The sequence below is a fragment of the Heterodontus francisci genome, chromosome 9 (assembly GCF_036365525.1).
Source record: "Heterodontus francisci isolate sHetFra1 chromosome 9, sHetFra1.hap1, whole genome shotgun sequence".
In the NCBI taxonomy this organism is placed as follows: Eukaryota; Metazoa; Chordata; class Chondrichthyes; order Heterodontiformes; family Heterodontidae; genus Heterodontus; species Heterodontus francisci.
In genome coordinates, this window is record NC_090379.1 from 110094034 (window position 1) to 110238212 (window position 144179).

At 44.2% G+C, this 144179-nt stretch overlaps 4 protein-coding genes across 4 annotated transcripts in view; all 4 read right to left on the reverse strand.

Moving 5' to 3' along the window:
• Positions 1 to 3111: 3111 nt before the first annotated feature.
• Positions 3112 to 4210, reverse strand: LOC137373384 (probable G-protein coupled receptor 139). The gene is made up of 2 exons (XM_068038200.1): positions 4207 to 4210; positions 3112 to 4013 (listed from the first exon to the last, which is right to left on the reverse strand). Exons 1-2 carry the CDS (start codon positions 4208 to 4210, stop codon positions 3112 to 3114), a joined length of 906 nt encoding a protein of 301 aa, XP_067894301.1.
• A 33432-nt stretch (positions 4211 to 37642) lies between these two features.
• On the reverse strand, positions 37643 to 54691 carry LOC137373515 (probable G-protein coupled receptor 139). The gene is made up of 2 exons (XM_068038386.1): positions 54619 to 54691; positions 37643 to 38544 (listed from the first exon to the last, which is right to left on the reverse strand). The coding sequence occupies exons 1-2, from the start codon at positions 54689 to 54691 to the stop codon at positions 37643 to 37645; spliced, it is 975 nt and encodes a 324-aa protein (XP_067894487.1).
• A 49772-nt stretch (positions 54692 to 104463) lies between these two features.
• LOC137373385 (probable G-protein coupled receptor 139) lies at positions 104464 to 115447 on the reverse strand. Its single transcript, XM_068038201.1, has 2 exons — positions 115375 to 115447; positions 104464 to 105365 (listed from the first exon to the last, which is right to left on the reverse strand). Exons 1-2 carry the CDS (start codon positions 115445 to 115447, stop codon positions 104464 to 104466), a joined length of 975 nt encoding a protein of 324 aa, XP_067894302.1.
• Positions 115448 to 139286: 23839 nt separating this feature from the next.
• Positions 139287 to 144179, reverse strand: part of LOC137373386 (probable G-protein coupled receptor 139) — a 5647-nt gene continuing 754 nt past the window's right edge. Inside the window, exon 2 of the mRNA XM_068038202.1 lies at positions 139287 to 140206. Within this exon, the coding sequence (XP_067894303.1) occupies positions 139287 to 140206 (920 nt within the window). The remainder of the gene's footprint in view (positions 140207 to 144179) is intronic.

Sequence of the window (144179 nt, forward strand, 5' to 3'; positions counted from 1 at the left end):
TGGGTTGGCAATATTTACCCAATGACGTGGCAAGCCATGATGACTGGAGAGTATCAATCACACTGTGGCCTTCATCTGTCTTCACAGCTGCTAATAAGCATATGCGCCTCATTCATCCGCCTGCTCCACCATTGAGGACTTGAAACATGGGTAATTACTGAGGTTCGCGAATCTAGAGCTGCCCAGATCAGTAGCAGGGTCACCTCATTCAGGTTTTAGCTGGGATGGTCTTGGCGGAAAGGCAATCTGTGAGCAGAGCTACTATCAGTCCACCTTCTTGGGTGGTGAGAACAAATATCACTGGAAATGTACTACTAGGCACAACTCTTGAGCCCAAGAAACCAAAAGTTACCATGCAGGTACAGCAAGCAAACAGGAAGACAACTGTCATGTTGACCTTTATTGCAAGGAAACTAGAATACAACAATAAAGAAATCTTCATGCCATTGTGCAGGGCTTTAGTGAGACTGTACCTGGAATACTGTGTGCAGTTTTGGTCTTCATATTTAAGAATAGCCTGGGAGGTGGTACAGCAAAGGTTCACTAAATTGGTTGCTGTGGTAACAGGGTTTTTCTCTGATGAGAGGCTGAGTAAATTGGGTCTATTTTCGCTTGAGAATAAAAGATGATCTCATTGAAACATTCCAAACTCTGAAGGGTCTTGACAGGGCAGACACTGAGAGGTTGTTTCCCGTGGCTGCACAATCTAAAACAAGGAGGCACACTCTCAGGATAAGGGGCTGATCATTCAGGACAGAGATGAGTAGAAATATCTTCATTCAAATGTTTCAGAATTTTTGGAATTCTCTGTCCCAGAGGGTTGTGGATGCTCACATGTTGAAGATATATAAGGCTGAGATAGAAGGATTTTTGGTTTCTCAGGGAATGAAGGATATTGGGAGCAGGTGGGAAAACGGAGTTGAGGCAGAAACTCAACCATGATCATATTGAATGGTGGAGGAGGCTCAAGTTGCACTGTCTACTCCGACTCCTCTTTCTTGTATTCTTCTTGCGAAAGGTCGACAACCTGAAGCATTGGGCTGGATTTTAAGGAGTCCTCGAGGTAGGATCCCTGATGGGGGGCCTGAAGATGGCCCCGGATGAGGCCCTCTATGGATCTCGACGTCAGCAGGGCACAGCCCAATCCTCCCAACGGTGACGAGGCATCTTGGCGGCCGTGGCGCCTCGGGACAATGGGACCCTAATTTGAATAGTCAATTCAATTAAACTAAGTAATTTGAATACACACATGCCTCCTCTTGATAGCCTGCTGCAATCCTAGGCCTTCCGGCCGGCTCTCACATAACTTTGGACCTGTGTCTGGGGAAACAAGGTGCAACACTGGTGTTAAAGGGCGAGGGGGTAGGTTTATCGATGTGGAATGGGGGGAAGCGGTCACATTAACATCATGGGTGGAGGAGATGTGGGAAGGGTTGTAGTTTAAAGTTTATTCAGTTTGGGGGGGAGCAGGTCAGAGGGTAAAGTTAAGTGTTTTGAGGGGGGAACAGGGCAAATGATTAATTTCATTGTTATTTTGAGGTGGGAGATGGGCAAAGAAACAAATTTATTTAATTTTATTAATATGCCAGTGAGGCTAACAGCTCTTTAAAAATGGCATCAGATATTGTGCACAGGCAGCTGACACCATTGCTGGTGATGGACAGCCTGCCCCCTCCACCTGATTGGAGGGACAGACCGCCCCTGCACAGGTAGCATGCCATTTTTGAATTGCGAACTTATAAAACCCAGTCCATTAAGTTTGTTTCTCTTTCTACAGATACTGCCTGACTTATTTCCAGCATTATGTGATTGAGTTTTGGAAGTTTATAGTTGGGGCATCAGCAATGTTTTCATCTATTTTCTTCAAATCCCTGGCATGAAAACCATCTGGTCCTGGGGATTCCTCACTCTTTAGTACCATTATTTTCTTTATTTACTGTTAATATGTTTACATTAATTTTGGAGAGTCTCCATAGCTGATTCAATATTAGTTTATTTGAGATATCCAGCATGCCATTCTCTTCCTCTACTGTAAATAATAATGCAAAGTAAATATTTAACATGCCCGCCATTTCCTTATTTCCATTATAATTTCATCTCCATCAGTTTTTAAGGGTCCTACATTGTTCTTAATGGCTTTATGCTCCAACTATATTTACAAAACGTTTTTTGTGTTGATTTTGATATCCTTTGCAAGTTTCTTTTCCTACTCCCTTTTTGTAACTCTTACTATTTGTTTTGTCCCTTCCGAATGCTGAATGGGGAGTAGAGGGGAAGATGTATTCGGTGGTGGCAGCACACTTGAGGTGGTAGAAATGGCAGAGAATGATCCATTAAATGTGGAGACTGGTGGGGTGGATGGTGAGGATAAGGAGAAACCTATCATGGTTCTGGAGGGGTGAGGACAGAAGTGTGTAAAATAGGGTGAACATGGTAAAGAGCCCTACAAATTTTGGTGAAGTAGAATCCTCAATTGAAGAAATAGGAAGGCATATCGGAAGCACTAGTGTGGAAGATGGATGGTGGATGCATCAGAACCACGCTGATGGACACAGAGTACCTTCTTTACAGGAAGTGTCACAGAAGTGTGGTAATCAAGGTAGCTGAGGGAGTCGCTGAGTTTAAAGTTGATTGGCAGAAATGAAGGGAGAGAAGTTGAGAAATGGAAGAGGAGAGTTAACGATGGACATTGGTAAAGTGTGGGGAAGGGTGGAAGTTTGATGCAAAGCTGATAAAATTGAAAGATGTTAATTTGATGGAAAGGGTCAGATGAGTCGTGGATGTAATTTGGAGGAAATTGGACAATAAAATGTTGGCAAGATAGGAAGAGATAAATTCCATGTGACAAGGACAGTATCAACCGATTGGCTGACCAGTGCAGTCCTCTTTGTGGCCCTTGGGAAGGAAAGCAGGATGTGCAGCATTGGGGCCATGAGCTTGGAGGCCATGGGGGAAGAACTTCAGAGGAGATGAGTTCAGTGATGTTCTGGGAAACAAAGGCATAATGCAGTGATCTGTTGCAGAGGTGTGTGGAGAGTCAATAGGTGAAGAAGAACTGTAACCAGAATCAGTGATAGAAAGGTAGCTCTGCTTTTAGGTGATCTGCTTTAATCATTGAACTAATTTAACAATTGCAGTGAATGGATATTTGACTGCATTCTTCAGCTGCTCTCTGAATTTAGTCTGGGTCACTGCATAAATACAGGTGTTGGTGCAGGTGCTCAAAAGCTGCAGCATGTAGCCAGATTGTTCAGTGATATATACAGGATCATGGGGACCTGTGTAATAACCAATGCTTGAAATTCGCCAATAAAGGAAAAATGTAACATTTGTCATCCATAACAGTATAAAACTGCCAGATATAGTGAAGAGTAAAATGATGGATTTCCTTCGGTTCTCCATCTCTGGGTCAGTGTGATTCTCACTCTTGTTTTGATCCAGTAGTTTCCTGCGAACTCTGCTGGCCACGAAGATGTGTCTGACAGTCAGAGCATTGAACAGTAAAATCAGAATGAATGGAAGGAAAGGTGTTAAAATAATACTGAGGCTGTGAAATGCTACCCAGGCAGCTTCATTGTAATAGCTCAGTGATACAATATCCCCCCAGGGTACATTGTCAGTTATATATTCAGGTTCAAATACAAAGTACCAAGGAATATTTTTCAAGCAGAACAGCACACTCACTGTCCTTATAACCACACTCACAGTTTTCTCTGTGCAATATTTTGTTTTCAGATTCGGGCAACAAATTGCAACACATCGATCAACAGTGAACGTGACAGTGAACCAGACAGAAATGTCTGTGGCTGCATAAAGCAGGACATGTATAAGAGAACGTGCAGGAGTGGTGTCCAGGTAGGTACCTGGGAAATGAAAATGTATAACACCAAACAGTATCACATCAGTGAAAACGACCAGTAGATCTGCCACTGCCATGGCCACCAGGTAGTGGGTGATACATTTGGAGAGTCCGCACTTTCCTCGTGACAGTATCAGGATGGTCACTGAGTTAACTGGAATAAATCAAGAAAACAAGGGAATTATCGATAGACAACTCAGAGAACATGGCGATTCCATTGGAACATCGGGACTCCAGAAGAGAAGTTGACCATTCAACCCATCGAACCTGTTCTGCTTTTCAAATAGATCACACCTGATCTGTATCTTAACGTCATGTATCTGCCTTTGTTCTGTAACCTTGGATACCCATGTCTAACTGTCTGTCAATCTAGTTTTTGGCACATTCGGATGGACCTAACCTCAACAGCTTCTTGGGGAGAGATGTTTTGATTTCCACTACCCTTTGTGTTCGGAAGTGCTTCCTGACATCACACATGAACAGTTTATCTCTAATTATAATGCTGTATCCCCTTCCTCTGGACTCCACTACCAGAGGAAATCGTCTCTGTTTATCTACCGTGTCAAATGCTTTTTGTCGTCTTAAAAGTTTTAGTTCATTGACCCTTTAATCTTCCATATTCAAGGGAATACAAGCCAAGTCTATGCAAACTGTGCAATTTACACCTTTCAGCACTTGTATCAATGTGCTGCGCCCCATTCAAGGCCAATATATCTTTCCTGAGGTGAGGAGCCCAGAACTGAATGCAGTTACTCCAAATGGGGTCTAACCAGAACTCTGGACAGCTGTAACTTAACTTCCATCCCTTTGTATCCCAGACAACCTTGTGATAAAGTTTAACATTCCATTAGACATTATCATGATTCCTTTTTCATGTGTGTCATCAACCTTTTAGTGTTTTCTGTATTTGGACCGCAAACCTCTCTTCTCATCCACAGTTCCTAACTGTTCCCCATATAGAAATATTTTGATCAATCTTTCTTAGATCCATCATTTTCCCACATTAAACTTGTTACGATCCTGTAGTTTTTTTGTCTTTATCTGGGAAGTATGCAATGTGCCTTTAATACTGTAACAGGATCAGTACTGCTTTAAGGCAACAAGCTCCAGGGGTTGAGTCAAAGAATGCTTTCTCATTGCCTTAGGATACAGCCACTCAGGACCAAGGACACGGGATGTTTGCCGATTGACATTTGAAACTAGCTGAAAAACAGGCTTTTGAGACACAGACAGACAACTGGACCAGCATGTACTGAAAGAAAGAGAGCTCTCTCTCTGTTTATTTAAATCCTATTTATTATACTCTCAGCATTCTGATGTCAAGCCAGATTAATTTCTAAAAAGAAAATAACCAAATTCCTTTAAATATTGAAATGTAATTGCTGAAATTCATTGCTGGAAAAGAAGAGCATCGATTCAACTGCTGAATTAGACTACTGACTATCCGAATGTTGAAGAACCATTGTTGTTCCCCCATTGGATGCTGTGAGGACTTCAAGCAACCTTGGACAGTTACACATTGGAAGATTCCACTTTGGCAGGGGTGTAAATCTGCAAGGACACTACCTTTTCTATTTTAAATGTTATTTATATTTTACTTGTGTTTAGGAATTTAGTTTTTTGCTAATTAAACAGTTAATTTTTTGATCTAAAGTCACCTGATTTGGTTTGCCTCATTGGGGCATTAATAAATGGTCAATTTGGCTGTTTTTCTTTAATTTGGAATGTTGACAATTTGGTGTTAGGCGATCTGTGGAGGGACGGGACTGAATCAACAGCACGTTCCTCCAACCACAATCAGAATCAGATATTTTGATTGGGGGCTTTGTCTTGAGCAGTCAGTCAAAACATATTAATTGGGGCTCGCTCGAGATTTAATCATATTAATTGGGGCCTCGTTCCTGGTTGAATCATATTTTTATTCAGCAGCTCATGTCTAGGATCAGTATCATGCAAATTTGAAGGGCTCGCATTTGGGATAATATTAATTACTCGTATCTGGGATAACATATTTAAATTGGGTTTTTGCGTTTGGCATCATATTTAATTGCTCCCGGGTCTGGGATCATAGCAGTTGGAAACTCAAATGTTGGGATCTAAATTTAACACCAATTCCAAAGAAATAAAAGAACCAGGTCTCGTGTATAATAATGTACAGTCTATACCATTGTAATGGCATTAGGGCTTGAGGCAGAGTTTTTGGGAAAGCAGAATGTTTCCCTCAGTGACTTGATAACTTTAATTACGAACAAATTAAAATAATTAACAGTGAACTTGGGGATGGAATTAAAATTAGGTGCCTAAAGAAAATCTGAGATTATTGACAGAATAGCTGAGCATCTGGAATTAGTAGCAAAAGGAGATGATTATGATGATCTTGATGATGATGAAGGGCAATACTGGGCACAAGAAAGTAGTAGATCCGAGTGTGATGCAGTGGTATTGGCTAGGATTCAATTAGAAACGAAAAAACCTGATGCTGAAAAAGAATTAAGAAAACTTGGACTGGAAGACAGAGAAGAGAAAGCATTTTGGAGAGAAAGTGAAAGAGAAGAGAGGGAATTTAAGCTAAAAGAGAAGGAAATAAGACAAAAGAGTAGTCTTAAATCCAAAGAAATTTCAGGTCAGGAAGAATCTGAATTTAGCACAGGAGCAAGCGAAAAGTTGTTTAAATTTATACAGACTCTTCCTAAATTCAGGGACAGGGATGCAGAGGCAATTTTTATATCTTTTGAAGAAATGGCCAGACCAAAGAAATGGCCGAAAGAAAGCTGGACACTGTTTATGCAGGGCAGATTGGCAGGCAGAGCTCATGAAGCTTATGCCATGCTTCCTGAAGAGGCTACTGCAGATTATGAGATGGCAAAAAAGGCTAATCTCCCTGCATGTGAGTTAGTCCCTGAAGCTTACCGTCGGAACTTATGGAGATTGTCTGGGCAGACATATTCAGAATTTGAGCGTGTGAAGCAAATTACTTTTGACCTTTGGATGCGGACATTAAAGATAGAAACCACATATGACAACCTTTGAGAACTGATTTTCTTAGAATAGTTTACAAACTCCATTAGATAATCTGAAAGTTTTGAAAGCTCGGCAAGCAGCAGAAATTGCTGATGATTTTGAGCTTGTGAATAAGCCAACCTATTTTGTCTGTAACCCCCAAAAACCCACGAAGGATAGAAAATGGGAGAGTGAAAGGAAGGCAAGTAGCCAGGGACAAGAAGGAACAGCTGGGAAGTACCTAGGATCACCTCCTCATGTCAGAAAGTAAGGTGCTGAGGGTAGATGTGAGGTTCGCAAGACAAAGTGTTATTATTGCAACAAAACGGGTCATCTTCGTTCAGAGTGCTGGAAATTGTGAGGTAAACCCACAGGACTTGTTGGAGTACACAAAGTTTGAGCAGAGGAAAAGACATTGACTGAGATTATAGCAGACCAGGCTACAGCTTTAACGACAGCTATGAATGTGAAAGCAGATACTAAAACTAAAAGGAGTGTAGAGGTTAAGAATAAAATACCCGAGAGTTATGAAGAATTTTTTCAAAGAGGAAAGTAACTCCATATCCTGTCAGTGAGGCAGAAAAAGCTATCAACTCAGGGATACAGGAGCAACCAAAACACTCTTGCTGGGGAAAGATTTGAGGTTTCGACAAGAGAGTGACTTGAACGCTAACATTTCAGTTAATAGAATTGGTGGGATGAATATACCCTACCTTTATATAAAGTATAGCTAGAGAGTGATATAATATCTGGGATAGTTACTGTAGGTGTTGTCCACAATTTACCAGTAAAGGGAATTGATCCACTCCCAGGAAATGTTTTGCCTAGATCAAAAGTATCAGTTTCTCCTAAGTGAAATTAAGGAAAGGGAGCAATTGCAGGAACAGGATCCAGGAATATTTCCTGCGTGTGTAGTCACCCGAGCAATGCTAAACAGGATCCATTGTCGGAGGTAAAAGGGGTACCACAAATACATAGCCAAGCATCTGAAACCTTATTTGGGGATTAAGATAACCAAATGAATTGTTTAACAGATCGTCTATCATTGCAGCACAGCAAGCTGATCCAGAGATATACCGAGTAGCATTGACGGCTCTGTCAGAAACTAAGGTGAAAGGAGTTCCAGAAGGCTATTATATGACAAATGGGGTTCTGAGGAGGAAATGGAGACCCCCCCATAAACCTGCCGATGAAGACTGGACGGTTGTTGAACAGATAATGGTACCACCTAAATATTGACAAGGATTATTAAGGTGTGCACACGACATTCCTTTTGCAGGACACAGGGGAATTTTAAAAAAACAAATCACACATAAGCAACCATTATTACAAACTTCTTACAAAGGATGTGAGACAATTTTGCAGACATGCCACATCTGTCAAATGTTGGGGAAACCTCAACCTGTCACAAAACCAGGGGATGAAGTATTAGTGTTGTTACTGTTACAGGGAAAACCATTGAAAGCACATTTCAGTGGCCCATATAAAATGATGAAAAGGGTGGTAAAGTAGATTACTTGATTGACACCCCTGATCGCAGGAAGAAGAACCGGTTGTGTCATATTTATACGCTCAGAAAATATTAGCACAGGGAGGGCGATAAGCCAGTACAGGTATGTCAGGTATTCGGGACTGTTGAGAATGAAAAGGACAGCGAGGATGAGGCAGAAGCAGGCCGAGGAGATTCTCGGATTGAACCTATTAGCGAATACAGAATGGCTAGGAAAATTAAACAATAGGTTTTACACTTAGAGGCAAAGCAGCATGAAGTCCTAACCAGGGCTTTCACAATGTTTGAAAAAGTTTGTCAGAATAAGCTGGGATGTATAACCTTAGCCACACATGATGTGGGTACAGGGGGAACCATTCCTTTAAAACAACATCCTTGTTGCTTAAGTCCAGACAAACTGGCCCAAGAGGTACAATGCATGCTGAAGGGCAGCTTAGTTGAACCTAGTCAGAATAGCTGGAATTTGCAGATGGTCTTTATGTTTAAACCTGGTGGGTTGGCTGAAGCTTGCATAGACTCCAGAAAAGTCACTGTGGCAAAGAACGCAGACTCCTACCCATATTTATATTTAATGGACTGTATGGACAGAGTGAGCAACACCATATGTCTTCAAGAAAGAGATGGGTTGGAGGGATACTGTCAAATTCCTTTGACACCCCAGGGTAAGAAAAAATCAGCTTCTGTTACACCAGAAAGTGTTTTCCAGTGTCAAGTGATGCCACATTGGTTCAGGGGTACTGGAGAAACTTCTCAAAGAATAGTAAACACAGTCAGTGCTCCTAGCTGTGCAGTTCACCTGGCTGAGGTGATGGACAATAGGGACACTTGGAAGGAAAACACAAAATAACTGGAAGACGATGCTTGGAAATTTGAAATGGGTTAATTTGGACAAGCTTTTGAAAATGTTGAAGCTGAAAATGTTCTAATGGAATTTGTTGCTGTAATCCTGCCATTTTAGAAGATTGTAAGGCTGTAAATGCGGAGGAAAAATGTGTTCGTCCTTTTTTTCAAATTGTATTTTTTACACATTGTAATGAAACGCATTTCAGGAATGGCATTTCAGTCCACCAGGGGCGGAGTTGTCGTGGTCCTGTAGTTTTTTTTTCTGTTACAGGAAGTATTCGGTGTGCCTTTAAGGCTGTAATATGATCAGTACTGCTTTAAGGCAACAAGCTCCAGGGATTCAGTCAAAGAATGCATTCTTGCTGCCCTAGGATACAGCCACTCAGGACAAAGGACACGAGATATAATGTTGCTGATTGACATTTGAAATAGCTGAAAAATTGGCTTTTGAGACACAGACAGCTAGACCATAATGTATTGAAAGAAAGAAAGCTCTCTCTCTCTTTATTTCAACCTTAGTTATTATACTCTCAGCATTGGGACGTCAAGCCAGATTAATTTCTTAAAAGAAAATAACCAAATTCCATTACCTACTGAACTGTAACTGCTGAAATTCATCGTCAGAAAGGAAAAGCATCAATTCGACTGCTGAATTAGACTACTGACTATCCTACTGTTGAAGAATCATTTTTTTCCCATCGGACGCTGTGAGGACTTCAAGCAACCATGGACTGTTACACATTGGATGAGTCCATTCTGGCAGGAATGTAAATCTGCAAGGACACTAACTTTTCTATTTTAAATGTAATTTATATCTTAGTAGTGTTTAAGAATTTAGTTTTATTTCTAATTAAACAGTTAATTTTTTGTTCCAAAGACAACTGGTTTGGTTTGCCTCATTCCGGGGTTAATAAATGGTCAATTTGGTTGTGGTTTTAATTATTCTTGAAAATTTAAAATGATATGTTAGGCGATCTGTAGAGGGACAGGACTGAATCAACAGTGCATTTCTCCCACCACAATCAGAATCATGTATTTTAATTGGGGGCTTTGTCTTGAGCAGTCGGTCATAACAAACTCCATCTGCCGCAGTTTTGCTCTCTCACTTAATTAATATTCCTTTGCAACTTCCTGCTCCCATCTAACTCAGTGACATTAGCAAATTTAGATATGTGGCTCTCTATTCCATTAAAGAAGTTACGAATAGATACAGCAAAAAGCTGAGACTCCCTTAAGTGCCCGTTTGGTCACCTTCCCAAAAATTGCAACTAGGTGACACATAACTATCCATTTACAAGTCTAATTACAGATAGGCATCCCAGAGAGCAAGGCAGTGGTACATAATAATCTGAGAGGGAATAAAATACAGCTCGTGACACCAGGGAGCAAGTGATTGATGAGAGCATGGGACTTATGGATCGGGATCCGAAAAAACAGTGTTAGTTTGAGAAGAATTGTGTGGAATTTAAATCAGAAACTTGCATTCATATAGCACTATTCACAACCTTAGGGCATCCCAATGTGTTTTAAAGCCAATAAAGTGCATTTTCTTTTGAGGTATAGTTAATGTTACAATGTAGGTAAAGCAGCCGCCAAATTTGCTCACAGCAAGCTCTGACAAACAGCAATCTGATAATGGCGACAAATGCTCCACAGTATCAAAGCAACTGAATCATTTATAACTGTGGTAACAATTTTTCTGGAAATCTATATCAAACATCAATTATTCTTTTGGAAATTAGTTAATAAATGACAGAGTGAATCCAAACAAATAGCAGACAGCAAGTGTCAGGGTTAGAGCAAACATGAACTCAGTGTTCACTGAAGAAGGTGAACTTCAGACTTAATTCAGATTTTACTGTAGTAACAGAGCTGAGTATGTGTGAGGCAAGCAGGAAGATAGAAGGAATGCTGATGGCTGACGAAAACTGTTTATAAAAAAAAATTGGCAGGACCCAACAACTGAAGACCACAGCCCTGGTCATTCAGTTATTTATAGGATACAGCCAGTGAACCTGTTCAAAATATGCCCCTTGTAAGGGGCGAGGGGAATACATGTAGTTAAAAGTCTTAGGTTCGATGCCTCTTACAGCAGACAAACCCATCATTTCTCGACACACTTCATGCCAACATTTAGCATTTAATCTGCCAATGTAAACATTGAAAATGACATTTCCCGATGTAAGCACTTACCTTTTATGGTTTGTTGATGAATCAATCAAATTGCACAAAACACTTTTTGAAAAAAGTCTTGTATTTTTCCTAGTAACTGAAATTTATAATCATCAAAATAAGGTTTTAAACAGAAATAAAAAAAATGAAAACAAACACAAATTTAACATGGTTAAATTTATGTTTCAAAAGTTATTTACTTACATTAAATGATAAATTGGCTTACCAAGAACTCCAACAACTGCAAGAATAGGATAGTAAATGTCTTCTATCTGATGGAATATTGTTGGCTCACGCATTTTCTGTGAGATGTAATGGTTTCTGTTGGTGCCGGAGACAATAACTCTGTCTGATTACATGAAACATGCAGAGGAACCTTGTTTTCATACAGGAAGGAAATCTCCAGTGAGATGACAATTGCATCATTATCGATGCTATTTACAGTTCATTTAACAAACAAGTGGAGGCAATCATGTGAAAACTGATTTGCTATTCATGAAATGGAACAGAATTATCAAGAGCATACGCTGCCTTAAAGGCATTCCATAGAAAATAGAATTGAATATGCCTCTGTTAGAGGTGTATTATTGATCTACGGTATTGACATTTTCTATGGACAGATGCCTTTCAATTCAATATTAAATGCCTGTAATTGTTAGACATTTTTTAGTGTATTTGCTATATGGATTTGACACATAAGGTGTTACAAACTTACTATCTGTGCTTTGCAAATCAAGGAGCTTAGGTCTTAAAAATTATAACCTTCTTGCAACCCTCATTTTTTGTTACAATAAGTAATCTTAAAGGACCGAGATATTGTATATGGTGATAGCTGTGCACACCTTATGTGGGAACAACAACTTGCATTTCTACACCACTGATAACATAGAACAATGACCCAAGCTGCCTCACACAGACATAAAGAAGATGGTGTTGAACAAAGGAATGAGGGATGAGAAGTGGTGACCATATCTATCACTATCCCTGGGTATGTCCTGTCCCACCGGCAGGACAGACCCAGCAGAGGTGGTGGCACAGTGGTATACAGTAGGGACGAAGTTGCCCTGGGAGTCCTCAACATCGACTCCGGATCCCATGAAGTCTCATGGCATCAGGTCAAACATGGGCAAGGTAACCTCCTACTGATTACCGCCTACTGCCCTCCCTCAGCTGATGAGTCAGTACTCCACCATGTTGAACACCACTTGGAGGAAGCACTGAGGGTGGCAAGTGCACAAAATGTACTCTGGGTGGGGAACTTCAATGTCCATCACCAAGAGTGGCTTGGTAGCACCACTAGTGACCGAGCTGGCCGAGTCCTAAAGGACATAGCTGCTAGACTGGGTCTGCGGCAGGTGGTGGGAGAACCAACACGAGGGAAAAACATACTTGATCTCGTCCTCGCCAATCTGCCTGCTGCAGATGCTTCTGTCCATGACTATATTGGTCGGAGTGACCACCGCACAGTCCTTGTGGAGAAGAAGTCCCGCCTTCACATTGAGGATACCGTCCATCGTGTTGTTGGATAGATTTCGAACAGATCTAGCAATGCAAAACAGGGCATCCATGAGGCGCTGTGGGCATCAGCAGCAGCAGTATTGTACTCAACCACAATCTGTAACTTCATGGCCCTTCATATCCCCCACTCTACCATTGCCATCAAGCCAGGAGAACAACCCTGGTTCAATGAACAGTGCAGGAAGGAATGCCAGGAGCAGCACCAGGCATACCTCAAAAGAATTAGGTGTCAACCTGGTGAAGCTACAACATAGGACTATCTGCGTGCCAAACTGTCTAAGCAACATGCGATAGACAGAGCTAAGTGATCTAATAACCAACGGATCAGATCTAAGCTCTGCAGTCCTGCAACATCCAGCCATGAATGGTGGTGGACAATTAAACAACTAATTGGAGGAGGTGGCTCGACAAATATCCCCATCATCAATGATGGGGGAGCCCAGCACATCAGTGCGAAAGATAAGGCTGAAGCGTTTGCAACAATCTTCAGCCAGCAGTGCATAGTTGATGATCCATCTCGGCCTCCTCTTGAAGTCCCCAGCATCACAGATGCCAGACTTCAGCCAATTCGATTCACTCCGCGTGATATCAAGAAACGACTGAAGGCACTGGATACTGGAAAGGCTATGGGCCCTGACAATATCCCGGCAATAGTACTGAAGACCTGTGCTCCAGAACTTGCTGCGCCCCTAGCCAAGTTGTTCCAGTACAGCTACAACACTAGCATCTACCCTACAATGTGGAAAATTGCCCAGGTATGTCCTGTCAACAAAAAGCAGCACAAATCCAACCCGGCCAATTACCGCCACATCAGCCTACTCTCTATCATCAGTAAAGTGATGGAAGGTGTCATCAACAGTGCCATCAAGCAGCACTTGCTCAGCAATAACCTGCTCAGTGATGCTCAGTTTGGGTTCCGCCAGGGCCACTCAGCTCCGGACCTCATTACAGCCTTGGTTCAAACATGGACAAAAGGGCTGAACTCAAGAGGTGAGGTGAAAGTTACTGCCCTTGACATCAAGGCAGCATTTAACAGAGTCTGGCATCAAGGAACCCTCGCAAAACTGAGGTCAATGGGAATCAGGGGGAAAACCCTCCACTGGCTGGAGTCATACCTAGCGCAAAGGAAGATGGTTGTGGTTGTTAGAGGTCAATCATCTGAGCTCCAGGACATCACTGCAGGAGTTCCTCAGGGTAGTGTCCTGGGCCCAACCATCTTCAGCTGCTTCATCAATGACCTTCCTTCAATCATAAGGTCAGAAGTGGGGATGTTCGCAGATGATTGCACAATGTTCAGCACCATTCGTGACTCATCAGATACAGAAGCAGTCTGTGTAGAAATGCAGCAAGACCTGGACAATATCCAGGCTTGGGCTGATAAATGGCAAGTAACATGCACGCCACACAAGTGCCAGGCAATGACTATCTCCAACAAGAGAGAATCTAACCATCTCCCCTTAACATTCAACGGCATTACCATTGCTGAATCCCCCACTATCAACATCCTAGGGGTTACCATTGACCAGAAACTGAACTGGAGTAGCCATATAAATACCGTGGCTACAAGAGCAGGTCAGAGGCTAGGAATCCTGAGACGAGTAACTCACCACCTGACTCCCCAAAGCCTGTCCACCATCTACAAGTCAGGAGTGTGATGGAATACTCTCCACTTACCTGGATGGGTGCAGCTCCAACAACACTCAAGAAGCTCGACACCATCCAGGACAAAGCAGCCCGCTTGATTGGCACACCATCTACAAACATTCACTCCCTCCACCACCGACGCACAGTGGCAGCAGTGTGTACCATCTACAAGATGCACTGCAGCAATGCACCAAGGCTCCTTAGACAGCACCTTCTAAACCCGCGACCTCTACCAACTAGAAGGACAAGGGCAGCAAATACATGGGAACACCACCACCTGAAAGTTCCCCTCCAAGTCACACACCATCCTGGCTTGGAACTATATCGCCGTTCCTTCACTGTGGCTGGGTCAAATTTCTGGAACTCCCTTCCGAACAGCACTGTGAGTGTACCTACCCCAAATGGACTGCAGCGGTTCAAGAAGGAGCTCACCACCACCTTCTCAAGGGCAATTAAGGATGGACAATAAATGCTGGCCTGGCCAGCGTTGCCACATCCCATGTATGAATAAAAAAAAAGCTTCATCAAAGAGATGTGTTTTAAAGAGGGTCCATGTCATTATCACTTGCAGATTAAATTATCCAGATATTTCCCCAGCCAGGTTCCCATCCTCCACGTTGTACAAACTTCAGCTTATTGGAAAACTACAGCCCAGATCCTAACAAACACCGAGTATCTCACACCTATCAGCCCTGTCCCTGTTGACGTACATTGGCCTCTGATCCTCCCATGGCTTTTGACTATCCATTGTCTTAAATTTAAAATAATCATACCCATGTTTAAATGTCTTTGCAGCTTCCCTTGTTCCTATCTTTGTAACCTCACATCTTCCACTTCATCCCAGAATTGTCTGTTTCTCTGGACCCTTCCCCCCTTGGTGAGCACAGTGGCACACTCACCTCCATCCTGCTGCGTGTACTATTCCATTCCCTCAGTCTATCTTCTCAGGTACACTCCATCATATCGCTCCTCACTGTCACTTACCTTGCAGATGCACTATTACTTGTCTTTCTGTGCATTTCCTCACATCCCCATCTATCCATTTACCACTGCCACTCACTCTTACTCTTATATAAAGTCACGCCTCTCCCTGATAGTCACCCTCACCAAATGTGCTTCATCCATCAGATAAGCACATGTTATAACACTCACTCATAAATCTCTTCTTTTCCTCCTTGTAGGAAAAGAGAGCGCAGAACACTGAGGAGAGAGAGAGAGCGAGCGGGGGCCCTTTGCAGATCATGCAGTGCACAACCGCAGAGGAGGAGGTGTGGAAATAAGTGGATTTGCAATGCCCCTGGCTGTTGGAGATGGACAGACAGGCAGCTCTCAGCTACCTGGTCACACTCACATTTCATGCAGCACTCAATCATTTTCATTTGGTTTCAACAGCGGGTGAAATATGATCATCTTCATCATGATAACTGTCATCATTCGTACCTTGCCAGGACTAACTCATTTCTTCTGTCTCCCACAGGGCCTTCACACATGTAACAGAAGAGTTGAGTCCTGCTCACGGATTACCATCATGGAACACATTCACACGACATACCGATTCAGGTACTCATACTTCAGTGGGAACAATCAGAGAGATAGTTGAGTTATAACCTGGAGTCTCACATTTGACAAGTGAACAAGAGCAGATGATGGAGGCAGGGCTGGCAGTGGAGCATCTGCATTGGAAGGTACAGCCTTCTCCAAGCTCTGCTCAGCTGGACAGAGATGCTGTACCCCTTGGGCCGTCGATGAACAGGAGAATTATTGGGCATCCGCAAACAATGTATGATGCAGTAACAGATTTTCAAAGTGATTGCAAAGAGATGAGAGCAGTCCACTTCAAGAATGAAGGTTGTGATGTTGTATTCTTCCATGGACAGAGTGTCCTCTCTAATAATTTCCCTACCACTGACGTACGGCTCACCGGCCTATAATTTCCTGGATTATCCAGGCTTGGAGGGCCGAAGGGCCTATTCCTGTGCTGTAATTTTCTTTGTTCTTTGTTCTTTTATCCTTGCTACCATTCTTAAACAAAGGAGCAACATTAGCTATTCTCCAGTCCTCTGGGACCTCACCTGTAGCCAATGAAAATGCAAAGATTTCTGTCAAGGCCCCAGCAATTTCTTCCCTTGCCTCCCTCAGTATTCTCGGGTAGATCCCTTCAGGCCCTGGGGACTTATCTACCTTAATGCTTTGCAAGACACCCAACACCTCCACCTTTTTGACAATGAGATGACTGATACTATCTGCAATCCCTTCCCTAGGCTCATCATCCACCAAGTCCTTCTCCTTGGTGAATACGGATGCAAAGTACTCATTCAGCACCTCACCCATTTCCTCTGGCTCCACGCATAGATTCCCATCTCTGTCCTTGAGTGGGCCAACCTTTTCCCTGGTTACCCTCTTGCTCTTTATATACCTATAAAAAGCCTTGGGATTTTCCTTAATCCTGTTTGCCAATGACTTCTTATAACCCCTTTTAGCCCTCCTGACTCCTTGCTTAAGTTCCTTCCTACTGTCTTTATATTCCTCAAGGGATTCGTCTGTTCCTCGCCTTCCAGCCCTTACAAATGCTTCCTTTTCCTTTTTGTCGAGGCTCACAATATCCCGCGTTATCCAAGGTTCCCGAAACTTGCCAAACTTATCTTTCTTCCTCACAGGAACATGCTGGTCCTGGATTCTAATCAACTGACGTTTGAAAGACTCCCACATGTCAGATGTTGATTTACCCTCAAACAGCCGCCTTCAATCAAAATTCTTCAGTTCCTGCCTAATATTGTTGTAATTAGCCTTCCCCCAATTTAGCACCTTCACCCGAGGACTACTCTTATCCTTATCCACAAGAACCTTAAAACTTATGGAATTATGGTCACTGTTCCCAAAATGCTCCCCTACTGAAACTTCGACCACCTGGCCGGGTTCATTCCCCAAAATCAGATCCAGTACGGCCCCATCCCTCGTTGGACTATTTACATATTGTTTCAAGAAGCCCTCCTGGATGCTCCTCACAAATTCTGCCCCATCCAAACCCCTAGCACTAAGTGAGTCCCAGTCAATATAGGGGAAGTTAAAATCACCCGCCACAACAAACCTGTTACCTTTACATCTTTCCAAAATCTATCTACATATCTGCTCCTCTACCTCCCACTGGCTGTTGGGAGGCCTGTAGTAAACCCCCAACATCGTGACTGCATCCTTCCTATTCCTGAACTCCACCCATATTGCCTCGCTGCATGACCCCTCCGAGGTGTCTTCCCGCAGTACAGCTGTGATATTCTCCTTAACCAGTAATGCAACTCCCCCACCCCTTTTACATCCACCTCTTTCCCGCCTGAAGTTTCTAAATCCTGGAACATTTAGCTGCCAATCCTGTCCTTCCCTCAACCAAGTCTCTGTAATAGCAACAGCATAATAGTTCCAAGTACTAATCCAAGCTCTAAATTCATCTGCCTTACCTGTTATACTTCTTGCATTGAAACAAATGCACTTCAGACCACCAGTCCCGCTGTTCTCCGCAACATCTCCCTGCCTGCTCTTCCTCTTAGTCTTACTGGCCTTATTTACCAGTTCCCCTTCATTTATTTCACTTGCTGACCTGCTGCTCTGGTTCCCACCCCCTGCCACACTAGTTTAAACCCTCCTGAGTGACGCTAGCAAACCTCGCAGCCAGGATATTTGTGCCCCTCCAGTTTAGATGCAAACCGTCCTTCTTGCACAAGTGCCATCTGTCCCTGAAGAGATCCCAATGGTCCAGATATCTGAAACCCTCCCTTCTACACCAGCTGTTCAGCCACGTGTTTAGCTGCACTCTCTTCCTATTTCTAGCCTCACTGGCACGTGGCACAGGGAGTAATCCCGAGATTACAACCCTTGAGGTCCTGTTTTTTAACTTTCTACCTAACTCCCTAAACTCCCCCTGCAGGACCTCATCACTCTTCCTGCCTATGTCGTTGGTACCGATGTGTACCACAACCTCTGGCTGTTCACCCTCCCCCTTCTGAATTGCGCCTGTCCGTCCAGAGACATCCTTGACACTGGCACCAGGGAGGCAACATACCATCCTGGAGTCTCTTTCACGTCCGCAGAAGTGCCTATCTGTGCCCCTGACTATAGAGTCCCCTGTAACTATTGCTCTTCTGTGCTTTGTCCCTCCCTGCTGAACAACAGTTCCAGCCATGGTGCCACTGCTCTGGCTGCTGCTGTTTTCCCCTGATAGGCCATCCCCCCCAACAGTATCCAAAACGGTATACTTGTTAGAGAGGGGGATAGCCACAGGGGATTCCTGCACTGACTGCCTGCCCCTTCTAGCGGTCACCCATCTATCTGCCTGCACCTTGGGTGTACCCACTTCTTGAAAACTCCTGTCTATGACACTTTCTGCCACTTGCATGCTCCTAAGTGCATCCAGTTGCCGCTCCAACCGATCCATGCGGTCTGTGAGGAGCTGCAACTGGGTACACTTCCTGCAGATGTAGTCGTACGGAACGCTGGAAGCGTCACGCACCTCCCACATCTCACAGGTGAAGCACTTCACCCTCTAACTGACATTTCTAGCACTAATTAGTTAATTAATATAAAATAAATAAATACTTATTAAATCCTTACTAAATTGTGAAAATTAACTATATGGTCCCTAGTGCTAGATTTCCACTATGAATATTAAATGCTAACTATATACAGTAATCTCCTCCCTCTGGTTTAGTTACTCTACTTATTAATTAGTTAATTAGGGTTTTAATCAATTTTTACCAATGTTTTATTTTCAAATTCAGTACAAATTCCCTACCAGCCAATCAGGTCACAGCTTTCCTGTGATGTCATGTCCTCAATCCTCATGTCCACAATCTTTGTGTGGTAGCTGCAGGACCATGAGGCAGAGAAATATTATGGAACTGAATAGACTAGGACCACTTTTACAGTGTGAAATGTTCTGGCTGTACTTCCCATTGATGTTCCAGTGAGTTTATGGAACATTTTCACCTTGGTTTTTATTTTTCTGCCAGTGTTATTGAGATGAGACTTGTGATATATTCAGGTGGCACAAACAGATAAGATGGACACCAAGCATGGCTGTTTCAGGGAAGTGTTTATTTGTATCTGGGCGTTTTCACACCATTAACTAATCACAGCATTAGCGTATTACATTTCCCCTTTCAAAAGAAAAGTGTTTGTTTCTGCAGTGAATTACATTTCCAAATCAATATCCAAATTAATAACCGACTTACAAAGTTTTGCTGATCTCCTTACAGGTTTGGGTGCTGAGTCAGGTTTTCCCTGTTTGGTTCAGGTTCAGAACTTAGAGAAGATCTTGTCCCTTTCTCAAAAGTTGGTATATCAGGCACTGAAGTCTGAATTGGTTCAAAATCTGTTATGAGCTCGTGATCAAGTGGATTGTACTCATGCTTTGGGTCATCCCTTACCGGGATGATGTGATCTAGATGGAGGCCAATTATCTGTACTTTTTTGGCAGCGGATCTCAATTCTACCCCGATATTGCAGCCAATTTGTTTAGTTTATTCGGAGTTAAAGCTATCATGTCACGAAGGGACACATTCTCGTTTTCCAGAAACTCTGCTGCAACTGCTAATGCCATTCTGATGCTACAGACTGTATCTTATTACACAAGAAACCTGGTTCCTTTTATGGTTTTGCAATTGGCTTTAGATTTGGATTCCAACAATCGATCACCCCAATTAATATGATTCCAAACACAAGCCCCCCAATTATTCTGATTCAGATCCCAAACAAGACACCCAATTAAGTCTGTTATGACCGAGGTGGGATCAATGCACTGTTAATTCTATCCCATGTCTCCACAGGTTGCTGCATATTATTAAAGTATTCACACCCAACCGGAAAACAGCCAAATTAAACACACTCGTAAGATCCAGAATAAAACAGACCAAACCAGGTATCTTGAGACAACAAATTAAGTATTTATTCAACACTAAATATGAAACACTATCAAGATAAACCGTATAACTTATTATTTTAATCCAACTCCCCCATTCACAGATGTACATTCAAAACTAACACTTAACCCATTTTAAAAGTGGTATTTTATTCAAATAAATAGCTGTTTCTTAAGAATAAATAAATGAGTCTTTGTGAATTATGTTCCTGATGGATGAGGTATCCTAATGTGAAAATAATTAAAGGCCACTCGAAATTTCCATGCGGATTTGATGAAATAGTCTGTTCTTGATCGGCACTCAAAACGTTTCGGCTATAGCAGGCATCAAACAGCTCTTTCAACGATGAGCACAGCAATAGGTCAACTTGAATTTCAAAACCAACAGTATCTCAGTCAAAAATTTATTCCAAAACACAAATGGTTTCTTCAAGAAGAAGGCATTTTTTTCTTCTTGGAGAATTTCTGCTGAGAGACAGAATGAATAGCTATTTTCTTCAGTAGCACACCTCGCTGGAGAGTCTCTCAAAACTAACTGGTTCAGAACTTTTTTTTGCCAGTTTTGCACACACTCAGATTGAAACATTGTACCATGTGACTTCTGTCTCCTGCTGTGGCCTCGGGACAGGTGCAGCTGGCATCCTGTGCTCAGTCCTACAAGCACACTGTTTTCAAACAGACTCTTAAAGGCACACACTGTTTTTAATTTGAGGGGACAATAAATGCAAGTCCTTGACTTGTGACATCCAAGTATTTTGGGTGGGGGTCATGATAAGTCAACTTTTGCAGAAGCAAACGTTGTCTGCGATTTAATCCTAGGCGGATGGGAGCTGCCCACTGACTGAAAAGTCAGTGACGAGCCTACTTTCACCTGGCCTGGGGATCGATCTGTATTTTGTGGGTCCCTGGGCTTTAATTGGTCTGGGTCAGGACTTCCACCTGCTTCAGATAGGGAGTCCAGCCTAATAGACCTGCCAGCCAATCAGTGGGCCAGCATCTCTTAGTCCCAGCAGTGACACCGGGAGTGGTGGCCAATGCTGGGACTGCACCTAGCATCGCGAAGATATTGGGGATCGCAAACTGCAGGTACATTTTTGTTGCCTTGCCAGGATGATGGGTTGGGCCACAATGAGGCAAGGTGTTCGACTGGAGAACAGAGGGTGTGTTGGGTGTTGGGGCTGGTTCGGGCTTCGGGGGCGGCCCTCCATCAGCACAGGGTGCCTGATCATGAGCCCGCCCCCCCACCCCAGGACGTCAGAGAGCTGCCTCACTTTAGTAGGCAGCTTTTCTCTGGTGTAGCCGCCTGACCAGTCGTGGATGAAATCCCCGTGGAGGCAGGCGGAGGCTCTTAAGTGGCCATTAAGTGGCCACTTAATGGTCTTGATTGGCCTGGGGCGGACAGGCCATTTTTCGCATCCGCCATCCTGCGTAAAATGGCAGTGGAGGCGGGAGCAAGTTGGGAAGGGCCCCCTGAGCCCACCGCTCCATTTTATGGCCCCCCCCCCCACCCCCACCCGCCATCTTTCCGCTCTTTGGGGAGGGGTGGGGGGGCCTAAAATTCTGGCCGTTCAATTTGAGTTATTTCCTGGTTCTGCTATTGTTCAGATGGAAGTGCATCATAACTGTATTGTTTGGACTGAGGTGGAGGTGCCACGTCTGGAAATAATATTCAAGTGGGCCCAGGTCACTTCAGATCTTCCTACTTGCTTGCGGTAGTGTTGCCGTCGGCATCAGCAGTGCCACATCACCAAATGGACGAACTTACAGAACAATAGGACAACATTGAGTGAACTGCAGCAGTAATGTATTGGTTATAAAGCACTTTGGGATGTCCTGAGGGTATGAAAGGTGCTGTCGGAACCTAGGGTGATAAAAAGAAAGTCAAATGGTTTTCTCCCAAGGATTATATCTTGTGAATTTTTTTTTATTTTAGAGATACAGCACTGAAACAGGCCCTTCGGCCCACCGAGTCTGTGCCGACTAACAACCACCCATTTATACTAACCCGACAGTAATCCCATATTCCCTATTTACAATGGCCAATTTACTTATCACCTGGAAGTCTTTGGCTGTGGGAAGAAACCGCAGCACTCTGTGAAAACCCACGTGGTCATAGGGAGAACTTGCAAACTCCACACAGGAAGTATCCAGAATCGAGCCTGGGTCCCTGGAGCTGTGAGGCTGCAGTGCTAACCACTGCGCCACTGTGCTGCCCAAATGAGCCCCTGTGGAAGGATTTTGAGGTAAACGGTTTAAATAGAAAAAAGATAATGAGATAACTTTCTGGAGAGAGAACAGTTTGAGGGATATAGTGAAAGGGTGATAGGAGGGACTGATCTATCAGAAACAAATCGGCTATCAGGGATTGTCTGATTAACACTTGGATTTGGCCTATTTTCAGTCATGGGAATTGCAATGTAGGATCATCCCATCCCCGGGTGAGTTGAGGAAGGCAGCAAACAATCATCAACATGATTTCAGTGTGCAGCCCAGCATGAAGCACCCTCTGACTGGCTGCATGTTCAGCAGGGGCACAATAGCGTGTGTGGCTAACACAATGTACAGCTAGCCTGCACTTCTTAAAGGCACCCTTCCCCCCCTTCAAGAGGAGGTGTATTCAGGCTACAGCAGTCACTGGAACAGTCTCACAAAGTCTCTGATAGACGGAAGGAAATGGCACATGCAGCAACAGGCCAGAGAGAGAGGGCCCCCAGGGTTCTCAGATGCGGCCCTGGAGGCTTGAGAGAGGCAATGTTTTCACTGGGGGATGGACCATTGTGACATACTGCCAATGGAAAATGATTTTCAGGGGCTTTTTAAATTTTGCTGAAAGTGCACGGTATCCATGGGCCATCAGAGCCCCAGCAGGTATATGAAGGCAGCAAGCCAGACGGAGGTGACTGATTGATTCACTAATCGGCCATCGAGTGAGCCGGTGAGCCTTGGAATGGAAGTTAGAGCTGCGCGGGCATCGAATAACACTGTCAGGTGCAGGGGTTGAGTTGCCAGCATAGTAGGGTGGGGGGAGCTGCCAGAGTGCCATCTTAGAACTGACACTTTTGTGCTTCAAATGGGGAAAAGGGGGGAGTGTGGCATGTGCTGGGTTCAGGAGGTACCTGGACAATAGACCCTGTCAACTGAGAATGCCCACCAGCCATGTGCATTGTGCACTCAGGAGGTGGAATCTCTGGTGAGGAGGAGTAGCAGACAGGATGAAAGCTGCAGCCACAGGCAGTGGATAGTAGCACCTTCAGGGAGGGAGGAAGGAGAAAGGCACAAAGGGGACATCGAGTAGTCTTTGCACACAGAGAAGGTACCCTGCAGGGAGGGTCTATCGTTGGAGGATGAGCTACCATCAGATGTCCGAGCAGCAGTGTCACCGAAGACTGCACCCGTCTCCAGGCAGGCTGTCACAGACCTGTGTGCCATGATGGTGGACGAGCTGAGCCCACTGCTGGTGGTAGCTACCGGATGCTAGTGGTTCTAAAGGTCACTATGGCGCTAAACCTCTACGCCTTGGATTCATTCCAGGGACCCACTGGAGGCATCTGTGGGGTCTGTGGATCTGTGGAGCATCAGTGCATCAAGGTGGTGACCTGTTCAAGAGGCTGGGCCAATACATCCATTGTCGCACTGATCTGAATAGTCAGACTGAGAGAACCACTGGGATCGGGGCTATCACTAGATTTCCTAAGGTGCAGGATGTGATCAACTGCACTTATGTGGCCATCAAGGTCTCCCACAGACCAGCCAGTGGCTTTCGTCAACAGGAAGGGATTCCACTAGCTAAACTTGTAACTGATCTGCAACCACCACAACCAGATCCTGCAGGTGCGTGCACGGTTCCCGGGAAGCAGCCATGATGCCTACAAACTAAGACAGTCCCAGGTGCCAGTCATTTTCTCACTCCCGTGTGCTTCCAAGGATAGATTCTGGGCGACAAGGGCTACCCATAAAATAGATGGCTACTTACTCCTGTGACGATCCAAAGCACAGGTGCAGAGGAGAAATACAATGTAAGCCACCGGGAACCCGAGTGACCATTGAACAGGCCATTGGTCCACTGAAGATGTGACTCAGGTTCCTGGATCGATTTGGTGGTGCTTTCAATATATCCCAGCGAGGCTGACACATATTGTGGGGATTTGCTGTGTGCAACACAACCCGACACTACAGAGCTGAGATCAATTGAATAATGAGGATATCATGGAGCACGATGCCTCCTCAGATGATGAGGATGTGCAGGAAGCTGATGACCAGGCGATGCATCATGAAGGACCCTGGACACCGCAGGAAAGGCGCCAGGAGATAGACGCAAGGGAGGCTCGGAAAACACGAATACAGGAACGTTGTAGATGACCCTTGCTACCCAATGCTTCCATTCAAATAAAGCTTCATCTTTCTGCTGCACTTCATTTGACAACCCATTATCCTGCTCCCATTGACACCTCAATCTCTGACAGGGGGAAGTCGAAGACCACACAAAGTGTGGTCCCTCCCAACCAACACTTGGGATGATCCAGGGTACTCCTAAAGTCCAGGATTGCCACAAGTAATGGAAGGGAGATACTAACTGAATGCAGTACTGTTATTGCACATAAAACCAGACTGAAACAGTAAATCTTTAACAATGCTCTCACCTGTGAATCCCAAGTGCAGCTGGTGGCTTTTTTTAACTCTCTTGCACGTGCTGCTACGAGGTGCGCCTCCTGTGCGTGGAGCTGAGGTGAAGTCAGGCTGATGAGCTTGTTGCCCCTTGGTTTGGGATGTCCTTAGTGGCCGTCCTCTGGTCTGCGCACATTCCTCCAGCATCCACTGAGTAATCTGCTGGATCTGTCTCCCCATGAGACTCTCCACTCACTCTCATGCAGCCAAGAGGGAAATGGCAGCACTCCTGGCCTGGATTGTCTCCTCCACTGTCTGAGCCAGGATGCGCATACCCTCTGGAATCTCCGCCAGATCTGCACACATCTCACACTGTCATCCAGCATCTGTCACATTAGTGACAACTCCAGAGGCACATCATCAGCCTGGTGCTCAGCATCATCCTGGCTTCCCACACTCCTCCAAGTATCAGTGACCTTGGCTGTCACAGCCTCAATCAGTTCTCATGTGTCTGTGGTGATCTCACCAGATTGTGACTCTGAATATAAATGCAAATGGATACCCACCGACATGAGACTATCTGCTCTGGTGGAGGGTGTTGGAAAATGATGTGATGGAGCATCCTCTGAGGATCTCTCCTCCTCCTCAGCGTTGGGTGGCTGTCTCCTGGTCACAGTGATTCTCTGCTCTTGATAATGACCTGCATAAGAGTGAAAATAGATTAAATGGTTCTGCACTTCCCACCGGGTCCTGACAACTGCAACTAGAGTGCAAATCCACATGTCCAGTGCAGGACATTGGAGAATCATTGTGGCAGCCAAAGGCAAAGAAATGTAGAGTGACAGTATGAGAAGAGACTGGCAGCTAACATAACCGAGCATCAAAAGTCTTCTATAGGCATTAAATAGTATAAGGGTGATAAATGGAGGGGTGGGGCCGATTGGGGACCTAAAATTGGATTTACACATGGAGGCAGGGGCATGGTTGAGGTATTAAATGAGTACTTTGCATCTGTCTTCATCAAGGAAGGTGGTGCTTGAGACACTGGGCTGGATTTTACAGCCAACTGACGTTCGGGTTATGGCAGGGGACTTCAGCAGATGCCTACCATAGGCCTCGACACTGGGATGGCGTGGCCCAATATTGTTGGTGCTGGTGAGGCCTTGTGACAACACCCCCCCATCGCTCGGCAATGGGAGACAAATTATAATATGTTAATTTATTTAAATCAATGCATTTGGGACTTACCCGCTCCCGCCGTCCATTCCAGTGCCATATTGGTGTCCTATGCCTTCGGATGCCTGTCCGGGGATGCGATGCAGGACACTGTTGGGGAGGTGGGGCAGATAAGCATCTTAGTGCGGGAGGTGGGGGAATGGGGTCAAATGCCTCTGATTGGTGTCGGGAAAGGTGGGAAGGGGTAAAGTGTATAATCTACGAACTGTGGGCGGGGGGGGGGGGTGGGGTGGGTGGAGAAAGGTCAAGTGCACAACGTAAGCATTTTGGTGGGGAGGGGGCAAGGGTTGAATTACATGGTTATTGCGGCAGGGTGTGAGAGGGGTTAGACACATCCATTTCATTTTGTTGAATCCATTTTAATTAACTATACGTTTAAAAATGTAAATGAAATGTAAGGGCTTGAAGCCTGCGCAGTGAAGCCTGATGCCATTGTCATGGATGGGTCGCCTGCCCCCTCCACATCATCAGGGTCAGTGGGGGGGGTGTTGGGATGCAGTCCAGTCATTGAATGAGCCGCTGCCTCTAATATCATGGTGGCTCCATGAAGTGCGGCCCGCACATTTAAGGCTGCCGCAATGTAAAATCCAGCCTGCTGTATGGAGTCAAAATTGATCAAGAGTAGGTGTTAGATAGGCTGGCTGGACTTAAAGTTGATCAGTCACAAGGACCAGATGAGATGCATCCAGGGAGACTGAGGGAATTACATCTGGAAATTGCAGAGGCACTGCCCATAATCTTTCAATCCTCCTTAGATACAAGGGTGGTGCCAGAGGACTGGAGAATTGCAAAAGTTGCACCCTTGTTCAAAAAAGTGTATAAGGACAAGCTCAGCAACTACAGTGCAGTCAGTTTAACCTCGGTGGTGTGAAAGCTTTTGCAAATGATAATTTGGGGCAAAATTAATAATTACTTGGACAGATGCACATTATTTAAGGCAAAACAACAGGATTTGTTAAGGGAAAATCATGTTTAACTAACTTACTTGAGTTCTTTAATGTGTTAACAGAGAGGGTTGATGAGGGTAATGCAGTTGATGTGGTGTACATGAACTTACAAAAGGCATTTGATAAAGTGCCACATAACAGGCTTGTTAGCAAATGTGGAGCCCATGGAATAAAAGGGACAGTCGCAGCATGGATATGAAGTTGGCTCAGTAATCGGAAACAGAGTAGTTGTGACCAGTTGTTTGTCGGACTGGAGGAAGATATATCGAGGGGTTCCCCAGGAGTTGGTTTAGGGGCTCCTGCTTCTCTTGATACATATTAATAACCTAGGCTTGGGTGCACAGGGCACAATTTTAAAATTTGCAATGACACAGAACTTGGAACTATTGTGAACTGAAAGGAGGGTAGTGATAAACTTCAAGAGGACATAGTCAGGCTGGTGGAATGGGCAGACAATAGATAAATAGGCTGGAAGGTATAGCTGTAAATGAACAGTGGGAAACATTTAAAGAAACAATTCAAAGGGTTCAACAAAAGTAAATTCTGTTCATAAACAAAAACTCCTCAAGAAAGACCCATCCGTGCCTCTCTCAGCCTAAAAGAAAAGGCTTACCATGTTGCAAAAATAGTAGCAAGTCTGAGAATTGGCAGTGTTTTAGAAACCAGCAGATGACCATCACAAAGTTGATAAATCGGGGAAAATAGAATATGAGAGTAAACTAGCCAGCAATATAAAAACAGATTGTAAGAGCTCTTAAAAGTACTTAAAAAAGAAGAGTAGTTCAAGTAAACATTGGTCCCTTCGAAGCAGATACAGGAGAAATTATCATGGGGAATGATGAAATGGCAGAGGCTTTGAACAAATATTTTGTGTCTGTCCTCACAGTAGAAGACACAAGTTCCCTCCCAGAAATAGGCAGTAACATATGGGCTACAAAGAATGAAAACATTAAGGAAATTGATATCAGTCGAGAAAAGTATTGGAGAAACTTGAGGGGCGAAAATCAGACAAGTCCCCGGGACTAGATTACCTACACCCAAGGGCTCAAAAAGAGGTAGCTGCAGAGATAATGGATCCACTGGTTTTGATTTTCCAGAATTCCTTAGATACAGGAATGGTTCCAGTAGATTGGAAGTTGGCAAATGTTACACCACTTTTGGAAAAAGAAGGTACAGAGAAAACAAGGAGCTAGAGGTCAGTTAGTCCAGCATCAGTCATTGGGAAGATGCTGCAAACTATTATTAAAGAAGTCTTTATATTGCATTTCAAAAAGTATAGTGTGATTAGAACAAGTCAGCATGGTTTTACTAAAAGGAGATCCTGTATGACAAATCTATTAGAGTTTTTTTGAGGATGTGAATATTTGGGTAGATAAAGGTGTACCAGTAGATGTAGTATACCTGGATGTAGAAAAGGCATTCAATAAGGTGTCACATAAAAGATTAACAGCCAAGATAAGGGCTCATGGTGTTGGGGGTATTATATTCGCGTGGATAGAGGACTGATTAACAGACAAGAACAAGAGAGTTTTGGTCTCCACATTTTAGAAAGAATAGATTTGCACTGCAGGTGGTGCAGCAAAGATTTACTAGATTGATTAGATTAGATTAGAGATACAGCACTGAAACAGGCCCTTCGGCCCACCGAGTCTGTGCCGAACATCAACCACCCATTTATACTAATCCTACACTAATCCCATATTCCTACCAAACATCCCCACCTGTCTCTATATTTCCCTAACACCTACCTATTCTAGTGACAATTCATAATGGCCAATTTACCTACCAACCTGCAAGTCTTTTGGCTTGTGGGAGGAAACCGGAGCACCCGGAGAAAACCCACGCAGACACAGGGAGAACTTGCAAACTCCACACAGGCAGTACCCGGAATCGAACCCGGGTCTCTGCAGCTGTGAGGCTGCAGTGCTAACCAGTGCGCCACTGTGCCGCCCAATGCCGCGCATTGGTTCCTGGGATTAGGGTCTTTTTTTATTCTTCATTAATAGGATGTTGGCGTCGCTGGCTAGCCCAACATTTATTGCCCATCCCTAATTGCCCTTGAAAAGGTGGTGGTGAGCTGCCTTCTTGAACCGCTGCAGTCCATGCGAGGTAGGGACACCCACAGTGCTGTTAGGAAGGGAGTTCCAGGAATTTGACCTAGCGACAGTGAAAGAATGGTGATATAGTTCCAAGTCAGGATGATGTGTGGCTTGGAGGGGAACTTGCAGGTGGTGGTGTTCCCAACAATTTGTTACCCTTGTCCTTCTAGTTGGTAGAGGTCGCGGGTTTGGAAGGTGCTGTCGAAGGAACCTTGGTGTGTTCCTGCAGTGCATCTTGTTGATGGTACACACTGCTGTCACTGTGTGTCGGTGGTGGAGAGAGTGAATTGTAGTGGATGGGGTGCCAATCAAGTGGGCTGATTTGTCCTGGATGGTGTCGAGCTTCTTGACTGTTGTGGGAACTGCAACCATCCAGGCAAGTGGAGAGTGTTCCATCACACTCCTGACATGTGCCTTGTAGATGGTGGACAGGCTTTGGGGAGTCAGGAGGTGAGTTACTCGCCGCAGGATTCCTAGCCTCTAACCTGCTCTTGTAGCCACGGTATTTATATGGCTACTCCAGTTCAGTTTCTGGTCAATGGTAACCCCTGGGATGTCAATAGTGAGGGATTTATCGATCCTAAGACCATTGAATGTCAAGGGGAGGTGGTTAGATTCTCCCTTGTTGGTGATGGTCATTGCCTGGCACTTATGTGGTGCGAATGTTACTTGCCACTTATCAGCCCAAGTCTGAATATTGTCAAGATCTTGTTGTCCTATGATGAGAGGCTGAGTAAATTTGGCTTATATTCTCTGGAGTTTAGAAGAATGAGAGGCGATCTAATTGCGACATACAAGATTTTGAAAGATCTTCATAGGCTAGAAGCTGAGACACTATTTCTGCTGGTCAGGGACTCTAGAACATGGGGACACAGTCTCAGGGTAAGGGGCCGAATGTTTAGGACTGAGGAGAAATTACTACACTCAGACTTTTTAATCTTTGGAATTCTCTACCCCAGAGGGTTGTGGATGCGCCATCGTTGAATACAGTTAAGGCTGGGATAGACAGATTGTTGGTCTTGCAGGGAATCAAGGGATGTGGGGAGCAGGCAGGAAAATGGAATTGAAACCCAAGATCATCTATGATCATATTAAATGGCGTACCAGGCTCGATGGGCCATATGGTCCACTTTTGCTCCTATTTCTTGTGTTCTTGTCTCTCCTCTGGTGCTCCATTTTCCTTCTTCATTGTTATAGCAATAGCATTCAGCACCTGCCTAATGTGATTCTGTTCAGCTTCTTTTTAAGAGGGAGAAACTTCCTTTAAGAATGACAGAATGCCTTTAAGAAGAGCTGCAGGTTGCACCACGTGCTATCGGCACATTCTTCTTGGCATGTTAGAGATGTGACAATTTTTAAGCATGCACAGATGCAGGGAAAGTTGGGGAAGGGAAGGAAAGAATAAAAGAGAAATTCTGATAGGGTGGAAGACAGGGAGCATGGTGCAAGACAAAGCAAAATGTAATAGTAATGGGACAAGGAAAGAACAAAAAGATGAGTCTACGGGATGTGTAAATGGCAGCAACAGAAGCATTACCAACACCCGCTGATCAATAAAATGGGAGTAGTGATTATGATCTGAAAGTTTTCAGTCCAGTCGGTTGTAAAGTGCTGAATCCAAGGATGACGTGAAGTTTCCATTGAGTTTCATTGGAACGGTGTAGGAGGCTGAAGACAGAGAGGTCAGAGTGAGAATGGGGTGGTGATTTAAAATGACAAGTGACCAGAAGCTCCGGGTCATTCTTGTAGACTGCGTTGAGGTGTTCTGCAAAGCAATCACCCAGTCTGTATTTTGTCTTCCAGTGTAGAGGAGACCTCATTGCGACCAGCGAATGCAGTGTACAAAATTGAGAGACGTGAGAGATGTTTCACCTGGAAGGAGAGTTTGGGGCCCAGGATGGTGGGAAGGGAGATAGTGGAAGACTCAATATTGCATCTCCAGCGTTTGCATGGGAAGGTGCCAATGAGAAGGAACCAAAGATCCATAGATAAAGTACAGCACAGAAGGAGACCATTCATCCCATCGTGTCCATGCCGGCTGAAAAAAAAATCTAGCCTCGCAATCTAATCCCACCTTCCAGCACCTGATGCATACCCTTGCAGCTTGCAGCACTTCAGGTGCATGACCAGATACCTTTTAAAAGAATAGAGTGTTTCTGCCTCCTCCACCGTTGCTGGCAGTGTTTTATAGACACCCACCACCCTCTGGGTGAAAAAGGATTCCCTCATGCCCCCTCTAATCCGTCTACTAATTACCATAAATCTGCGCCACCAGTAATTGACCTCTCTGCTAGGGGAAACAGGGACCTTCCTGTCTGCTCTATCTAGGCCCCTCACAATTTTGTACACCTGTATTAAGTCACCCTTCCATCTCCTCTGTTCTAAGGTAAGCAACCCTAGACAATCTAATCTTTCCTCATAGCTGCAATTTTCAAGCCCTGGCAACATTTTTGTAAATCTCCTCTTACTCTCTCCAGAGCAATTATGTCCTTTCTGACCAGAACTGTACACAATACTCCATCAGTAGCCTAACCAGCGTTTTATACAGTTCTAGCATTACATCCCTGCTTTTGTATTCTATAACACGGCCAATAAAGGAAAGCAATGCATATGCCTTCTTCACCACTCTATCTACCTGTCCGGACACATTTAGGGACCTGTGGACATGCACTCCAAGGACTCTCACTTCTTCTAATCCTCTCAATATCCTCCTGTTTATTGTGCATTCCCTTGCTTTATTTGCTGTCCCCAAATGCATTACCTCAAACTTTTCTGGATTGAATTCCATTTGCAACTTTTCCACAGGAGAGCGTATGTGCGTATGTTTGGAATGATGGGAAATTGGACCAGGAGGTCACCGAGGGAATGGTTCTAGGAACATAGCAATGTAGAACACAGGAACATAGGAACAGGAGTAAGCATTTAACCCGGAGAGTCTGTATCGCCATTCAATGAGGTTATGACTGACCAGTGGCCTATCTTCATATACCTGTCTCTGTCCTGAATCACTTAATTCCTTTGGTTAACAAAAATCTAGCAATCTCAGATTGAAAATTAACAACTGACCTTGCACCAACTGCCATTGCAGAAGACAGTTCCAAACCTCTAACAAACTTTCAGTGTAGAAGAGTTTCCTTACTTCACTCCTGAAAATTCCGGCACTAAATTTTAGGCTGTGTCCCCTAGTCCTAATGAGTGGAAACAGTTTCTCCTGATCTACCCTTCAGTTCCCCTTAATATCTTGAATGGACTGAAAACTTTCAGATCATAATCACTACTCCCATTTTATTGATCAGCGGGTGCTGGTAATGGTTAATCGTCTAAATTCCAGGGGATACAACCCAGGTTTGTGTAATCTCTCCTTATATTTTAACCCTTGGATTCCAGGTATCATTCTCATAAAATTGTGCTGTACTCTCACGGGGACCAATATATACTTCTGAAGCTGTGGTTCCCAAAACTGAAAACAATACTCCAGGTGTGGCCTAACCAGGGATTTGTAAAGCGGTTGCATGATTTATAGATCATTTCATTCTAATCCTCTAGATATCAAGGACAGTATCCATTAACCTTTCTGATTAATTTCTGGGCCAGTCCATGACAAAGGAACGGAGGAACAGGAGTAGGCCATTTAGCCCCTGGAGCCTGTTACACAAATGAGATCATAGCTGATCTGCGACCTAATTCCATTTACTCACCTTTGTCCTGATCCCTTGAAACCTTTGACGAACAAAAATCTATCCATCTCAGTTTTAAAATTAACAGTTGATCTCGCATCAATTGCTGTTCACAGAAGAGAATTTAAATTTCCATCACTCTTTGTGTGTTGAGTGTTACCTAATTTCACTCCTGAAAGGTTTGATTTTTTTGACAATGGCCCCTCGTCCTAGACTTCCCAACAAGCGGAAATTGTTTCTTTCAATCTGCTCCTTAATATCTTGAAAATTGTGTTCAAATCACCCCGTAATCTTCTAAATTCCAGGGACTGCAACTCTTATTTGTGTATTCCCACCTCGTAATTTAACCCTTGGAGTCCAGGTATCATTCTGGTAAATCTACACTGCACTCACTGCAAGGCCAGTATATCTTTCCTACGTTCTGGTGCCAAAATTGCTCACAGTGGTCCAGGTATGGCCCAATCAGGGTTTTGTTTAGCTGAAGCATTACTTCTACTTGCTTCTATTCCATTCCCCTATGTATACAGGCCAGAATTACATTGAACTATTTAAATTCATTTCTGTACCTGTTCATGGCATTTTAATAATTTCTATGTACCTGGACCCCCAAGTCTCTTCGGACTGCCACTGTGTTTAGCTTTTCATCATTTGGAAAGTGCCATGTTCTATCCTATTCATGTCCAACATGAATGACCTCACATTTGTCCACATTAAAATCCATTTGCCACAGTTTTACCCATTCCAACAATAACTCTTTGTACATTTATGCCTCCCTCTACACTGCTTACAATGTTGCCTATCATTGTGTCATTGGCAAATTTGGATATGTGGCTTTCTATCCCATCATCAAAGTCGTTAATCAATACTGTGAATAGTTGAGGCCCCAACACAGATTCCTATCTGACACCATTAGTCACATCCTGACAATTAGAGTAACTGTCTATTATCCCTAATCTCTGTCTTCTTCTGCTCAGCCAATTTTCTAACCAGGCCATCAAGCCCACAAGAAGTGTGATGATACAAAAATATGCACAAAATCTGAAAAGTTATTAAAACTGACTTTGTCTTTTAAAAAATGGAGCTTTCTTTTAAAAAGTGAACATTGCTCCAAAATGGCCACCAAAGGACACGGAATTGGGCTTTGTTTATTCAAACCCTGACAGGGACAAAGGAAACTCTTCAAAGCTAATAAGTGTCAATTGCACCATCCTATACCAGTTCTAAAATATTCCAGAATTCAATGGGTTCTTCTGAAACAAAGAAGGTGAGAAGTAGCTACGTCCTGGGTCATTATGCAATCACCATGGGGGATAGACCAAAGCGTCTCCAACCCAGCGGTGAGACATAACACAGCTTTAACATAACATAGCTGCCTTGAGTGACAGTCTAGAGATAGACACCCAGAAAGCAGCATCCAGAAGCTTGTTTACAGCAAACCAGAAGGCTCTTGGCCTGTTGTAGAATTCTGCATCTACAACATACAGCAGTGAACTAGAAGTGATCCACTGACTTCAACCGAAATTTCAACCAGGAGCAAAATTTACAATCACCTCAGGCCTGTATTCAAGGAGAATTTGTTTTCCAAGAAAATTCAACAGGTTCACTGTGACCTCCCATGAAACCTACCCCCACTTATAATCATTTATCCCTTTTTACCTCTCTATCTGTCATGTGTGTGTATGCATGACCGACTGCATGAGTGGATGCAGTTGAGACAATTCTGGGATAAGATGTATTGATCAATAAGCAAGTGACTTCCTGTTTTTAAACCTGCAAGAAAACCTAATGTTGTCTGTTTATTTGACAAATTAATCACCAAAGGGTTAAATCTCATAATAGAACACAGCTGCTGCAGTAAGGTGGGAGTTGAACAGGAGAAACCACCTAAATCTCACCACATGTCTGTAACAAGGCCAATAAATTGCCTTCAATTCCATGAGCTTCAATGGATCTGACAGACTCTTGTGAGGAGATTTATCAAATGCCTTCAGGCAGTCCATATACATAATATCCATGGAGATTGCCCTCTCTACTACTTTAGTTCCCTCTTCAAAAAATGCAATCAAATTCGTCAAACATGACCTACTCTTTATAAATCCATGCTGGCTGTCTCTGATCAACTGAAAATTTTCAAGGTGTTCAGTCACCCTTTTCTTAATTATCGACTATAACAATTTCCCAACAACAGATGTGAGGTTAACTGATCTAACATTTCCTGGTTTCCCTTGTTCACCTCGATTAAATAGGGCAGTGACATGCACAATTTTTGCAATCTAAAGGAATAGTTCCTGAATCGAGAGAATTTTCGAACATTATAGTTTGAGCATATGCAATGTTCCCAGATACGTCTTTTAAATCCCTGGATGGAAACCATCTGGTCTGGGGACTTGTCACGATTTAGTGCCATTAATTTCTCCATCATTATTATCGTGCTTATGTCACACCAACTTGCTTTGTTGAATGATATTTTTCTTTAATCCACTGACTGGAGATCTGAATTAATATTTTTTTTGAAGAAATTTAAGAAAGAACAGACAAAAAAGATGACTTTGCTAGGAGCTTAAGACGACCACCTAATTTGCAATACTTTATCCTACATTTCAAGGCCTGTGAGGAGGGAGATGAAATGTCTGCTCATTTCCCAGCAAGAGCCAAGACTCAGGATTAAAGGGAACTACTTGTTGTTTTTAACAAGAAAAGAAACGCTACTACCATGTTTGAATCACTGGGTGATTGTCATGTGAAGATCCCTTCCCCATCTTTGGTGTTTAAGCATGTGTTTCTCTGCAGCTGAAAGGAAAAGCTTCTGGACTCTGTGCAGACCCAAGTAGAGGAGTGGGGTGGAGGAGTCTCTCTCTCTCTCTCTCTTTTTCTCTATTTCAGCTCACAAGATTCAAACTCTGCCTATTGACTAACCACCTTTACACACACGAGCTACAAACAGAAACCCCTTTGGAGGAAATCATCTACATCACTGTCTCCAACAGAGCCACTGAATCAGTCATCGAGCTCTTCAGACTAAAAGCCTCAGGACCACCAAATTCAGCTAGAAGCCAGCCGAATCACCAAAGACCACAGACTGTATACCCCTTTTTTCTGTGGACTCTAACTTAATCAATCTATCTTTCCCCACTCTGTAACAATTTGTTTGTGTCGAACCTCCACAGCGAGTGTGTGAGTGAAAGTTGGTGCGTCGTTTATTATTTTATTAGTTCGGTTTAGGTGACAATAAAGTTAACCTTTTTCTTTGTTAACACAAGAAAAACTTTCCGATTGGTTCCTGCTATCATCATAGCAAGTAAATAATTGCACACCTTCTGAATTGGCCAGTACATCCATTTGATAAAAATAATTAAACCTGTTGTGGTCAAACAGTGAGAGATAAAAGAGAGAAGACCTTTGACCGTTCCACACTTGGCCATACCACAAGTTAATTTCGTACAGTTGCTGTCCCGAATTCAGTAATAGATTCCCTGGGATGTCTGGCCTGCTGACCACTTACTCTATTGTAAATACTGGCACAAAGTAATTATTCAGCATGTCCTCCAGTTCCTTTCTTTCATTGACAACATCACTATTATCAATTTTCACGGGGGCCACATTACTTCCAACCACCCTTTTTTCCCTAATGTAATTTTCAGGATGTTCAGTAACTCAATTCTTAATTATAAAATTCAGTAATTTCTTGAAAACAGATTTTAGGCTGAGGGATCTATAAATCCCTGAATTCCCTTACCCATACTTCTTAAATAGCAGAATGTAGTGCAATTTTCCAATAAAAAGGAAGATTTCCTGAACTGTGAGGGCTTTTGAAGATCATGGTTATGGTACCCGCAACGTTCTCACAGAATTCTTTTAAATTCCTGGGACGAACCCCATCTGATCCTGCAAATTTGTCGCTCTTTAGTTTATTTATTCTTTTCATTCATTTTAATTTACTTACATTAATTTTGGTGAGTCACCATCTCGATTTCAATATTTGGTTGGGACGTCCTGCATTGCTATCGCCATCCTCTACTGTAAATAGCGATGCAAAGTAATTATTTAACATGTCCGCCATTAACTTATTTCCATTTATAATTTCATCATTATCAGTTTTTAAGGGGCCACATTGCTCTTAATCATTCTCTCTAATTTAAATTTAAAAGATGTTTTTGTGCTGATTTTGATATACCTTGCAAGTTTCTTTTCGTCCTCCTGTTGAATAGTCACTGTTAAAGTGAGGGGAAGGGTGGAATTTTGAAACAAAGCTGGTGAAACCAGAAAATGATAAATTGATAGAGAGAGTCAGATGAGTCACGGATGTAGATTAGAGGCGTTTGATCAGTGAAAGGAAAAATAGCCTCAAAATAGGCACAAATAAGTTCCATGTGACAAGAACAAGCTTAACTGATGGGTCTAGCAGGGAAGTCCTGTTTGTGGACCTTGGGAAGGAAAGCAGGATGTGCAGGCTTGGGGACCATGAACCTGGAGGCCATGGGGGAAGATCTCTCAAGGAGAGGAGGTCAGCAATGGTCTGGGAAACAAAATAGATGCAGTGATCTGTTGCAGACTTTTGTGGAGCAGAACTGTAACCAGAGTCAGTGATAGAAAGGTAGCTCTGCTTTTAAGTGATCTGCTTTAATCATTTAACTAATTTAACAATAACAGTGAATGGATATTTGACTGCATTCTTCAGCTGCTCTCTGAATTTAGTCTGGGTCACTGCATAAATACAGGTGTTGGTGCAGGTGCTCAAAAGCTGCAGCATGTAGCCAGATTGTTCAGCGATATATGCAGGATCGTGGGGATGTCTGTAATTTTTTATGTTTGCAAATCGCACATAAAGGAAACATGCAACATTTGTCATCCATAACAGTATAAAACTGCCAGATATAGTGAAGAGTAAAATGATGGATTTCCTTCGGTTCTCCATCTCTGGGTCAGTGTGATTCTCATTCTTGCTGTGATCCAGTAGTTTCCTGCGGACTCTGTTGGCCACTAAAATGTGTCTGACAGTCAGAGCATTGAGCAGTAAAATCAGAACGAATGGAAAGAAAGGGGTTAAAATAATACTGAGACTGTGAAATGCTACCCAGGCAGATTCAGTGTAATAGCTCAGTGATACAAGAACCCCCCAGGGTACATTGTTAATTATACATTCAGGTTCATATACAAAGTACCAAGGAACACTTTTCAAACAGAACAGAACACTTACTGTTGTTATAACCACATTCACAGTTTTCTCTGTACAATATTTTGTTTTCAGCTTCTGGCAACAAATTGCAACAAATCGATCAAAGGTGAAAACGACAGTGAACCAGACAGAAATGTCTGTGGCTGCGTAAAGCAGGACATGTAAGAGAGAAAGTGCAGGAGTGGTGTTCAGGTAAGTATCTGGGAAATGAAAAGGAAAAACTGTAAACAGTATCACATCAGTGAAAACGACCAGTAGATCTGCCACTGCCATGGCCACCAGGTAGTGGGTGATACATTTGGAGAGTCCACACTTTCCCCGTGACAGGATCAGAATGGCCACTGAGTTAACTGGAATAAATAGAAAAACAAAGGGATTTTCGTTAGACATCTCAGAGAACTTGGAATTACCCAGGAACACAGGGGCTTTAGAAGGTGAGTTGGCCATTCATTCCATCGATCTTGTTCTGACTTGGGGACGGTAACATAGCTGTAATTATACTGGACCAGTAATCCAGAGGCCTGGAAGAATGCGTTTGGAGACAAGAGTTCACCATATCACCATGGCAGCTGGATGAATTTACATTCAATTATTTAACAAATCTGCAATAAAATGTTTGTCTCATTAACAATGTTCATGAAGTTATTGGATTGTTGTGAAAACTCATTTGAAACAAATTTACGTTCCTTTGAGGCACAAAAACCCAACAGGGAACATGATCCAACCGTGGCTAACATGAGAAATTAAAGATTGTATTGGATCAAAGGAAGAGGCTTCTAAAGCTGCCAAAAAGTTGTAGTAAGCCTGAGGATTGGAATCATTTTAGTATTCAGTAGAAGAGGATCAAGAAAGTGATAAAGAAAGAAAACATGGAATATTAAAATAAACTAGTGAGAAACATGAAAACGGACTGTAAAAGCTTCCATAGTATATAAAAAGGAAAAGATTAGCAAAGAGAAATGTGGGCCCACTATAGGCAGAGACAGGAGAATTTATAATGGAGAATAAGTAAATGATATAAAAACTAAACAAGTACTTTGTGTGTGTTATCAAGGGGGAAGATTTTTTGAAAAAATCCAGGAATACTAGAGAACCAAGAGACTAGCGGGAATGAGGAACTGAACGAAATTAGTATTCATAAAAAAGTAGTACTGGAGAAATTCATGGGACTGAAAGTTAATAAATCCCCTAGACCTGATCATCTACATTGCAAAGTGTTGAAAGAGGTGTTTGTAGAATAGTGGATGTGTTGGTAATCATCTTACAAAATTTTACAGATTCTCAAACGGTTCCTGAAGATTGGAAGGTAGCCCCACCATTCAAGAAAGGAGGGAGGGAAAAAAACAGAGAACTACACATCTGTTAGCCTGACATCAGTAGTAGAGAAAATGCTAGAATCTGTATAAAGGATGTGATAACTTGACACTTAGAAAATAATGGTAGGATTGGGCAGAGTCAACATGTATTTCTGAAAAGGAAATCATGTTTGACAAACCAGTCGGTGCTTTTTGAAGATGTGACTAGCAGAATAGGTAAGGGGGAACCAGTGAATGTGGTGTATTTGGATTTTCAGAAGGCTTTCGGTAAGGTCCAGCACAGGAGTTTAGTAAGCAAAATTAGAGCACATGGCATCGTGGTAATATACTGGCATAGATTGAGAATTACTTAACGGACAGAAAACAGAGAGTAGGAATAAATAGGTCATTCTCAGGTTGGCAGGCTGTAACCAGTGGGGTACTGCAAGGATCACTGCTTGGGCCCCAGATATTCACAATCTATGTCCATAATTTGGATGTGGGGACCAAATGTAATATTTCCAAGTTTTCTGTTGACACAGAACTAGGGCGGCACAGTGGCGCAGTGGTTAGCACCGCAGCCTCACAGCTCCAGGGACCCGGGTTCAATTCTGGGTACTGCCTGTGTGGAGTTTGCAAGTTCTCCATGTGTCTGCGTGGGTTTCCTCCGGGTGCTCCGGTTTCCTCCCACATGCCAAAGACTTGCAGGTTGATAGGTTAATTGGCCATTATAAATTGCCCCTAGTATAGGTAGGTGGTAGGGAAATATATAGGGACAGGTGGGGATGTGGTAGGAATATGGGATTAGTGTAGGATTAGTATAAATGGGTGGTTGATGGTTGGCACAGACTCGGTGGGCCGAAGGGCCTGTTTCAGTGCTGTATCTCTAAACGAAACTAAACTAGGTGGGAATGTGAATTGTGAGGAGGATGCAAAAAGTCTTCAAGGTGATTTAGACAGGCTAAGTGAATGGGCAAGAACATGGCAGATGAAATAGAATGTGGAAAAATTGAAGTTATCCAGTTTAGTAGGAAAAACATAAATGCAGAGTATTTCTGAAATGGTGAGAGATTGGGAAGTGTTGATGTCCAAAGGGAACTGGGTGTCCATAAGTCACAGAAAATTAACATGCAGGCGCATCAAGCAATTGGGAAGGCAAATGGTTTGTTGGCCTTTATTACAAGAGGATTTGAGTACAAGAGTAAAGATGTCTTGTTGCAATTATACGGAGCGTTGTTGAGACCACACCTGGCATACTGTGACAGTTTTTGTTCCTTACCTAGCAAAGGATATACTTGCTAGAGAGGGAGTGCAATGAAGGCTCACCAGACTGATCCCTGGGATTGCGGGATTGTCCTATGACAAGCGATTGAGGAGACTGGGCCTATATTCTCTAGAGTTCCCTAGAATCAGTGGACACAGTCTCAAGATAAGAGATAGGCCATTTAGGCCTGAGATGAGGAGGAATTTCTTCTCTCAAAGGATGGTGAATCTTTGGAATTCTCTTCTCCAGAGGGCTCTGGAGGCTCAATCATTGAGTATGTTCAAGCCAGAGATCTATTGACTTTTCGATCTTAAAGAGATCATGGTATATGTGGAGACTGCGGGAAATGGCGTTCAGGTGGAAGATTAGCCATAATCGATTTGAATGGTGAACAGGCACGAGGGACTGAATTACCTAATCTTGCTTCTATTTCCTATGTTCCTATGTTGCTAATGTCCTTCATGGGACGAAGTCTGCTGCCCTTACTCGGTCTGGATTATGTGTGAATCCAGACCAACAACAATGTGGTTGACTGTTAACTGCCCTCTGAATTGGCCAAGCAAGCCACGCAGTTGTAGGCAGCTCATGCCCACCTGTTGAAGGGCAAATAGGGATGGGTAATAAATGCTGGCTGTGTCAGCGATGCACACATCCCAAGATGGAATTAGAAAAAAGATGATTGATCTGTATCTGAACTACATTGGTGTGCCTTGCTTTTCTAACCATTAATACACTTGCCTAGCAACAGTTTATTAATCTATTTTTTTTTGAATGCACCTAGCATTAATGGACTTTTAGGAGAGAGAGTTCCTGATTTCCATTATCCTTCGTGTGAGGACATGCTTCCTGGCATCACTCCTGAACAGCCTAGCCTTAATTTTAAAGATGTTTTCCCTTATTCCGAACTCCCCCACCAGAGGAATTCGTTTTCTTCTATCTACACTATGAAATCTTATAATAATCTGAAATATTTCAATGCGTTGACCCCTTAATCTTTCATATACAAGGGATTAGAAGCAACATCTATGTAACTTGTGCTCATTATTTAACCCTTTCAGCATTGGTATCAGTCTCGTTAATCTTCGTTGAACCACCTCCAAGGCCAATATATCCTTCCTGAGGTGAGAAGCCCAGAAGTGAATGCAGTTACTCCAGATGGGGCTTTACCAGAGCTCTGTGTAGCTGTAAACTAACTTCCACTCATTTGTATTCCCGAAAATCTTGAGATAAAGGATAACTTTCCATTTGACATTTTGTGTCCTCGAGCATTAAGCAATTTCTGAATATGGATCCAAATCTCTCTTCTTCTCCAAAGTTCCTAGCATTTCACTATTTACAAATACCTTTCTTAGGTCCAAATTGGATGTCTTCAAAATGTCCTACTTTAAAATTCATCTGCCAAAGTTTTGGTCTCTCAATTGATCAATTAGTGGCCCTTGGCAATTTTCTGCTCCCAGCAGAAAATTACTGTCATCAGCAAACTTAGATATGTGGCTCTCTATTCCACCATCCAAGTCATTAATAAAGGCAGTGAAAAGTTGAGACTCTCTTATACATCCATTAGTCACCTCCTCAAAGAGGTCAACTAGGTTAGACATGTTTCATGCCCAGGGCAGACATATCACCTTCCTCCTTTTGAGATACAAACTTTATTCAATGTGGAATCATTGAAATTGACTGTTCCTTTAAAAATTGGACAATGTGATGCAAAATGGCTGCCAAAGGTCAGATAGCCTGGCCTGTGTATTTAAACTGTCTCAACTGCCTTGAAAGGACCAAAGGATACATTCCAGACTAAGAGGGGTCGACTACACCCACACTGGAACCATCAAGAGACATTCCCAAAGGGAATAAACATACCTTCTGGGAGAGCAACAGAGAGGAGCAGACAGGCAGGGAAAACACCGAGCGAGAAAAGAGGATAAATTGAGCCCACGGATCACGGCCCAGTCACTTACCTTCCGGGCAAGCAACGGAGAGGAATGGAACTGCGGGAAAAACACCGAGCGAGAGAAGAGGATAAATTGAGCCCGTGGATCGTGGTCCAGTCACATACCTTCTGGGAGAGCAGAGGACAGGAGTCCAGACGCGCCAGAGTTTGAGAACAAAGTGAGTAGTGACGTCACAGGAATGCTACAAGGTGATCGGTTGGTGCGTAACTGCTGTTAGGGAATAACTCTAAATGGTTAGGCAAGTGTCTAAGAGTAAAGAGAAAGGTATACAGTTTTTTTTTTATATAGTAGGCAGTGCTTTTTTTCGGGAATCAAGGTCCCTAGTGTAAATAATCCAATTTTTGGCTAATTTAAGGGGATAAATTAAGGGTAAAACATGGCAGGGCAGCTGGGCAACATGGAGTGCTCCTCCTGTGTAATGTGGGAAGTCAGGGACACTTCCATTGTCCAGGACAAACACGTGTTCAGGAAGTGTCTCCAGCTGCAGCCACTCGAAATCCACGTTTCGGATCTGGAGCGATGGCTGGAGGTACTGTCGAGGATCAGCGAGGCTGAGATAGAAGCATAGAAACATAGAAAATAGGAGCAGGAGTAGGCTATTCGGCCCTTCGAGCCCGCTCCGCCATTCATTCTGATCATGGCTGATCAGCCAACTCAGTAACTTGTTCCTGCTTTCCCCCCATATACTTTGATTCCTTTCACCCCAAGAGCTATATCTAACTCCTTCTTGAAAATATACAATGTTTTGGCCTCAACTGCTTTCTGTGGTAGCGAATTCCACAGGCTCACCACTCTCTGGGTGAAGAAATTTCTCCTCATCTCAGTCCTGCAAGGTTTACCCCGTATCCTTAGGCTATGACTCCTGGTTCTGGACTCCCCCACCATCGGGAACATCCTTCCTGCATCTACCCTGTCAAGTCCTGTAAGAACTTTATAAGTTTCTATGAAATCTCCTCTCACTCTTCTGAACTCCAGCAAATATAATCCTAATCGACTCAATCTCTCCTCCGCCATCCCAAGAATCAGTCTGGTAAACCTTTGCTGCACTCCCTGTATAGCAAGAACATCCTTCCTCAGATAAGGAGACCAAAACTGCACACAATATTCCAGGTGTGGCCTCACCAGGGCCCTGTATAATTGCAGCAAGACATCCTTGCTCCTGCACTCGAATCCTCTCGCTGTGAAGGCCAACATACCATTTTCCATTTTTACCACCTGTTGCACCTGCATGCTTACCTTCAGCAACTGGTGTACAAGAACACCCAGGTCTCGCTGCATATGCCCCTCTCTCAGTTTATAGGCGTTCAGATAATAATCTGCCTTCCTGTTTTTGCTACCAAAGTGGATAACCTCCCATTTATCCACATTATACTGCATCTGCTATGCATTTGCCCACTCACTTAACTTGTCCAAATCACCCTGAAACCTCCCCGCATCCTCTTAAACTGCATCCTCCCACCTAGCTTTGTGTTATCTGCAAATTTGGAGATATTACATTTAGTTCCCTCATCTAAATCATTAATATATCTGTGGCCGCAAATGTTACTCCAGGATGGTATATTGCCTCCCTGATCATCGTGGATAGCACGTATAGGGAGGTGGTCACACCGCAGGTAAAGACTGCTCAGGCAGAAAGGGAATGGGTGACCAGCAGGCAGAGTAGAAGAAGTAGGCAGGTACTGCAGGAGTCCCCTGGGTCCATCTTCCTATCTAACAGATTTTCCACTTGGTTCTGTTGGGGGAGATAGCTTCTCAGGGGAATGCAGCAAGAGCCAAGACTGTGACACCACGGGTGGCTCAGCTGCACAGGAGGGAAGGAAAAGGAGTGGGAGAGCTATAGTGAGAGGGGAGTCTATCGTAAGGGGTGCAGATAGGCGTTTCTGTGGCCGCAAACGTGACTCCAGGATGGTATGTTGCCTCCCTGGTGCTAGGGTCAAGGATGTCACAGAGTAGCTACAGGACAGTCAGAGGTCATGGTACAAAAAGTACCAACGACATAGCTAGAAAGAGGGGTGACATCCTGCAACAAGAATTTAGGGAGCAAGGTAGCAGATTGAAAAGCAGGACCTCAAATTTTGTAATCTCTGGATTACTCCCGGTGCCATGTGCTAGTGAATATAGGAACAGGAAGATAGAGCAGATGAATGCGTGGCTGAGGAGATGGTGCAGGAGGGATGGCTTTAGATTCCTGGCATACTGGGTCTGTTTCTGCAAAGGTGGGACCTGTACAAGCTGGACAGATTTCACCTGAACCGGAATGGGACCAACATCCTTGCTTGGAAGTTTGCTAGTGCTGTTGGGGGGGGGGGGGCGCGGAAGCACGGGGTGGGGCTTAAACTAATTTGGCAGGGGGATGCGATACAGAGTGGAGGTACAGTAGAGGGTTTTTCACAGTCAATATAGAAGAGAAACTAAGTCAGTCTGGAAGGCAGAGCAAATATAGACCTGTTAAGGCACAAGTGAAAAATGCAAGGCTGGATTGCCTCTATTTTAACGCAAGGAGTCTTACTAGTAAGCCAGATGAATTGAGGGCATTGATCAGCACAAAGGAATATGACATTATTGCTATCACAGAGACATGGTTGAGGGAGGGCCAGGACTGGCAGGTCAATATTCCAGGGTATGTAATCGTCAGGCGTGACATGGGAGGGGTTAAAAGAGGAGGTGGCATTGCAATGTTGATCAAGGAGTCAATTACTACATTAAGGAGGGATGATATTGTGGAAGGTTCCTCAAATGAGGCCATATGGGTAGAACTTAAAAACAAAAAGGGGCAATCACTTGGCTAGGAGTGTACTACAGGCCTCCAAACAGTCAGGGAGAGAGAGAGGAGCAGATATGCAGGTAAATCTCAGAAAGGTGTAAAAATAATAGGATAATTATAGTAGGGAATTTCAACTTTCCCAATATTAACTGGGTTAGTCTTCGTGTAAAAGGCTTAAAGGGGGTGGAATTCTTAAAATGCATCCAGGAGAGCTTATTGAGTGTAGAAAGTACGTAGAAAGTCCTACAAGAGAAGGGGCGGTACTGGACCTAATCCTAGGGAATGAAGCCTGACAAGTAGTAGAAATGTCAATGGGGGAGCATTTCGGGGATAGTGACCATAAATTTGTAAGATTTAAGATAGCTATGGAAAAGGACAAAGATGGACCAGAAATAAAGGTACTGAATTGGGGAAAGGCCGATTTCAATATGATAAAACAGGATCTGGTGAAAGTGGACTGGGAGCAGCTACTTGTTGGAAAGTCTACATCAGACCAGTGGGAGTCATTCAAAGAGGAAATTGTGGGAGTTCAGAGCCAACATCTAATCGTTAAGGTGAAGGGTAGGACCAACAAGTCCAGAGAACCCTGGATGTCAAGGGATATAGAGGATTGGATAAGTGAAAAAAGGAGGCTTATGCCAGATTCAGAGCACTGAAAACAGAGGAGGCACTACAAGTGTATCGAAAGTGTAGGGGGGGTACGTAAAAAAGTAATTAGGAGAGCGAAGAGGGGACATGAAAAAACACTGATGGGCAAGATAAATGATAATCCTAAGTCGTTTTGTAAGTATATTCAGGGCAACAGAAAAACCAGGGAAAGACTAGGGCCCATCAGGGACCAAAGTGGCAATCTGTGTGTGGAGCTGGAGGACATAGGTGAGGTTTTAAAAGATTAGTTTTCATCTGTGCTCATTATGGAGAAGAATGGTGTAGGCGTAGAGATCAGGGAGGGGGATTGTGATATACTTGAACATATTAGCATTGAAAGGGAGGAAGTGTTAGTTGTTTTAGCAGGCTTAAAATAGATAAATCCCCAGGCCCAGATGAGATGTATCCCAGACTGTAATGTGAGGCAAGGGAGGTGATAGCAGGAGTTCTGACACAAATATTCAAATCCTCTTTGGCCACAGGAGGATTGGAGGACAGCGAATGTGGAACCATTATTAAAAAAGGGTAGCAGGAATAAACCAGGTAATTTACAGGCTGGTGAGTGTAACATCAGTGATAGGGAAACTATTGGCAAAAATTCTGAGGGACAGGATTAGGCTCCACTTGGAGAGGCAGGGATTAATCAGGGATAGTCAGCATGGCTTTGTCAGGAGGAGATCTAGTCTAACTAACTTGATTTAATTTTTCGAGGTGGGGTCTAGATGTGGATGAGGCTAAAGCTGTTGATGTAGTCTACATGGACTTCAGTAAGGCTTTTGATAAGGTCCCGCATGGGAGACAGTTTAAGAAGGTAAGAGCCCATGGGATCCAGGGCAATTTAGCAAATTGGATCCAAAATTGTCTTAGTGGCAGGAGGCAAAGGGTAATGGTCGAGGTAAAAACAAGAAATGCTGGAATCACTCAGCAGGTCTGGCAGCATCTGTGGAAAGAGAAGCAGAGTTAACGTTTCGGGTCAGTGACCCTTCTTTGGAACTGACAAATATTAGAAAAGTCACAGATTATAAGCAAGTGAGGTGGGGGTGGGGCAAGAGATAACAAAGGAGAAGGTGTAGATTGGACCAGGCCACATAGCTGACCAAAAGGTCACGGAGCAAAGGCAAACAATATGTTAATGGTGTGTTGAAAGACAAAGCATTAGTACAGATTAGGTGTAAATACACTGAATATTGAACAGCAGCAAGTGCAAACCTGAAAAAAAACAGTGGGTAAGCAAACTGAACAAACTAAGATGAAATGAAATAAATGCAAAAAAAAATTGTAAAAAATGTAAAAAAGAATGTAAAAACAAGGAAGAAAAAATAACTAAAAATGAAAGTAAAATGGGGGGCTGTCATGCTCTGAAATTATTGAACTCAATGTTCAGTCTGGCAGGTTGTAGTGTGCCTAATCGGTAGATGAGATACTGTTCCTCGAGCTTGCGTTGATGTTCACTGGAACACTGCAGCAATCCCAGGACAGAGATGTGAGCATGAGAGCAGGGGGGAGTGTTGAAATGGCAAGCAACCGGAAGCTCAAGGTCCTGCTTGCGGACTGAGCGGAGATGTTCCGCAAAGCGGTCACCCAGTCTGCGCTTGGTCTCCCCAATGTAGAGGAGACCACACTGTGAGCAGCGAATACAGTATACTACATTGAAAGAAGTACAAGTAAATCGCTGCTTCACCTGAAAGGAGTGTTTGGGGCCTGGGATAGTGAGGAGAGAGGAGGTAAATGGGCAGGTATTACACCTCCTGCGATTGCAGGGTAAGGTGCCCTGGGACGGGGACGAGGTGGTGGGGGTAATGGAGGAGTGGACCAGGGTGTCGCGGAGGGAACGATCCCTTCGGAATGCTGACAGGGGAAGGGAGGGGAAGATGCGACTGGTAGTGGCATCACGCTGGAGGTGGCGAAAATGGCGGAGGATGATCCTTTGGATATGGAGGCTGGTGGGATGAAAAGTGAGGACAAGGGGAACCCTGTCACGGTTCTGGGAGGGAGGGGAAGGGGTGAGGGTAGAGGTGCGGGGAATGGGTCAGACACGGTTGAGGGCCCTGTCAACCACAGTGGGGGGAAATCCACGGTTGAGGAAAAAGGAGGTCATATCAGAAGCACCGTCATGGAAGGTAGCATCATCAGAGCAGATGCGTCGGAGACGGAGAAACTGGGAGAATGGAATGGAGTCCTTACAGGAGGTAGGGTGTGAAGAAGTGTAGTCGAGGTAGCTGTGGGAGTTGGTGGGCTTATAATGGATGTTGGTAGACAACCTATCCCCAGTGATGGAGACAGAGAAGTCGAGGAAGGGAAGGGAAGTGTCAGAGATGGACCATGTAAAGGTGAGAGAAGGGTGGAAATTGGAAGCAAAGTTGATAAAGTTTTCGAGTTCGGGGCGGGAGCAGGAAACGGCACCGATACAGTCATCAATGTACCGGAAAAAGAGTTGGGGGAGGGGGCCTGAGTAGGACTGGAACAAAGAATGTTCGACATATCCCACAAAAAGACAGGCATAACTAGGACCCATGTGGGTACCCATAGCGACACCTTTTACTTGAAGGAAGTGCGTGGAGTTGAAGGAGAAGTTGTTCAATGTGAGAACAAGTTCAGCCAGGCGGAGGAGGGTGGTGGTGGATGGGGACTGGTTGGGCCTCTGTTCCAGGAAGAAGCAGAGAGCCCTCAAACCATCCTGGTGGGGGATGGAGGTGTAGAGCGATTTGACGTCCATAGTGAAGAGGAGGCGGTTGGGACCAGGAAACTGGAAATTGTGAAAATGACGTAGGGCGTCAGAAGAGTGCAATGGTCGAGGGTTGTTTTTGTGAGTGGAAGTCTGTGACAGTTTTGTGAATTGGTGCTGGGACCCTTGCTGTTTATAGTGTACATTAATGATTTAGACGTGCATATGGGAGGTATGATCAGTAAGTTCACAGATGACACGAAATTTGGTGGTTTCGTAAATAGTGAGGAAGAAAGCCTCAGGACGATTTAGGACGATATAGATGGGCTGGTAAGATGGGTGGAGCAGTAGCAAATAGAATTTAATCCTTAGAATGGCCAGGTGTTGCAGTTTGGGAGGACTAACAAGGCAAGGGAATATACAATGGATGGTAGGACCCTAGGAAGTACAGAGGGTCAGAGGGACCTTGGTGTACTAGTCCATAGATCACTGAAGGCAGTGCAGAGGTAGATAAGGTGGTTAGAAAGGCATATGGGATACTTGCCTTTATTAGCTGAGGCATAGAATATAAGAGCAGGGAGGTTATTATAGAGCTGTATAAAACACTAGTTAGGCCACAGCTGGAATACTGTGTACAGTTCTGGGCACCACACTATAGGAAGAATGTGATTGTACTGGAGAAGGTGCAGAGGAGATTCAGCAGGATGTCGCCTGGGCCGGAGCATTTCAGCTATGAAGAGGGACTGAAAAGGCAAGGGTTGTTTTCCTTAGGGCAGAGAAGGCTGAGGGGGCACTTGATTGAGGCATACAAAATTATGAGGGGCATCGATAAGTTAGATAGGCAGAAATGTTTTCCCTTAGCAGAGGGGTCAATAACCAGGGGGCATGGATTTAAGGTAAGGGGCAGGAGGTTTAGAGGGGATTTAAGGAAAATAATTTTCACCCAGATGGTGATTGGAATCTGGAATGTACTACTTAAAGAGGTGGTAGTGGCAGGAACCCTCACAACATCTAAGAAGTATTTAGAAGAGCACTTGAAACACCATAGCATGCAAGGCTCTGGGCCAAATGCTGGAAAATGGGATTAGAACAGTTAGGTGCATGATGGTCAGCATAGACACGATGGGCCAAAGGGCCTGTTTCTGTGCTGTATAACTCTATGACTCTATTTCTTGTGAGACAAAGAAGGTGCGAAGTAGACAAATAATGGCAGAATGATACTCAACCAGACATGAATGGATGGCCATGGATTCCACATCCTGGTCCATTGTGTGGTCACACTAGGGGAAAATGCCATGTGTCAGGTACCAGACGCTCTAATTTAATGGATTTTGGAGCATAAAAGGTAACTCTGTAGAGAGAGAGAGAGAGAGCCAACAGACACATCTCAGAAGTCAGTCAAGCCAAGGTCTGTGGAAAGATCCAGCCTAAACAAGCAGAAGAAGACCTGCTGCTAACTTTACACTTCAACTTGGTGCAGCAGAAAACTGAAAGTGACCGGCACCTCCAATCTGAAATCTTAATAACCAGAAATCTGTACTACCTCGTCAAGTTCAAGTACACAAACAGCCAGGACTGCATCTTTAAAAGAGACTGTCCTACTTCAAAGATTCAATATGTTTACTGTAAACCACAAAGAAAAAAAACCTACTGCACCTTGAACTCTTACCTTTTACTTTTTTTATTATTCTTTCTTGAGATGTGGGCGTCATTGGCCACGGGAGCATTTATTGCCCACCTCTAATTGCCCTTAAGATGGTAGTGATGAGCTGCCTTCTTGAACCGCTGCAGTCCATGTTGGATAGGAACACTCACAGTGCTGATAGGAAGGGAGTTTGAGGATTTTGACCCAGCAACAGTGAAGGGATGTCAATATGGTTCCAAGTCAGGATAGTGTGTGAATTGCAGGGGAAGTTCCAGGTCTTTGTGTTCCCATGCATCTGCTGTACTTGTCCTTCCAGGTGGTAGCGTTTGCGGGTTTGGAAGGTGCTGTCAAAGGAGTCTTGGTGAGTTGCTGCAGTGCATCTTGAATATGGTATACAGTGCTGCCACTTTGTGTTGGTAGTGGAGGGAATGAATGTTGAAGGTGGTGGGTGGGGTGCCAATAATGTGGGTTGCTTTGTCTTGGATTGTGTTGAGCTTCTTGAGTGTTGTTGCAGCTGCACCTATCCAGGCAAGTGGAGAGTATTGCAGCACACTCCTGACTTGTGCCTTATAGATAATGGACAGGCTTTGGAGAGTCAGGAGTTGAGTACACGCTGCAGAATGCCAAGCCTCAGCCCTGTTCTTGTAGTCACAGTGTTTAGATGGCTGGTCCAATTAAGTTTCTGGACAATGGTAACCCCCCAGGATGTTGATAGTGGAGATTCAGTAATAGCAATTCCATTGAATGGCAAGGGGAGATGGTTGCATTCCCTCTTGTTTGAGATGGTCATCGCCTGGCACTTGTGTCGTGCAAATGTAACTTGCCACTTATCAGCTCAAGCCTGGATGTTGTCCAGGTCTTGCTGCATATGGACCGGACTGCTTCAGTAGCTGAGGAGATGTGAACGGCGCTAAATATTGTTCAATCATCAACTAATATCCCCACTTCTGACCTTATGATGGTGGGAAGGTCATTAATGAAACAGCTGAAGATGGTTAGGCCTAGGATACTACCCTGAGGAACTCCTGCAGTGATGTCCCATGCATGAGATGATTGACCTCCAACAATAACAAGGTTCTTCCTGTGTGCTAGGTATGACATAAACCAGTGGAGAGTTTTCCCTTTGACCCCCATTGACTCCAGTTGTGCTAGGGCTCCTTGATGCCACAGTCAATCAAATGCTGCCTTGATATCCAGTGCAATAGCTCTCACCTCGCCATTTGAATTCAGCTCTTTTGTTTATGTTTGAACCAAGGCTGTCATGAAGTCAGGAGCTGAGTGGCCCTGGTGGAAGCCAAACTGAACATCAGTGAGCAGGTTATTGTTGAGTAAGTACCTCCTGATAGCACTGTTGACGACCCCTTCCGCCACTTTGCTGATGATCGAGAGTACACTGAGGTGGTAGTAATTGGTAGGGTTGAATTTGTTCTCCCTTTTGTGTACAGGGCATACCTTGGCCATTTTCCACATTGCCAGGCAGATGCCAGTGTTGTAGCTGTACTGGAACAGCTTGGCTACGGATGCAGCCCATTAGAGTCATAGAGTGATACAGCACTGAAAAAGGCCCTTCGGCCCACTGAGTATGTGCCGACCATCAACCACCCTTTTATACTAATTCCACATTAACCCCGTATTCCCTACCATTCTCCTACCACCTACCTACACTAGGAACAATTTACAATGGCCAATTTACCTATCAACCTGCATGTCTTTGGCTGTGGGAGGAAACCCACGAGGTCACAGGGAGAATTTACAAACTCTGCACAGGCAGTACCCAGAACTGAACCCTGGTCACTGGAGCTGTGAGGCTGCATTGTTAACCACTGTGCCACTGTGCCACCCTAGCCCTGAAGCGCAACTCTTCAATACTATTGCCATAATGTTGTCAGAGCCCATAGCCTTTGCAGTATCCAGTGCCTTTAGCCTTTTCTTGATATCATGTAGAGTTGAATTGAATTTACTGCAGTCTGGCATCTGTGATGCTGGGGACCTAAGGAGGCCAAGATGTAGCCCCCTCCTCCTGTTGCTTATTTATTTGTCCACCACCATTTACAATGGATGTGACAGGACTGCAGAGCTTAGATCTGATCCATTGGCTGTAGGATTGCTTATCCCTATCGCATGCAACTTCTGCTGTTTGTCATGCATTTAATCCAGTGTTGTAGCTTAACCAAGTTGATACTTCAATTTGAGGCATGCCTGGTGCTGCTCCTGGCATGCACTCCTGCACTGTTCATTAAAGCAGGGTTGATCCCCCAGCTTGGTGGTAATGGTAGAGAGGAAGATATGCCGGGCCATGAGGTTACAGATTGTGGTTGAAGACAATTATGCTGCTGCTGATGGTCCACAGCACCTCATGGATGCCCAGTTTTGAGTTGCTAGATCTGTTCGAATTCTATCCCATTTAGCACAGTAGTCGTGCCACACAACAAGATGGAGGGTATCCTCAATGTGAAGACAGGACCTCGTCTCTACAAGGACTGTGCGGTGGTCACTCCTACCAATACTGTCATGGACAGATACATCTGCAACAGGTAGATTGGTGAGGACGAGGTCAAGTAGGTTTTCCCTTTTGTTGGTTTCCTCACCACCCGCCATAGTCCCAACCTAGTAGCCTTTAGGACTCGGCCAGCTCAGTCATTAGTGATGCTACCAAGCAAAGCTTGGTGATGGGCATTGAAGTCCCCCACCCAGAGTACATTCTGTTCCATTTCCACCCTCAGTGCTTTTTCCAGGTGCTGTTCAACATGGAGGAGTACTGATGCATCAGCTGAGGGAGAGCGGTAGGTGGTAATCAGCAGGAGATTTCCATGCCCACGTTTGACCTGATGCCAGGAGAATTCAAGGGGTCTGCAGTCAATGTTAAGGACTCCAGGGCAACTCCCTCGCGAAAGTATACCACTGTGTCGCCACCTTTAGTGGTTCTGTCCTGTCAGTGGGACAGAACATACCAGGGTTGGTGTTGGTGGTGTCTGAGACATTTTCTATAAGGCATGTTTCCCTAATTATGATTATTTCAGGCTGTTGCTTGACTCGTCTGTGAGACAGTTCTCTTAACTTTGGCACATGCTCCCCAGATGTTAGTAAGGAGGATTTTGCAGAGTCCACGGGGCTCAATATGCTGCTGTCATTGCTGGTGCATAGGTCGATGTAGGATGGTCTGACCAGTTTCATAACTTTTTTACTTTTCTTTAGCTATCTTCTCTTGAGAGTGCATGTAAAATGCATGCGTGCATGAGTAGTGTTATGAACATTTTGGATAATAAATATTGTTCAATAATTAGTTATTCTTCTGTTTTAAACCTACAAGAAAACCTATCTCTGTCTGTTTATTTGTCAAGTAAAACATTCAGGGCGAACTCTTCATTTCAAACAATGGTTGTCTCGCAGGCCAGAGTCTAGCTCTGCAAAGGTTTCCATCTGGCCCGCAGCTGTGAACAGCCGGAATGTCAGGCACCTGGGTGGGCAATTATAGATTTGTTAGGACCCCACTCCCACATAACATGGTTGCGCCCAGCAGAGAGCATTGTTCACAGCCTGCCTCTATTATCTGCATTTACAGTGAGTGCACAGACAGGGAACAGGTAGTGAGCAGTGGAGAGTGGGCAGTGGAGAGTGGGCAGTGGGCAGTGGGGAGCGGGCAATGGAGAGTGGGGAGCAGACAGTGGGTAGTGGGGAGTGAAAGCCTCACACAGAAAGAGAGTGCAGAGAGAGGGAGGGAGTGGTAGAGAGACAGCTAGAGGGGAGAGAAAGACAAAGAGTGTTATTTATAGGATAGATCCAGTCTACTTGCTCAAAGTATGTCCCCAGTAAGAGTTGAGGGGAATATACCTAGTAAAAGTCTTGGGTAAGGTGCCACTTGCTGCACACAAGCCCGTTTTTCTTCTATCACCTTTTTTCATCACGCCTTCCGGCCAACATTTAGTATTTAAACTTCTCATGTAAATTTTTATAATGACATTTCCCTATGTGAACATTTACCTTTTATGGTTTAATGATGAAACTATCAAATCACTCAAAATGCTTTATGAAAAAAATTCTGGAATTTATCGAAATAACATGAAATCTGTAATCATCAAAAGAAGGTTTTAAACAGAATTTCAAAAATCATAAAATATACTTTTCAAAATAACATTGTTAAGTTTACATATCAAAAGCTATTTGCTTCCATTAAATAGTTAAGTGGCTTACCAAGAACTCCAACTACAGCAAGAAAAGGGTAGTAAATGTCTTCTGTCTGATGCAATATTGTTGGTTCACGCATGTTCTGTGAGACGTGATGGTTTCTGTTGATGCCTGAGACAGTAACTCTGTTTGGTTGCATGAAACATCCAGACGACCTTTGATTTATACAGCAGAGAAATTTCCAGTGAGATGTCAGCTACATCATTATGAATATTAATTACAGTTAATTGAACAAACAAGTGGAGACAATTATATGAAAACTGACATGATCATCATGAATAAAATATAATTAACTGGAGCTGATAATGTCTTCAAGCAAAATATTTCATAGAAAATATAGTTGAATGGGATACTGTTAGAGAAGTATTACTGATACATTAAATATAGGTAATTTCATCTGCAGTATTTAAAATTTCTACGGATGATGTTTTTTCAATTCAATATTAAATGTCTGTAATTTTAGACAATTTTTAGTGTGTTTGCCATGTGTCTTAGACACAGAAATGGTAGAAAAGGTCTTATTTTCTGTGCTTTGCAAAACGAGGAGCTTAGCTTTTAAATGAAAGAAACATCTTGCAAATCGTATTATCTATCACAATAAGTATTCATAAAGGGCCTATACATTGTAGATGGTGATACCTGTGGACACCTGTGTGTTGGAACAACAACTTGCAATTCTACACCACCTATAGCATAGAACAATATCCCAAGCTGTCTCACAGAGACAATAAGATGATGACACTGAGCAAAGGAATGAGAGACCACAGCATCACAGATTGTTACAGCGCAGAAGGAGGTCATTCGGCCCATCATGTCGGCATGGGCTCTCCAGAAGAGCAATTCATTGAGTTCCATTCCCCTGCCTTCTCCCTGTAACCCTGCACATTCTCCCTTCTCATCTAACAGTCTAATTTTCTCTTTGAATGCTTCGATTGAACCTGCCTCCACCACACTCTCAGGCAGTGCATTCCAGACCTTACCCACTCTCTGCGTAAAAAAGGTTTTCCTCATGCCACTTGTACTTCTCTTACCAATTACTTTAATCTGTGACCTCTCAATCTCAATCCTTTCATGAGTGGGAACAGTGTTTCTCTCTCTACTCTGCCCAGATGCCTCATGATTTTGAATACCTCTATCAAATCTCCTCTCAGCCTTCTCTTCTCCAGGGAAAAGTGTCCCAACGTCTCCAATCTATCTTCATAACAGAAGTTTCTCATCCCTGGAACCATTCTAGTGAATCTTTTCTGTACTCTCTCCAATGCCCTCATATCTTTCCTAAAGTGTGGCGTCCAGAACTGGATGCAATACTGCAGCTGAGGCCGAAATAATGTATTGTACAAGTTCAATATAACTCCAATGGTCTTGTACTCTATGCCCCTATGAATATGCTTTATTAACTTCTCTCTCAACCTGTCCTGCCACCTTCAATAACTTATCCACATATACACCAGGGTCTCTCTGCTGCTGCTTCCCCTTTAGAATTTTACCCTTTACATTGTCTTTCCATGTTCTTCCTACCAAAATGAATCACTTCACATTTCTCTGCATTGAACTTCATCTGCCACCTGACTGCCCATTCCACCAACTTGTCTATGTCCTTTTGAAGTTCTGTGCTCTCCTCCTTACAGTTCACAATGCTTTCAGGTTTCTTTTTCTCCACAAGCTTTGAAATTGTGCCCTGTACACCAAGGTCGATGTCATTAATCTAGATATCAGGAAAAGCAAGGGTCCCAATACTGACCTCAGGGGAAATCCACTACAAACCCACCTCCATCTGGAAAAAAAGATCCATTAAGCACTACTCTCTGTTTCCTGTCACGCAGCCAATTCTGTATCCATGTTGCTACCATCTATTGTTTGGCACTATATCAAATGCCTGTGAAATTCCATGTACACGACACCAATAGCATTGCCCTCATCAACCCTCTCTATTACCTTTTCAGAAAACTCCAGCAAGCTGGTTAAACATGATTTGCCCTTCAGAAATCCACGCTGGCTTTCTTTAATTAACCTGCAATTGTCCATGTGACGATTACTTTTGTCCTGAATTATTCTTTCTAGTAGTTTACCCACCACTGAAGTTAAACTGACTGGCCTGTAGTTGCTGGGCTTATCTTTACACACTTTTTTGAAAAAGGCCAGTGTCTCTGCGATTTCCAACCTCAGTTCACTCAGTATCCTTGGATGTATCTCATCCATTCTGGTGCTTTATCCACTTTAAGCAGAGACAGCTTATCTAATAAATCCTCTTTATCAGTTTTAAATGCTTCAAGTATCTGAATTACCTCCTCTTTCACCATTGCCTGGGGTGTATCATCTTCCTTGGTAAATACACATGTAAAGTATTCATTTCATACTTCAGCTAGGCCCACTGTCTCTATTTGTAAATCCCCTTTATGGTCCCTGATGGGCCCAACTCCTCCTTCAGCCTTTTACCATTTATATGTCTATACAAAACGTTGGGATTCCCTTTAATGTAAGCTGCCAGTCTCTTTTTATGCTCTCTCTCTTTGCTTCTCTTATGAGTTGTGATGACTAGAGTTTCAGCAAAGAGATGGGTTTTAAAGAGGTGACGTTATCACTTCCAGATTCAATAATTCCAATGCTCCCCAATCCAGGTTCCCATCCTCCACCAAAACATGGGCTTATATGAACATTTACAGCCCATATCCTAACACACACCAAGTCCCTCTATCTATCACCCCTGTCCCTCTTACCCTACATCTGCAGGAAGTGTACCCAGTTGCAGCTCCTCACAGACCGCATGGATCGGTTGCAGCGGCAACTGGATGCACTTAGGAGCATGCAGGTGGCGGAAATCGTCATAGACAGGAGTTTTAGAGAAGTGGTTACACCCAAAGTGCAGGCAGATAGATGGGTGACCGCGAGACGGGGCAGGCAGTCAGTGCAGGAATCCCCTGTGGCTATCCCACTCTCTACCAAGTATACCGTTTTGGATACTGTTGGGGGGGATGGCCTATCAGGGGAAAACAGCAGCAGCCAGAGCAGTGGCACCACGGTTGGCACTGTTGTTCAGCAGGGAGGGACAAAGCGTAGAAGAGCAATAGTTATAGGCGACTCTATAGTCAGGGGCACAGATAGGCGCTTCTGTGGAGGTGAGACTCCAGGATGGTATGTTGCCTCCCTGGTGCCAGGGTCAAGGATGTCTCTGAACGGACAGAGGGCATTCTGAAGGGGGAGGGTGAACAGCCAGAGGTTATGGTACAAATTGGTACCAATGACATAGGCAGGAAGAGTGATGAGGGTTGACAGGGCCCTCAACCGTGTCCGACCCATTCCCCGCACCTCTACCCTCACCCCTTCCCCTCCCTCCCAGAACCGTGACAGGGTTCCCCTTGTCCTCTTTTCATCCCACCAGCCTCCATATCCAAAGGATCATCCTCCGCCATTTTCGCCACCTCCAGCGTGATGCCACTACCAGTCGCATCTTCCCCTCCCTTCCCCTGTCAGCATTCCGAAGGGATCGTTCCCTCCGCGACACCCTGGTCCACTCCTCCATTACCCCCACCACCTCGTCCCCGTCCCAGGGCACCTTCCCTTGCAATCGCAGGAGGTGTAATACCTGCCCATTTACCTCCTCTCTCCTCACTATCCCAGGCCCCAAACACTCCTTTCAGGTGAAGCAGCGATTTACTTGTACTTCTTTCAATGTAGTATACTGTATTCGCTGCTCACAGTGTGGTCTCCTCTACATTGGGGAGACCAAGCGCAGACTGGGTGACCGCTTTGCAGAACATCTCCGCTCAGTCCGCAAGCAGGACCCTGAGCTTCCAGTTGCTTGCCATTTCAACACTCCCCCCTGCTCTCATGCTCACATCTCTGTCCTGGGATTGCTGCAGTTTACCAGTGAACATCAACGCAAGCTCGAGGAACAGCATCTCATCCACCGATTAGGCACACTACAGCCTGCCGGACTGAACATTGAGTTCAATAATTTCAGAGCATGACAGCCCCCCACTTTACTTTCATTTTTAGTCATTTTTAGTTTTGTTTTTTTTTTCTTCTTTTTTTACATTCCTTTTTACATTTTTTACAATCTTTTTTTGCATTTATTTCATTTCATCTTAGTTTGTTCAGTTTGCTTACCCACTGTTTTTTTTCAGGTTTGCACTTGCTGCTGTTCAATATTCAATATTCAGTATATTCACACCTAATCTGTACTAATGCTTTGTCGTTCAACACACCATTAACATATTGTTTGCCTTTGCTCCGTGACCTTTTGGTCAGCTATGTGGCCTGGTCCAATCTGCACCTTCTCCTTTGTTATCTCTTGCCCAACCCCCACCTCACTTGTTTATAATCTGTGACTTTTCTAATATTTGTCAGTTCCGAAGAAGGGTCACTGACCCGAAACGTTAACTCTGCTTCTCTTTCCACAGATGCTGCCAGACCTGCTGAGTGATTCCAGCATTTCTTGTTTTTGTTTCAGATTTCCAGCATCCGCAGTATTTTGCTTTTATATAAGAGTGATGAGGTCCTGCAGGGGGAGTTTAGGGAGTTAGGTAGTAAGTTAAAAGACAGGACATCTCGGGTTGTAATCTCTGGATTACTCCCTGTGCCACGTGCCAGTGAGGCTAGTAATAGGAAGATAGTGCAGCTAAACACATGGCTGAGCAGCTGGTGTAGAAGGGAGGGTTTCAGATATCTGGATCATTGGGCTCTCTTCAGGGACAGATGGGACCTGTACAGGAAGGACAGGTTGCATCTAAACTGGAAGGGCACTAATATCCTGGCTGCAAGGTTTGCTAGTGTCACTCGGGAGGGTTTAAACTAGTGTGGCAGGGGGGTGGGAACCAGAGAAGTCGGACAGCAAGTGAAGTAAATGAGGAGGGCATAGTAAATAAGGCCAGTAGGACTAAGAGGAAGAGCAGGCAGGGAATGTTGCTGAGCACAGCGGGACTGGTGGTCTGAAGTGCATTTGTTTCAATGCGAGAAGTATAACAGGTAAGGCGGATGAAGTTAGAGCTTGGATTAATACTTGGAAATATGATGTTGTTGCTGTTACAGAAACTTGGTTGAGGGAAGGGCAGGATTGGCAGCAAAATCTTCCAGGCTTTAGAAGCTTCAGGCGGGATAGAGGGGGATGTAAAAGGGGAGGGGGAGTTGCATTACTGGTTAAGGAGAATATCACAGCTGTACTGCGGGAGGACACCTCAGAGGGGTCATGCAGCGAGGCAATATGGGTGGAGCTCAGGAATAGGAAGGGTGCAGTCACGATGTTGGGGGTTTACTACAGGCCTCCCAACAGCCAGCGGGAGGTAGAGGAGCAGATATGTAGACAGATTTTGGAAAGATGTAAAGGTAACAGGGTTGTAGTGGTGGGTGATTTTAACTTCCCCTATATTGACTGGGACTCACTTAGTGCTAGGGGCTTGGATGGGGCAGAATTTGTGAGGAGCATCCAGGAGGGCTTCTTGAAACAGTATGTAGATAGTCCAACTAGGGATGGAGCCATTCTGGGCCCGGTATTGGGGAATGAGCCAGGCCAGGTGGCCGAGGTTTCAGTGGGGGAGCATTTCGGGAGCAGTGACCATAATTCCATAAGTTTTAAGGTTCTTGTGGATAAGGATAAGAGTAGTCCTCGGGTGAAGGTGCTAAATTGGGGGAAGGCTAATTATAACAATATTAGGCAGGAACTGAAGAATTTAGATTGGGGGCGGCTGTTTGAGGGTAAATCAACATCTGACATGTGGGAGTCTTTCAAACGTCAGCTGATTAGAATCCAGGACCAGCATGTTCCTGTGAGGAAGAAAGACAAGTTTGGCAAGTTTCGGGAAGCTTGGATAACGCGGGATATTGTGAGCCTGGTCAAAAAGATAAAGGAAGCATTTGTAAGGGCTGGAAGGCGAGGAACAGATGAATCCCTTGAGGAATATAAAGACAGTAGGACGGAACTTAAGCAAGGAGTTAGGAGGGCTAAAAGGGGTCATGAAAAGTCATTGGCAAACAGGATTAAGGAAAATCCCAAGGCTTTTTATACGTATATAAAGAGCAAGAGGGTAACCAGGGAAAGGGTTGGCCCACTCAAGGACAGAGATGGGAATCTATGCGTGGAGCCAGAGGAAATGGGCGAGGTGCTAAATGAGTACTTTGCATCAGTATTCACCAAGGAGAAGGACTTGGTGGATGATGAGCCGAGGGAAGGGAGTGCAGATAGTCTCAGTCATCTCATTATCAAAAAGGAGGAGGTGTTGGGTGTCTTGCAAAGCATTAAGGTAGATAGGTCCCCAGGGCCTGATGGGATCTACCCTAGAATACTGAGGGAGGCAAGGGAAGAAATTGCTGGGGCCTTGACAGAAATCTTTGCATCCTCATTGGCTACAGGTGAGGTCCCAGAGGACTGGAGAATAGCCAATATTGTTCCTTTGTTTAAGAAGGGTGGCAAGGATAATCCAGGAAATTATAGGCCGGTAAGCCTTACGTCAGTGGTAGTGAAATTATTAGAGAGGATTCTTCGGGACAGGATTTACTCCCATTTGGAAACAAACGAACTTATTAGCGAGAGACAGCATGGTTTTGTGAAGGGGAGGTCGTGTCTTACTAATTTGATTGAGTTTTTTGAGGAAGTGACGAAGATGATTGATGAGGGAAGGGCAGTGGATGTTATCTATCTGGACTTCAGTAAAGCCTTTGACAAGGTCCCTCATGGCAGACTGATACAAAAGGTGAAGTCACACGGGATCAGAGGTGAGCTGGCAAGATGGATACAGAACTGGCTCGGTCACAGAAGACAGAGGGTATCAGTGGATGGATATTTTTCTGAATGGAGGGATGTGACTAGTGGTGTTCCGCAGGGATCAGTGCTGGGACCTTTGCTGTTTGTAGTATATATAAATGATTTGGAAGAAAATGTAGCTGGTCTGATTCGTAAGTTTGTGGACGACACAAAGGTTGGTGGAGTTGCGGATAATGATAAGGATTGTCAGAGGATACAGCAGGATATAGATCGGTTGGAGACTTGGGCGGAGAAATGGCAGATGGACTTTAATCCGACAAATGTGAGGTAATGCATTTTGGAAGGTATAATGCAGGTGGGAGGTATGCAGTAAATGGCAGAACCCTTAGGAGTATTGACAGGCAGAGAGATCTGGGTGTACAGGTCCACAGGTCACTGAAAGTGGCAACGCAGGTAGATAAGGTAGTCAGGAAGGCATTTGGCATGCTTGCCTTCATCGGTCGGGGCATAGAGTATAAAAATTGGCAAGTCATGTTACAGCTGTACAGAACCTTAGTTAGGCCACACTTAGAATATTGCGTGCAATTCTGGTCGCCACACTACCAGAAGGACGTGGAGGCTTTGGAGAGGGTACAGAGGAGGTTTACCAGGATGTTGCCTGGTCTGGAGGGCATTAGCTATGAGGAGAGGTTGGAAAAACTCGGATTGTTTTCACTGGAACGACGGAGGTGGAGGCGCGACATGATAGAGGTTTACAAAGTTATAAGCGGCATGGACAGAGTGGAAAGTTAGAAGCTTTTTCCCAGGGTGGAAGAGTCAGTTACTAGGGGACATAGGTTTAAGGTGCGAGGGGCAAAGTTTAGAGGTGATGTGCGAGGCAAGTTTTTTACACAGAGGGTGGTGAGCGCCTGGAACTTGCTGCCAGGGGAGGTGGTGGAAGCAGATACGATAGCGACGTTTAAGAGACATCTTGACAAATATATGAATAGGAAGGGAATAGAGGGATATGGGCCCCGGAAGTGCAGAAGGTGTTAGTTTCGGCAGGCATCAAGATCGACGCAGGCTTGGAGGGCCGAATTGCTTGTTCCTCTGCTGTACTGTTCTTTGCTCTTTGTTCTTTGTACATTGGCCTGTGGTCCTTCTATGACTCAAATTCAAAATGAACATCCCCAATTCCTTTGCAGCTTCACCTGTCCTTACCTCTGTAACTACATATCCCCTGGCCCACCCCAGAATTGCCCTTTTCTCTGACTCTGGTCTATTATGTATCACTCCCTTCCTTTAACTTACTCTTGCAGGTCAAGACTTCACAATCTGGAATTCCTTCCCTAAACCCTGCTGCCTCTGTATCCCTCTGCTTCTCTCGACTCTCCATAAAACTAACATCTTCACTAAGTTTTTGGCCATCCCTCTGAATAACCCCTTATTTAACTCAATGTAACGTTTTGTCTGATTGCACCACTGTCAAGCAAATTTGGAGTTTTTTTCTTCTATGTTAAAAAAGTTGAGATGTGAAACCAAGACCTCTTCTGCCCTCTCAGGTGAATATAAAATATTCCAGTGTGAAAGCAAACCCACCGATGTGAGAGTGTCTGTGCTGATGGAGGGGACGGGGAAAATATTTGATGATGCACCCTCTGAGGATCCCTTCTGCTCCTTAGAGTTGCACAGCTGGTTTCTCTCCCCCACTCTCTCCAGCAGCGCGTCCTTCAGGATTGCCAAAATATCCATGATAGAATGTAAAAATTTAGAGCTAAAGGCTTCACATCTCCTCATCCCAACCATGCCTGATGTGGATCTCCATGTGTCCAATGGTGGACACCTGAGCACTGTACCTCATGTGTGGATCAGATGCACCCTCATGCCTCTGCAGTCGTTCACCCACTCTCCTGTGATGGCACTCCTGTTTTGCCATCAGTAATTGCTCGGTTGCTTTGAGACCCAGCCAGTTACTAGGCCTCCTTTTGTGCCAGGGTCAGAAGACACAGGTCTGGGAGGCTCCACCGGTCTTGGCCATTTCTTTATTGTTGTTTCTGTCTATTTATCCTGCAAGCAGAAGGAGGAAGACTGGTAATTTTCCCAGGAAGACTAGCACAACACTTTTGCTGGTGGCAGCCCTTTTGGTCCATGATGGGGTCTCATTAATACCATTCGTCTGCTCTCGAGAGACCTTGTGAACGTCAGCAGAGACAGAAAACTACCTCTCGCTGACAGTCAGCCATGCATCTGACAGGACCTGCTGCTGCCTCATCCTCTTGCTACTGGGGGTGTGATCACTCCCTCTCCACCTAGTGCACCCACTCGCATTGCCAAATGCAATGGGGGAGAGATGGTGCGTTGGTGGTAACATCACTGGACTAGTAATTCAGAGGCCCAGGCTAATTCCCTCCAGATACTGGTTTAATCTCACCACGGCAGCTGGTGGAATTGAAATTCAATTAATTAATAAAAACCTGGAATTGAAAGCTTGTCTCAGTAATGGTGCTATGAACCTATCATCAATTGTCATGAACACCCATCTCGTTCACTTATGCCCTTTCGGGAAGGAAATCTGCTGGCCTTACCTGGTCTGGCCTACATGTGATTACAAAACCACAGCAATGCGGATGACTTGTAACTGCCCACTGAAATGGGTTAGCAAGCCACTCAATTGTTAAGGGCAAATAGAGATGGGCAACAAGTGATGATCTTGCCAGAGATGCACACATCCCATGAAATAATAAAACTAAATCCCTGAAGTGGAATGCGGTATGGACAACTTACCTTGGCAGAGTGCACCCATTCAGCTCCTTCCATGTCTTCCACACTGTTGGTCAGGATGGGGGCTCTTCTGCACTGTTGGTCAGAGGGAGGAGTCTTCTGCACTCCTGGTTGGGGGAGGGGTCTTCTACACTATTGGTCAGGGGGAGAGGTCATCCGCATTGTTGGTCGGTGGTACAGGGCTTCTACACTGTTGGTCAGGTGAGGGGTCTTCTACACTGTTGGCCAGGAGGAGGGACCTTCTTCAGGAAATGGTAGAAGGGGGTCAAGGATGGCCCCATGGTTGACGGATGCCTCCCTGAAGGAGCTCCTCCAGGCTGCTCCGGCTAGGAGGGAGGTCCTCCTTCTCCAAGACGGGAGCAGACCAGCCCAGCAAACAAAGAAAGCCTGGATGGAGATAACAGAGGAGGTAAGTAGCTGTGGAGTCATCCATCACATGTGGAAGCAGTGTCCTAAAAGGACCAATGACATGATGCGTGACGGCAAGTTGAGTTCAGAGCACAATGTTAAACTTACATCCTTATTTATGGCTGAGGTTGGATGTGAGATTGGTAGAAATTACATGCTCACCCATTCACTGGCAATGCCCAGGCAACATTCTTGGCTGTCAGAGGCAAGCCAGCCTCTCTGTGGAGGGCCCCTGTCAGTCAGAGTTGACTCCAGCACTGCTACTACTGAGTGGCAGCATGCAGGAGGAATCCCTGTGATGCCATGGCGGACAGTCAGGCTGCCGCCAGCACAGGCATTGTGTGTGTCTTTGATGGTAACTAACAATTGGAAATTAGGTGCAAGCAGGAGGTGCAAGAATAGAACGCGAGGGGGAGAAGCAGGACAGGTGCCAGTGTCCCATATTTCACCATCCTGATACCCATGGAAAAAGAGGTGCTGGAGCTGGGAGGCCTGGAGGCAGGTTGGGCAAAAGCTGATGGTGAGAGGGGAGTGGAGGCCCAAGAGAGTGAGTGGCCTAATAGATGGGCACAAGAGACACTCGGGCAATGAAGCATCGTGCTCATGTGTCCACCACTAGTCACATGAAACACAGACTAGGTGTAATCAGAAGGACATGATGAAAGGTGCATTACCCTTTAATCACTCTTCTCTCTCTCTCTCTCAGGTCATCAACAGGAGCAGCAGTTGCTGTGACCGGGGGACAGCCGTCCACCTCAGAGGGGGGGGAGGGGATCTCAGAGGATGCATAGACAGATTAGTTCCCCCATGCTCCACCAGAGCAGATACTTTCACATCAGTGGCTATTGTGTGTGATTAGCTTCGGCATCACAATCTGGTTCAAACAGCAGAGACGCGGCTGCGCAGGTGATGGAGGCAGTGACAGTCGGGGCCACTCACACTCAGAGGACTGTGGAGGGCACAGCATTGCGGAGCATCATGCTGAAGAACTGCCTCCTGAATCACCAGGGCGGCAGATGCTGGACCTGCATCGTGAGGTGTGTGAACATCTGGCCGAGCTTCCAGAGCCTATACACACCCATGAGTGAATGATGGAGGAGTCCATCCAGGCTAAGCATGCATCCATGTCCGTGGGTTTGTGTGGTGAGGAAATGTGGTACAGCACTGGGAGTCATTCATTTGGAGTGGACAGTGTCCACTTGGCGGTATTTAGCCACATGCCAGCAATCTTTATGTGGTAGCTGCAGGACCATGAGGCAGAGCAATATTCTGGAGTAGAGTAGATTAGGACCACTGCTACAGTGTGACGTATTCTGGCTGTGCTCCCCCCATGACCTTTGCATGAGTTTATGAACCAAATTCACCCTGGATTTATTTTTTGGCCAGTGTCGATAAGATGAGGCTGATCGGTGAGAGTTCTGTCGGGGGTGACATCCAACTATTTTGGCATATCCTGAGGTTATGAAAGGTGCTGTAGGAATCTAAGATGATTAAAAAAAGTCAAATGGTTTTTCACCAAGGGTTCTATGTTGTGAAATGAGCAACCATGGAAGGATGTTGAGGTAAACATTTTAAATGAAAAAGTGATAACGAGATACATTTCTGGAGAGAGAACAGGTTGAGGCAAAAAGTGAATGGCTGTTAGGTGGGACTGATCTATCAGAACAAATGGGTTATCAGGACTTGTGGGATTTAAAATTGGATTTGGCCTGTTTCGGGCATGCTGATTGCAATGCATAATTACCCCATCCCCAGTCGGGTTGAGGTAGGCAGCAAACAATCATCAACATGATTGCTGTGTGCAGCCCAGCATGAAACACCCGCTGAATGGCTGTATGTTCAGCAGGGAGCACAGGTGCATGTGTGGTTAACATGAGGTACAGCTAGTCTGCACTTCTTAATGGCAGCCTGCCCACCACCCCTCCCCTTAAAGGGGAGGAATACTCAGACTACAGCAGCAGCTGGAACAGTCTCGCAAAGTCTCTGATGGAAGCAAGGAGATAGCACATGGGGCAACAGGCCAGAGAGAGAGGCCTCCCAGTTTCTCAGATATGGTGATGGAGGATTTAACGATGGGGTTGGAAAATATATGATGAAAATGTTTCTATATTTTTGTTAAGTATTTGTTGAGCACTCATTTTTAAATTGTGAGATGGATTCATTGGAAGATTTGAGATTTTATAAATGTTGGAATTTGATTTGCTGTTTATAGTTCACTGAAAGAACATTGAGATGTTGTTTATAAACAACCTTTGCTGTAAATCATGTTCTTTAAGCTCAATAAACAACAGAAACCTTGGTGATCTGGGGAAGATATTTACTGAGAAGGCACATATCAAGGTCTATGGAGGTCAAGAGGTTGACTTGATGTTTGGAGATTCTGGATTTTTTTTCAAGTCAGTTGGGGTATGACTGTTTTGAAGACAATTGAAGATCAACCTGCCAAGCAAAAAACACACAGCTTATCTCTTTCTCAGCCTCTTTGAAAGAAAGACTGCATATACAGTTAGACATCCAAATCGCCTGATGCCACCTTTCCCCTGGAAAGACTACCAGATTAATTCTTGTCATCTCTAGAATATATTGCTTCTGAAAATATCCCAATGACCTGGGCACTAGACCAAAAATGACAACTGACTTCTTTCCGCATCTTCTATTTTCTCTTCAAGAATTAGCAAGTATTTGGCCAAAATATTCTTTTTTGCCTTTCTTTTGTAACAGGTCGCTGCAGAGAATTTCTGTATTTTTTTTGGTTTGTGTGTGAGTGTATGTGTGGGGAGTTTAAAAAGGGAGCTTGCATATTTCAATCTGTGTCTTAATGCTTTGCTTTGTTGCTGGATACATATTGTTTGATAATAAACTGATAGTTTTGTTGTTTATTAAAGAAAGCTGGTTGGTCTATTTTATTTGGGGATAAAGAATCAAGTATATGATTGACTGAATTTGTAACCAGGTAAACATTTTAAAAATGTATGTTGTGACCTGTGGAGAAGTGGGGCTAGAAAAGACTGTGCACATCTCCCACCTTGGTCGTAACATATAATTGGGGGATCTGTGTGGGATAACCCGACGCTGACGATGTGCAAATGTAGGTTGGTTGGTAATAATTGAAAAGCTGAAAAGTAAAAAAACAAGTTTCTTGTGCATTCAAGTAAATTTTACCTTACCAGAATGAATTTGTCCATTCCTATGACATTTCTGGAGAAGGTGGACTTATCTCTGAGTGATTTGAAAATCTTAACTAAGATTAGGCTAATATCAGTGGCAGAAAAAATGGGGTTAGAGTTCAAACCAGGGACTAAGAAAGCAGACATAATTGAGGTAACAGCACACCATTAGAAATTGGAAGAAGAAAAGGGTGAACCAGATGGTAGTGCATCATTATTTAAAATTTGTTTCCAGATAAGGTAGCATGAACTTGACAAAGAAAGAGAAAAAGAAACAGAATTGGAAAAAAAGAAGCTTGTGGTAGAACAGGTAAAAGAATTGACAATGAAAAACTTGAACCAGAATTTCAAAGAGGAAGAGAAAGATATAGAAGGGAATTCAAATTATAAAGTATGGAACTAAGATAAAGGGGTGGTCTTGACTCCAGTGAAAATGTTGGTGGTGAAAGATCTGACTCCGGCCCAGGTCCCAATGGAGAGCAGTTTAAATTTGTGCAAGCCCTCTCCAAATTTGAGGAAAAGGACGCATAGGAATTTTTAATTTATTTTGAAAAGACAGCCAGACAGTTGAAGTGGCCAAATGAAAGTTGGACACTGCTTATGCAAAGCAGCTTGATGGGCAGAGCTCATAAGGTTTATGCCATGCTTTCTGAGGAGGCTTCTGCAGATTATGAGGTGGCAAAAAAGGCAATTCTCACAGCTTATGAGTTATGAAGCATAAAGGCAGAAATTTCAGAACCTCCGGAAACAGCCTGGGCAGACTTATATAGAATTTGAGAGGGTAAAGCATATTAATTTTGATCATTGGATGGGAGCAGTAAAGGTAAAGACCACGTAGGAGAACCTTAGGGAACTAATTTTCCTGGAATAATATAAAAATTCACTCCCTCCTTTAGTAAGATCCCATGTAGAGAACCAGTAGGTTTCCACAGCCAGACAGGGTCTGGAAATCACTGATCGATACGAGCTTGTTTACAAGCCCAAACCTTTTGTCTATCACCCTTACAAACCCAAGAAGGGTAGAAGATGGGAGTGTGAATGACGGCAAATAGCTAGGAACAAGCAGAGACAGCTGGGGACACCCTGAGATCTTCTCCTCAGGCCATAAATGAAGATGCTGAGGGTGGAAATGGGTTCTGCCAGCCTAAGTGTTACCATTGCTACAAGGTGGGACACCTTCATGCAGAATGCTAGAAGTTGCGGGATAAACACATGGGACTTATCAGGGAGCAGAAGGTCAGTGCAGAGAAAGGGGTCCTGACCGAGAATACAACAGGCTGTAGCTCTGACTGCAGCTGTCAGGCCAATTGCAAAATCCACTGAGTGTGGGGGTCATGAATAAAATACTGAGAGTTATATAGAATTGTAGTCAAAAGTAAAAATAACCCCTTTTCCCTCAAGTGAGACAGGTAAATCTATACTTACATATAAGGATACAGGAGACACCCAAACTCTTTTGCTGGGAAAAGGCACGAATTTTCCACCAGAGAACGCTCCGAATGCCAAAGTTTTAGTGAATGGTATCGGCGGGGAGTATGTCCCCATGCCTTTGTATTAGGTGCACAGAGAGTGTGACCTAATGCTTGAAGTGGTAATTGTACGAGTTGTCTATAATTTGCCTGAAGGCAGATTTGACCTACTCCTGGGGAATGATTTGGCCAGAACAAAGGTAGTAGCTTATCCATTAATCATGGAAAGACCAAGTAAAGTGAAAGAGGCAAAACAGTTCCAGGAAAAGTTTCCAGAGATTTTTCCTTCATGTGTAAAGAGTAGGTATTAGATAGGCTGACTGTACTTAAAGTTGATAAGTCACCAGGACCAGATGAGATGCATCCAAGGAGACTGAGGGAAGTAAGTATGGAAATTGCAGAGGCACTGGCCATAATCTTTCAATCCTCCTGAGATACAGGGGTGGTGGCAGAGGACTGAAGAATTGCAAAACTTACACCCTTGTTCAAAAAAGGGTATAAGGATAAGCCCAGCAACTACAGGGCAGTCAGTTTGACCTCGATGGTGAGAAAGCTTTTACAAATGATACTTTGGGGCAAAATAATAATTACTTGGACAGATGTAATTAATTAAGGAAAGACAGCAGAGACGTGTTAAGGGAAAATCGTGTTTAACTAACTTGCTTGAGTTTTTTGATGAGTGAACAGACAGGGCTGATGAGGGTAATGCAGTTGATGTAGTGTACATGAACTTTCAAAAGGTATTTAGTAAAGTACCACATAACAGGCTTGTTAGCAAATTTAGAGCCCATGGAATAAAAGGGACAGTAGCAGCATGGATATGAAGTTAGCTTGGTTGTTTATCGGACTGGAAGAAAATACATAAAGGGGTTCCCTAGGAGTTGGTTTTGGGATCACTGCTTCTCTTGATACATATTAATGACCTCGACTTGGGGGTACAGGACACAATTTCAAAATTTTTGGATGACACTAAACTTGGAAGTATTGGGAACTATGAAGAGGGTAGTGATAAAGTTCAAGAGGGCATAGACGGGCTGATGGAATGGCAGATGAAATTTAATGCAGAAAAGTTTGAAGGGATTCATTTTGGTATGAAGAACGACAAGGTGCAACATAAATTAAAGGGTGCAATTCTAAAGAGGGTGCAGGAGCAGAGGGACCTGGGGATAGATGTACACAAATCATTGAAGGTTGTGGGGCAGGTTGAGAAAGCAGTGCATAAAGCATACGGGATGCTGGGCTTTATAAGAAGGGGCACAGAGTAAAAAAAAAGGAAGTTATGTTCCATCTGTGTAAAACATCAGTTCAGCCTCAACTGGAGCATTGTGTTCAGTTCTGGGCACCGCACTACAGGAAGGATGTTCAGGTATTAGAGCAGGTGCAGTAAAGATTCACAAGAATGGTTCCAAGGAAGAGGAACTTTAGTTACATAGATAGGTTAGAGAAGCTGTGTCTGTTGTCCTTGGAGAAGAGAAGATTAGGAGGAGATTTGATAGTGTTGGAGAAAATCCAGATTATGCCCAATTGTTGAACAAATTCTCCGGACTCAGACGTTGAGAACAAACACTTTATTACATGATATCATGGGGTACACACCTTTCCTAAAGGCAGTCCAGTGCTACTCCCAAAGCGCTACAGATCGCCGTGGACTTATATAGTATAAAAGAGGCAGAGCTAACAGTTTCACAATTAGATAAGCACCCATAAGATGGTCACAAGACTGCCTACGTGACGGGGCACCATGCAGAGTCCGTTATGAGTAAAGTGTTAGTTTCAACAATAACAAACTATAATTCCTTATTTCAATGCCCACTCCAGACATCAATCTGGCCGTAACGTCTGATTGTGGTTAGCTGCTCTGTCTACATTTTATGACAGTTGATTGTGGTTAGATTAGCTACAAGCTGTGTCCTGTTTTTCTGCTTCTACAAAGTTAAGTAATAATTAACAAAGAACAGCAAAATTCTCCAACAGATAGAGATGTTCAAAATCATGAGGGGTCTGGACAGAGTAGATAGAGAAACTGTTCTCATTGCTGGAAGATCCAGAACCACAGGACACTGATTTAGGGTGATTGACAAAAGAAGCAATGCCAACATGAGGAAAGACTTTTTTATGCAGTGAATTGTTAGGATCTGGAATGCACTGTCTGAGGGTGTGGTGGAGGCAGATTCAATCGAGACTTCAAAAGAGAATTAGATTATTATCTGAAGAGAACATTTTTAGGGCTATGGGGAAAAAACGAGTGAGTGGATCTCGGTTAGTTGCGTGGACACGAAGGGACAAATGGCCTGCAACCATTCTATGATTCTATGATTTTCACTTGTGCTCCTCTGCAAGGCTACTGACTCTCCTGTGAATGTATTTCAATCTCACCATCTGCGATGGATGGTCCGGCATGCCGGCCTGACATTTCCAGTGCCTCCTCCTCCATTGGTGTTGGGATGGCCAGGATAGGAATGCTGCCCGGTCTGGGCAGTTTCCTTAGAATTCTAAGCTCTCTTTTCCTGCAAGCATAAAGATGAACAATGTTAATCTACTGGCAAAGGCTAGAAGAATGGCTAAGCTGGGGGCAGCCTAGCTGTCCATGATGGGGTCACATCTATGTTTTCTTAATGGAGCGACTTTGACAATGTCACCACTGGCAGATGATAGCCCGTTATGGGGCTTCAGCCATGCCTCTGACTGGATATGCTGCTGCCTGACCCCATTGCCACCAAATGGGTGGGCATTCCGTTTCCACCAACTTCACCCTCAGATGTTGCCACCTGTAAGCCCCGAAGGTAAGTTTGGCGAGAAGTACTCACCTTGGCTGAGCGAACAATGTCAGTTACCCACTTGTGGCACAGCTGCCTGCTTCTACAGAAGACCCCATTGTTGCTGTCCTCGTCTGTGATCTCTTCCAGGCTTGCTTGGCCAGCTAAATGAAAGGTCACAGACCTAAAATATTAACTCTGCTTCTCTCCCCAGAGATGCTGCCTGACCTGCTGAGTATTTCTAGCACTTTCTGTTGTTATTTTAGATATACCTCATGGTTGTAATAAAAAGTTCATTTAAAAAATCTACTTGAGACCATCTAGCCAGACAATACGGATATATCTGACACAATAACTGTATTCAGATATTGTTCAATTCAATCTTCAATCGACAGATCGATAAAAATAGATGCAATACAAAGGCAAAATACTGCAGATGCTGGAAATCTGAAATATCAGCAGCAAACGCTGGAAATACTCAGAAGTTGAGGCAGCTTCTGTGTGGAAAGAAACAGGGTGTGAAATTCAGATCCTTGGCATAAATGGAAATGGCGCTACAGATAGCAGAGGTACTCCCAGGTGGACGTTCTGTGCCTCCAGCTGCCTCTGGAACAGCCCATGTGGCGCTGTATGCTGGGACGAGCACTCGTTCGGGCGTCAATTGCATGTGAACTGGTGCTGTCATGACCTCACTCAGCCCTACCAGCTGATTTGATACTCTGTTTGTGAATTTGGACAATGCAGCTCCATTCAACATGTCACTCACCAAAGGTCATGTGTACAGTTGCAAGAGGGGCCCAGGCACCCAACGTACAGATAATGTAATTTTGACTAACTTGTGATATTCGAATTTTTTGGATGTACCGAGGAGTGTTTTTGGAGTTTTTCTGGTGAGTTTCCGGATTTGGTAGGCAGTGTTGCTGCATCCTCACAAAGAGGGCAGAGAATTTGATAACCTGTCCACACAAAGGCAGCAACCGGTATGGGGGCTGCAGTGACAGTGCCTCTGGGTCACCCACACAACAGGGAGATGGAGTAGAGTCTGCGAAGAGGGAAAGCTCTGTGCGATGTCCTCCGCCAACTTAGAACCAGACTTCTCCATGTTCCTTGACAGTGATAGGAATCTGTCCGGCAGGACGGCTCCAATAAACCCAGCATCTCGATGTGTATCCTCACTATTGTTCTCCTGTATACCACCCCATCGAGGTCCTCATCTGAGTCCCCTGTAACAGAACCCATCTGTGAACACACCCTCTGCGAAGTTAGCACACGACCTACCCTTTCACTCTGGTCTGGCTGTATTCCACACATGGCCAGTGAATCACCAGGTGCAGATCCAAACTCTATACTTGCCACTCAAGTGTGTGACACATTTCAATCACAAACACAAATCTTAAGGTATGAAGGGAGAAATGGCTAAGGTTAATTGGGTAAATAGGCTGGAAGGTATGACTGCAAATGAACAGTGGAAAACATTTAAAGAAACAATTCAAAGGATTCAACAAAAGTAAATTCCTTTTAAAAACAAAAACTCGTGAAGAAAGGCCCATCCGTGGCCCACTCAGGAAGATAAGGAGAGTATTAGACTAAAGGAAAAGGCTTACAATGTTGCAAACAATAGTAGCAAGTCTGAGGATTGGGAATGTTTTAGAAACCAGCAAATGAACATCAAAAAGTTGATAAAAATGGGAAAAATAGAATATGAGAGCAAACTAGCCAGCAATATAAAAACAGATTGTAAGAGCTTTTTAAGTGCATAAAAAGGAAGAGAGTAGCTAAAGTAAACGTTGGTCCCTTAGAGACAGAATCAGCAGAAATCATCATGGGAATATAAAAATGGCAGAGGCATTGAACAAATATAGTGTGTCTATCTTCAAAGTAGAAGACACAAGTTCCATCCCAGAAATAGGCTAAAATAATGAGGATATTGAGTAAATTGATATCAGCCAAGAAAAAGTATTGGAGAAACTTGAGGGACTAAAATCTGACAGGTCCCCAGGACCAGATCACCTACACCCTAGGGTTCTAAAGTAAATAGCTGCAGAGATAGTGGATCCGCTGGCTATGGTTTTCCAGAATTCCTTAGATTCAGGAATGGTCCCATCAGATTGAATGTTGGCAGATTTTACACCACTTTTGAAGAAAGGAGGTAGAAAGAAAACAGGGAACTACAGACCAGTTAGCCTAACATCAGTCATTGAGAAGATGTTGCAAACTACTATTAAGAAGGCATTCGATAAGGTGCCACATAAAAGATTTTCTTCTTCTTCTTTTTCTTCTTTGGCCTCCTTGTCTCGAGAGACAATGGGTAAGCGCCTGGAGATGGTCAGTGGTTGTTGGAGCAGCGCCTGGAGTGGCTATAAAGGCCAATACTAGAGTGACAGACTCTTCCACAGGTGCTGCAGATAAAATTTGTTGTCGGGGCTGTTACACAGTCGGCTCTCCCCTAGCGCTTCTGTCTTTTTTCCTGCCAACTGCTAAGTCTCTTCGACTCGCCACACTTTAGCCCTGCCTTTATAGCTGCCCGCCAGCTCTGACGATCGCTGGCAACTGACTCCCACGACTTGTGATCAATCTCACAGGACTTCATGTCTCGTTTGCAGACGTCTTTAAAGTGGAGACATGGAGGGCCGGTGGGTCTGATTCCAGTGGCGAGCTCGCTGTACAATGTGTCTTTGGGGATCCTGCCATCTTCTATGCGGCTCACATGGCCAAGCCATCTCAAGCGCCGCTGACTCAGTAGGGTGTATAAACTGGGGATGTTGGCCACCTCGAGGACATAAAAGATTAATAGGCAAGATAAGGGCTGGTGGTGTCGGGGTAATGTATTAGCGTGGATAGAGGATTGGTTAACAGACAGGAAGCAGGTACTGGGCAAAAAATGGGGCAGTTTCAAGTTGGCAGGCAGTAAATAGTGGGGTGCTGCAAGTGCTGGGTCCTCAGTTATTTACAATCTATATTAATGACTTGGATGAAGCAATAGAGAGTAATATAATGCAATGTTTGCTGATGATGCAAAGCTCGGTGTAAAGGTAAGTTGCAGGGAGGACATAGAGAGGCTGCAAAGAGATATATACAGGCTACGTGCGTGGGCAAAAAGATGGTAAATGCAGTATAATGTAGGGAAATGTGAAGTTTTTCACTTTGTTCATAAAAAGAGAAAAGCAGAATATTTTTAAAAGGTGTCAAATTGATAAGTGCTGATGTCCAGAGAGACTTGGGGGTACTCGTACAAGGAACACACAAAGTTAATATACAAGCGCAGTAGGCTGTTCGGAAGGCAAATGGAATTTTGGCCTTTATTGCAAGGGCTTTGGAATACAGGAATAAATAAGTCTTACAAAAATTGTACAGGGTTTCCGTGAGATCGTACCTGCAATACTTGTTTTGGTCACCACATTTAAGAAAGAATTGACTTGCACTGGAGGTGGTGCAGCGAAGATTTACCAGATTGGTTCGTGGGATTAGGTTTTTTTTTGTTTTTTTTAATTCTTTTATGGGATGTGGGTGTCGCTGACTAGGCCAGCATTTATTACCCATCTCAAATTGCCCTTGAGAAGGTGGCGGTGAGCTGCCTTCTTGAACCGCTGCAGTCCATGTGAGGTCGGGACACCCACAGTGCTGTTAGGAAGGGAGTTCCAGGATTTTAACCCAGCTGCAGTGAAGGACCGGCGATATAGTTCCAAGTCAGGATGGTGTGTGGCTTAGAGGGGAACTTGGAGGTGGTGGTGTTCCCAACAATTTGCTGCCCTTATCCTTCTCGGTGATAGAGGTCGCGGGTTTGGAAGGTGCTGTTTAAGGAGCCTTGGTGGAGGGAGGGAGTGAATGTTTGTGGATGGGGTGCCAATCAAGCAGGCTGCTTTGTCCTGGATGGTCAGACTGCAACTCCTGTCTCTGAGGGTGTGTGTTAATATTTACAGTCATTTTGATTTTTTTTGTTATCACTAGCTATGCCAGCATTTATTGGCCATTCCTACTTGTCCTTGAGAAGGTGGTGGTGAGCTGCCTTCTTGACTCGCTGCCGTCCATGTGAGGTAGGTACACACACAGTACTGTTAGGAAGGGAGTTCCAGGATTTTGACCCAGCGACAGTGAAAGAACGGCGACAATAGTTCCAAGTCAGGATGGTGTGTGACTTGGAGGGGAACTTGCAGGTGGTGGTGTTCCCATGTAACTGCTGCACTTGTCCTTCTAGTTGGTAGAGATCATGGGTTTGGAAGGTGCTGTCTAAGGAGCCTTGGTGCGTTACTGCAGTGCATCTTGTAGATGGTACACACTACTGCCACTGTGTCGGTGGTGGATGTTCCATTGTTGAATGCATTTAAGGCTGGGATAGATAGCTTTTTGGACTCGCAGGAAATCTAGGGATGTGGGGAGTGGGCAGGAAAGTGGAATTGAAGCCCCAGATCATCCATGATCGTATTGAATGGCGGAGCAGGCTTGATGGACCATATGGTCTACTTCTGCCCCTATTTCTTGTGTTCCTGTGTCTAACCTGGTGTTCGTTCTATTTTCCTTCTTCATTGTTATAGCAATAGCATTCAGCACCTGCCTACTGTGATTCCGTTCAGCTTCCTTTTAAGAGCTACAGGCTGCCTTTAAGAATGACAGGCTGTCTTTAAGAAGAGCTGCAGGTTGCAACACGTGCTATCAGCACATGCTGTTTGGCGTGTTAAAGGTGTATCAGATTTTAAGCATGCACAGAGGCAAGGAACGTCAGGGAAGGAAAGGAAAGGTCTGTGATAGGGTGGAAGACAGGGACCATGGTGTAAGAGAAAGCAAAATGCAATGGTAATGGGACAAGGAAAGAACAAAAAGATGGGTCTACGGGAAGTGTAAATGGCAGCAAAAGAATCATTACCAGCACCTCCTGTTCAATAAAATGGGGGCAATGATTATGATCTGAAAGTTTTTAGTCCAGTCGGTTGTAAAGTGCTGAATCCAAGGATGACGTGAAGTTTCCATTGAGTTTCATTGGAACGGTGTAGGAGGCTGAAGACAGAGAGTTCAGAGTGAGAATGGGGTGGTGATTTAAAATGACAAGTGACCAGAAGCTCCGGGTCATTCTTGTAGACTGCGTTGAGGTGTTCTGCAAAGCAATCACCCAATCCATGTTTTGTCGCCAAGTCTAGAGGAGACCTCATTGCGACCAGCGAATGCAGTATACAAAATTGAGAGAAGTGAGAAATGATACACCTGGAAGGAGAGTTTGGGGCCCAGGATGGTGGGAAGGGAGATAGTGAAAGATTCAATATCGCATCTCCTATGCTTGCATGGGAAGATACCATGGGAAGGAGCACGGATGTTCGGATTGATGGGAAATTGGACCACGATGTCACTGAGGGAATGGTCCTAGGAACATAGGAATGTGGAACATTGGAACAGGAGTAGGCATTTAGCCCTTAGAGCCTGTTCCGCCATTCAATGAGATCATGACTGATCTATCTCCATATCCCTGTCTCTGTCCTGAATTGCTTAATTCCTTTGGTTAACAAGAATCTAGCAATCTCAGATTTAAAATTAACAATTGACCTTGCATCAACTGCCATCGCAGAAGAGAGTTCCAAACCTCTAACAGTCTTTGAGTGTAGAAATGTTTCCTTACATTATTCCTGAAGATTCCGGCTCTAAGTTTTAGACTGTGTCACCTAGTCCTAGATTCCCTAATGAGTGGAAATATTTTCTGCCGATCTGCCCTTCAGTTCCCCTTAATAACCTGAAAGGTTTGATCGAATGACCCATTAATCTTCTAAATTCCAGGGACTACAACTCAAGTAGGTGTAATCTCTCCTTGTATTTTAACCCTTGGACTCCAGGTATCATTCTCATAAATTTGTGTTGTACTCTCACAGGAGGCAACATATTCCTCTGAAGTTGTGGTGCCCAGAACTGAAAACAATACTCCAGCTGTGGTCTAGCCAGGGATTTGTAAAGCCTATGTATGATTTATAACCCATTCTATTCTAATCATCTAGATATCAAGGACAGCATCCATTAACCTTTCTGATTAATTTATGGGCCAGTCCATGACAAAGGAACATAGGAACAGGAGTTTAGCCCCTGGAGCATGTTACACAAATGAGATCATAGCTGATCTGTGACCTAACTCCATTTACTCATCTTTGCCCTGTGTCCCTCGAAACCTTTGACGAACAAAAATCTATCAATCTCAGTTTTAAAGTTAACATTTGATCTCGTATCAATTGTTGTTTACAGAAGAGCATTCAAATTTCCATCACTCTTTGTGTGTGGAAGTATCACCCCTGAAAAGATTGGCTTTATTTTTTTTGACTACAGCCCCTCGTCCTAGACTTCCAACAAGCAGAAATAGTTTCTCTCGATCTACCCCTTAATAACTTATAAAATTTTGATCAAATCATCTCGTAACCTTCTAAATTTGAGGGAATACAACTCTCATTTGTGTATTCCCACCTCGTAGTTTAACCCTTGGAGTCCAGGTATCATTCTGGTAAATCTACACTGCACTCCCTCCAAGGGCAATATATCTTGCCTAAGTTGTGGTGCCCAGAATTTCTCACAGTATTCCAGTTATGGCCCAATCAGGGCTTTGTATAGCTGAAGCATTACTTCCACTTGCTTATATTCCATTCCCCTATGTATACAGCCCAGAATTGAATTCACCTTTTTTAATTCCTTTCTGTACCTGTTCATGATATTTTAATGATTTCTATGTACCTGGACCCCCAAGTCTCTTCAGACTGCCACTGTGTTTAGTTTTTCACCATTTGGAAAATAGCATGTTCTGTCCTATTTATGTCCAACATGAATGACCTCACATTTGTCCACATTGAAATCCATTTGCCACAGTTTTGATATCTCTCTGTATTTTTATGCCTCCCTCTACACTGCTTGCAATGCTGTCTATCATTATGTCATTGGCAAATTTGGATATATGGGCTTTCTATCCCATCATTAAAGTCGTTAATCAATACTGTGAATAGTTGAGGCCCCAACACAGATCCCTGCCGGACACCTCTAGTCACATCCTGACAATTAGAGTAGCTGCCTATTATGCGTAATATCTGTCTCCTTTCGCTCGGCCAATTTCCCAACCGGGTTGTCATGCAAACAAAAGTGTGATGATATAAATAAATGGTCAAAATTTGAAGAGTTATTAAAACTTACTTTGTCTTTTAAAAAAAGGAGCTTTCTTTTAAAAAGTGAACATTCTTCCAAAAAGGTCACCAAAGGACAAGGAATTGGCCTTCGTATATTCAAACTGCCTGACAGGGATGAAGGAAACTCTTCAAAGCTAAGAGGCATCAACTGCACCCATCCTACACCCATCCTAAAATATTCCAGAATTGAATGGATTCTTCTGAAATAAAGAAGGTGTGAAGTAGTTACGTCCTGGACCATTGTGCAGTCACCATGGGGCAAAGACCAAAGTGACTCCTACCTGGAGACGAGACATAACACAGCTTTATCTTAAAAAATCTGCCTCAAGAGACAGTCTGGAGATAGACACCCAGAAAACAGCATCCAGAAGCTTGTTTTCAGCAAACCAGAAGGCACGTGGTCTATTGTAGAATTCTGCATCTACAATATACAGCAGTGAACTAGAAGTGATCCACTGACTTCAACTAAACTTTCAATCAAAAGCAAAATTTACCATCACCTCAGGCCTGCAATCAAGGAGAACTTGTTTTCCAAGAAAATTCAACAGGTTTACTGTGACCTCCCGTGAAACCTATCCCCCACTTTTAATCACATACCCCTTATTTCCTCTCTATCTGTCATGTATGTGTGTGCATGACTGAATGCATGAGTGGATGCAGTTGTGACAATTTTCGGATAAGGTGTATTGATCAATAAGCAAGTGACTTTCTGCTTTTAAACCTACAAAAAAACCTATTGTTGTCTGTTTATTTGACAGATAAATCACCAAATGGTTAAATCCCAATAATAAAACTCACTTGCTGCAGTAAGGTGGAGTTGAACGGAGAAACCACCTAAATCTCACCACATGTCTGTAACAGGGTCAATAACTTGCCTTCAATTCCATGAGCTTCAGCTGAAACTAACAGACTCTTATGAGGGGATTTATCAAATGCCTTCAGGAAGTCCATATAAATAATATCCATGGAGATTCCCCGCTCCACTACTTTAGTCAGCTCTTCAAACCATTCAATATAATTCGTCAAGCATGACCTACTCCTTATAAATCCATGTCTCTGATCAGCTGAAAATTTGCAAGGTGTTCAGTCACCCTTTTCTTAATTATCAATTCTAGCAATTTCCCAACAACAGCTGTGAGGCTAACTGATCTAACATTCCTTGGTTTCCCTCATTCACCTTTATTAAACAGCGCAATGACATGCACAATTTTAATCTAAAGGAACAGTTCCTGAACCGAGAGAATTTTAAAAGATTATAGTTTGAGCATCTGCAATGTTCCCACCTACTCCTTTTAAATATATGGATGGAAACCATCTGGACCTGGGGATTTGTCACTATTTAGTGCCATTAATTTCTACATTATTATTATCGTGCTTATGTCACACCAACTTGCTTTATTGAATAATAATTTCCTTTAATCCACTGACTGAAGATTTGAATTTATCTTTTTTGAAGGAATTTACGAAAGAACAGACAAAAAAGATGACTTTGTTTGCAGCTTAAGGCGACCACCTAATTTATAATACTGTATCCTACATTTCAAGGCCTGCGAAGAGGGAGACGAAACATCTGCTCATTTCCCAGCAAGAGCCAAGACTCAGCAAATTAAGGGAACAACCTGTTTCGAGCAAGAAAAGAAACACTGCTACCATGTTTGAATCACTGGGTGACTGACATGTGACAATCCCCTTCCCCATCAGTGGTGTTTAAGCTTGTGTTTCTCTTCAGACAAAAGGAGAAGCTTCTGGACTCTGACATGTGCAGACTCAAGTGGAGGAGTGGGGTGGAGGAGTCCTTCTCTCTCTCTCTCTCTATTTCAGCTTACAAGCTTCGAACGCTGCCTGTTGACTGCCCACCTTTGCATACGCGAACTACAATCAGAAACCCCATTGAAAGAAATCATCCGCATCGCTGTCTCCAGCAGACTACATTGTAGATGGTGATACCTGTGTGTTGGAAAAACAACTTAAATTTCTTCACCACCTCTAACATAGAACAATGCCCCCAAGGTGCCTCACAGAGACAGAAAGAAGATGGTGCTGAGCAAAGGAATGAGAGAAGAGAGGTGACCAAAGCTTCATCAAAGAGATGGGTTTAAAAGATGGCCCATGCCCTTGTCACTTCCAGGTTTAATTATTCTAATACTGTCCCTGCTCGGCTTCCATTCTACACATTCTAGAAACTTCAGCTTATTGGGAAACTACAGCCCATATCCTAACATGCACCAAGTCTCTCACACCTATCAGCCCTGTTCCTGTTGGCCTCTGGTCCTCCCATGGCTGTTGGCTATCCGATGCCTCAAATTTAAAATGTTCGCCTTCATGTTTAAATCCCTTTGCAACTTCCCTTGTTCCTATCTCTGTAATCTACTACCTTCCAACTCATCGCTGAATTGTTAATTTCCCTGACCCATTCCCGACCCCCCAATCGCTCTCCTTGGTGAGTACAGTGCCATATTCACCTCCATCCTGCTGTGTATATCAATCCATTCCCTCAGTCTATCTTCTCAAGTCTACTACATCACATCGCTCCTCACAGTGACTGACCTTGCAGGTGAACCCATCCTTCTATTTCTGTGCATTTCCTCACATCCCCATCTATCCATTTACCACTGTCACTCACTCTTACTCTTATACATGCTTCTCCCTCATAGTCACCCTCACCAAATGCACTCCATCCATCAGATCAGCACATGTCATTACACTCACTCATACGTCTCATCTTTTCCTCCTTGCAGGAGAAGAGAGCACAGAACATTAAGGAGAGGGAGAGAACCAGCAGGGGCCCTTCGCAGATCATACAGCACACAACAGCAGAGGAGGTGGTGTGGAAATAAGTTGATTTATAATGCCCTTGGTGGTAGGAGGTGGGCAGACAGGGAGTTCTCAGCTACCTGGTCACACTCACATATCAGACAGCACTCAATCATGTTCATTTGGTTTCAATATTGGGTGAAATATGATCATTTTTTAAAGATAACTTGTGACATTCTTACTTTGCCAGGACTTACTCATTTCTTCTACTCCCGTAGAGTCTTTACACATGCAGCAGAGAAGCTGAGTCCTTCTGAGGGAGCACCATCATGGGATACATTCAAGCCATGCACTGATTCAGGTACTCACACTTCAGTGGGACCAGTAAGAGCGATAGTCAAATTTTTTCCCTGGAGTCTCACACTTCAGAAGTGAGCAAGAGCAGATGATGGAGGCAGGGCCAGCAGTGTAGCGTCCGCGTTGAAGGGTCCGCGTTGAAGGTGTGATTTCATAGAGATAGGAGGAGTCCACCTCAAGAATGAAAGTAGTAATGATGCAGGCCACTAAGAAGATATCTTCTTCCATGGATAGAATGGCCAGTGCCACAGACTGTTATACATGTTAACTGTATGCTGATTGAGTGTTTAATTGTCCCCCAGTGGTGAGCATGAACCTGAGATTCACTTGTGCTCCTATAAATAGGAGCAGACTGAAACTGTGATGGGTGTGTTTGGAGGTGCATGTTTGTAATATATATCAATGTAAATACAAACGTACAGATAGTGATCAGATTAGGCTCTAGTTTTATCCTTCACTGCCTGGCTTTCTGGAGTAGAACATGGTAGCAGACGATGGTTGCCTAAAGCTGAAAGTTGGAAACTACGAAAATATTTTTTAAGACTTAAAACTAAAATCCTAGTAACCGTTGTGGAAAATGGCAGACAACAAGTGTAAATTGTTAGAGCGTGATTACCTTCCGATGTTCACAGCGATATGACCAGTGGAAGAATGAAGCGGATATGTGGTTGTGGGCTAGGACACAACCAAAGAGAAAACAAGGTATGGCCTTGGCATTGTCACTTCCTACAAGAATTAAAATCAGAAGTAAAGTATTTTGTGAGTTGGATGTACATCAGTTGGATAGCGATGAAGCTTTGCACCTTCTAATAGAATTCCTGCATGAAATCTACAGGAAAGTTGATCTGTGCGATGCCTATGAATCTTAGTCGAAATGTAATAGATTTCGGAAAACTGATGGTCATTCTATGGAAGAATATATCATGGACTATAACCGATTGGATAAAAAGGTGACAAAGTTCAATTTGGAGTTTGCTGGATCAGGACTAGCATTTAAATTGCTGAATTTTTCTCAGGTGTCTCATATGGATAGGCAACCAATTCTAACTGGTGCTCCTTCTTAGAGAAGGAGTCTCTGTTGGATCACATGTCTGTTGTCTTAAACAAATTCCTGGGGCGTCTATCATTTCCTTCAGCCTTCATGGAACAAATGAGACATGTCATAATAATTTGACCGCAATTGTTGACAACGCGATCGGTAGGTGGCGCTGTTTTGGCACATGCGCAGATGCAGCATGTGCCACGAAAACGTCATAGCCAGCGACTGTTGCAGCTGCCAGGACCAAAGATGGCGCTATTCAAAAAATCACAGAGATGAAACCTAACAAACACGTGGCAGAATACAATGGCCGGAGTGAGAGAGTGGAGCGGGCCGGGGAGATCAGCGCGGGGGCCGGGGAGATCAGCGCGGGGGCCGGGAAAGGCAGCACGGGGGCCGGGGAGATCAGCGCGGGGGCCGGGAAAGGCAGCGCGGGGGCCGGGGAGATCAGCGCGGGGGCCGGGAAAGGCAGCACGGGGGCCGGGGAGATCAGCGCGAGGGCCGGGAAAGGCAGCACGGGGGCCGTGGAGAGCAGCGCGGGGGCCGGGGAGAGCAGCGCGGGGAGACCAGCGGTAGCGGTGCCGGGGAGGAGGGGGGGAGAAAGAGGGAGGGGGGGAGGGAGAGGGAGGGGGGGAGAAAGAGGGAGGGGGGGAGGGAGAGGGAGGGGGGGTGAAAGAGGGAGAGGGAGGGGTAAGGAAGGGGGAGGGGGAGAGCTGGGGGGAGAGGGAGGAAGGGGAGAGAGTGGGGGGGGAGCAGCGGAACGGAAGAGGAGTGCAGCAAAAGACTTACTGGCCAGTCCCTGGACCCGGTGACACAAAGGTCTTCGCACGCTCGCTCCCCGCGGCTCTCTACGGCCTCTCGCTTCCGGCCCTCTCCATTCAGCCGTTCCCTCCAGCTGCGGATGCGCAATCCAGTTGCTTTCTCCCCTACCCAGTTGCTTTCTCTAAATCTCCTCAGTACTTCAGGCATTGCAACTGTTTGGTCCCTGCATTTTGCATGCTCCCTCTCCCCACCCCTCCCCGCACTCCCCACCCCTCCCCCTCTTCAAACACCCCTCCCTATGCCCCCCCCCCCCCCCACCATAGTTGAATATCTGAAGTGCAGTTGCAAAGTCGGGGAAATAGCATGCAAAACAAAACCTCAACAATTCTGGGTTTAATTATTGAAAAGTTTTATTAAGTTCATTAAGTATCTGAGGAACTGCTGTGCATGGATACATGAGTGTTGTGTCCAGCATTCCCGTTAGACAGACAGGCCGATTCTCTGCTATGCACAGCTGAAGAGATTGTTCCTGGAGAGCCTTGTGGTGAATAAAAGCTTGGCTCTCTATTCCACTACTGTATTGTCAATGTGAAGAAGGCAAAGTCACAAGAGTCTGAGCTCAATCTATTCTTGATGAATGTTCCCCAAGTGCATCCCAATGTTCATTCCCAATTCATCCATAAATGCAATGTTCCTTTTCACATCGTGATGAGCTCCGCAGCATGATCCAGTTGCCTTCGTTGCTTGAATGCTGACCGTAAGTCTCGAGGATTGTTTTCTCGACGGCATGTTTTACATGAAAACAAGAAAAGCAAATCAGAGTCAGAGCTTGCCTCCCTCCATCCACTGAAATTACTGTTGCGCACACCTTTTTAAGTTCTGCAGTGAAGGCACCAATTGATAACGTCGCCAATGAAGCACTTATTACCCACCTCAGATGCAGGAATCATCACATCCTTGCGTCCTCTCCCGCACTGCCTCCTTTGCTTGAATGCCGTCCTTAAGTGTCAAGGATTGTTTTCTCAAGGGCACGTTTTACATGAAAGAAAATAAGGAAAGAACATCAGTGTCAGAGCTTCCCTCCCTCCAATGAAATTACTGTTGAGCATGCTTTGTGTTCTGCGGTTAAGGCATGTACTGATAACACCGCCAATGAATCACTTAGTACCCACCTCAGCTGCAGGAGGCAGGATGATGTTACTGCCCCTATCTCGTGATGGTTCAATGCTGCTCTCAGGGAAAACATAAATGATGTGAGGGTGCTGGAAAAGAAGCACATTTCTTTTGGGCTATGAACATAAAGCTGGCCATTTAGCCCAGCAGTTCCCTGCCAGTGGTTATGTTACTCGTGCGTCTTTCCATCCATTCCCATTTAATCCTGCCTACTACTATCACCAGTTGTGTTCACAGCAAGAGCATTCACATTTCTGCTACCACTGGACACGGCATGCTTGTTTCTTTTAGTGCTCAGTCTCTTCTTGCTGAATGTTCCCCAAGTGCTTGACCCCTTTGGACGCCCTCTCTGCTTGACAGGCAGCAACTGGCAATTGCGGAGTCTCACAAGGCTCTGCATGGTTGTTTCAACGTCGGATGGGGTAACAGGTGGCTGTGTGTCCATGAGCACTGCCCTGATGGGTGTAGGAGCAGGTAACTGTGTGTCCATGTGCACTGCCCTGATGGGTGTAGGAGCAGGTGACTGTGTGTCCATGTGCACTGCCCTGATGGGTGTAGGAGCAGGTGACTGTGTGTCCATGTGCACTGCCCTGATGGGTGTAGGAGCAGGTAACTGTGTGTCCATGTGCACTGCCCTGATGGGTGTAGGAGCAGGTGACTGTGTAACTGAGCAGCAAGGAGAGGGTACCGCAGGTAGGGGAAGTGGAGATTTGAACAGGTAGGCATATGTATGGTCCATCAGATCATTAGGCCAGGGGGTGAGACGCTCAGGATCCAGGGTTTGTGACACGTGACTGATGTCCAGCGCGCGGCCACCTCCATCCGAAGGTGCTTCCGGGCAATTGTTGGGCATAGTAAATGGCTCCATCTCATCAGCCAGTCCTTGCTGCCAGCGGAGAGTCTGTTGCCGCAGCCAGTCCAGTCTCCTCATGAATGCTGCCGTTCCACTCTGCAGAACGGCCTGTTGCAGCTGGTACAATTGATCTGAAAGCAAGCGGTATTTTTCATTGTGGCTGAGGGGCCTTGGCTGTTCCTCTGTAATCACAATGGCAGCAGCCATGCCTGTCGTCGTTGGTGTCTAAGATGCACGCCAGCGACAATTGGGGGTGAGCCTGTCCAAAGGCAGACCCAGATGCCTCTGCACAACAACAGCACGTTTGCAGGGCAACAAAGTCTGAATGAAGAAGATGCAGCTGCAGGTAACCTGGCCATCATGTATCTGCAGTGTGTACTGTTTGGCGCCAGAAATCACAGTCACTGTGCCTTCATCCTGCTACCTGCAGTGGCGCAGACAATGGAAATGTTTTCAGAGCAACTCACAACAAGGGCTGGAGAACATGCGGTGGCCCAGACAATGGAAATGTTTTCAGAGCAACTCACAACAGGGACTGGAGAACATGCGGTGGCCCAGACAATGGAAATGTTTTCAGAGCAACTTACAAAGGCAGAGCAACTTACCTTGGAACAATCTCCTGTGTCAAATAAAAATGAAGCAAGTCTCCAAAACGAATAAATAATTCAGATAAGATGCCCGACGAAACCTCCGCTCCTTCCACTTTCAAAAAGTCGCGCCGAAGCTTTGACGCATGCGCAGAGGCCAAACTGGCGCGTCAGGAGGAAGACGAAATAACGCGATGACGTCATCTGCGCATGCGCACAACCTTACCGGCAGGTTGGCCCGCAGCGCATGCGCAGAGATGAATAGACTGTGTGCGCATGCGCGTAACGCGTCCTTTGCGCATGCGCAAATCAGTCCTGGAGAGTCGGACCGCAGCGCATGCGCAAGGGGCATGACACCGTCTGCGCATGTGCGCAACGCGGCGCATCCTGATGACGTTATCCGATGAAGTAGCGTTGTCATGAATTACTTTGTAATAATTTAAAGAATAGAAGACTCAGTGATTGCTAGACTTAGAAATAGTTTGGATACTGGTTGCAGGCAAAAATACCGCAAAAACTTTCAAGACAGGCCCAATGAGGATGAAAGCACCATTAGCAGCTTTGGCTATTACAAAAGAGGACAAAATTGGAACAACAATAATAGGCAAAAGAATTCCAGGAATGCCCAGGGAACCCGTTAATAGATGCTTAAGGTCTGACTCATATCATAATGTAGTGAATTGACCAAAGCAAAGAGGCAGGGTTCCTGAAATGACTCAGGACAAAGAAAATTATGAGGAAGAGCCTGAAGATAACGATGAATCCGAACAAATGATACTGGTCATAAGGTGTTTTAGTGCTGTGATGAATGTGTTAGTCATGGACTCATTTAATTCTGCAGTATTAGATTATGCTTATATGTCAACATTATGTAGGACAGATTTGTTAAAATGCTAACCTGATTGACTAAGTAGTGAGGATCGCTACAATGTTAAGGAATATAAAAGCACTACCTACTTGTTTGGTTTGGAGATGACAACGCATTGAGGTCACTAAAGTGAGCTGTAATTCCATGTAAACTAGCTGGAGTAAGGCATTTTATCAATACTGATGTATTCTCTGGTGAGATACCTATGCTGTTGAGTAAACCTATCAAAAAGGTGCAAATGAAACTTGACATGGACAGTGCAGGGAAGAAGTCAAAATCAGCTGGTATGGGTCTCATACACCCTGTCTTTGTGGATCCCCGTGCCACGCAGCAGCGTCTCAGAGGGAGGGAGGGGCAGGCTCTGGCTGTGCCCACCCGTGAAGTTCCCCTAGGTGATTGGCAGCAGCCGGCATCACCAAGAAGGGCTTATCCACACCAGGGAGTGTACCAGACTCAACTCAGCTAATGTCCAAGCAGCAGTGTCAGTGAAGACTACGGCTCTCCATCACCAATTTATGTTCCATGTTACAGGACGAGTTGTGACCCATGGGCTTCAGTGGACATCCAATGCCTGTGGCCCTGAAGATCACTGGGACAATCAACGTCTATCCCTCATTTCAGGGATTCACTGGCGAATATGCGTGCGGTTTCCCATGCAGCAGCCCACCACTGCATCAAAGAGGTGACCAATGCCTTGTTCAAAAGGGCCGGTGACTATGTGTGGTACCGGACTGACCCTGAGAGTTAGGCAGGAAGGGTAATAAGCTTCACAGCCATTGCTGGATTTGCTCAGGTGCAATATGTCATCAACTGCACACATGTGACCATCAGGGATCCCATGGAGCAGCCGGTCACCTACATCAACAGGAAGGGTTTCCATTCCTTCAACGTACATCTTGTCCACGACCACCAGAAGCGCAGGTGTGTATCTACTTTCTGGGAAGTGGCCATGATGCCTACAGGTTTTCACAGTCCTAGGTGCCACAGCTTTTCTGGCTCCCTGCTCGCATCCACAGATGGATTCTCTGGGACAAGTGCTACCCAGTGAAGACATGGTTTCTCATGCCTGTGAGGAATCCTTGCACTGCAGCGGATTGATGTACAACACTTGCTACGGGTCCTCCTGTGCAGACCATTGAGCAGACCATTGGGCTGCTAAAGATGAAATTCTGGTGCCTAGATCAACCTGCTGGAGCCATGCAGTATGCCCCGGGGAAGGTCTTGCATATTGTGGTGGTTTGCTGTGCTCTGCAAAATCTTGCACAGCAGGGAGGGGAGGCCTGGTATGAAGAGGACATGATAGGTAGCCAGTCGTTATCCAACAAGCAGGATGGGGAGGAGGTTAATGAGCAAGAATCAGTGGATCTTTCTTCCCTTCTACCAGAGGCCAAGGCCATTAAGAGACGTACAAGGGAGACACGACACAATCTCATACCTAACTGCTTCCTGCCACCACGATGGCCTCTCAAAGTGAACTCAATTGTCATGCAGGCTCCCACCTGCCAAGCATGAGGCATATTAATTTAGCCATATGGACATACAATTTCAAACTGCTATTGAAGCGAAGAAAGGACTTGCTTTAAAAAAATTGGCAGATCTTGGCTGGAAAGACATTTACATATTAACAGACAGTGCTTGGAAAGGACAAAGGACCATTCCCTGACACATTCAACCCACAATGGACTTTTGATCACCAGACGTTGAAGGAGGCGGAGCTCGCATTCCAGGTTGACTGCTAAGATAACTGAACACACAAACGGACATGGTCAAACCAGCTAGTTATATGACTAACCTGCTGGGCAACCTGAGTTTTTTGAATTTGTACAAACAATTTGGGCAGAAAGCAAAATGCTCCTGGACTGAGAAGATCTTTTCTGGCTAGCTCGCCACAGCCTCTCCTGTCTGCCTGCTCCCATTTCTTTCGCACAAGCATCTGAATCCAGTAAAGACACATGAACCCTAAGAGTGAAAAGTGTCCTACAGCAAATAGTGTTTAAGAAGAATACTGGACCCCAACGAAATGCAAGATCTGCCGACAATCAAGGACTCTACAGTGAGCTCGAAGAACCATAACAAAAACTTCTCAGATATTGCCTCAAACTTTTCCACTTTATTTTTCTGCTGCTCTTTTCTGTCTCTATTTGCATGTGTGTATTGCATATGCATGCTAGCATGGCGTGTCATGTACCTGCAGGCGTTAACCGAATTAGAGCTTAAGTGGAATGAACTTCAACTTTTTCTTCTTTAAACTGAAGAAAGCCTGTTGTGCTGGTTTCTTTGTCTCATAATTGGGAAGCAGTGAACAAGGCTTCACTAAGGTGGAGCTAAAATAAAGTGTGTTTAAAAAACTAAAACCCTGTTACAGTAAGACCAGATGACGGCTGAGAGGGACCCCTGGACACCTTTCTCAAATGGTCATAACAGAAATGTGGATGCTAGCGTCCGGAATTGACCCACAGACAGATAAGAGAAATTAGAAGTGGGAAGCCAAATTGTTCCCAATGAAGGAAAAGAGCAATATTTCAATACAGGTATTCTTGTGGTTGTGTGTGCTTGTCTGCGACTGAAGCTAGTAGCTCTTCAAGCCAGGGTGAAGTAACTTGGGATAAGCTAAAAGCATTGTCTATGGAGGAGTTGAGGAAAATGGCTGAGCAGTGTGTGATCACTGTGCGTGGCAAGGCTAGGAAGTCTCAACTTATAAGGCTAAGTGGCCAACCATTTTACCTTTGTATCTGAAGAAGCAGAAACAAGGTTAGAAATAGATCTGGACAGGATACTGCTAGCAGAGATACAATTGGGACAAAGAAGACTTGAATTAGAACCAGGGAAAGAGAAAGACAGAGACAGGAAAGGGAGAAAGAGAGAGTCTTCCAGAAGGAAGCGAAGAAAAAAAGACAAAGGAGAGAGAGAAAGAAAGACAGGAGAAGGAACGAGAGAAAAGGAGAGAGAGAAAGAATACTCCAGAAAGAATGTGAAGTAAGAGAGCTGAAGTGGCTTGACTTAACTAGCAGGCAACAGAGTAACCTCAGTGAAAGCATGGAAAATATAGAGTAGTGTAATTCAGGATGGGGTACAGAATTGTTAAAATTAGCTCAACTAATTCCAACTTCAATGAGGAAGATATAGAAAGATTTTTTGCGTCCTTTGAGAAACTGGCAAATCAACTAAAATGGCTAGCTGAGACTTGGCCTCTTTTACTGGAAAGCAAGCTAACTGGAAAAGTCCATGAGGTTTATTCACTGTTGCCAGATGAAAGTTCATCAAATTACGAACTGACAAAAAATATTATCCTCGGAACATATGAATTAGTACCTGAAGCCAATGGTCAAAAGTTTGGATCCCTCAATAAGCAAGCTAATCAAACTTATCTGGAGTTTGAAAGAACTGGTTTTTGACCAGTGGCTGAGGACTGTCAAGTACAGCTCAGCTATGAGAATCTCAGGGAAGTAATTCTGTTAGAGGAATTTAAACACTCTCTCTCACTGTCCATAAAGACCCATGTAGAGGAGCAGTGGGTCTGTAGAGCCCAGCAAGCGGCCGTTCTGGCCGATAAAATTGCTTTAATTTATAAGTCGGTTTCCCAGGGGAGAACCTTTCCTAGTCACCCCCAGAAATCCGAAAAGGACAAAGGGTGGGAAGGTGATAGGAACCCAAGCAGTCGTGGGAGAGAAAGGAAAGCAGGAGACACAGGGGGCCCTCTGCTAGCCAAAAGGAAAGGTGCTGTGAGCAAGAGTGAGACCCGGAGACCTGTGTGCTTCCATTGTAATAAAACAGGGCATTTACAAGCTGACTCCTGGAAACTAAAGGGAAAACCGGTAAGGTTAATCAGGACACACCCACGCAGTGAAGAAGGGACCCTGATGGAAAGCACAGCAGAACAAGCTGTGGCTTTAGCTGCAGTAAGAGTGAGACCCAAGAAGTCTACTCCCTGCAAGTGCAGGAAAGTTTAATAGGGTTCCTGAGGGTTATCTGGGTTTTGATCTGAAGGGAGAGTAACCCCATACCCCTCGAGTGGGGAAAGCAGTCCCATAGTGCTTCTCAGGGACACAGGGGTCACTAGATCCCTTTTACTGGGAAAAGGCCTGACCTTTCCCCCAGAGAGTGCAGTGAACACCAAAATGGTAGTGAATGATATTGGAGGGCAACATATGCCTGTACCTGTACACCGGGTGCAACTGCAGTGCGACCTAGTTTTGTGACCGGTGACTGTAGGGATTGTCTCTCGTTTGCCTGTGGATGGGGTTGACCTGCTCCTTTTTGATGATCTGGCAGTCCTATCTGGCAATCCAACTCAGGGCTAATTAAACCTAGCCATCAAAGACACCCTAGACAGAGAGTCATAGAAATGGGCACATGGAAGAGAAGCTTCCCCAAAGAACCACATGTTTATTGGGATACCAAAAAAGGGCCAATTTTAATAAGTTTTCGGATTTATGAATGAATGTGAATGAATAAGCGAAATGCATGTTTTTTTCTGTATCTTACATTTTTCTTCTCTCCACCATTTTAAGAAATGCACTTTTCTCAAATCGCGTTTCATTCCACTGCGGGTGGAGGTGTCATGCAGGCCCCCACCTGCCAAGCATGAGGCATATTAATTTTGCTACATGGACATTAAATTTCAAACTGTTGTTGAAATGAAGAAAGTACGCGCTTTCAAAAAATTGTCAGATCATCTGCACTTACTTGTGGCTTGAGTATTCTTGAGTGTAGGAAGTTGGGCCTTCAACCTTCTTCCCATTAACAATTCGTGTGGGACTAAACCATTCTGAAGTGATATCGATCGATAACAGATTGCTAGTTGAAGATCTCCATTCTTTTTCAACAATGCCTTCACTGTCCTTGCACCTCTCTCTGCTTCACCATTAGCCTGAGGATACCTAGGCTAACTAGTGACACTGGCAAAGCCGCAAACTTCTGTAAAATCTCTGAAGCAGTCATTTGCAAATTGCAGCCCGTTGTTAGATATTACAATATCTGGAATTCCATGCATAACAAAAAATTCCTTCACAGATGTGATTACAGATTCTGAACTTTGACATTGTAGTTGTTTAACTTCAATCCACCTTGAATAATAATTGCTTACTATTAGGAACATTTTACTTCTATGCTTAAAAAGATCCATTCCTAGACGATTCCATCGTCTAGGCAGAAAAGAAGATGACATGAGTGGTTCTTTCGACTCCTGGTGATTGATAGCACACGTGATGCATCTCTATATCATCTTTAATTTCGTTTAATATACCCGGCCACCATATCTTGCCCTAGCTCTATACTTCGTAACACCCAGATGACCTTGGTGCAATCTCTCTAAGATGTCTAACCTCAAGACTCTAGGGATAATTAATCTCTCATCATAGATCAGTAAATCATCAACAATGCTTAGATGACCCCTCTGTTCATAATACTGTGTTAGAACAGGGTTATGTGGCATGTACTCTAGCCATCCATTCAAGCAATATTCCCTGATTTTCACACATAATTCGGCTGGTTTCTGCACATTCCTGATCTCAATCAGTTTCTGAGCTTTAGCAGGTGAAGTTGTTGTCATCGCCAAAGCAAAAACTTCTATTTCTTAAAGAAGCAAAATATTTCCTTTCCCTGATCCTGCTGTTGAAAATACGTGATAAAGCGTCTGTGGTGATCTGCTGTTTTCCTGGAATGTATTCAGTTTTCACATCAAATGTCATTAATCTTAAACAAAACCTCTGCACTCTTGGGGGTAATTTCACAAGCTGCTTTGAATTTAATAGAATAACCAACAGTATATGATCTAGTTTGATTTTGAATTGAAGTACTAGGGCATAATTTGAAAATTTTTCACGTGTCCAAGTTGCTGCCAATGCTTCCTCTTCTATTACTGTGCATCTCTGCTCATTCTTGTTAACGAATGAGAAGTAAGACATACAGGTCTGTCTCTTCGATCTCTCTGCACTTGAAATAGGACTGCTCCCAATCCCATAAATGATGCATCTACAGCTATCATGGTGAATAGCTCCAGGTCACAATGGGTTAACACCTCTGATGAGATTAACATTCCTATGATTTTCTTGAATGATTCTTGCTGGACTTCTTTCCAACACCAAACATTGTCATTTTTGAGCAACTGTTGTAATGGCTTCTTGATCTTGACTAAATTCGATAGACATTTCTCTCCTTGATTCATCATTCCCGTAAACCTTTGAAGCTCTGTCACATTTCTAGGCTCTGGAAATTCCCTTACACTTTTGTCTTTTGTGGCTCTGCACCAATACCGGACCCATCTATTATATGCCCAAGCAATTTTACCATTGGCTGCAAAAAACACATTTTTCATTCAATGTGAGACATGCTTCTTCCAATCTTGTGAGTCCTGCTCTCACTCTAGCATTGTGTTCTTTTTCATTGGCTTCATGGATGAGGACGTCATCCATTTGGTAAATAATTCCATCCAATCCTTCCAGAATCCTTGACATCATCCTTTGAAAGATCACAGATGCTGATGTTATTCCAAATGGTAATCTGTTAAAACCGAATCTTCCAAACAGTGTTATAAATGTTTAAGATTCCTCATTTAAAGGTAATTGACAAAATCTACTGTTGGCATCCAATTTCGTGAAAATTGAGTTCCTTCCTAGTTTTAGCAAACTCTCATCCACTGCTGATATTGGATGTATTTCTCTTTCCACTGTCCTATTCAGTTGTTTGAGGGCAACACAAATTCTAATTGCACCATTAGGTTTCTTCACTGGAGCCATACCTGACCAATAGGTTTTGTCGCAGGTGAAATGATTACTGGTTTTGTCACTAATTCGATTTCCGTTTTTTACTTTTTTCTAGAAGTGGATGTGGGACTTTCATACTGGCTCTACTTCCTTCCTTAGAGCTGTGTGGTATGTCATTTTTAACTTCTCCATTCCTCTAAATAATTTTGAAAATTTGACACTAAAATTTCCAGGCTGGTCTTCCTTACATTTGAGTTCTTGGATTCTATATATGAAGTGTAAGTCTATACAAGCTTTCCTACTTAGGAGCGACAAATTTAACTTTTAATTACTGATAAAGTCTCAGGAATTTCCATTCCCTAGGAACTCATGTTTTTTAACTGTCCCATTACCTTCAACTGGATGCTTCTGGGCCCATATCATTTTTTTTTACTTGTTGGTTTGAGAGTTTTCACTCTCAGCCATGGTTCTGTGTCTGATACTACTGAAACTGCTGCTTCTGTGTCCAGCTTGAAATTAGTTTTGTTGCCTTCCACAAGAATTTCTGCCATCCAGCAACTCCCACTTGTTCCGTGGATTTCCCTTAAAAAGGTATTCCCACACTTTGTACATTGTGTACTTCATTAACTTCTGTGTTCTCTCGGGATTTACCTTTAATTATCTGCTGTGTCTTTTTTTTACTGAAACACACTGACTGAAATTGTCCCTTCTTTTTGTATGAAAAACACGCCACTTCCCTGGCTGGGCAGTTTTCCTGCTTGTGCCTCAATTGGCCACACCTACTGCAATTGGTTGCTGCTATCTGTAGATGCTCTTCCCGCCTTTCTTGTCTTTTAAGGTCATTTTTCTCTTTCATTTCTTTTACAAATTCAATGTAGTCTTCGACTCTCGAGATCGGACTTTCCCTGTCCCCTCAAACAACAAATTGGTTGAACTTTAAACCTCTGCTTGTTTGCTCATCTGAAATCACTTTCATTAATGTGAGATCATCCCTTGATTGTAGATGATCCGGAAGGGCGTTATCTAATACACCGACTACAATCCCGTCCCTAATCAGCTCTTCCCATCAGTTGTTGTATTCACAATCCTGAGCAGGTTTATATAAATCATTGCTAAATGAATTAATACTCTCTACTTTCTTCTGGGTACACTTACTAAATTTGGCAAGCTCCATGATAACAGTTTTCCTTACATTAAAGAAAGTTTTTTTGTTAATTCTTTCATGGAATGTGGGCGTCGCAGGCCAGGCCAGCATTGCCCATCCCTAATTGCCCTTGAACTGAGTGGCTTGCTAGGCCATTTCGAGGGCATGTAAGAGTCAACCACATTGCTGTGGATCTGGAGTTACATGTAGACCAGACCAGGTAAGGACAGCAGATTTCCTTCCCTAAAGGACATTAGTGAACCAGATGGGTTTTTACAACAATCGATAATGGTCTCATGGCCATCATTAGACTAGCTTTAAATTCCAGATTTATTAATTGAATTCCAATTCCACCTTCCAGCTTCTGCTGTGGTGGGATTCAAACCCATGTCCCCAGAGCAATACGTGGGTCACTGGGTTACTAGTCCACTGACAATACCACTATGCCACCGCCTCCCCATGAAGTCTCGAATGTGTTAATAACTTCTTCATATGTAGCCTTTTCTTCATCTATGCCTTATATGGATGTCGTCTGCATACTTCCATATTGCACGCAATAGCATACTGACCAGCTCCTTGTTTGGCTCCTCAGCAAAAAACCCGTGCAGTACGATACCTTGCAAACCTCTGGAACCATCTCGCCCAGACCTCGGTTTGGTTCAGTCCAGCTACTTTTCGAAATTCTCCATTAAGGATAAAGATATCTCCATCTTCTCTTTAGTTGACCATTGCCACCATATAATATTCTGATAACTATTAAGGCTTAGTACAGAATATATAACAGTCTGTTGGTTAAATAACGGGAATGGCAGAGCAGGCTCGAGGGGCGCAATGGCCTACAACTTCTCCTAATTCGTATGTTCATATGTATGTTCAACTTTATTGTACATGCCCTGTATCTATGGTTTCCTCGACAACTCTCAATGAGGTTCTTGACAGATTACATTACATCACTTGCTGTGATGATGCTGAAGGTATATTTACATATTCTGCCCAGTAGCAGCCCTATATTACATTATACTACAATAGTGATCCCATTGAACAAGGCAATTACAGTTAGTGATCCCATTGAACATGGCAATTACGGATTGTGATCCCAGAGAGATAGACAATTTCAAATAATTTTCCCAGAAAGCAAGGGAATTACATATCAGCATCGCAGAGACTATGGGAGTTAAAGACATGGATAGTGCGTGATCAAGGATCCAGGATGATATTCCGAAGGCACAATCACACAGACATCATCAAAAGTAATAACAAAAAGTGGAAGAAACAAATGCACATTTCGTGGGGTGCTGCATTCCTGCACTAATTTTTTCTCTCAGGATTAAGCAGACCAAACACCCTTGCATTGTTGTATGAGACTAAATGGCTTTGCTGCATGTATTGCACAAAGATGCAAGGCCTGTTGTGCACAAATCCGAACACTGTCCATATTTGACAATCAGCATCACCGAGTGTTCATGACTGAAAGCACAATGAATTATACCTGGCTATAAACTAAATGCAGATTCCATCCTCAAAGCCATTGACAGATCTCACATTGTAGATCTGCTATTGTAAATCTATGGAATAAAACAGATAGCACCACCTTCTGGATTGCTGCTGTAAAGTGAACCTTTATTATCAACGCCCTCTAGTGAACTATGCGTATGCTGCACCAAGCATGTATGTTGGCCTCAAATGAACAAGAGACTACGTATCAAATGAAAAATAAATGAAGAATACACAATATAGAGGAGGTCGGCCATCATGGGGTCGGCCATCATGGGGTCATCCAAAGAACCAGGCACAAATGGCACAAGTGGGTAAATTACCTTGTTCACTCAGCCAAGGTGCGTACTCCACACCTCACTTCCTTTAGGGGCTTATAAGTGGCAACGTCTGATGGTGAAGTTGGCAGAAAGGGAATGCCCAATCAATTGGTGGCAAAGGGATCAGGCAGCAGCATATCCTGTCAGTGGCATGGCTGCACCCCAACAACGGGCTATCGTCTGTCAGTGTTGACTGTTGAAAGCTCATTCTAGACTGCCCGCGTTCAGGAAGCATTGGTGTGAACCCATCATGGACAGTTAGGCTGTCACCAGCTTAGGCGTTATTGTAGTCTTTGCCAGGAGACTAACATTGTTCATCTTTGTGCCTGCAGGAAAAGAGAGCTCAGACTTCTAAGGAAAGGTCCCGGACCAGCAGCAGTGTTCCTTTCCTGGCCATCCGAACACCAATGAAAGAGGAGGAGGCACAGGAATTGACAGGCCGGCAGTTAAGATGCTCCATTGTGGATGGTGAGACTGGAGTGCATTCATAGGACAGTGACGAGCCTCATGGATACAAGGTAGAATCATAGAATGGTTACAGCACAGAAAAAGGGCAGTTGGCCAGTCGTGTCCATGCCAGCTCCCTGAAAGAGCAACCCACCTAGTCTCACATCCGTACCTCTTCCCCACAACCCGACAATATTTTCCTCTTCAGATAATTATCCAGTTCTCTTTTGAAGGCCTCGATTGAATCTGCCTCCACCACACTCTCAGGCAGTGCTTTCCAGATCCTAATAACGCGCTGCATAAAACATTTTTTCTCATGTCACCATTGTTTCTTTTGCTTATCACCTAAAATCAATGTCCTCTGGTTCGGGATCCTGCCGCCAATGGGAAATATTTTTCCCAATCTACTCTGTCCAGACTCCTCATGATTTTGAGCACCTCTATCAAATCTCCTCTTAATCTTCTCTTCTCCAGGGAAAACAGCCCTAGCTTCTCGAACCTCTCCCCGGTCCTGAAGTTCCTCATCTCTGGAAACTCTCTAATGCCTTAATATCTTCCCTAAATTGTGGTGCCCAGAACTGGACACAGTACTCCAGTTATGTCGAACCAGTGTTTATATAGTTCCATCATGAATTCCATGTCTTTGTACTCCCCTATTTATAAATCCCAGCATCCTGTATACTTTAATAACTGCTTTCTTAACCTGCCCTGCAACCTTCAATGATTTGTGCCCATAAAACCGCAGGTCCCGCTACTCCTGCACCCCATTTAGAATTGTACCCTTCAATTTATATTGCCTCTCCTCATTCTTCCGATCATGGTGAATCACTTCACAATTTTCTTCATTAAATTGCATCTGCCACTGGTCCTGCCCACTCACATAACCTGTCCTTCTCCTTTTGCAACCTCCTAGGGTTGAATGTTGAGCCCTCTCTGGGGCCGGGAAGGGAGGGGGTGGGAGCTAACAAAAGCACCACAGGCCAGTGTGCTGGTTCCTGGCTTCATCCCTCCTCCAGGCCATTTTTGCAGAGGCGGGATGAAAGGGTACACATGTAGCAAGTAGTCGTCGCAGCTCATTAAGAGTCATTAAGGTCAATTAAAGGAGATCAACTGGAATTTTCCAGCCGGCCTCCAGGTTTCCACAGGCAGCAGGGGCCAGTTTAGGTGATGGGAGGCAACCTCGCGGTGACAGACCTGGGGGAGCCAAGCACTCCAGGCAGGCTAGAGGCCTTCTCTGCCTGCCTGGATGCAGGAGCAGTCACAGGCTGTCCTGTAAAGGGATTCCCCTCAACAGTGGTGGCCTGGCTGCAGAACCCTCTTTTTAATTTAAGTTTAAAATAGTTGGGCAGAGGGTGCCTCCATCTTGAATCTCCCTCTCCCTTACTTACCCTCCATTGGAGGCTGCTGCTCCTTTTAAGCTGGAAGGCCTCTGATTGACCTTCCAGGTTCGAGCGTTTACTCACTGTCCTTAATTGGATGGTGAGTCTGTCTCCATGATAACTAAAGGGAGAAACCCCATGAATATCACATTGAGCGACTGTTTCCTCCCCAAGGGTAGATTTATCACCTAGAAACAGTCCCAACATCTGTTTCCCACCTCAGGACGGAAGATCCTTCCTCTTGTGTCCTCCTTACAGCTGACTGTCCACCTAGATTTGTATCATCTGAAAACTTGGATAAATTGCGCCCAGTCTCATCTAAGTCATTAATGTATGGGTGGAATTCTATGCTCCTGTTGAAGGTGGGATCATTGGCATGGGGACTGGAGAATCCCCATGGAGCCATCCACCATGGATCCCGGCACTGTATCGCTCTTTTCTGATTTTGTCAGAGGTGGGGAGGAACCATGCAGGCACTGACACCCAAATGTAACGGCATCACCATTTAAATGTTCCACATACTGATTTAAATGCATTTGAAAGTCAGTCATCACAATCCAAAGAATCATTCTCAATTTTGTGTTTGACGTGCGACACTGACGTGCCTTCAGTTTCTCAACTTTCAGAAGCTGGTGACACTGAGGTGAGAGTCCTCGGTGCCTCGAAAGGGAAGGTAACCTCATCGGCGTTATTTCGGGGAAGTGGGGTTTATAGTGGACATTGCCACTATGCTGACTCTGCGAGGGGACTGTGTGTGAATGGGGAGGGGGTGTGGCGTGGGGGCGGGAGTTCTTCAAGGGGTCTGTGTGTGAATGGAGGGGTTCTCTATGAGGGAATTGTCTGTGAATGGGGTGGGAACTCTGAAAATGTATCGTCTTTATTTGTCGGGGGAGCCATTACAGGGTAGTTTAAATGATGTTCGTGTGGTTGTGAAGGGTCACACTTTTGGAAAAGTTGCCAGACCAACATTAATCCCACCTGTACAGCCACTGCAGGCATCCCACACAGCCAAAAATGACAAACAGTTTTGGACATACAGGTTAATTTTTGCTTCAGGACGAAGCTGAAGATCCCAGGGGAATAGGCATGGGTCTGATTCAGCCTGTTTTCCTGGATCCCCTTGCTTTATTGAGGTGCCTCCACCAGAGGTGAGCACAAGAGGCAGCTTTGGTTCAGGAAAAATCTCCCAGATTTGAACAGCAGCAGTGGGGTATGCCAAGCAGAGCCCAAGCACACCAGTGAGTCTATAGGACTCAGTTAACCTACCTGCAGATGCAGGAACGAAACTGTCAGCAAACACTGGCGCTGTCTTGAAAGGCCACCGCAGACCAATGTGGCCTTCTGAATGACAAATTGCGACCAATGGGATTTGGTGATCACCCTAGGCCTGTGGAATCAGGATCATTCCAGGGATCTACCAAGGATATGTGTGGGGTCTCACAGGCAGCAGATCACTGCTGCATCAAGAGGTGACCAATGCCTGTTCAAGAGGGCCCATTCATATGTGCGCTACCAGACAGACCCTGAGAGTCAGGCCGAGAGGGCCTTCAGATTTGGGGCCATAGTGGCATTTCCCGCAAGGTATAACTGAATGTACATGTAAATCCATCAAGACTCCCAGTGAACCAACCAGCTACCTTCATCAACAGGAAGGGGTTCCATTCAATCAACGTGAAACTGTTTTGCGGCCACCAAATCACTTCTACAAGTATATGCTCCCTTCCTTGGAAGCTGCCATGACTCATACTTACTTCTCCAGTCCCTGGTGCCAGAGCTTTGCACTCCCCGCTTGCCTTCAGGGGTGCATTCTTGGGGATAAGGGCTAACCCTTGAAGACATGGTTCCTGATACCAGTTAGGAACCCTCGCAATGATGCGGAGGAGCTTTTGAACTCATGCCACAGCTCCACCTGTGTGACTATTGAGCAGCCCATTGGTCTGCTGAAGATGAGGTTCTGATGCCTCGATAAAGATCTGGTGGAGCCCTGCAGTATCCCACAGAAAGGGTTGCATGTATCATGGTGGTCTGTTGCGCACTACATAATATTGCATTACAGAGGGTGGAGGCCTTGCATGAGGAAGACATGAGTGAGCATCGTACATCTACTGACGAAGGGGACCCGGAGGACAGACATGACCAAGAAGCAATGGAAGATCAGAACACAATGATCGAGGTCAGATATGGTGCACAACACACAAGGGAAGCAAGGAACAACCTTATAATGATGAGTTTTCAATAACCCTGACATCAACTCAATATGAATGCCCAATATACTCACCATCATACATGTAGTATCCCGCCTCCATACTGTCTGTCCCTCCTCAATGAAGGTCAGCAACAATGTGCAGTAGTACCCATGGGACATATTGATGTCAGTGGTCACATGACCAATGCTGTAAGGCTTATGATGGAATTCCAAGAGTGACAATTAAAGCATGTTGGAATGTGATTTACAAAGAATGAAGGCTGATGATTGACACTGAAGAACATATAAATAAATTTAACATGACATAGCTGTGTCACCCAGGAATACTCGTGTGTATAGGCATTTTTTAAAAAATACATTTACGAGTTATCTTGTGTGGTGTAACCCCTGCACCAGTAGATTGACGAGAGGCAGGCTGCTGATCAGGTCGCCCATTGGCCTGGGATGACTTCGGCAGTCATCCTCTGGGTACCTGAGGCCTGAAGGGCTCCGGCTGCCTGAAAACTTCCTGCACTCCTGCAGGACTATCCTCAGGCATCCCGGTGGCTGGAGCTGGACGCACTGGTAGATGGGTTGAGGATCTGCTCTCCACACTTGAAATGCCCTGAGGGGAGACCCCAAATCTGGTTGCATCCTCTCCTCATCCCACTTATCATGCAGTTTAGGAGCTGTGATGAAATAAACAATGAAATTGAGGAATTATGGAGTTAAGAAGTCAACTGTTAAAACTAAATCACAAGAACTTGGACATTTGAACCACAGTCAAAATGGAGTAGTGGCCCCTTCTCTGCTGGATATAAGCGAACTGGTCTGCAAAGATGGAACTCGTTAAGCTCATCTGAACTAACTCTGGGGAGAACCCCTTTCAAATTGAAAGGAGGACTGTCACATATTAACAACTCTTATTTGCATGAATGGATTAACAAGGGTTGCTGGAGACAGTCGGATTCACTGCCAAAACCAGGATGAATGGATGTGAAGTAACAACATCATAACAGAATAGCACCCACACAAACTTCAATCGCTAGCCTTGCTGTTGTGGTCCCGCCTCCGAGGCATTTTAGCAAATGGATGAGAAGCAGCTGCCCATTCCAAGGGAGTAGTCAGCGGGTAAGCATTATTAAATGTCCTATTAAGGACCAGTTTTGGGGGAACTGGGATTTTGTCCAAGGCAGTGCGATGTTGCTCCACCCCCCAAAAATGATGTGAGGGGACCACCATCTACATGGAAAGACAGGGAAAGCAGCCCCTGCAGCGCCAATAAAACTCTTGGGTTTCACTTTTGATTCTCGGCCGCCAGAAATTTGCATTTATTAGTTACCTCTATTTTGATTGTCTGCATGGCTCAGTCGTGACCAACTCTCCCTGTGGTGCTCCCGACACCTCAAAGCTGCCCGTCCTCTGGTTGTGCCTCAAGTTCTGGTCCTGGGGATCTGTGACACTGTAGTGCTATTATTTTCTTCATCACTGTTAATTAGCTTACATTAATTTTGTTGCGTCCCACTTCCTGATTCAATATTAGTTTCCTTGGGATGTGTGGCATGCTATTCTCAACCTCTACTGTAAAGATTCTGCTGTATTTTGTGCCCCCCACCCTCCGAGGCAGGGCCAGAGCTGGCGGGGGTGTGGAGATGCACATCAGGTGGCAGGGGCAGGGGGACGGAGGGCCTGCCACTTCGCCATCGCCAAGCGATCTTCCCAGGGTGGAGTTGGTTGATGACAACTTTCCCGCCCAGAGGCCAATTAAGGCCCTGAAGTGGCATATTCACGGCCAATCAAGGGCCTCTTCCCGCTGCCACTAAGGTCTTACCAGCGGCGTGGTGTGCCTCCCATATGTGGGGAGGGCATCTAATAAAATGAGGCACCCTCCCAGTGGGCTTAGGAGGGGGTCCCTTACCCATGGGTAATCTGTGACCCACAGAGGACACCAGCTGTTAACCACTTTATCCTCCAGGACCACCCTCCCCCTGGAGTGCATGACCACCCTCTCAATGGTGCCTTCTGTAATGGCCCTGGTGCCCTCACCTCATCGGCCTCTGGTGTGGTGTTCCAGTGCTGGGCCTTGGTCCAAAGCCTCTGCAATACTGGCAGTGGCCACCGCTCCCAGTGGAGTTGCCAATGCTGCTAAGCTGCTGGTCCTCTGATTGGCCAGCAGCTCTTGGAGGCAGGGTCCCCATCTTTAAAGGTAAAAAGACTGGAGCATTGCTCTGGGAGTGGGGATGGGGCGGAGGGGGGAGGGGTTGAAGGGAAAGGCTGAGGTGGGGATTCCCCCCACATTTTCAGCCCGGCGCCCGGAGCCCTCCTCCTGCCCAAATTCCAGACCACTGATGCAAAGTAATTATTTTACATGTACGCCATTTCCGTACTTTCATTTATAATATCACTCTCATCAGAGGATCAGATTACTTTTAACCACACTATTTTTCCAAATATAAACTTAAAAGCTTTTTGTGTTGATTTTGATATCTTTTGCAAGTTCCTACTCATCCTCATTTTTTGTAGCTCTTTTGTACTTCCCTTTTTGTTTCATCCCTATGGAACGCCGAAAGGAAGGTCAGGGAAGATGTGTTTGGTGGTGGTATCACGTTTGAGATGATGGAAATGGCAGAGAATGATGTGTTGAGAATGGAGGCTGTTGGGGTGGAAGGTGAGGATCTGGGGAACCCTATCATGGTTCTGGGAGGGGTGAGGACAGAGGTGTGTAAATTTGGATAATCGTGGTCACAGGCCCTGTAAACCTCAGTAAAGGAAATCCTCAGTTGTAGAAATATGAAACCATATTGGAGAATGTAGTAGAGTACTCACAGGAAGCAGTATGGGAGCATGGTAGTCAAGGTGGCTGTGGAGTCAGTGAGTTTCAAGTGGATATTGGTTGACAGTCTCTCCCCACAAACGAAGAAAGAAAAGATTACAAAGGTAAGGGAAGAGTTGGTGATGGATCTTGTTAAAGTGATGGGAGGGGTGGAATTTTGAAGTGAAGCTGATGAAACAGGAAAATGTTAAATTGATAGAACAGTTCGGATGTGTCATGGATGTATGCCAATGGAGACTGGACAAGGAGAGAGAAAATAGGCTTGAGATAGGATGAAATAAGTTCCATATGACAAGAACAAGCTTAGCCAATGGGTCTACCAGGGCAGTCCTGTTTGTGGACCTTGGGAAGGATAACAGGATGGGCAGGGCTGGGCGCCATCAGCCTGGAGGCCGTTGGGGAAGATCTTCACAGGAGATGAGGTCAGTGATGGTCTGGGAAATAAAGTAGATGTAGTGATCTCATGACAATTGTGTGGAGAGTAAATAGATGAAGAAGCACTGTAACCAGAGTCAGTGATTGAAAGGCACCTCTGCTTTTAGGTGATCTGCTTTAATCATTGAACTAATTTAACAATAGCAGTGAATGGATATTTGACTGCATTCTTCAGCTGCTCTCTGAATTTAGTCTGGGTCACTGCATAAATACAGGTGTTGGTGCAGGTGCTCAAAAGCTGCAGCATGTAGCCAGATTGTTCAGCGATATATGCAGGATCATGGGGACCTGTGTAAGAAAAAATGTCAGCAATTTGCCAATAAAGGAAATATAGAACAGTTGTCATCCATAACAGTATAAAACTGCCAGATATAGTGAATATTAAAATGATGGATTTCCTTCGGTTCTCCATCTCTGGGTCAGTGTGATTCTCACTCTTGCTGTGATCCAGTAGTTTCCTGCGGACTCTGTTGGCCACTAAAATGTGTCTGACAGTCAGAGCATTGAGCAGTAAAATCAGAACGAATGGAAGGAAAGGGGTTAAAATAATATTGAGGATGTCAAATGCTGTCCAGGCAGCTTCGGTGTAAAAACTCACTGATAGAGTGGAGCCCCAGGGTACATTGTCAAGTATAAATTCAGGTTCATATACAAAGTACCAAGGAATATTTTGCAAACAGAACAGCACACTCACTGTCATTATTAGCACAGTCACAGTTTTCTCTGTGCAATATTTTGTTTTCAGCTTGTGGCAACAAATTGTAACAAATCGATCAAAGGTGAAAGCAACAGTGAACCAGACAGAAATGTCTGTAGCTGCATAAAGCAGGACAAGTACGAGAGAACGTGCAGGAGTGGTGTCCAGGTAAGTACCTGGGAAATGAAAATGAATAACTCCAAACAGTATCACATCAGTGAAAACGACCAGTAGATCTGCCACTGCCATGGCCACCAGGTAGTGGGTGATACATCTGGAGAGTCCGCACTTTCCTCGTGACAAGATCAGAATGGCCAATGAGTTAACTGAAATGAATAGCGAAAACAAGGGAATTACTTTTAGACATCTAAGAGAACACGGGAATTACATAGGAAGATGTGGACTTTAGAAGAAGAGGGCTAAATTTAATGAACCACCCCACCCCCCCCACCACTGGGATTGGCATTTCCTGTCCATCACATGGGCGGCTGACCCACTGCGATTACATGGTTTTCTGTCATTTTGCACAGTGGAGGTGTAGCTCCCTCCCAATCACATGATGGAGGCAGGAGGCGAGTCAGTGATTATGGTGTCAGATGATTATGGAGCATGTGCTGTTGCCATATTTTCCAGTCTGCCAGCCCTACATTCACTCCTGCATTTGAGTCACTGGCAGCTTTCAGTGTACTGCTGAAAATGGACCTGAGCTCATTTACCAAACCCCATAACACCCCGAAACAGGAAACAAAGGACGCCCGAGGCATGACAGGGAGTGGCCCTATGGTTCAGTGATGCCTCCCTGTAGATTCTGCTCCAGGCTGCAAGGGAAAAGTGGTCAGTTCTCTTCCGCAGTGATGGCTAGAAGAGGTCCTCCCACCTGACCAAGCAAGCCTGGGTGGAGTTGGCAGAGGAGGTCAGTAACCGTTGGGTCACTCACCAGGACTGTGTCCAGTGTCGAAAGAGGGTCTACGATCTCCTGTGATTGGCCAATAAAAGCTCCATAACTCTCTCATTTTGGGGGAGTGCATGTGACTATGTGGGAGAGTGCACAACATGGGGAGGGTAACACTGCAGCGGTAGAGATGGTAGAGTGTAAGAATATGAACTATGTTCTGATTCGTTTATCCATACGCATGTATCAATCAAGTGTATTTTGAAATCATGCTGCCATATTTTATACACCATATATTCATCTATTTGAAACTTATACACTCCAGTTATATATTTATTGCTATACATCATTGTTGTCACATGGACTAGTTTTACTATTGCATCAGTCTTGAGGTTATGTTCCCTCTTATTTTTTGTCATGCTTGAAAACATTATTCCCTCCTAATAATTTCATTTATAAGACAATGGCCAGAATTGTACGGTGGATGGATGGGAAATGAACTCCTATGTAAAGGTCGGTGGTGAACCCGCTTCCGCCTAGCCCGGGGATCCGTCTCGTATTTTATGGGTCCCCGGGCTTTAATTGTCCTGAGGCGGGACTTTCACCTGCTTGAGGGAGGAGGTCCCGCCTCAGTGAGCTGCCGGCCAATCAGTGGGCCAGCAGCTCTTAGTCCCAGCAGTGCTACTGGGAGCGGTGGCCACTGCTAGGACTGCAGCCCAACCGAAGCCATGGATCCAGGAGGGAAGGTAGGTAGGGGTATGCCTCACCAGGGGGATTGATCCTTTATTGGTGAGGCTGGAGTGGTTGTTTGGGGGAAGGGGGCTGTCTTGGGCCCCGGGGGTAGGATGGGAAGCAGGGGTGTCCCTCAATCGGACACCCAGTGCCCGACTGGCATGTCCCCCCTGGGGTGCGGAAAGGGCGGCAGCTATCAGTGGGCGGCCTTTCGCGTCCACAGCACACCCACTTGCCATGGATAAAATACCCATGGAGGCGGGCGAGGGCCCTTAAGTGGCTGTTAAGTGGCCACTTAAGGGCCTTGATCGGCCTCGGGTGGGTGGGACGTTTCCCACCCCCCAGCTGACGCTGTACCTCTGTCCAGAGGTGGAAGCGGGGTGGGTAGGCCTGCCGCAGCCTGTCGCTCAATGTTATGCCACCTCCCACCGTCTGACCTGCAGGGGTGGCGTAAAATTCAGCCCAATAAAAGAAGTGCAGGCACATTTCGCGAAATCACGTGACTCCCCTAGAGTTCAGATTCTTGGAAGTCATGTAGTGTCCTTGAGTTTCAGAGATAAGGCAGGATTCCTGGAAACTACATGACCCGAATTCCTGTAAAACATGTGGTCCCTTATTTCCAGAGAAGGAAGGGACTGTGTATGGATAGTGACGCCCTAGGTATCTGTCACTTTAAGAAACCAACAAGAAAGTGATTCTGTGAACCTGAGACCAATCAAAAGAGCTGGGGTTTGTCATTCGGTTAGGGGCACAAACCTCCAAGAAAGTGAATAAAGTCACTGCACACAGATTTACTAGAGAAGAAAAGAGGAAAGAGAAAGAATAAAGAGAAAAAAAAGACCAGACTGAGGGTCACTCTGTGTCCAAGTGCTGCTGGAAGGCCGTATGTGACTTGTAACTTATCACCTGGTTTATTTAGGGATACAGCACTGAAGCAGGTCCTTTGGCCCACCAAGTCTGTGCTGACCAAAAACCACCCATTTATACTAATCCCACATTCCCTACCACATCCCCACCATTCTCCGACCACCTACCTACACTAGGGGAAATTTACAATGTCCAGTTTACCTATCAATCTGCAAGTCTTTGGCTGTGGGAGGAAACCGGAGCACCTGGCAGAAACCCATGTGGTCACAGGGAGAACTTGCAACCTCCGCACAGTCAGTACCCAGAACTGAACCCGGGTCGCTGGAGCTGTGAGGCTGCAGTGCTAGCCACTGTGCCACCCGGCTGTTAAGTATAATGTCATTACTTAATAAATCCTCTAATTTGTTACATCGATACCATTGTTCCAAGAACCCAAATAAGATTCAGAACCACACAGAACCTTTACAAGAGGGGCTAGGGTTTTATCTCATCCTGAAAGATGCATGGCTGCATCTCAGCCACAAACCACCTTCCTTCATAGCTCACCCCCTAACTCCCCGGACAGCATGTGTCAACATGAGATACATGAGACCCCAAGGAGGGATTAAGGCGCTGATGTTAGCAGAACTGTCGTGTTGATCCGTCTGCTGTTCTCTTCTATCTCCATCCTTCCTCTTGAAGGGCAAGAGGGCCCATATTAGGATGGAGACAGCCTGAACAGTCAGAGAAGTTCCAGATCTGCATCCTCTTGCGTCCGCCAAAGAAGAAGCCTTGGAGCTGGGGGGCACCCAGGGAAACTGAAGTCCGTGTGCAAGAGAGTGAGGATAGGGTCCCATCGACCTACTCATTAATTTTGGAGACACACATCATGGACGGTTGGCATGACGTAACCTGAAGAGTCTAACCCATAAATATTTGTGTTCTCTCATGTAGGTCAGCATTCACAGGCAGCCTTAGCCACATGAGGCTGTCGTCCACCTCTCAGAATGAGGTCCACTCAGAGGCTGCACTATCCCATCAGTCTCCTGCATCTTCCACCAGTGCAGATACTTTCATCTTGGTGGGTACCCACTCGACATTAAAATCAGTCTCACAAGCTGAGAGAGCACCGCACACATGCCCGAGCAGCTGGCTGAGGCTGAGACAGCTGAGGCCTCAGACAGTTGGAGGACTGTGGGTGGCCAGGCCCGTACTGAGCTCAAGGCTGATGATGAGCCTCTGGTGTCGCAGGAACACAGTATGCTGGAGATGTAGGAAGAGGTAAGGCAAAATCTTGCAGAGATGCCATTAGCAGGCGATGGATGAGTGTCTCAGGCATCCCAGTGCATGGCCTCATCCATTGAGAGGTTGGCGACCTTCACGAAGAGCTGGATCCGACAGATGCATGCAGACCTGCACACCATCTGCTTGGTCATGAGCTCAACACAGCGGTGGCAAGGTGACAGAAGGAACAGGAGCCTTGCGACTTCTCAAGCGAGCCTTCACAGGGAGGAAGAGAGGCTAGCATCCACAGCTGCGATCTCCCCTCAGAGCGCTCTGAGTGTGGACACAAGCTTCTCAGCCCTTCCGCCAGTGAACACAGCTCCAGCAGTCACAATGTCTGAAGAGAATCCTGAAACAGTCCAGGACGCCCTCAAGCAGCTGGGGCCTTCCAGGCCTCAGACAGCCAGATGACACCCGCCAAAGTCACCACAGGTCAAAGGGCAGCCAGATCAGTAGCTGCCTCCATCCCAGATTCTGTTGCTGAGATCACACCACACAGGAGCACCCACAAACATATTAATAAGATCACCTAGCCACACTTTGAGTCTCACAGGAGTAGCTAATATGTTTTGAAGTAATTAAATAAAAGTTCCTTTGTCCAAAACATTAGCCACCAATTGTCTGAAAGCCATGTGCCACTCTGTCTTAATTGTGAGCTGTTGACTTCCCCTTCCCGCTCAGAGCAATACCAATGTGATCACAGCCCTCATTAACATTCCAATGTTATGACAGCTCTCGTTAACATATAGTCTCCCATGGGCACTAGCACGCACCGCACCTGATCCAAAGACAGGGAAAACAAATGGAAAGGAAGCGACAAGGTTCAGGCATTAAGGTGATCCTTTATTTCACTCTGTGAATGGACATCAGGGTGGCTGGAAACAGGTCATCATGAGGTTGTCTCCTTCCTCCTTTGCATGTGGCTCAACCCCTCTGGCTTCTTGCACAAGGTCTTCAGCATGCATGGCCGCTTGCCCTCTCTCTCTCCTCTGCATCTTCTTCGTGAGTGGATGAGTGTCACTCAGGCATGTCATTCTTATGGAAGGTTTTGCAGCATTACATTATGTAGAGCACAGGAAATCAACACAATACATGACACCTTCGCTGGGGCATACTGAAAGGTTCTACCAGATCAATCGAGGCAGCAGAATCTCATCTTCAGCCGCCCAATGACCAACTCGATGGTCACTCAGGTGGAGACGTGGCAATAGTTGTACCTCTCCTCCGCAGTATTGGGGGTGTTCCTCACAGGTATCAGTAGCCAAGTCTTCAATGGGTAGTCCTTGTCTCCAACAATCCATCCCTGAAGGCGAGCAGGGGGGCCAGAAAAGCTGTGGCACCTGGGACTGTTGACATATGTCGACTTCATGGCTCCTTCCCGGGAAGTGGGCACACACCTGCAGGAAACGTTTTCATTGGTCGCAGACCAGTTGAACGTTGAGTGAATGGAAGCCCTTCCTGTTGATGAAGGTGGCTGGCTGGTCTGCAGGAGCTTCGATGGCCACATGCATACAATCTATCACATTTGCACTGGAGAAACCTAGTGCTGGCCCCGAATCCAATGGCCCTCATGGCGTAACTCTCAGGGTCGGTCTGGTAGTGTACATAGTCACTGGCCCCTTGAACAGGACATTGGTCACATCCTTGATACAGCGGTGGGCAGCTGCCTGCGAGACCCCACTCATGTCCCCAGTGGATCTTTGGTAAGATCCAGATGCGTAGAAGTTTACTGCCACGGTGATCTTCAGGTCCACTGGCACAGAGCAACCCCACTCTCAGAGGACGCAACTCATCCTGCAGCAGTGTGCATGAGTCGGTGACGGACTCCCTGGAGAGTTGCAGTCTTCGCTCATGGTGGTGCTCGGATATTTGGAAGTAGCTGATCCGAGTCCAGTACACTCTGTGGTGTTGGTGAACCCTTCTTGGCAAGGGCGGCTGCTGTTGCTCTTATCATGGAACTTCACAGACAGGCCCAGCAGCCTCTTGGCCCTCCCTCCATCGAACACACTACATCACATCATGGGGTTCCAGAAATACATGAGACCCATGCCATGTGATCTATCAGCCTGCAGAGCACTGCTGATACAGAGGCGTCCCTGCCTTGGCAATTGATGTGCTGACAATTCTCATGGTGGAGTCACTGATGTCCCACCCTCTATTCCAGGAGCGTGATCAAAAAGACCCAACACAGCAATTTGTCAACCCTATACTGCCTCACCCCAACAAACCCATACATAATTCCCTTGCAGAGACACCGAGACTGCTGAACCCCTTCCAAAGCACCCAAGACCCCGGACCCCGTTGCAGAGCCCTTGAGACCGCAGGCCTCCCTGAAGTGCCCCTGATCCCGGATCCCCTTGCAGACCCCTGAGATGCTGGACCCCTTTGTAGAGTTGCTGAGAACCCAGACCTCCTTACAGAGACCTTGAGACCCCGGATTTCTCTGCAGAGCCCCAAGACCCCAGACCCCCTTGCAGAGCCCCCAAGACCCCGTACACCCTGACACAGTAAGCAGCAACACAGTCCCACAATGGCCTCCGAATCCTCCTCTTCCCCGATGCAGCAATGCTCAAGGCTGACGCCCATCACGTTAATGAGGCCTCTCGCCTCAGTACCACCAGGTTTTAATGGTCGTGAATCCAAAGACAAGTGAGTGCTGCACATCATAGAGTCATAGGGTTATACAGCACAGAAACAGGCCTTTCGCCCCCTCATGTCTGTGCCGGCCATCAAGCACCTATCTATTCTGATGCCATTTTTCAGCACTTGGCCCATAGCCTTTTATGCTACGGCGTTTCAAGCGCTCATCTAAATACTTCGTAAATGACATGAGGGTTCCTGCCTCTACCACCCCTTCAGGTAGTGTGTTCCAGGTTCCAATCACCCTCTGGGTGAACACAATTTTCATCAAATCCCCTCTACACCTCCTGCCCCTTACCTTAAATCTATGCCCCCTGGTTATTGATCCCTCTTCTAAGGGAAAACGTTTATTCCTATCTATCCTGTCAATGCCCCTCAGAATTTTGTATACATCAATCAGGTCCCCCCTCAGCCTTCTCTGCTCTAAGGAAAATAACCCAAGCCTTTTCAGTCTCTCTTCATAGCTGAAACGCTCCAGCCCAGGCAACATCCTGGTGAATCTCCTCTGCACCCTCTCCAATGCAATCACATCCTTCCTATAATGCAGTACCCAGAACTGTACACAGTACTCCAGCTGTGGCCTAACTAGCGTTTTATACAGCTCCATCATAACCTCCCTGCTCTTACATTCTATGCCTTGGCTAATAAAGGCTAGTATCCCATATTCCTTCCTAACCACCTTATCTACCTGTGCTGCTGCCTTCAGTGATCTATGGACAAGTACACCAAGGTCCCTCTGACACTCTGTACTTCCTAGGGTCCTCCCAGGGTGAAAGAGTCAGTTACTAGGGGACATAGGTTTAAGGTGCGAGGGGCACAGTTTAGAGGGGATGTGCGAGGAAAGTTTTTTTTTACACAGAGGGTGGCGAGTGCCTGGAACTTGCTGCCAGGGGAGGTGGTGGAAGCAGATACAATAGCGACGTTTAAGAGACATCTTGACAAATATATGAATAGGAAGGGAATAGAGGGATATGGGCCCCGGAAGTGCAGAAGGTGTTAGTTTCGGCAGGCATCAAGATCGGCGCAGGCTTGGAGGGCCAAATGGCCTGTTCCTGTGCTGTACTGTTCTTTGTACCATCCAGTGTATATTCCCTTGCCTTGTTAGTCCTCCCGAAATGCGTCACCTCGCACTTCTCAGGATTAAATTCCATTTGCCACTGCTCTGACCATCTTACCAGCCCATCTATATCATCCAGTAATCTAAGGCTTTCCTCCTCACTATTTATGGCACCACCAATTTTCGGGTCACAAACAGCAAGGGTCCCAGCTCCGATCCCTGCTGTACACCACAGGTCAGAGGCTTCCACTCACAAAAACAACCCTCGATCATCACCCTCTGCCTCCTGCCACTAAGCGAATTTTGGATCCAACTTGTCAAATTGCTCTGGATCCCATTGGCTCTTACCTTCTTGACCAATCTCCCATGCGGAACCTTATCAAAAGCATTACAGAAGTCCATGTAGACTACATCAACTGTTTTACCCTCATCTACACATCTCGTCACCACCTCGAAAACTTCAATCAACTTAGTTAGGCACGATCTCCACCGACAAAGCCATGCTGACTATCCCTGAATAATGCCTGCCTCTCCGAGTGGAGATTAATCCTGTCCCTTTGAATTTTTTCCAGCAGTTTCCCTACCACTGATGTTAAACTCACTGGCCTGTAATTGAATTGTTTATTACTGCTATCTTTCTTGAATAATAGTACCACATTCTCTCTCCTCCAGTCCTCTGGTACCTCTCTTGTGGCCAGAGAGAATTTGAAAATTTGTGTCAGCACCCCTGCTTTCTCCTCTCTTGCCTCACATAACAGCCTGAGATACATCCCATCTGGGCCTGGGGATTTATCCACATTTAAGCCCACTAAAACAGCTAATACTTCCTCCCTTTCAATGCTAATTTGTTCCAGTATATCACAATCCCCCTCCCTGATCTCTACATCTACATCATCTTTCTCTATAGTGAACACAGATGAAAAGTAATCATTTAAAACCTCACCTATGTCGTCCGGCTCCACACACAGATTGCGACTTTGGTCCCTAATGGGCCCTACTCTTTCCCTGGTTATTCTCTAGCCCTCAATATACTTATACAACGCCTTGTGATTTTCCTTGAAAATTTTAAAATTTTCCATTATTCACGAAATTGAGGACCAATCGTTAAATTGGAATTAATTATAATTAAATGCTTTTAAATCAGCATTTCATCAATTTAAAATTGCATCCTGTCGCATTGCGGTGACCATGCCACCATTGTGCTTTCACACTACTGACAAAATCCGGAACCGACGTTACAACACCGCAGTTTGATGGACAGTTCCAATGCAATTTTCCATGCCCCAATGCCACTGTACCTGCCTTGGTTGGCTGTATTGAATTCAGCCTGGAGTTGACCATTCAGCAAATCAAGCATGTTTTGCCATTCAATTACCCATGGCTGATGGGTATTTTAACTTCATTTATCTTCTTTGGTTCCAGAACCCTGAATACCATTGTCTAACAACAGTCTATCAATCTCATTTTTGACATTTTTAATGGGCCTAGCTTGAACAGAATTTTGGAGGGGAGTGTTCCTGATTTTCACCATGATTTGTGTGAGGAAGTGCTTACTGACAGCACCCCTGAAAAGCCTAGCTCTAATTATAAGGTTTTATCCCCTTATTCTGGGCTGCCCTGCCAGAGGCAATTGCTTCTCTCTATCTACCCCATCAAATCCTTTAATCAGCTTAAATATTTCTGTTAGTTAACCCCTTAATCTTCCATATTCAAGCGAATACAAACCTAGCCTATGCAATCTGTGCTCATAGTTTAACCCTTTCAGCACAGGGATCAGTCTGGTGATTCTGCGCTGCAACCCGTCCAAGGCCAATACATCCTCCCTGAGGTGAAGAGCCCAGAACTGAATGCAGTTACTCCGAATGGGGTCTGACCAGAGATCTGTACAGCTGTAACTTAACTTTCACACCTTTGTATTCCAGCCAAACTTGAATAAAGGATAACATTCCATTAGACATTTTCATGAATTTTGTTGTATGTGTCCATTGATATCACACCACTCATGACCTCAGGGCCTCGCAAGGTGCTTTACAGCCAATGAATTGTTTTTTGTTTGGAAGTGAAGTAACTGTTATAATGTAGGAAAAGTAGTAGCCAATTTGCACAGAAAGTTCCCACAAACAGCAATGTGTTAGTGACAACAAATGCTTCACGATATCAAGGCAATTGAATCAGTTATAAATATCTCAGCATTTTGCTCCAGAGATATATTTCAAAAAATCAGTAATTATTTGGAAATTAGTAAAGAAATGATAGCATGAATCCTAACAGATAACAAAGATCAAGGTCAGGGAAAGAGAGGACACGGACACAGTTTTTACTGAAGAAGGTGAATTTCAGAATTAATTCATATTTTACTGTCATAATGGAGCTGAGAGTGTATGAGGGAAGCAGGAAGATGAGGAAATGGAAGAAGAAGCTGATGGTCGATGAACTCTGGTTTTAAAATCAGACAATTTCTGACAGCCTAAGAGACACAGACCTGGTGGTTTAGTTATTTATAGGACAGGGCCTGTGTACCTGCTCAAAGCACTTCCTCAGTAAGGGTCGAGTGGAATATATCTAGTTAAACATTTTGGGTCAGGCAGCACTTTCTGCGAAGAAGCCAATTTTCCAACATTTAGCATTGAAACTTCTGATGTAAATATTTAAAACGGCATTTCCCTATGTAAAAGTTACCTTTTATCGGTTTTTGGTAAAACATTCGAATTAGTCAAATGCTTTTTGAAAAATGTCTAACAGTTATCTGAATAATTGAAATCTGTACGTACCAAACTAAGAGTTTAAACAGAATTGTAAATATCAAAATATACATTTCAAAATAACATGATTAATTCTACATGTCAAAATGTATTTGCTTCCATTAAATGGTTAATTTGCTTACCAAGAACTCCAACAACTGCAAGAAGAGGATAGTAAATGTCTTCTATCTGATGGAATGTTGTTGGTTCACGCATTTCCTATCAGATATGATGGTTTCTGTTGATACCAGAGGCAATAACTCTGTCTGATTAGAGGAACCTTGTATTTATACAGGAGGGCAATCCAATGAAATGGCAATTATATCAATATTAAAATTAATTACAGTTCATTGTCTCCACTTGTTTGTTCAATCATGTGAAAACAGACATGTTTATCATGGAATAAAATATAATTAACTGCAGCTAACACTGCCTTAAAGCACCATATTCCATAGAAAATGTAGTTGAATGTGACCCTTTTGGAGGAGTATTATTGCTTCATTAAGTATAGGTAGCTTCATCAATGATCTTGACATTTTCTATGGTCCATGGCCTTTCAATTCAATATTAGATGTCAGCAATTTTTAGACAATTTTAAATGTATTTGCCTGGACTGGTTGACACATAAAGAGTTAAAAAAAAAAAGCCATATTTTCTGGGTTTTGTAAACAGATGAGATTGGGTATTGAAAAAAATAAACTTTACAAAATCCTCTTTCCCTATTGTAATCAGTAATCATAAAAGACCTATGCATTGTAGATGATGATACCTGTGGACACCTGTATGTTGGAACAACAACTTACATTTCTATACCATCTATACCATAGAATAATATCCCAAGGTGCCTCAGAGACATAAAGAAGATGTTGCTGAGCAAAGGAATGAGAGATGAGGGGTGACCAAAGCTTCATCAAAGAGATGGATTTTAAAGAGGATCCATGTCTTTGTCACTTCCAGATTTAATTATTCTGGTGCACTACCAGCAAGGTTCTCATTCATCACATTGTACAAAGTTCAGCTTATCTGAAAATCTGTAGTCCATATCCTAACCCATACCAAGTCCGTTGCACCAATCAGCCCTGTCCCTGTTGATCTACATTGGGCCTCTGGACTTCTCATGACTCAAATTTAAAATTATTATCCTCATCTTTATATTCCTCTGTAGCTTCACCTGTCCCTATCTCTGTAACTACATACCTTCTACCTCACCCCAGAATTGTCCATTTTCCCGCACCCTTCCTCCCTTTAACCACGCTTAGTGGCCAAGCTTTCACACTATGGAATTCCCTCCCTTAAACCCTCAGCTTCTCTATCTCCCTCTTCTTTTCTCGATGCTCCCTTGGACCAAGCTTTTGGTCACCTTTCTGAATATCTCCTTTAACTCAGTGCCAATCTTTGTATGATTATTCCTCTGAAAAGCAACTTGGGATGTTTTTCTATGTTAAAGGTGTCATATAAATACAGGTTGTTGTGGTTATTGTGATAATGTGGTACTGAGGGAGTGCAGCACTCCTGCAGGTAATTAATTAACGAATTAAGTACTTCTTGCCCTTCATTGAGTTCTCCTGGTGTCCGGGCCAACAGCATGAAAAACTGATTATCTACTCATTATCACATTGTTGTTTGTGAGATCTCAAGGTTGCAATTCCGCACCCCTGAGCGACTCCTTCAGGCATGGGCTTACCGTCTGCTGCAGAGTTGATGTTTGGAAGGCAGGTACATAAGAACATAAGAACATAAGAAATGGGAGCAGGAGTAGGCCATTCAGCTCTTCAAGCCTGCCCCACCATTCAATTGGCCTCTTGTTGGGAAGGCTATCATTGGCCTATCCCAGTCCTGACAAAATTGCAATGTAAGGGGGATGCGAAGAGTCCTCTGCCCCCCACATCCCATTGCTATTGTATGGACTCTCCTCATCTGAACCCATATTGGGATGGGCGGCATAAAATTCAGCCCTATTTCACTAATTTTGACATATTTTAGTCAAAAGGACATTGTAGGGTTGACTAGGCTGTATGTGCCTTTAGAGTCATAGAGTCATTTACAGTACAGGAGGAGGCTATTTGACCCATCGAGTCCATGCCAGCTCTCCACAGAGCAATCCAATCAGTCTCACCTATCTCCACAATCCCTGTAGCAAGTTTATTTCCTTCCATTGCCATCCAATTTCCTTTTGAAGTTATTGATTGTCTCTGCTTCCACCACCCTTGTGGGCAGGGAGTTCCAAGTCATTAGCAGTTATTGCATAAAAAGTTATTTCTCATATTCCCCCTGCAGCTCCTGCCCAAATCCCTCAATCTGTGTCCCCTAACCCTTGTACTATTAGTTAATGAGAACATTTTCCCCTTGTCTTGCTTAAATAAGCCTGTTATAATCTTGTATGCCTCCATCAAATCTCCCCTCAATCTCCTTTGCTCCAGGAAGAACAACTCCAGCCTTTCCAACCTAACCTTGGGCTGGATTTTGTGCTAGAGATGGGACTCCAGGCACTGCTTCCCCCCTCCCAACTGGGAGACATCCTCCCTTTAAAGACGGCCACGGGGTTGGCCGTGCAGTGCAGAGGGAGTGGGGTCCCAGGGTAGGGAAGGGGTAAAGTGGCTCCCAGTGGGAGTCCTCAGTGGGCCACAGATTGCCCACGAAGGAGGAATCCGCCGCCCCCATAGCCCACAGGGTTGGCACCTCATGTTACAAGGCATCCTCCCCGCGTGGTGGAGGCCCCACATACTGCTGCTAAGATCCCATTAATTTGAAACTTAAGGATCTCACGGCCACTTGGTGGGATGGTCGTCGTCGGCCTAACCCACCCAAGGGAAGATCACTTGGCGACCCGGAGGAGGCAATGGGCAGTCCACCCCGTCCTCCCCAAGCACCCGTTGCAAAACTCCGTGACTCCAACTCCACCTCTGACCCCTCCTCGGGTGGTACAGACAATCGCAGCCCTTGTAACTAATATCCCCCATTCCTAGAACCATTCTGGTAAATCTCCTCTGCACCCTCTCAAGGACCCTCACATTTTTCCTAAAGTGTGGTGACCAGAACTTCACGCGATGCTCTAGTTGGGGCCTAACCAGAGCTTTATAAAGATTCAGCATAACCTCCCTGTTTTTGTGCTCAATGCCTCTATTTATAAAGCCCACGATCCCATATTCTTTACCAACCACTCTCAATACCACCTTCAAAGACCGTTGTACATGCACCCCCAGATCCCTCTGTTCCTGCACAGACTTTAGAACAGTGCCAGTAAGTCTATATTGCCTTTCGATATTCCTTCTGCCAAAATGCATCAGCTCACACTTATCTGTATTAAGTTCCATCCGCCATTTGTCTGCCCATTCTGCTAGCCTGTCTATGTCCTATTGCAGGCGACTCTTAGCAACCTCATTTTTTGCCACTCCTCCAAGTTTGGTATCAACGGCAAACTTTAAAATTCTGTTATTTATTTCAAGATCCAATTCAGTTATGCAAGCTAAAAAAAAAACAATAGTCCAAGCACTGACCCTTGGGGAACACCAATGTCTACCATCCTTCAGTCTAAAAAAACAATTTACCACAACTGTTTTCTGTCTTAAGCCTTTTTTTATCCAATTAGACACTGATCCTCCTATTCCATTTTATTAACCAACCTTTTATGTGGTACTTTGTTGAACAATTTCTTTAATCCATATACATTAGATCCACCACATTGCCTTCATCAACATTCATCAAAAATGTCAATTATATTAGTCAAGCATGATCAGCCCTTTACAAATCCTTAACTATTTTGAACCTCTATAAGTGCCTGTTGATTCTTTGCCTGATTTTTGTTTCAAAAACCTTACCCACCACTTAGGTTAAACTAACTGGCTTGTAGGTGCTAAGACTGTCCTTACACCTTTTCTTGAATAAGGGTGCTATATTTGCCACTCTCCAATCCTCAGGCACATCCTCTATATCGAGGGAGGATTGGAAGATTATGGCAAACCCTTTCACTCTCTCCACCCCCACTTCATTTTGTAACCTGGGATGGAAACCATCTGGACCAGGTGATGCATCTACCCTCAGCACAGACAGCCTTTCTAGTACAACCTCTTCTTGTCAAGTTTTACCCTTCCATTGCCTCTATTCTATCTGCATCTACAACCTTTTTTCAGATTCCTTTTCCTTAATTATTCCAGCCTTGCCCTGTGCCTCTAAACATATATTACCCTCTTTGTCCCTAATAGGCCCCAATCCACATCTTAGTATTCGCTTACTATTTACATGTTGGTAGACGATTTGTGGGTTTCCTTTTATGTTAACTGCCATTCTACTTTCATATTCTCTTTTTGCCAGTATTATTTACCTTGTCACCTTCCCTCTCAACTTATTCGACTTGGCCTGGTTCTCTACCTGAAGAATTCACCTGACTTGCATCATACATCTTTTTTTGTTTCATCATAATCTCGAACTCCCACGTCATCGAAGGAGCCCTGTTTTTGCTTCCGCTACCTTCTGCCCTTGTTGGAAATGGACCTCACCTGTACCTGAAGCATCTCTTCCTTAAATATATTACATTTTTAAAATATTTTTTATTTTTTGAGGACTTGTGTTACAACTACAAATATTCTATGGATGTATTTTTTTTAACCAAGTTCACTTGAGATGTTGTTTGAAAACCACCTGTGCTGGAACCCACCTGTGATTTGGGCATAGGAAACATCAGAACCCTTTGGGACTCGAGGAAAAATGGTTACAGAGAAGACACATGTCAAGGTTTATGGAGGTCAGGAGGTCGACTCTCTGTTTGGGGTTTGGACATTGTTTTCAGTTTAGTTGGAGTGTGAACTGTTTGAAGACAGTTTGTGCTTTCCTGCCAAGGAAAAGGAAACCACCCAGCTCACCTCCTCATCTAACTCTTGAAGAAATCCTGCAAAAATCCAGTGTGGGAGAATTAAAATCCCTGGTGCTCTATAGCTCCTGAGAACCTGAGAAAAATCCAGATATTCAAGTGTGCGCTGGCAGAAAAACCCTGATTCCACATTTCTCCTGGAAAAATTATTAGAATAATTCTCAACATCTCCAGAACGGACTGCCTCTGAAATGCTTCCTGTGACCATCAGTCCAAAAAAGGGGCAACTGACTTCCTTGCATATCTGCTTTCTTTTGGTCAAGAATTTGGTCAAAGTGGTCTTTTTGCCACAGACCTCTGCAGCGAGAATTTCTGCATGTTTCCAGTGTGTGTGTGTGTGTGTGTGTGTGTGAGTGTAATTGAGGAATTTACAAAGGGAACTTTCATATTTCAATCTGTGTGTTAATGCTTTGCTTCATTCCAAATTAAAACATGTTTTATGGCATTTTTTTAATGAAAGAAATCTGGTTGGTGTACTTTAATCTGGGATTAAAAAAAAGGAGTGTGTGATTGGCTGTACCGGTAACTGGGTAAATATTTGGATATATGTTGTGACCTGTGCAGAAGTGGAACTGGAACAGTACTCCTCCCACCTCAATCAAAAAAACAATAACTCATTGTTCTGCTGCAGTTTTGCCTGGCAGTCTTTGATTCCATTTTATGCTGGCTAGATGCCTTCTCATCGCAATGAAATTAGCTCTCTTCCAATCTAGACATTCTACCTATGAAATTCCTTGCTTTTCTGCATTACAACTCTAAACCGTAACTCTAAACGATGATCACTGTTACCCAAGTGCTCCCTCACCGACACTTGGTCCACTTGGCCCACCTCATTTCCCAGCACCAGGCCCAACAATGCCTCCTTTCTAGTGGAGCTAAGAAGCTACTGATCAAGGAAGTTCTCCTGAACACAATCCAGAAACTCCTCCCCTCCTTTCCCTTTACTCTAAAATTATCCCAATCGATATTTGGGTAATTGCATATATCACCATTATTAATATCTATTATTCTATGGAATGATCATCCATCATAAATTTATCAAAGCCTGACCATGCCTGGTACTTAATAGATCATCGTTTTACATTTTATGCATAAAGCTTAATAGAAGCTCCAAACCTTCCTCAATGTCCAACTGACAGGCCTTTAGCTCACAAGCCACTTGACACCAGATCGTGCTTTTGTCAGTCGGGGCAGTGCCAAGTTGATACCTTGTTTTTTCTTCAGTATGGACCTAACCCATGTCAACATATCTACTTCGTTTTTCTATTGGTCATTACATTCAGATTCAGAGAGCATCAGTGGGAAATCATACTGACACTTTACATTTGGTTTCAGCCATTCATTTCAAGAGTGATTCAGCTGACAACCTTCCCTCTGAATAAAAACTCTTAGTTTCCAATGAACACCTTTAGAGAATCATCCTCTTCCATCACGTTAAATAGATCCAAGTCAACAGTGAAGATTGAAACTAGATGTAAACAATTTTTCTTGATGCCCTGTTTATTCATAGGATACAGAATTACACAACTCTACCTCTGTACACCAACAGCACTTGTATCAAGCAGGCTCTCTTGATATTTACTTTAAATCCTTAATTGAACAATGCCTGTCAGCTCTTTACCTTTAACAACATAATTAACCAAGAACACGCCAGAGGAGATGAGGTTAGTGATGATCTGGGAAACAAAGTAGATGCAGTGATCTGCTGCAGAATGTTGTGGAGAGTGAACAGATGAAGAAGCACTGCAACCAGAGTCAGTGATAGAAAGGTAGCTCTGCTTCTAGGTGATCTGCTTTAATCATTTAAATAATTTAACAATTGCAGTGAATGGATATTTGACTGCATTCTTCAGCTGCTCTCTGAATTTAGTCTGGGTCACATAAATACAGGTGTTGGTGCAGGTGCTCAAAATCTGCAGCATGTAGCCAGATTGTTCAGTGATATATACAGGATCATGGGGACGTGTGTAATATAAAATGTCAGCAATTCGACAATAAAGAAAATGTAGAACATTTGTCATCCATAACAATATAAAACTTTCAGATATAGTGAACATTAAAATGTTATAAAATTATACAGATGATTTGGAGTTGGGGACCACGTGTAGGGTGTCAAAGTTTGCAGATGACACTAAGATGAGTGGCAGGGCAAAGTGTGCAGGTGACTGTGAAACTTTGCAGAGGAACATAGATACATTGAGTGAGTGGGCAAAGGTCTGGCAGATGGAATACAATGTTAATAAATGTGAAGTCATTCATTTTGGTAGGAATAACAGTAAAAAGGATTATTACTTGAATGGTAAAAAGTTGCAGCAAGCTGCTATGCAGAGGGACCTGGGTGTCCTTGTGCATGAATCGCAGAAGGTTGGTCTGCAGGTACAGCAAGTAATTAGGAAGGCAAATGGAATTTTGTCCTTCATTGCTAAAGGGATTGAGTTTAAAAGCAGAGAGGTTATGTTGCAGCTGTATAAGGTACTGGTGAGGCCGCACCTGGAGTACTGTGTGCAGTTTTGGTCTCCTTACTTGAGAAAGGATGTACTGGCACTGGAGAGGGTGCAGAGGAGGTTCACTAGGTTGATTCCGGAGTTGAGGGGGTTGGCTTATGAGGAGATACTGAGTAGATTGGGATTATATTCATTGGAATTCAGAAGAATGAGGGGTGATCTTATAAAAACATATAAAATTATGAAGGGAATAGATAAGATACAAGTAGAGAGGCTGTTTCCACTGGCAGGTGAAGCTAGGACAAGAGGGCATAGCCTCAAGATTAGAGTGAGCAGATTTAGGACTGAATTAAGAAGGAACTTCTTCACCCAGAGGGTTGTTAATCTATGGAATTCCTTGCCCAGTGAAGTAGTTGACGCTTCTTCAGTAAACGTTTTTAAAGCTAAGGTAGATATCTTTTTGAACAATAAAGGAAATAAGGGATACGGTGAGAATGCGGGTAAGTGGATCTGAGTCCATGAAAAGATCAGCCATGATCTTATTGAATGGCGGAGCAGGCTCGAGGGGCCAGACGGCCTACTCCTGCTCCTAGTTCTTATGATCTTATGATCTTCTCTGGGTCAGTGTGATTCTCACTCTTTCTGTGATCCAGTAGTTTCCTGCGGACTCTGTTGCCCACTAAAATGTGTCTGACAGTCAGTGCATTGAGCAGTAAAATCAGAAGGAATGGAAGGAAAGGGGTTAAAATCATACTGAGGCTTTGAAATGCTACCCAGGCAGCTTCGGTGTAAAAGCTCAGCGATTCAATTGCCCCCTAGGATACATTGTCAATTATATATTCAGGTTCATATATAAAGTACCAAGGAATATTTTTGAAGCAGAACAGCACACTCACTGTCGTTGCAATTACAGTCACAGTTTTCTCTGTGCAATATTTTGCTTTCATTTTCTGGCAACAAATTGCAACAAATCGATCAAAGGTGAAAGCAACAGTGAACCAGACAGAAATATCTGTGGCTGCAGAAAGCAGGACATGTATGAGAGAACATGCAGGTGTGGTGTCCAGGTAAGTACCTGGGAAATGAAAATGAATAAGTGTAAACAATATCACATCAGTGAAAACGACCAGTAGATCTGCCATTGCCATGGCCACCAGGTAGTGGGTGATACATTTGGAGAGTCCGCACTTTCCTGGTGACAGGATCAGAATGGCCACTGAGTTAACTGAAATAAATGGAACAAAACACAAGATAATTATAGTTGCCATCTCAGAAAGCATGAAAATTTCATAGGAACTGAAGGACTTTAGAAGAGGAGTTGGCCATTCAGCCCATCGAACTTGTTATACCATTCAATTGGATTATGGCTGATCCATACCTTAACTTTATTTATCTGCCTCGGTTCCATAAACTTCAATACTCTTGCTATGCATATACTGCCTGCTATGTTTCCTGCATGACAGCAGTGACTATGCTTCAAAAATTCTCTATTGGCTGTGAAGCGCTTTGTGATATCTAGCTGTTGTGAAAGCTCATATATAAATGCAAGTCATTTACTTCCTTTTTCTTTCTAACAACAATCTCATTTTTGAAATTTTGAATGGACCTAGCCATAACAGCTTTTTTGGGGAGAGAGTTCAAGATTTCCACTATTCTTTGTTTGAGATATTGCTTCCTGAAAGCCGAGCTCCAATTTTAAGGTTATGTCTCCTTCTTCTGGACTCCCCCAACAGAGGGAACGGTTTCTCTCCATCTACCTTATCAAATCCTTTAATTATCAGAGGCAATTCAACTGTTGACACTTACTCTTCCATATTCAAGGGAATACAAGCTGGGTCGATGCAACCTGTGCTCATAATTTAATCCTTTCTGCATCGATACCAGTATTGTGAAACTGCGCCTCACCTCCTCCAAGACGAATATATCCTTCCTGAGGTGAGGAGCCCAGAACAGAATGCAGTTACTTTAAATGGGGTCTAACCAGAGTCTCTACAGCTGTAGCCTAACTTCCACGCCTTTGTATTCCAGCCAACCTTGAAAAAAAGGATAACATTCCATTCGACACTTCAATGATTTTTTTAAATATATGTATCAACGAGCTTTGAATGATTTCTGTATTTGAACGCAAAAGCTCTCATGTCTCATCCACAGTTCCTAACTTGTCCTGATTTAGAAAAACTTTGATCTATCCTTCTTCGGTCCAAATTAGATGACCTCACAATTTCCTGTGCTCATTTCCATCTGCCACAGTTTTGCTCACTCACTTAATTAACTGATGTCCCTTTGCAACTTTCAGCTCCCATCTAACTTTCTGTCATCAGCAACTTAGATACGTGACTCTCTGTTCCATCATCCAAGTTATTAATTGATACATTGAAGAACTGAGACTCCCTTATGTATGACATTAGTTACTGTCTCAAAAAATTCAATGAGGTTAGACATGATTGTCCATTTACAAATCTAGTTACAGATAGGGATCCCAGTGAGCAAAGGAGTTACATATAATAATCTGAGAGGCAAAAAATTCCCGCTATTGATAACATGGAAAAGGCAAATATAGCTAGGGATTTAAGAGAGCATAGGACTTATGGACTTGGATCCCAAAAGCAATACATGTTTGTGAAAAATGTAATGGAATTGAAAAAAGAGACTTGCTTTTAGTAGCACCGTTCATGGCCTCGCCCTTCCCCCACCATCTCCCGCGTCCCACCCCCCCGCCCCGCCCAAAGTGATTTACATCCAACGAAGTGCATTTTCCTTTGAAATGTAGTCACTGTTATAATGTAGGAAATGCAGCAGCCAATTTGCACACAGCAAACCCCCATAAACATCAATGTGATAATAACAATGAATGCTTCACCATATAGATCATTTGTAAATTTTTCATTATTTTGTTCCGGAGATATTGTTTTGGAAATTGGTAAAGAAAGGATAGCATGAATCCGAGCAAGTAGCAGACAGGAAGAATCAGGGAAAGAGAAAACGAGGGCACAATGTTTAGTGAAGAAGATGAATTTCAGAATTAAATCAGATTTTGCTGTTGTAACAGAGTTGAAAGTGTGTGAGCAGAGCAGGAAGATGAGGAGATGGAAGAAAAGCTGATGGTTGATGAACTTGGGTTTCAAAATTGGACAGTTCCTGACAGTTGAAGAGACACAACCCTGGTGGTCCAGTTATTTATAGGATAGGGACAGTCTACCTGCTCAAAATATTTCTTCCATAGTATTGAGTGGAATATATCTGGTTAAAAGTCTTTGGTATGGTGTAATTTGCTGCACCAAGCCTATTTCCTCTTGTCACCATTTATGGTCACACTTTCACACCGACATTTAGTATTGGATCTTCTGATGTAAACATTCTGAATGACATTTCCCTATGTAATCAGTTACATTTTACGGTTTGTTGATGAAGCAATTGAATGACTCAAAATGGTTTTTGAACAATGTCTGGAATTTATTCTAATAACTGAAATTTGTAAACACTAAAATATGGTTTTGAACAGAATTTGAAAATTCAAAAAGGATACATTTCAAAATAATATAATTAAATTTACATTGCAAAAGGTATTTGTTTACATTAAATTGTTAAGTAGCTTACCAAGAACTCCAACAACTGCAAGAAATGGATAGTAAATGTCTTCTATCTGGTGGAATATTGTTGGTTCACGCATTTTCTGTGAGATGTGATAGCTTTTGTCGATGCTGGAGGCAATAGCTCTGCCTAATTGCACAATGCATCCAGAGGAACCTTGTATTTATACAGAAGGGAAATCTCTAGTGACATGCCTGTTGCATCATCATTACTATTAATTACAATTAATTGAACAAACAAGTAGAATCAATCATGTGAAAACTTATATACGCATCATGGAATAAAATGTATTTAACTAGAGCTTACACAGACTTACAGTAAGATATTCCATTGAAAATATAATTGCATGTGAGCCTCCCAGAGGAAAATTATTGATCTATTAAGCATAGGTAGTTTCATCGATGGTATTGAAATTTTCTGTGGACCGTACCCTCTCAAATCAATATAAAATGTCTGTAATATTTGGACAATTTGTAATGTATTTTCTTGTGTATTTGATACCAAAAGAGTTGAAAAAAATAATTTCTCTGCTTTGCAAATCAAGGAACTTCAGTATTAAAAAAATTAAACTTCTTGAAAACCAGATTTACTATTACAATAAGTAATCATAAAGGGCTTATAAATTATAGATGGTGCTACCTGTGAACACTTGTGTGTTGGAACAACAACCTGTATTTCTAAACCACCTGTAACATAGAACAATGTCCCAACGTGCCTTACAGAGACATAATGAAGATGGCACTGAGCAAAAGAATGAGAGATGAGGAAGGATGACCAAAGCTTCACCATTTCAAAAACAGGGGGCATAGATTTAAGGTAAGGGGCAGGAGATTTAGAGGGGATTTGAGGATTTTTTCTTTTCCCAGAGGGTGGTTGGAATCTGGAACACACTGCCTGAAGGGGTGGTAGAGGCAGGAACTCTCACAATATTTAAGAAGTATTTAGATGAGCACTTGAAACGCGATAACATACAAGGCTACGGGCCAAGTGTTGGAAAATGGGATTAGATTAGATAGGCGCTTGATGGCCATGACGGACATGATGGACAGAAGGGCCTGTTTCTGTGCTGTATAATATTGACTCGATGAAAGAGATGGGTTTTAAAGAGGGTCAATGCCTTTGTCACTTACAGATTCAGCCAGGTTACCATCATCCACATTCTACGAACTTCAGCTTATCTGAAAATCTACAGTCCAACTGTAAGCCCATACTAGTCCTTTGCACTAAATATCCCTGTCCCTGTTGACCCACATTGGTCTCTGTTCCTTCCAAGAATGAAATTTAAAATGATCACCCATGTTTAAATTCCTTTGCAGCATCACCTGTCCCTATTGCTGTAACTCCACACCTTCTACCCCAGCCCAGAATTGTGTTTTTCTCTGACTCTGGTCTTTTGTGCACCTCTCCCTCCATCTGACCCACTTTCATGACCAAGCCTTCACACTCTGGAATTCCCTCCCTTATCCCCTCTGCCTCTTTATCTCCCTCTCCTTTTTCAGTCCCCCCATAAAACCCACCTCTTTGACCGAGTTTTTGGTCGCCCTTCTTAATATCTCTTTTAATCCAATGCCTTTGTTTGCATGATTATTCCCCTGAAAAGCTATTTGTGATGTTTTTCTATGTTAAAGGTGCCATGTAAATGCAAGTTGCTGCAGTTGTTCTATTAGTGTCCGCCTTGTCTCACTAGTGGCACTGATGTTTCTCAGTCTTCATGGTGTTAAGTTGAAGTCCCACTTCAGGACTGAAGTAAAAAACTCATTGATGATAATTCGGTGTAGTACTGAAGGAGTGCTGCATTGCCGGTGGTGCTGTCTTTCAGTTAAGACGAGAGACTGAGACCGAGTCAGTCTTCCCAGATATACATAGAAGAGACCAGGGCATTTTTTTCAAAAAGAACAGGGCCGGTAAAAGAAAGCACTTGCATTTATGCAATGGTTTTCACGACCTCAGGACATTCCAAAGTAATTTTCATTGAATTAGGTTACTTTTCTCTAAGTTCTCCTGGTTTCCTGGACATTATTTATCACTCAACCAACAACATGGAAAACTGATTATCTGGCATCATTAATTTGATGGTGAGCTTGTCTCTTGGCCAATTAAGGGGGCATCCCTGTGAAAATCATATTGACTGCCCTTCACTTCCATCTCCCCCCAACCCCGGGACTGGTTTGGCACCTGGAAACACTCCTGACATCGTCACGGCCACCCCGCCGCTCGGCAACAGGACCTCCACTTCAGTATGTAAACTATGTGGGAAATGCATGGAAAGGTAATGTAATTGATTTTTGTGAAACGTTCACTTACCTTTCCAGGCAAAGAACAGCCCCAACTCAAACGTAAAATTCCTTTTTTACAGGAGAGACAAGCATTCCTTCCTGGGAGAGTTCATTTCCTTGTCTGCAAACCCAAATCTCCAACATCAACTGGCTTTTAGCTGCTCCTGTGGTCTTCTTCACTGCAAAATTGAAACTGACATCTTGTTAACAGAAGTCATAAGACTGTCATAAATTCTTCCTGTTGCTTTGATACAAGTTTACAGCCTGCACCTCAAACACAAAATGTCAACATTCAAGGCTCACTATTGACAGAATGTCCTTTTTTTTCAGTTAGAGGCACACAGACCTCTTAGTGTAAAAAACAAAATTCTTAGGACAACGTCGATGCTGACCTTTTGAGAAAGGCAGCTGCCGATATATGAGAAGTGTTCAACCACTTCTAAAGTCTTCCCTTCAATATCAATAGCTGGAGCTTTAAATTCTTGTCTAGGGAAGGGCTGGTGTCTTGCTCATGTTTAGTTGAGAGATCAAACATTTGTATGCAGAGCTCGAGGTTGGCTTGAATGTCACTTGCAATGTGGGCCACAACTGTGCAGTCATCGACATATTGTAAATAGTGGATATGCTGGAGGGTCAACTTAATCTTGGTTGTCAGTTGTTGAGCTTCTCATCAAGTCGAAACTGTGTCGTCACCCCTTGTGCAAGTTAGCCATAAATTAGTTCCATGAAGAGAGTAGGCACAATCGCACAACCTTGCTTGACGCCCGTCCAGGTACGAATGGGCTCAGCCTGCAAATCATTGCAAAGTTTGCTGTCATACCATTGGCGCAGTGGTTAGCACCGCAGCCTCACAGCTCCAGGGACCCGGGTTCGATTCTGGGTACTGCCTGTGCGGAGTTTGCAAGTTCTCCCTGTGTCTGCGTGGGTTTCCTCCGGGTGCTCCGGTTTCCTCCCACATGCCAAAGACTTGCAGGTTGATAGGTTAATTGGCCATTATAAATTGCCCCTAGTATGGGTAGATGGTAGGGAAATATATAGGGACAGGTGGGATGTGATAGGAATATGGGATTAGTGTAGGATTAGTATAAATGGGTGGTTGATGGTCGGCACAGACTCGGTGGGCCGAAGGGCCTGTTTCAGTGCTGTATCTCTAAAACTAAAACTAAAAACTAAACGATGATGCAGAAGTCATGCAAGTCTCTGGAAAACTTTCCAAAGGGCTTTGCAATTTTTTTTTATTTAGAGATACAGCACTGAAACAGGCCCTTCAGCCCACCGAGTCTGTGCCGCCCAACAACCACCCATTTATACTAACCCTACAGTAATCCCATATTCCCTACCACCTACCTACACTAGGGGCAATTTACAATGACCAATTTACCTATCACCTGCAAGTCTTTGGCTGTGGGAGGAAACCGGAGCACCCGGCGAAAACCCACGTGGTCACAGGGAGAACTTGCAAACTCCGTACAGGCAGGATCCAAAATTGGATCCAGGTCGCTAGAGCTGTGAGGCTGTGGTGCTAACCACTGTGCCGCCCCAGGGCTTTGAGATTGATAGAATCAAATGCACTGACAGATCAATAAAGGTCACGTAGAGCTCTTTGCAATGCTCCACACATTTTTCTTGAATTTGTTGAGCGACCCGGATAATGTCTGCGGTCCCCCTGGATGGTCAGAAATCACATTGGGTCTTTGTAAGGATGTCATCGCAGACAGATAAGAGGCAGTTCAGGAGGATTCATGTGAGACATGCCTCTATAATGCCCACAAATCGATTTTTCACCCCTCTTAAAAAGTGACACAATGATGGCACTATGAAAGTCGGAACGCAGTATCTCTTCTTCCCAGATTTTTGTCAAAAGGTCTGAGAGTTTGAGCAAGATTTCATGACCAACAGCTTTATAGATCTCTGAAGGAATGTTGTCCTGACCACACACTTTGTTATTTTTCATCTGTTATATAGCCTTTAGTAACTCAGCAAATGTTGGCAGCATATATAAATTTGATCCTCAAGCTGTTGAGGGATTATTTTAGTGGTTTGTCCAATTCTGTAGCCTTCCGATTGAGAAGGTTTGGGCAGTGCTCCTTCCAACGGTCTTGGATGGTTGCATCACCTTTGAGAAGAGTATTGCCATCTTCAGCTTGGATGGGGGGATGGACCATTTGTTTTTGGTCTGTAGATGGTCTTGGTGGCTGGAAGAAGCTGCACATTGTCGTATCTATCTGCGTAACACTGGATTTCATTGGCCTTCTCGACCCACCACTTATTCTTGATGTCATACGTCATTCTCTGAGCTTATGATTTGATTAGTAAATATTCTTCTCGTTTCTGTTGAGATCTAGGCTGATTTTGACATATAAAGAAGGCTTAGCATTTCTGATTGAGAAGTTTGTATATTTCTTTTTCTTCCTTGTAAGTCTGTGGTCTGTCCAGCAGTCATTTGCACCCCGCACGGCTCAGGTCAGAATGGTATCCTTCCTATCCTGGCTCAAATAATGACAGAGTCCAGGAGGTGCCAATGCTTGGATCAGCGATGTTGTCTTGCATTTATCTTTCTGCTGAAAGAGTGTGTTTGTGATGGTGAGCCCATGGTCAGTGCACTTGGCGAGGAGGAGGAGCCTTTTGATTTTCCCATTCCTACTTTCGCATTGGTGCCCTTCCAGATGGAGTAATTATGTCCAACTCTGGCACTAAAGTCTCCCCGTCTTGTTTTGAGACTGCTGCCAGAATAGAATCCAGATCTGCTTAAAAGAGCTCCTTGGTTTCGTCAGTAGAATCGAGAGTGGGAGCATAAACACTGATGATTGTGGCTTACTGGTTGACACTAAGCTGAAGCCGTAGGCTCATGAGTGATTTATTAATGACAACTGGATGTTCCAAAAGTATATCTGTGATTCTATTTTTGATGTCAAACCTAACTCCCTGGATACGAATATCCTCCTCTGGTTTCCCTTTGCAGAAGAAAGTGTATCCTCCTCCTTCTTCTCTAAGCTGGCCTACTGCAGGGTTTCAATGACAACAGCAACATCGATGTTATATCTCATAAGCTCCCGAGAAATTATGGCAGTTCTCCTTTCAGGACATTAACTGTTTTGATTGTTAATACAGTCGTGCATGTTCCAGATACAGAAATACATGCGTTTTTTTGCTTGTGTGTCTTTTTGGCCACAAGGATCATGGTCCCACTGTGTGTGGTTCCCTGGTCAGGACAGTTTGGGACAGCCTATGTTTGTGGCATCTTTTCCAGCCCCTTTCTCAAGTGAGGTGAGCAGAGGGGATCCTCTGGATTGCTCAGTCATGGATCCTGCTGCTGAGGAGTTACTTCTATCCCAAATCCAAGAGCTCAGTGACCATCAGGCATCCACCACCTACTTGCAGATTTGTGACCAGAGACATCCAGGTTCACAGCCCTGTGCCCGATGCCACTTGTCCATCGCCAGATGGCTTTTTGGTGTTCCTGGCAGAGGACTGTGTGTGTCATCTTTTAAAGTGAGGTACTCTGTGCACAGTTGACAATTGCGCAGTCTTGACGGGTTTACATTCTTTACCCAATGGCATGGCAAGCCATGATGACTGGAGAGTATCAGTCCCACTGCAGCCTTCATCTGCCTCCACAGCCATTGATGTGAACACATGCCTCATTCATCTGCATGTTCCACCATTGAGGTCTTGAAACGCATGTTGTTATTGAGGTTCACAAATCTAGATACGCCCATATCAATGTAGCAGAGTCACCTCACTCAGGTTTTAGCTGGTACAGTCTTGGTGGAAAGACAATCAGTGAGCAGAGCCACTATCAATCCACCTTCCTGGGAAGTGACAACCAATCCCAGTGGAAAGCCCAAGAAAAAGAAATATGGAATGCAGATACAGCAAGCAATTAGGAAATCAACTGGCATATTGGATTTTATTTAAGGGGACTGGAGTATATGAATAAAGACTTCAAAAGGAAATTGGATGGCCATTTGAAGGAAATAGACTTGCAGGGCTATGGCAATTAAACGGGGGAGCGGGAATGAGTGACCTTCTCTGTCGTGAGCCAGCATGGACTCAATGGGCCAAATAGTCTCCTGCTGTGCTTTAAAAGACTCTATGACACTACGTCTTGTGACAATTGTACAAGGCTTTGGTGAGACCACACCTGGAATACTTAAGGAAGGATATACTTGCCTTGGAGGCAGTACAGCCAATGTCCACTGGATTGGTCCCTGGGATGAGAGGGTTATCCTGTAATGAGAGGCTGAGTAAATTGGGTCCATATTGCCTGGACTTTAGAAGAATGAGTGGTGATCTCATTGAAACATATATATTCTGAAGGGGCTTGGCAGGTAGTCAGAGAGGTCTCTTTTACCTTATTCACATTCATTGCTTTCTATTTCCCTCCTGGTGTTTGATAAAGTGTCTACCAAAACTCGTTTTCACAGCCACATCTCCTTCCTCAGTGACTGTCTCTGGCTGCAACTTATTCCATGTGGATTCCAACTGAAGTTTCATCCTTCATGTTTTGAATCCACCCAGGATTACAGGTATCTCTGAGAAATACAATATTCCTCGGACTGCTGTTCTTGCTGCATCCTGAGATCCATACTCAGTGCCTTGCACCGCCACATGTACACATTGGACTTCTCTCTCCAGCAGCACCACCTCACCTTATCTCAAAGTTGTTCTGCTCCACAGTTTCTTTCCATCCTTCGACTTATCTGACACATTCACAGAAAACTTTTTTCTTCCTTTCAGGTGTTAAGGAACACAAACTCCAGCAGCTGATGGGGACTAGTGCCCCTCCAGATCTTCCTTCCCCTTCACTTCCCTCTGACCCCATCGCTTCTGATCTGACCCCTTGCCGTAAATTCAATATACCTTCTGACCTTCCCCTTGCTGATGCTGACCGTTCAGTACTCAGCAAAGGACTCAGTTTTATCCCCTGTCGCCCTCACCTCAATGAATTTCGCGCTCGGCATGACGTTGAGCTCTGCTTCCATCGCCTTCACCTCTGGGCTTACTTCTTTGACCAGGAGTCCTCCCCCCAACCAGCAGACCCATTCACTGGCCGCCAGCATTCTCCCTCCACCTGGACCCCTCCCTCTGGCCTCTTACCCACTCTTGATCTTTTCGCTGAAAACTGTTGGTGAGACATCGGCCATCTCAGTTTCTCTGCTCCCCTCACTCCCTCGAACCTGTCCCCCTCTGAACTTGCTGCACACCGTTCTCTTAGGTCAAACCCCGAAATTGTGATCAAAACTGCAGACAAGGGTGGTTCTGTTGCTGTCTGGCGGACCGACTTCTACCTTGTGGAGGCTGAGCGTCAACTCTTAGACACTTCTTCCTACCTCCCCCTGGATCAAGACCCTACCACCGAACATCAAGCTACTATCCACAGGAATTCCACAGACATCATCTCCTCTAGAGATCTTCCCTGTACAGCTTCCAACCTCATAGTCCCACAAACCCGGACAGCCCACTTCTATCTCCTTCCTAAAATCCACAAACCGGACTGTCCTGGCAGACCCATCGTTTCAGCCTGTTCCTGCCCCACTGAACTTATTTCTTTCTATCTTGACTCTATCTTTTCTCCCCTGGTCCAGTCTCTTCCCACCTACATCCATGACTATTCTGACGCCCTACGTCATTTTGACAATTTCCAGTTTCCTGGCCCCAACCGCCTCCTCTTCACTATGGTCTCAGGGCTCTCCACTTCTTCCTTGAACAGAGGCCCAACCAGTCCCCATCCACCACCACCCTCCTCCGCCTGGTTGAACTTGTTCTCACATTGAATAACTTCTTCTTTAACTCCACTCACTTCATTCAAGTAAAAGGATTTGCTTTGGGTACCCGCATGGGTCCTATTAATGCCTGTCTTTTTTTGGGATATGTTGAACATTCCTTGTTCAGTCCTACTCAGGGCCCCTCCGCCAACTCTTTTTCCGGTACATTGATGATTGCATTGGTCCTGTTGCCTGCTCCTGCCACGAACTGGAAAACTTTATCAACTTTGATTCCAATTTCCACCCTTCTCTCACCTTTACATGGTCAATCTCCGACACTTCCCTTCCCTCATCGACTTCTCTGTCTCCATCTCCGGGGATAGGCTCTCTATTAATATTCATTATAAGCCCACCGACTCCCACAGCTACCTAGACTACACTCTTCACACCCTGCCTCCTGTAAGGACTTCATTCCTTTCTCCCAGTTTCTCCATCTCCGACGCATCTGCTCTGGTGATGCAACTTTCCACAACAGCGTTTCTGATATGTCCTCCTTTTACCTCAGCCGAGGATTCCACCCCACTATGGCTGACAGGGCCCTCAACTGTGACCTGCCCATTTCCTACACTTCTGCCCTCACCCCTTCCCCTCCCTCCCAGAACCATGACAGGGTTCCCCTTGTCCTCACTTTCCACCCCACCAGCCTCCATATCCATATCATCCTCTGCCATTTCCGCCATGTCCAGTGTGATGTCACTACTAAGCGCAACTTCCCCTTCCCTGTCAGCATTCCGAAGGGATTGTTCCCTCTGTGACATCCTGGTCCACTCCTCCATTACCCCCAACACCTTGTCTCCTTCCCATGGCACCTTCCCATGCAATCGCAGGAGGTGTAATACCTGCCCTTTTGCCCCCTGTCTTCTCACTATCCAAGGCCCCAAACACTTCTTTCAGTTGAAGCAGCGATTTACTTGTACTTCTTTCAAATTAGTATACTGTATTCGCTGCTCACAATGCGGTCTCCTCTACATTGGGGACACCAATTGCTGATTGGGTGACTGCTTTGTGGAACACCTTCGCTCAGTCCAAAAACATGACCCCGAGCTTCCTGCCGCTTGCCATTTCAACACACTCCCCTGCTCTCATGCCCACATCTCTGTCCTGGACTTGCGGCAGTGTTCCAGTGAACATCAACGCAAGCTCGAGGAACAGCATCGCATTTACCGATTAGGTGCGCTACAGCCTGCCGGACTGAACATTGAGTTCAATAATTTCAGAGCATGACTGGCCCCTTTTTTTTTTAGTTTTCTCTTTTCTTCTTTATTATTTTGATTTTATTTTAGTTTGTTCAATCATTCACTTTTTACCATGTGCCTGACCACTGTTTGTTTTCATGTTTGTGCTTTTGCCAGGGCTGTTCATTATTCTGTCTTTTAACACCCTCTCTGCACTAACACATTCTCTTTCACGACACAATTAACACACCCTTTGCCTTTGCTCCATGACCTTCTGGTCAGTTATTCACTGTGACCATCTGTCATATCAACAACTTCCCTTTTGTTATATTTTGCCACACCCCCACTTTATTTGCTTAAACCCTATTACATTTCTAACCTTTGGCAGTTCTGATGAAAGATCACTGACCTGAAATGTTAACATTCTCCACAGATGCTGCCAGACCTGCTGAGTATTTCCAGCAATTTTTGTTTTTATTTCAGATTTCCAGCATCTGCAGTATTTTGTTTTTATGGTAGACAGAGAGGTTGTTTCCCTTGGCTGGGGAATCTAGAACATGGGAGAACAGTCTCAGGATAAGGATCATTTAGGATTGAGATAAGAAGAAATTGCCTCAATCAACGGATTGTGAATCTTTGGAATTCTCCTCCCTTGAGGGTTGTGGATGCTCCAACATTGAGTATATTTAAGACTGAGATAGACAGATGTTTGTTCTCCCAGGTATTCAAGGGATATGAGGAGCTGAGAGGGGGTGGGGGTGGGGGGGTAAGTAGAGTTGAAGCCAAAGCTGTTACTGACAGGTGATAAGAGGTGTGGGTAGTTCTGACGGTTCATCTTCCAACTGACCACAGCAAGTGCTTGTGTTACTAGGGTTTTAACGCCTTTGTGTTTTATTTGTCAAATAATCAGACAGAAACAGGTTTTCCTGTGGGTTCAAAACAAAAAAGTAACTATTTATTGAACAATATTCATTCGCCAAATTGTTGCTAGCGCCCCCACCGATGCATTCTCTCTCTCTCTCACACACCCATACACAAACACAAAAAAGATAGGAAAAGGGGTAAGTGGTTTGAAGTGAGGGAAGTGTTCAGGGTTCATGGTAAAATTGTTGAATTTTCTTGGAGGTCAATTTCTCTTTTAAAGTTGTGGGCCTGGGTTGTTTCTAGATTTTTCTGATGGTTGAGATTTCAGTCTGGAGATGGTGGTCACTCGCAGTTCCCTACTGCAGCAAGTTGAAGGATAGAATTCATAGCAGGGCTCCTTCTTTGGCTTTTGATGGGTGTCACAGCTCCTGGCTGGACAAGCTTTTATGATGTTCTTCTGATTATCTTCTTCTCTCTCCAGAGAGCTACTTTTTAAGATAAAAGTCTCTCACATGTTGCCTCTGTTGGGAGTCACAGATCCCCCTCCCTATGTTGAATAACAATGGCCAGGATGTGATGACTTCACACATTCCTTGTTTCAGAAGAATATATTCAATTCAAAAATGTCTCTTGGTGGCTTTACGATGGGTGTAATTGACACCTCTTAGCTTGGAATGTATCCTTTTGCCCTTAACAGACAATAAGACAGTTTGAAAATACAGGCAGGTTGTTTGATCTTCAGTGGCCATTTTGCAGGACATTGACAACTTTTTAAATGAAAAAGTAAATGTTTCGAACTCTTCAGTTTGGGTTCTGTATTTTCATCATTGCACTTCTTGTGACCGTGACAAAACTGAACCATGATCATATTAAAAAGTGGAGCATTCGATGGGCAATATTGCCTACCCCTACTCCTATTTCTTTTGTCCTTCTGTTCTTGTGAAAGGTCGACACAAAGAACAAAGAACAGTACAGCACAGGAACAGGCCATTCGGCCCTCCAAGCCTGCGCCGATCTTGATGCCTGCCGAAACTAACACCTTCTGTACTTCCGGGGCCCATATCCCTCTATTCCCTTCCTATTCATATGTTTGTCAAGATGTCTCTTAAACGCCGCTATCGTATCTGCTTCCACCACCTCCCCTGGCAGCAACTTCCAGGCACTCACCACCCTCTGTGTAAAAAGCTTGCCTCGCACATCCCCTCTAAACTTTGCCCCTCGCACCTTAAACCTATGTCCCCTAGTAACTGACTCTTCCACCCTGGGAAAAAGCTTCTGTCCATGTCGCTCATAACTTTGTAAACCCTGAAACCCTGAAACGTTAAGTCTGTTTCTCTTTCCACAAATGCTGCCTGATCTGTTGCCAAGATTTTCTGATTTTATTATGGAAGATTATACTTCAGGCATCAGCAGTGTTTTCATCTACTTCCTTTAAATCCTGGGATGAAAACTGCCTAGTCCTAAGGATTTGTCAGTCTTTAGTGCCATTATTTTCTTCATGACTGTTAATTTGCTTGCATTAATTTTGGTGAATCCCCATCCTTGATTCAATATTAGTTTCCTTCAGATGTCCTGCACGCTAACCTCTTCCTCTGTTGTAAATACTGATGCAAAGAAATTATTTAACCTATCTGTCATTTCTATATTTTCATTTATAATTTCATCATCATCAATTTTAAGATAAGGAGTCCACATTTCTCTTAACCACTCTCTTTTTCCAAATATAAATTTAAAACATTTTTGTGTTGATTTTGATATTCTTTGCAAGTTTCTTTTCCTACTCCCTTTTTGTAACTCTTACTGATTGTTGTGTCCCTTCCAAATACTGAATGGGGATAGGAGGGGGCAGATGTATTTGGTGGTGGCAGCAAGCGTGTGCTGGCAGAAATTGCAGAGAATGATCTGTTCAACGTGGAGGCTGGTGGGGAAACCTATCATGGTTCTGGAGGATTGAGGACAGAAGTGTGTGAAATGGGATGAAAATTGTAAAGGGCCTTAATATCCTTGGTGAATACAAATCCTCGGTGGAAGAAATCGAAAGGCTTAAGGTGTGGAAGTGGTATCATCAGAACTGAGGTGATGGACACAGAGGAACTGCTAGCATAGTTAAGGAAGTGGATTGGGAGCATGGAAATCAAGGTAGCTGTGGGAGTCAGTGATTTTGTTTCAATCTTGCATGGGATCTAGGCATCACTGGCAAGGCCAGCATTTGTTGCCCATCCCGAATTGTTCTTAACAACTGGGTGACTTGCCGAGCCATTTCAGAGGACTGTAAAAAGTCAACCACATTGCTGTGGGTCTGGAATCACATGTAGGCCAGATCAGGTAAGGACAGCAGATGTCCTTCACTACAGGACATTTGTGAACCAGATGTGGATTTACAACATTCGATGATAGTTTCATGGCATCATTAATGATACTAGTTTTCAATTCTATTAGTTAATCGAATTCCATGAATTAATCGAATTTAAATTCCACCAGTTGCCATGGTGGAATTTGAATCTATGTCACCGGGGAATTATCCTGGGCCTCTGGATTCCTCATCCAGTGACATTACCACTATGCCACTGTCTCCCCGCATAGATATTGTCTGACGGCCTATTACCTGAAATGAAGATAGAGAAGTTGCGGAAGGGAAGAGAAGAGTTGGTGATGGAGCTGGTTAAAGTGAGGCGTGGGTTCAAATTTTAATGCAAAGCTAATGAAACTGAAAAGTGTTAAATTGATGGAGAGATTCTGGTGAGACACAGATATAGGTTGGATGAGATTGGGCAGGGAGTGATAAACTATTCTCAAGATAGGAAGAAATAAGTTCGAGGTGACAAGAACAGGCTCATCCGATAGGTCTACCAGAGCAGCCCTGTTTGTGAACCTTGGAAAGGAAGGCAGGATGAGCAGAGTTGGGAGCTTTGAGCCCAGAGGCCAAAGTTGGAAAATCTCCAGAACAGATGAGGTCACTGATCGTCTGAGAATCAAAGTAGTTGCTGTGATCTGTTGCAGACTTGTGTGGAGTGTAAACATGTGAAGAAGCCCTGTAACCAGAATCAGTGATAGAAAGGTAGCTCTGATTTTAGGTGATCTGCTTTAATTGTTTAACCAATTTAACAATTGCAGTGAATGGATATTTGACTGCATTCTTCAGCTGCTCTCTGAATTTAGTCTGAGTCACTGCATAAATACAGGTGTTGGTGCAGGTGCTCAAAAGCTGCAGCATGTAGCCAGATTGTTCAGTGATGTATGCAGGATCATGGGGACCTGTGTAATAAGAAATGTCAGCAATTCGCCAATAAAGGAAATATAGAACAGTTGTCATCCATAACAGTATAAAACTGCTAGATATAGTGAAGAGTAAAATGATGGATTTCCTTCGGTTCTCCATCTCTGGGTCAGTGTGACTCTCACTCTTGCTGTGATCCAGTAGTTTCCTGCGGACTCTGCTGGCCACTAAAATGTGTCTGACAGTCAGAGCATTGAGCAGTAAAATCAGAACGAATGGAAGGAAAGGGGTTAAAATAGTACTGAGGATTTGAAATGTTACCCAGGCAGCTTCGGTGTAAAAGCTCAGTGATTCAATTGTCCCCCAGGGTACATTGTCAATTATATATTTAGGTTCATATATAAAGTACCAAGGAATATTTTTCAAACAGAACAACACACTCATTGTCATTACAATCGCAGCCACAGTTTCCTCTGTACAATATCTATTTTTCAGATTCTGGCAACAAATAGCAACAAATCGATCAAAGGTGAAAGCAACGGTAAACCAGACAGAAATGTCTGTGGCTGCAGAAAGCAGGACAAGTACGAGAGAACGTCCAGGAGTGGTGTCCAGGTAAGTACCTGGGAAATGAAAATGAACAAATCCAAACAGTATCACATCAGTGAAGATGACCAGTAGATCTGCCACTGCCATGGCCACCAGGTAGTGAGTGATACATTTGGAGAGTCCGCACTTTCCTCGTGACAGGATCAGAATGGCCACTGAGTTAACTGGAATAAGTGGAACAAAAAACAAGAGAATTTCATATAACCATCTCAGAGAACATGGGAATGTCATAGGAACATTAGACTTGGCCATTCAGCCCATCAAACTTGTTCTGCCATTCAATTAGATCATGACTGATCTGTACCTTAACGTCAATTAACTGCCTCGGTTCTGTAACCTGCAATACCCTCGTCTAACAAGAGTCTATCAGTCTCATTTTTGAAAATTGGAATTGTCCAAGCTTTAACAGCATTTTGGGGGGCGAGTTCCTGATTTCCACGACCCCGTTTGTTGGAAAGTCCTTCCTGATATCACCCCTGAATAGCCTCGCACTAATTTCAAGGTTACGTCCCCTTCTTCTGGACTCCCCCACGAGAAGAATTAGCTTCCATTTACCCAATCGAATCCTTTACAAAATTAAACATTTCACTTAGTTGACTCCTTAATCTTTGATATTCAAGGGAATACAAGCCTAGTCTTTGCAACCTGTGCTTATAATTTAAACCTTTCAGCACAGCTATCAGTCTTATGATTCTGCGTTTCACCACATCCAATGCCAATATATCCTTCCTGAGGTGAGGAACCCAGAACTGAATACAGTTACTCCAAATGGGGTCTATCCAGAGCTCTGTACAGCTGTAATTTAACTTCTATCCCTTTGTATTCCAGCCAACCTAGAAATAAAGGATAGCATTCCATTAGGCATTTTATTTTGTTTTTCTATGTGTCCCCAAGCTTTTATTGATTGCTATGTTTGGACACCAAGTTTCTCTTCTGATCCACAGTTCTGAACTTGTCCCCATTTGAAACACTTTCAGCTATCTTTCTGAGGTTTGAGTTGAATGACCTCACACGTTGTCATGCTAAACTCCATCTGCCATAGTTTTGCTCTCTCACTCAAGCAATTAATCTCGTTTTAAAACATTCTGCTCCCATCTAACTTTGTATTGTCAGCAAACTTGCATATGCAATTCTCTATTCCATCATCAAACTTATTAATCGATGCAGTGAAAATCTGAGACTCCCTAATGCACCATGTTAGTTACCTCCGCAAAAAGCTCAACCAGGTTAGATATGACTTTCCATTTACAAATCTAGTTCCAGAAAGGGATCCCAGAGAGCAAGGGAGTTACACATAGTGATCTGAGAGGCAGGAAATTACAGCTCGTGATACCGGAGAGCAAGGCAATTACTGCTAGGGATTGAAGAGAGCATGGGATTTATGTATCACGATTCCAAAGACAGCGGTACACTCAGAAGAATTGTGTGGTTATTAAAAAAAGGACACTTGCATTTCTATAGCTCCATTCACAACCTCAGGGCATCACAAAGTGCTTTAAAGCCAATGAAGTACTTTTTCTTTGAGGTGTAGTCGCTGTTATAATGTAGGAAACGCAACAGCCATTTTTCACACAGCAAGCGCCCATCATCAGCAATGTGATAATGACCAGGAATGCTTCGCAATATCAAGGCAATTGAAGCATTTATAGCTTGGTCAGCATCTTGTTCTGGAGATGCATTTCAAAAATCAATAATTATTTTGGAACATAGTAAAGAAATGGTGGTGTGAATCTTAACAAATATCATAGTGCAAGGATCAGGGAAAGAACAGACTTGGATAACTGAAGAAGGTGAACTTCAGAATTAATTCAGATTTGCTGTTGTCACAGAGTTGAAAATGTGTGAGGGGAGCCAGAAGATGAGACGATGGAACAAGGGATGATGGTTGATAAACACTGGTTTTAAAATTAGACAAGTCCTGACAGCAGAAGAGGCACCACCCTGGTTGTTCAGTTATTTATAGGATAGGGCCATTCCACCTGCTCAAAAGCCACCCAGGCAGCTTCGGTGTAAAAGCTCAGCGATTCAATTGCCCCCTAGGATACATTGTCAATTATATATTCAGGTTCATATATAAAGTACCAAGGAATATTTTTGAAGCAGAACAGCACACTCACTGTCGTTGCAATTACAGTCACAGTTTTCTCTGTGCAATATTTTGCTTTCATTTTCTGGCAACAAATTGCAACAAATCGATCAAAGGTGAAAGCAACAGTGAACCAGACAGAAATATCTGTGGCTGCAGAAAGCAGGACATGTATGAGAGAACATGCAGGTGTGGTGTCCAGGTAAGTACCTGGGAAATGAAAATGAATAAGTGTAAACAATATCACATCAGTGAAAACGACCAGTAGATCTGCCATTGCCATGGCCACCAGGTAGTGGGTGATACATTTGGAGAGTCCGCACTTTCCTGGTGACAGGATCAGAATGGCCACTGAGTTAACTGAAATAAATGGAACAAAACACAAGATAATTATAGTTGCCATCTCAGAAAGCATGAAAATTTCATAGGAACTGAAGGACTTTAGAAGAGGAGTTGGCCATTCAGCCCATCGAACTTGTTATACCATTCAATTGGATTATGGCTGATCCATACCTTAACTTTATTTATCTGCCTCGGTTCCATAAACTTCAATACTCTTGCTATGCATATACTGCCTGCTATGTTTCCTGCATGACAGCAGTGACTATGCTTCAAAAATTCTCTATTGGCTGTGAAGCGCTTTGTGATATCTAGCTGTTGTGAAAGCTCATATATAAATGCAAGTCATTTACTTCCTTTTTCTTTCTAACAACAATCTCATTTTTGAAATTTTGAATGGACCTAGCCATAACAGCTTTTTTGGGGAGAGAGTTCAAGATTTCCACTATTCTTTGTTTGAGATATTGCTTCCTGAAAGCCGAGCTCCAATTTTAAGGTTATGTCTCCTTCTTCTGGACTCCCCCAACAGAGGGAACGGTTTCTCTCCATCTACCTTATCAAATCCTTTAATTATCAGAGGCAATTCAACTGTTGACACTTACTCTTCCATATTCAAGGGAATACAAGCTGGGTCGATGCAACCTGTGCTCATAATTTAATCCTTTCTGCATCGATACCAGTATTGTGAAACTGCGCCTCACCTCCTCCAAGACGAATATATCCTTCCTGAGGTGAGGAGCCCAGAACAGAATGCAGTTACTTTAAATGGGGTCTAACCAGAGTCTCTACAGCTGTAGCCTAACTTCCACGCCTTTGTATTCCAGCCAACCTTGAAAAAAAGGATAACATTCCATTCGACACTTCAATGATTTTTTTAAATATATGTATCAACGAGCTTTGAATGATTTCTGTATTTGAACGCAAAAGCTCTCATGTCTCATCCACAGTTCCTAACTTGTCCTGATTTAGAAAAACTTTGATCTATCCTTCTTCGGTCCAAATTAGATGACCTCACAATTTCCTGTGCTCATTTCCATCTGCCACAGTTTTGCTCACTCACTTAATTAACTGATGTCCCTTTGCAACTTTCAGCTCCCATCTAACTTTCTGTCATCAGCAACTTAGATACGTGACTCTCTGTTCCATCATCCAAGTTATTAATTGATACATTGAAGAACTGAGACTCCCTTATGTATGACATTAGTTACTGTCTCAAAAAATTCAATGAGGTTAGACATGATTGTCCATTTACAAATCTAGTTACAGATAGGGATCCCAGTGAGCAAAGGAGTTACATATAATAATCTGAGAGGCAAAAAATTCCCGCTATTGATAACATGGAAAAGGCAAATATAGCTAGGGATTTAAGAGAGCATAGGACTTATGGACTTGGATCCCAAAAGCAATACATGTTTGTGAAAAATGTAATGGAATTGAAAAAAGAGACTTGCTTTTAGTAGCACCGTTCATGGCCTCGCCCTTCCCCCACCATCTCCCGCGTCCCACCCCCCCGCCCCGCCCAAAGTGATTTACATCCAACGAAGTGCATTTTCCTTTGAAATGTAGTCACTGTTATAATGTAGGAAATGCAGCAGCCAATTTGCACACAGCAAACCCCCATAAACATCAATGTGATAATAACAATGAATGCTTCACCATATAGATCATTTGTAAATTTTTCATTATTTTGTTCCGGAGATATTGTTTTGGAA

Excerpts from the sequence above, each read along its gene's own strand:
- LOC137373515 (XM_068038386.1), bottom strand. The coding sequence starts at position 54,691 with ATGCGTGAACCAACAATATTGCATCAGACAGAAGACATTTACTACCCT. Across the intron at positions 38,545-54,618 it reads TGCTGTAGTTGGAGTTCTTG|TTAACTCAGTGGCCATTCTG; the intron begins GTAAGCCACTTA and ends TATTTATTCCAG.
- LOC137373385 (XM_068038201.1), bottom strand. The coding sequence starts at position 115,447 with ATGCGTGAACCAACAACATTCCATCAGATAGAAGACATTTACTATCCT. Across the intron at positions 105,366-115,374 it reads TGCAGTTGTTGGAGTTCTTG|TTAACTCATTGGCCATTCTG; the intron begins GTAAGCAAATTA and ends TATTCATTTCAG.